Raw genomic sequence first — 140941 nt, forward strand, 5'->3', positions numbered from 1 at the left:
TTTGACACTGTGACATGTTCATAAAAGGCTTTTGCTTGGAGCTGTAAGTGAGCAAGTGGCTGAAGCATTAATAATAATAATTACGTTGTTTTTTTCTGTTATAAGTACAGCTGGAGGACTGTTGCATTATCTTGAAACTGAGTCATTTGACTGAGTTTTATATTAACTGCTTTCTATAGTGAAGCATTTAGACTCTTCACTAAGGCAGGAAATGTAAAGTACATTGTTAGTCTATGGATGACTAAAGTTTAACTTGATATTTTGAAAGAAAGGTGCCCGTGATGGAACTCGAATCTAAAAAACGAAATGCTATTTGTATGTAAGATACGACCTTTTCTTTTATAATCATCTGTAGTTTTTGTCTGGTCTTTTCCTACATGTAGGCCTATTTTTGTTTTGTGTATTTTAAAGGTCTTTCTAGGAGGTGGCCTTATATTATTAATTATTAAACATCAAATAAAAAATATATATTCCCCTTCAAATGTAGAGGAGTAGAGATATGAAGAAGCACAGATAGGAACTATTCAAGTTGAGCAAATGTACTTCGTTACAGTCCGGCTGTCTGAGCAAAGGAAAAAAAGGAAAGTAAGCAACAAATTCGTCAACAACATACTGAGCTCTTATGAAACTCTTGTAAACTGATTACTTTCAAATACCTTGACCAGTTCATGGTTGACAAACTGAAGTCAGACGGTCTTTCAGAGCCACTGACTGCAGCCAAGCGCTGCTGTGATTCTCAATAACTGTAATACATTATGCAATGTTTTTGATGCAGGTGTGGTAATCTGTCAAGTACAGGAAAATCCGAGTTTCTCACGTCTTTGGACATTACTGTAACTCCCCTTCCTTTTCTCTGCCGTTGCTCTTTGTACATCTTGTCAAGATTTATTTCAGAGTTGATTGATGGAGTGACCTGAACACAACAGAAGACGTCGCATTGTATTTTTTTTCGGAAGATTTTTCACTCTTCACGGAGGAAATGGAGGAAAAAAAAAAATCTTTTCACCCCCTTCTTTCAGGTGTACCCTGCTTTCTTGTTGGGGTCTGTCCATCTCTTGCTCATAGACTGGAACCTTCTGGGCCAACAAGGGGCACCACAATGAGCTGGGAAGGGGAGCACTTGAGCTGTGGCTATGTGGATGCAGGGGAGGGCGGGGTATTCTCATTGTTCCCCGGGAGCTTTTGTCTCAGACACAGTCCCCTTATGAGGGTTAATGAGGACAAATTGGTCTGAGGGTAACAAATGGATTATGGACTTGGACAAAAGCTTGTATTTTGTGGGGCTGCTTTTGCTGGGATCCACCCATCATCTGCCCATTGAGCTGAACATGCTGACTAGCGTCTGCATGAAGTGGCTTACTAGATATCTCATTATCTTTATCCTGTGTATTTTTATTTCATCGGTGCATTAAACAAGCAGCTTCTACAGTGAATTTAACACAAATGTAAGGTGTAATGCAGTTTTTAATTCATGCAATTACCCGACTAACCCTGTCACGAATGTAAAGTCAATATGTCAACATTAGTGTCAGTGGTTAGTGCTCGAAGGTTGGGTGGGCATCATGTACCCTTTCAAAATAACAAAGAGCCACTTCCTTATTGACTCCATGTAATTCCTGCCTGTCAATCACCCCTTCCTCTGCCTCATGTCTTGAAATGTCCTTGGGAACCCACAGTAAACACACACACACACACATACAGAGGTGTTCCTCGTCTTCTGTGTGTCCAGTTTTTTTTTGTGTGGGGCCAAAGGAGAGGATTCATATCCATTCATATCTCACAAACTCTTAATGGGCTCCAAGCCCTCCAAAAAGAAGGCTCTTTCCTGTGACTAGTCAGCTCCAGTCTTTATTCATCTGTGGCTCCGTGTCAAAAAAGACTGTTGCTCGTTTGTGCCCTGAACAATGAGGAACAAGGCTGAATCTCTAGCTGGGAACAAAAGACAGAAAACAGGCTTTTCACTCTGCAGAACATTAGATTCTGACACATTTTGCCATGGCAGTTTTTTCCCCCCCATCCTGAGTGCTGTGGCTCTGGTCTTTTTAAAGAGACCACCTGTTGGCAACAAGCCTGTTCTTCATTACAGACAGGCCTATTATCACAGGATGACGAGCACCACAGGCTAACTTTTTTAAGTTAACCCTGCTGCAGTTTCCAAAGCTGGCCGATTGGGGAAACATAGGTTTACTTATTACCCCTGGAAAATTTATTTCTACTCGTAATTTTTGTACGTCGAGTTTGAATGAGGGCTTTTGTCAGTGTGAGAGGGAAGTACTTCATTCATGCCCTTGTCAGTCACAAATGTCAAACAAAGGAGCTCAAATGCAGGCGGCTTCTATAAATAGAGGTTTGGAACCAAATTCATATGCATTGTTTGGAGAAAACCCAAATGTACTTACTGTAAAGTTGATAATGGTGGACCAGTTGTGCCTTTTTTTATTGAACTATTTTGTTATCTGAATGGTTTTTGTTCTACTTTTGAAAGCAGATTTCAGCCATTTTCAACCCCACAAACCATTAGCATAAGTACAGCATGCAGCATCCCAACTGTGTGTAAAATAATAAAAAAAATATTGTGGGTGGCAATATGAAGCAATCAAGTGTATACTTTGGGTCTGAATTGGACATGATAAACACAGGCTGACAGGAAGCAGAAATGTGTTATTTTTCTGCTCTGATTGTGTGGAGATTTTAAAGATAATTCTAAATGATTTACGGGTTTCATAGCCCCCAATAAAGCACGGAAATTTAAGGTCAAATTTTTTTATGAATAACTTTGAGGTTGCATAAAATTTTGCAGGACAGCAGGGGTGGACCCCTCAAGCCCTCGAGCCGAACATTAACACATACAGGAAATACCTCTGTCATGCTCATGCCATCGCTGTCAAGAGTACAGTACATCCAATGCAGTTGTTTCATGTTCACAAACACCCAGATGAGGGGGGGGGGGGGGGGGTGGAGGGTGAGGGGTGGATGCACCTGTGACCCTCCCCCACAAAGCAGACAGGCACAAGAGAGGATCCCCCTGCAGCCCACAGGCTTCAACAAGAGGCAGTCAGCTGCTCTCTGTGGCCCTGCTGCATGGTCCCCAGCCTCTCTGGAGTTAAATGTGCCTGTGATATTGCCAGGAGGGAGCAGCGGGAGTTGAATTCAGGCAATTACAATCAAGTCAGGGCATAGTTAGTGCGTGGGCTCTGGCAGCACCTGAGCTGGATGCTGATGAGACACTTAGCCCCAAACCCTCATGCATTGGCCCAGGCACTGCGTAGAGCATGCCCTCCTCCCCCACCACCACCACCACCACCTCCTCTGCCCTCCCTCTCTCCCTCTCTTTCCACAGTAGCAGACCCCCTACTGGACACTTCCACTTCCCTTCACCTCATTTAGGCCTCTAGAGCTCTCTCACCCTCTCTCTCTCTCTCTCTGGCCCTCACATTGCAATACTTCTGCTTTATATAGGTGGCGTGGAGTACTGCACTCAATCACTCTTCATTCATTCACACTGTACAATAATACTACTACTCTGATATTGTCCTTCAAGCACCTGTGCATAGAAGAGCTTCAAACCTGTGATGTGTCACGGCAAGTTCTTGAGAAATATGTGAAGAGTTATTTCTTTTAAATGCTTTAAAAAAAAAAAAGCACAGGTAAGTGTGGGCAAGATGCTTTTGATCATTTCAGTTGCACCATAATGTGCAGAAGAAAGCACTTCTTCTAGAGGAGTCTTCCTGCTGGTCCCTGTCTTTATTACACACATGAAACCAGCCTGCTGCTCAAGCCCCATCACACCACTTTCTCAGTGTGGATATTCATTTGCAGGTGGGCTGACTGTAGGACTGTGCGTCCCGACTGATGTGCTATGGCAACACGAAGGGAGAGAATAGAATAGGGAGGTGCGGTTCTTGAATATCTATGACCCAAGAATATGGAGTCAGGCATCACAACAACAACACTCTTAGCCCCTTTTCCCAATAAGATGCTCTCAGCTCTTTCTGAGGGAAAGCCTCCCGGCTCCCGCCCTCTCTCAGCCACCACACTTTGCTGAAGTGTCATTAGGATTGTAAAGGGCAGGTTGCCATAGAACTCGGATCGCTGCAGATGTATGGACTCATAGATAAAACCACCATATTTTGAATATAAAGATCTGAGCCTAATATGAGGGGCCATGCTGGGGGCTACACTCACTGCCCCTTCATCTGTAGTCTGCGTGCATGCATCTTTCATGTGTCGCTTTAGTGTTCTGTTTTGTGAGATTGCTAGCTTTGCTCTTGAATCCACTTTCATTGTCTATCTGTGGCTGTGCTTGTTAGTTAGAGCTAAGGCGTAGTATTTGGCAGAGCCAAGGGGGAAAGGTGGGACACCTCTTTCACAATTTTTGCCATAATGGTTGTCTTTTGATTTTTCCTGGGCTTTGGAGACTACCAGGGATTGTCTCTTTGAAATTATTCCATTTTGGCAGAGAAAAAGAAAATGGATTGCGCTGATCCTGTTTTGTTCCTAGGGGGGACGGCTGCTGTATTATCCTGGGCTGACACCGGTGGCGAAGAGGCAATCACTGTGGCCCTCGCTCTGACAAAAACACTCCATCTGCAAGGAGAGGAGGAAATCACACCACAATGATGTCTGACTCTTCTGCCTCACTCTGGCAGCTGGGCCCTGGGACCCATGAACTGCTACACAACCACCGCCACAACGGCTTCTATACAAACGCACAAACAGCGCCCGCACTACAAATCAGCAGCTGTAACGCACAAAGGCAATGCACCTGCCATCACACAACAACAAGAAGGACAGTGCAGATTTGTTGAAGTTTTCTTTTGCTTCTTAGGGATAGTTAGAAATCTCTGACTTATCCACATCTACTATTATTGATTATTATTATATAAGGTTTTAATATTAAGTATTTAAAATATTAGTTTCACCATTTTAATAAGCTCAAAACAAAATAAACTAGACTTTTTTCCCTCTAGTCTGCTTTCACAACACCATTAGAATGTCACACACACACGGCAGATGAAAGATAACCAGGCATGTAGCATGACCTGTTAGTATTCAGCAGTGTCATCTCCTTCCCTCCATGTCCCATACCTGGGGATCAAACGCACCTCTTTGTGAGTGGAGCCTGACCCCCTGCTATTAGCAAACAGAAGAGAGCCCAGCTGACACCACTCTTGAGATGTGCCATGTAGACGGAGGCCTGTGATTACAGCACAATCCTGAGGAGACGACCCTCCACCCCGCTCTAGCCCCAACCTCCTGCAACTCCCCACACTCACCCGCACACACACACACACCTCCTTCTCTCCTCCACTACAAATTCACCTACCTCTGAAATAGATGTTAATCTCTCGTCCAACTGGCTGCCTCAGAGACCTTGTTGACACATATAGCCATCCCTGAACCATGAATAATCAATAGGGCGCTATTTTCATGAACATATTTACCAGAGCAGGTCATTTCTTCTGACTATTACTGCAGCAGATTAGAATCTGAGATTGGAATGGTGGCGGAGGTGGGTGTGTGCATGTATGCATTTTCCCCCCATGCGTGTGTTCATGTGTATGGATGTGAAACACGGAGGGATATGGGTCTGTCTAGTGCCTTCATAACACCACATGAAAACCAATGAAGGTAAAGCAAGAGGGGGGGATTAATTTGTTGTGAGAGAGGCAGAGGCTCAAGTGGGTCTTCCAATAGCAAATTAGCAAACCCTCATTTCAAAAACCCTCATACATACTAGATAACTGTGATGCACACACACACAACAGGCACATGTATCCACTGTATTCCAGCTAGGTTGTAGACTTTTCCTGAAACATCTTTCCTACTTTTCTTTCCCATTCGCTGAGAGATACACACATACGGTTCATGCACACACACACACACACACACACACAGAAGGAAAAACTCCAATTTTATCTGCAGGGGCAGAAATCAATCTCACATCTCTTTAGTTAATCCGCAATGACTCTCTACAGATCCTGACACTAATAAGGTATTGAGCAGGTGAGGCCAGGGGCTGAGGAGGAGAACAGAGGGAGAGGAGAGGCCTGCAGTCTGGGGCCCGACTGGCGGCTGGCACTGTTCCAGTGCAATTATGGGGCTTGTGTATGGGAGAGAAGGGTGCAGGAAAGAAGCAGCAGAGATAGAAGAGAGAAAGAGGGAGAGAGAGAGAGAGGGAGGGAGGCTGAGAGAAAGAGTGAGAAAGAGGAGGTGGGGGGGTGAGTGAGGGGGGGAGAGAGAGGAGAAAAAAAAAATCGATCCCATCTGTGGTATGATGGTTAATTAAAGCAGCTCTTGAGCAGCCCAAGGATGAGAGGCTTGGCTGGGCTCCTGGAGGCACAGCTCTGATTACTCACACAGAATGGATGGTTTCTTAGCAATGAAAGGAGGAGGCCAAGAGCTGCCTGGTGGGGTGCACAGACAACGTCAAGGAGGGGAGAGACATGTGCATGCTGCACACTCACACACACGTGCAAAATGGACTCGTTCACGGACTTGTATACATTTTTACATATGTAAAAACACCTGGCCGCCCACGCACACGTACATCACGTCAAGCGACAGCCGCTCAAACATCATCAAATTAAATCTGTAGCAGGGCACTAATCAAGTATCATGAGTCCACCAAATTGCTAAAACAAGATGAGCTCAAGAGGTTAAGTAAAAAAAAAGGAATCTAATTGTAACAAGCTAGTGTCACATCACTGGCTACACATTTATGTCTACACAGAATCTCACAATAACAAACCCACTTATATTAATAAAGACCATTATTAGTCTAAAACACTATATCTCATAGACCTCAATAAGAGGTCACTCATTCTGCCTCTTACCATTACACATATAAAACACCCTTCTCATTGACATTCATGGCTCCATCATATGGAGTGGGCATGGGTGACAGCACTTTGGTATGACCCCACCCCCCTATGGTGAGACGAGGTATTGCATAACAAGGTATACAAGATTTAAAAAAAAAACCATTTAAGAATCTCCAAGCAGACACACTAACATATGCTGTCGACTAGGACCAGTGAGTTAGAAATGACTTAATATGTCAGGATGCATCAACAGTCACTACTATGTGAAACAAGGGTTCTTGAAAAGACGATATGTAGATGATAGAGAGAAAGATGGCCCATTCTTCTATTTTTATAAAGTTGAAGCTGACATATAATCATACTCTCAGAGTGGGAGAGGGGGGTTATAATAAACCTCCAAATCTGAGGTGTATGAATTATGTATATGGCAATGATTTGATGGCTGCAAAATAGAAAAGAGGGTGCAAGCGACTGATTGAGGTGCGCCACGTGCTGCGTCTTTCAGCGCCATGTCTCCCTCGTGCAGACATCCGAGGTCAAGGCCCCGTGCTAATTGGTGTCGGGCCAAACGCTTCTGAGCTAAATGAGAAAATTACACGTTCGGGGAGGAATCAGCTGCAGTTGTTGGGGTGCTTTTTTTTTTTTTTTTTATACATGGCTGCGGTGGTTTCAGTGCGGCGGAGACAGACAGATGTCTGGGCTCTTGTTGTTGTTGTTGTTGGGGACGTGGAGGCGAATTAGACGGTAAACTTTTTAGTGTTTGAAAGGTGTTGCAGCTCCAGGTCACACCTGTTGGATATACACACACAGCCTGAGCATGTGTAGCTTAAGTTAGGAATGCTTTGACACTATAAGGCCCCGTTCACACTGGAGAAAGTCATTCCAGCTAGAGTAGGATTGTATCTAGATAGTCTTTAAGCTGGATACGTTCAGACCTATTTTCAAATCTGGCTATCACACAAGCGTGTCCGCAATCAATCCGGCTTAATCCGGCTTGTTTGCGGTCCTCCAAACAACTAGGTGGCGCCTCGTAATATACAGAGTCTGTTCAGACCATGGTAGGACCGCGTGTGCGCATGGGTCGTGCGGTTTTTTGTCTCGTGTCGCACCCTGTGAACCGGAAGTATCACATTGCTAGCCGGATTCGCTAGCCACATTTGCGTTCACACCTGAGCCACATTTGAGCCTACGAGAGGTGGATCTAGCCGGATTAAATTCAAACTGGATACAGCCGGATTCGAGGTGTTCACACTCAGAAAAAAACCATCTGGATGCCTCTGGATGCGGCCCTAATCCCGCTTTAGCCAGATTTATTTCCCCAGTGTGAACGGGGTATAATAATTAAACCAGGTCAGTTCACACATGTGTCACAGAAAGTCGCTTGGTCACTTCTGGATAGGATTTTACAGGTGATGGAGCAAATATTTTGTCATATTATCCAGCGATTCCTAAATACATTTACATCCTGGTGCACAATTTCACAACTCAAACCACTTATATTAAGAAAAATGTGTGTTTTTTTGTAGTAGGAAAGAACAAAATTACATTTAGGTGGTGCAGAAAGTGAAATTTACCTTATCTCACCAAGATTTGTATCTTGTATTCATTCACAACTCACTCCATGTGATCCACTCAAATCAACTTTTTACATTACACGAGTGGATATTTAAAAATTACCTGTTATTCATGAAAGGATTTCTATCACATGTCTTTGTGTGCAGGCAGAGTTGTGGCTGTATATGTGTGCTGCATTCACAGGCCGGGCAAATTATTCACTTCTAAACATAGCATTCCTCCACTCCCCTCTGGCACACCCAACAAACAGACAAACAACAATGTAGACTAAATGACTAAAGCGCTGAATTGCCTTCCTTTTGTTCTTTCCCTTATTTCTCTTCTCTGCTGGCTTTTTTTCCTCTCTCTTCTCCTCTTTGGTGGTGAGCCCCGGTAATCTAAAGTAAACATCATTAACTGTTTGCTCATATCGCCCACAGAAAGTATGCTGCAGCCTCCTTTGTCTCACTATCAGTTGTTTAAAAAGGTTTGTGCTGTAATGGCGCGGTCTCTCGGTGCCGATGACTTTGAAGTGGCGTCTCATCTGGAGAATTCACCTGAGTGGTCACTGAAAGCTGACCCTGAAGCAGCGATATCAGGTCACACGTGTCAAAGTAAGCTCAACAAATCCACAAGTCTGTAAAATATTCTAATAAGGGACACTTTATAAAAGCTTTACAACTGTAACAAATGGCTGTATGAGCTGTTAATAAGTCATTTATTAATGGTTTAAGGCTCATATATGAGCTATCAGCAGACATGGAAGTCATTGATAAGTTTCCACTCTGATACATGTGCTGCAGACAGTGCTGAGAAAATTGTAAATATTGTGAAAAATGCTCTCCTGGGCAATCTGTGTGAGGACCAAAAAAAACAAAATAGACTAATATTGATATGGATATTATCAGCTAAATGATACAGCTCATAGGTTCTAGGGCTGTAGTTGGCTGTTTTTCAGTGATAATCCACTATACAGGAGTCAGAAGTAGACAGACACAACTGCAAGTTGAAACCAAAGCACCTACATGAACTTAAAAGGTGACGATGTGTCACTCTGTAGCCCCAACACGGGCAGGAATCTATAGCAGGCTGATGTAGAAGAAGCCGCATAAACGCCTTCACAGAACTACAAATCAAATGTATAAACCAGGTGTTCTTCTACCAAAGTAAACACACAGCATGCACAGCAAACTCTTCAGATGCAATAATCCAACAACTGTGTGTCATGTGTGCTGACGTTATATCACTTCTGCCGTTGTTCTTCAGTCAGAACAGCCACAGACTTAAACTTTGAGAGAAACATCAGCTCAGGTGACTCCAGGCACAGAGGAGCGTTTCAACCAGCAGCATCGAATTACTCAGTTAATCAATACTAGGACTGATACTAATTTCCAGTACAGTATACTAGAAAGGTGTAACTAAAAACGTATGTGTCTTAACCATTAAAAGCCATAGGTTCTAACTAAAATTCACCCTTTTAAAAGTTTGGATCTCCATTTTCTTAAAATGGCACTAACTTGATGCCCAGATGCTTTTTTTAGAACAGAAACCCTCTATTACAGATTTTGGCACAGGCAGGACCCGGGTGAGTAATGGCAGTGGTGCATTAGGAGACAGACAGTAAAGGGGGGGGGGGAGAGAGAGAGAGAGAGAGGGAGAGAGGGGGAGAGATGTGTGATAGCCTGAGTTGTGAGTCAACATCAGAGGCCGCAGGCTGACCCCACAGGGGATTACACACTCTGATTTAAGAGCATCTCTCCAGCTCCTCTTCTCTCCGTGCCACTCGGGTCCTTGGTGCATACAACACCCACATGATGCAACATAATGTCGGGGGGGTGGATACAGACACAAGCTCACATGCACACACTCACACACTTGTGTATGTGGGATCACTCTCGTTATACCCTTATTCTTAGCCCTGCTCCATCTTCTGTTACAAGGCTGGGGCAGAGTAGGATCATATCAGGGCTGGTATCCAGAGAAAGCTGGAGAGAGAGATCTGAGCCCCTGCAGTGGTAAGTAAATACAGCCTAATGGCCTCTGATTAATTCTACATTGCTCTCATCGGGCCAGTAAAAAAAGATGTAATGACCTGCATCTCTCTCTCTCTCTCTCTGCCTCGCTCGCTCTCCCCCTTTCTCTCAGTCTTTCTCAATTTCTCCCTCATTTGCTCAGCTTTTGATTATGAATTAAAGGGATTGCAAATGGTATGCTGTTGGTTGGCCCCCTGATTGCCATATTTGATTAAGAAATGTCAGTGTGCATGTTTCCCATGCCTGTCTTTTCTCATGCCTCTCTGTTCGCTGTAACATTCACACACATCCACTGGGAGGGAAACACAATGGCGAACTTGAGCTCGAACAAACTTGCGCTAATCAAACGCATTCTTCCGTCTCTCTCTCCCCTTTCTCTCTTTCCCCGCAGCCTCTTTTCTCATTTTTTGCCTTTTCAGGACTTGGTGGGTTGTTTTTTTTTTGTATCAGCTGCGAGACACACCAACAAGGGAGAAATCACAGACAATTAAAGAGCATTGACGGAGACAGGTAGAGCACAGAATGAGGACAGGAACAAGTGATGGAGATCTGAAATCAGAGCAGAGAGTCTCCCGTGTCTGGAAGTTAATTGTAAAAACTTCTGGCTGTTGTTTGGTGGTAGGATCTTGATTTGCATGTTGATTTCCACACTGGCTTTATATACCTATTTTTAAGGAGCAGGACAATACAACATCAAATAAAAACACTGAAAGCTATTGTTATGAAGCAAAGATAAGTTATTAAACTATTGTCAGTAGTAAGAAAAGCTCACAACAGACATGCTGTGGACGTCAACAGGTTTCCATAATGTCTTCCAGCAGTGAATATCATGTTAATGTCACACTGCAAACACAGGTTTTACAAGAAACTACCAGTGAAGAAGAGCTAAAATGTTAGCATAAGAACTGTAAAACTACACAGTATGGGCTGTTATATATAATAAATGGTCTTTAGTGAGCAGCTAGCCAGCCAGCAATCTGTCTATAATCAATGAATCAGCAATCAAATATCCAAAAGAAGAAGAATGGAGGAATAAAAGCAAACACCAGAGCCGAGACAGAAAGATCTTCTCATGTTCTATCCCCTCTGGACATTCCGATACACAAACAGTCCCAACACAACATGGCAGCACAGCACCAATCAATGGATCAACCAACAACCAGAACAAAGCACCTGTTACACTTCACACCTGCAGTCTCTTGGGATGATAAACATAGCCTACTGCCACCTGCTGGTATGGAGAGTTATTTCCACACACATAGACTGTAGTTAGCCATGTAGCTGTATTTAGCTTTATGGTTCTGGCCCACACAGCATAACATGAGGCCACCAGGTCACTGCTATATCATCACATGCTAAAGCAGGAAGGAGCTCTTACCTACAACACGTAGCTTCCAGCGATGCTGCTGGTGCAAAGTTTAGGATCCATACAAGCTGTAAGAAGGACGAAAAAATAAGATTATCTTCAGTTTCACAGACGCACAGCTCAGCAGCTGTTGTCAGAGGTGCATTAAATACTTTGTCATGTGCAAGTAATAAAAGTATGAGTGCAGAAACAAATGGCTCATGTTACCTCATTTCCTGCTGTTTGAAGCTGCAGATTCAGCTCCTGCTTCAGCTGTTAACAGCAAATCTGAACTCTGAGTTACTACAGGCCTCTCTCTGTGTGTGTGTGTGTGTGTGTGTGTGTGTTTAACATCATGACAGTAACACATTGACGCTAGCAGCGACTCAGCACAACATCCAAAAATGATCGATGATGACATTGATGATTTGAACTGAGGTGATGTCATCCGACACAGGCCTCCCTGCTCAAACACACCGCGTGCGCACCGCTTCCTCCAGAGCTCGAACGAGCATGTCCGCGCGCGTAAAGTTCCAAACAGGTGAATGGCTGATGGCGTGACGTATTTCCGGTGACGGGAAACACCGCAAAAAAACAAAAAAATCAACACAAAAAAATGTAAATAATAATAAAATGTATACAGTATACCGGAAGTTTACAGTCTAGAAATATTTAAAAGTTAAATTAATTTTTATCAAATAAGTATTGTGATTTTATTTATGAAACAAAATTCCATTAATCCAAACATACTATGATGTGTGACTGAAATAATAATAATATTACCCATAATAATTTCAGACGTGCAGCTGATAAAAACACTGATAAATCCCGCTGAACCATATGGTTCCCTTTACCTGTTCTTGCCATAGATTTGCTTCAAACTCAAAAACAGAGCTAAAAGAAAGTAAATATTGGAGTTTTATTCACATGATTACATGAAATGTTTGTGTTTATAAATGCTTTCTGTGTGTTTTTGTTTACTCTCTCCTACCTTCAGTCCTTTTTCTGTCTTGTCTCTGCTGCATTTTATAGTTTTTCTTCTGTCCTTTCTGCTGTCAGCTTCGGTTTAATGTCTGATCATGACTTCCTCACATTTCTTCACAGTTAGGGTATCTTCTGTTCTGGACATTTTGTTTTTTTGTCACCTTTTTTGACCCTCACAGCTCCTGTTAGATCTCAGCTGCACATATCTGATGATCTCAAGGCTCAGACACAATTCTCTGCACATTAGCTCACAGGCCCCAGTGACCCACACTGTGTGTGTGTGTGTGTGTGTGTGTGTGTGTGTGTGTGTGCATTTAAATGTGCCTTGAGTTCAGTATGTCCATAAATCCATTCCTGTGAACATTTTGTGTGTGTTTGCATGGACATCTGAACAAATGCACTTTTTTTGTGAGCGTCCACATCTGTGTGTGCTCGCACTTGTGTGTGTGATAATGGGATGCGTCCATCAGCACACAGAACACGAGCCCTGTGTATCAGGCAGAAGACACACTTAATGCCTGTCACAGGGTCAGATCAAGTGTGTACAAAGGAGAATTGATTCCTTTGAAAAACAGAATCCAACCAAGGACAGTTTTCCCATTTGCCAAGGAGAGAGGTGTATAGAAAGAGGGGAGAGGGAGAAAATGGGAGAGAGAAATGGTGTAGGTGCCTGCAGGAGAGAAATGTGTTGATCTTTTGAGATGAAAAGCCCTTCTTTCACAGGCTGCAAAATGGAATGGTAGGCTTCAGGGCCAAGGCTATAAGAAGAGGAGTTTCTTTCCCCTCCAGGTCCTTTTGTTATCCTCCCATCAGTCCATCTCACAGGAGGTGGAAGTATAGTGTTCGCGGGTCAGAGGGGGGTGACTGTGTCAACTCCCTGCCCCATGGGCTGCCTCCCTATAGGCCTCAAGAGGGGGGGGTACATGCACAAACTGCCTTACGCTGGAGGTGAGGATGAAGCGGAGGAAGAGGTGAGATTGGAGTTTGGAGCGGGCACAGAGCAGAGGAGGCTGTTAATGAGGGGACGGGCGTGAGTAGAAAAGGTTCCACTGGGTTCTTTTTTAGAAGGTGGCCCCTCTCACATTATATTCTTGACTCCCCTCCAGGAGGGCCTAATGACACTCTCCAAGGATGGCGGAAGCAGGGAGGGGTTTAGGTGGGGAGGGCTGACATACTGGGGGAAGAAGCACCCTGAACGCCTCAGAGGAGGTAGCCAAGAAAAGAGGAAGAGAGAATGCTGTCCCCACTAGAGAGACGAGCGAGAAGGAGCTCTTTTTCTCAAGACTCTTCATGTACCCATCTTCCTCTCACTTCAACCTCTCTCTTCTTCTCCCAGCTCACCTCTCCACCTCCAAACACCCCCCACCCCTGCACCCCACTCCCTTTATTTTTTTTCTTACCGCTCTGTCCTCTGGAGCAGGTTTGGTAATTGTCACACACAGCAGCACTATTTTCCATTAACTTAAGTATGTACAAGGAGCCTAATGTCTAACTGAGCTAAATGTGGGTTTAGTTGTGGTTTCCAGCTCCATCACAGGCAGAAAGGAGACCCTGAGGGGTGCAGCAATGTATACATATACATTTTTTTTTGCACACCATTTCCAAAACAAATTTATAACCCACACCCATCTACCCACAACCCCGTCTAATCTCCAAGAATGTCAGAGTATCCATAAACAAAATCAGAGGGTACAGTAAGGTCTCTAATCAAGGCAATCAGTGCTGTTTTCAGAGGTGTACAGCACAGCAGCAGCGCTGGTCCCATCTTTGTCTGTGCTTTAATTACTTGCTTTTGCATTTTGATGGAGGGGGGGGGGGGGTGACGGGGGTGATTGTGCCTTATCACCTATCTCCAAGGATAAAAGACTACCCAATTACTTTGTTTGGATGCTAATGATTGCATTTCATTAGTAGCCGCTCTTAGCCCTCCTCACCCAGTAAATGAATGAATATGCCGTAATTTCAATTATTGGAATTATGAAAATTGCTTTTAAAAAGACGGCACGGGTATCATCAGCTTTCCACTGTGACATAATGCCATTTTAATTTCTATAATAGTTTTAATTGTCAGTGTCCCCGCTGTGCATTAATCATTTAATTGTATTGTCTTTTTCCCTGCTGCAAACACCTACACCCCCTGAACACCCACACGCTTTCCCGCCCCAGCTTTGAAAATACAAATCACAATCAGCACTATCATCTTGAGAGTGATGAGACTCGATGAAAACAAAACCAAGTTCCAGGCGTAATTCAAAGTTCTGAGATGGTGTCAGATAGTTTTGTCTTTGTTAGAGGGGGGTGTGCAGTCATTAGACAACATGTGACCTTGGATTTATTCAGGTTTTTAGTTGGAAAAAAAGGACATTTGGACAGGACAGGACAACATGTTTCTGTAAAGGTGAAAGGTCAAGGACGTGACAGAGCCGTGCCTTTATCACTACAGTGACCTTCAGTAAAGAAAGAATACGTTTGTATTTGGGTCAAAACTGAACACAAATCAATAAAAAACAAGTTTTTGCTTTTACTGTGGGGTTATATTAATCCATAGAACTCTTCACTACTCTTATTGAATGTCAATGGAAATAATAATAAAATCCTTTTGTTAGTATTTGTTTTACTTGCGTAAAGTTTCCATTTTCATACATAAAGAAAATAGTGATAGCACAACCAGAAGTGCAGCACCACACTGAACTAAGGTGTAAAAACCACAATACTCAACATGACGATTTAGCCACTGATTCGTCCTCTTTGGTGCTGGGAGCCAAAACCATGCAGCAGCAACCACGAGAGGCAAAAGTCTGACTGACAGCCCTGAGAAGCTCTCCACTGTCTCCTCCATTGCTCCTCGAGAGGGAGGAGGTCAAGTGCACCCCCTCAAACAAACACACTCGGATGCCCATGCAGAACACCTTGCCAAGCCTTTTAGCCACAGCTATTTTTCTTAAACTCATGTCATCGAGAGCATCAGAGGCGTCTCTCAGGCTTGAACTTCAGGAGGCGAAGTGGGCCAACGAGCGGGCAGCAAAATACATCAGCAGCCTGGAAGATCAGGAGATGTGCTCCACCATGAATACATTTAGAGCCTCAAGCTTTTCTTACTGTGTTATGAGCACAGGAACAGGTCATCCTTTTACATTTTGAGAACCTGTGTTCACTGAACATGATTCATTCCTGAGAGCCATGTTGTCTAATGCATGAAATGTTTGAGCTACGTGTTAATGGATCACAAGTTAATCACTTTAACTAACAATTCCTTCATATATATATATATAAAAAGCCGAAAAGGCCATTTTAAAACCACATTTTCAACCAGCTAGTATATCCATGTATCAGCATGACTTCATCATCTTTATACATGTCATATTAAACCGTGTAGGAGTGGATTTGGATGATGGTTTATACTGGTTGTTGATGTTTTTCGTCTTTATTTTACAGCAAACACTGAATCTTAAGAAATAGCATGCAGCAAAATAAGAAAAGAACTATCATCAGTTCAACAACACATGCAGCACAAGCTAATACTAATGATGGACACATCCACAAACATCTGCTGGATTATTTCAGATGTCGAAACGTTAGATTTCTGATCATTTCCTGTTACTGGTGGCTCTTTGAGTGTGCACCATGTGCAGCCAGATTGATGAAGATGTGTTCTCAAGTTGCAGTGAACCACCTCAGCCACCGTACTGTTTCCTGAAAATAATTATAATGAACTCTAGAGTAAACTCTATGTAAAACCAAAAAAAAAAATAAAACAGTAAAACTCATTTTGAGACATCATGAAGTTAGATAAAGTGATCTCTGAGTCATTCGATGTTAAAATGATGCAGATCAGCATTAACAGGCTGAGATTATAATAACAATCAAGCATGAACTAATCACAGGAACCCATTCCTTCCATGTATTAGAGTTCCATGAGTCATGATGCATGAAGTGGACAAGTTTGTCACAAAGTTGCTCATGTATAATCAACTTAATATACACTGCAAAGGAAAAGATATTATATAACAGAATATAGATAAAAGAACTAAAATGTGTGCGTCCTGGTGGAGGTCACGTCCTTAAAAGTAGCTCTAATTGTTCTAATTTGAAGCCATTTCATCCACATTCAAGATGGATTCAAGAGGTATCTGGAGCTTCTCACAGATATGTGAGACTATAAGGCCAACCTCTTGAATCATTTGATAATTAGTGCGTCTTCTACACATGTTCTGTAGCTGCAGAAATCCCGGAAACACTGAGTTTGTTTTTCCTGCTGCTTTAATCCAGCTAAAAGTGACAGCCATTAAAGTTGTTGAGCACCACGAGCTGAGTGCCAAGAAGGACAGAGATGGAGAAAGAAATGAGTATGGAGGGGGGGTGTGAGAGAGAGGGAGAGGAAGACAGGACTCTATCCAGGAGAGGACTTATAAAAGACTTGCCCTTGCTGGGTTTAAATTATATGACTCTGTGGAAGGGCCACATACTCCTCATCTGAGGTTTTCTTTTCATGCAACAATATTTTTTTTTCTTTTTACAAAAAGAAATAAATAAAAAAAAGACCGTGACATTTTTAGCAAGCTGTTAAAACTGTCGTTAGGGGCAAAGGGTCAAGAGGTCTCTTAACATACAGGGAACAAAGATGGAGATACTGTTTTATATGACTGTCTAAGGAACAAGACCTCGCTCACAGCCTTTATATACTTCATCAATGGCACCCTGATGAATGCCTGCCCTGCAACCAGTCGCTACACAATAGTGCCACCTTCTGGAAAAAATGAGGTAAAATAAAATCTATGAAGGACATGAGATTCAGTTTACTTGGAATAAAAAAAAAAGAAAAAGGGAAAAAGCCTCAGTGAGGGCTCGCTCTGCGTGGATATTAAACAAGCTTGGTCCTCAAAAATCAAATAATGCAAGCAGTTCTCATTTATCCCACAAGTATATAAAACTACTTTTATTACTAAAATGTTTTTATTGTAGGTAAAACAGAGGTATATTATAATCTGGTTAATATATATAATATCATGTCATGTATCACTGTCATTCCCTCCACTGGTCTATATTTGTATCCATGCATCATATATTTTTGTATCATATATATATATGTATGTAAATACATATATATATATATATATATATATATATATATATATATATATATATATATATATATATATATATATATATATATATATATATATATATATATATACATATATATGTATATATACATATATATATATATATATATATATATATATATGTATGCATCATATATTGTGCCCATACTGTGTACTGTAGTCTGATTTGGATTTTAGTGACACTTATACTCTGTACTTAACTGTGTTTATCTTATCTTATCTTATCCAAACTGGTTCTAAGTTAATTACTGTGCTTTAGGTGGTGCACTTGGCAAAAGCCAACATATAGAGAGAGCAAAGTTTTCAACAATAAAAGAAAGAAAAACAAATTTTGTTACTGCAAGAAAGCATTTTTATTTATTTATTTATTTATAATTAAAATCAAATTACAAGAAATTATTTTTGGGAGGGGGGGGGTGAATGAGACTAAATAAACAACTACTTATTTTTGCACAAATATCAGTAAAAGACTATATTACATTTAAATATATAACTATCTTTATTTTTGTGTCATGTCATACCCACAGTCACAGTCAGTCTCTGTTTTATGTTTCAATTTCAATAGAGGTTCAAAGATCTGTCAGAAAGGCTGTGTGTGTGTGTGGTGGGGGCACGCGTAAAAAGCACCAGGCACACGGATGTGTGTTTGGGGTGTTGGGGCCTGGGATGGAGGTGGAGGTGGAGGGAAAGGGGGGGGAGCGAAAGGAGAAGATTGAGGAGTGATTCAATCGCTACACAAATGGATTTGGCTAATAGAAGGAGCCTCTGATCCTGACTGGTACACAGCTGGAGCTTCCCTAATTGGAGAGGGTGAAGAGTGGAGAAGAGAGTGGAGGGAAAGGGAGAAAGAGAGAATATGGCCCCCAGAGGAAAATGCACCTCTGCTGTAACTCAACTTGGATCATGGTTAATACACCTGGAAACCAAGTCATGTGGAAGCTCATCGTGTCTCAGTGTTCCTGCTGTCACCTTGAAAAGCAGCAGTTTTAATAACTATCTGATGAGAGTGACCCACTTCATCATGTAACTATTCAGCAGCCCTGAGGACTCACTACCAGTGCTGGAATGTAACTAAGTATTTGTACTTCATTACTACCTTCAAGTACATTTCTACATATTTATACTTTACTTAAGTATAAATAACAGTGCAAACTTTAGACCTTTGGGATAACAGAGCTGTTAGATAGACTGTAGATAGACTGTCACTGCAGCTAACCTATACCACTGAACATGGATCCAGAGTCAGCCTCCTCTAAACCGAGCCACCAATGAGCGCCTTTAAAAGATCTGTTTGCATTCAGGGGGCCCAAAGAAAAGAGTTACTAGTAGCTATATCAGCAGCTATATCAGCATTCACCAAGCTCCAGGACTTTCTCCAGCGCTGGCCACGACCTTCTTTGTTGTTAGATGGGGCTCTGATCCAGTTTGAAGTAACAATAATAAATGATTAAAAAAAAACTCTTAAAATTCCTGAATAGATTGAAAGACGTGAAACTCATTGAAGGTACGTTTTTTTTTTTGTGGAGCCACGAGAGAGTGTGCAAAACACCCACACACAAAAAAGAAAGCAGAGGAGCAAGGCTCAGCGTTTTGACAGCTATTACAGCTACAGTCCACCGATGAAAGATCATAAGAACACATTATCCTTTAATATTCCCACACAGAAGAGAAAAAAGGAGAAAACTAAACAGAATTTTCTGCAGTTTGCAGGTTTGATGTGTTGAATAGCAATGCCACTTCATTTGAAATGATCAGCTTTCATACACCAACTCACAGGTGACAAGTGCTGTTGAGGCGCGACAAGTTTTCTAGAAAGGGTAATATTTCTGCTTTTTGCCAGTTTACCTGCACAAGTTGTGTCTTTTTTTTTTTGGATTTCCACATTCGGAGAAAAGTTTCAAGCATCGGGACAAAAATATGAGTTTGTCCAGGAAATGCTGCACCATAAAACAAGTGTGTGTGTGTGTGTGAGAGAGAGAGAGAGAGAGAGAGAGGCAGACAGAGAGGGAGCGCTCTTGTGTGTATTCTAAAAGCAGGGGGTCTCTTCCAAAACACAAAGACCTGCTGAGCATGAACTCACCAGGGGGGCTCTTAGGAAACTCATCAGCTCACAGGAAAAGGGGCAAAGGAAAGGCGTCCATATAGGAAACATGCTGGAAAGGAGGAGCACATTTGTATCTTTGTCAGCATCCTCAATGACATCTTTACCCTCTAACCTTCACTTTAAACCCAGATCCAGCCTGAAACCCTGAACAGGAAGCCAAAATATACACACACGCACTCTTCATAATGTGGAACCAGCTCAGGTACATCCAGCCTAAAAGTGAAGAAAACATCTACACATATCTCATGTTATCCTGTTTGTAGAAGGGCTTCACCTCATTTGATAACCCACAATATATGAGTGTACAAACAAACTGTCACATCTTGCGGGGACACGTACACACACAGGAGGCAGATCGGCCAACCCTCCCACCGTGTTTCCTTTGTAGCGGCCATTGTAACAGTTTTGTCTGAGCCATATGGACTGGTTTAGGGATGTGGACCCCCGGCAGCTGAGGCTTTGTCCCCATGTCACAGAGGTCGCTGGGATTGTGTTCCCAGCTAATTCCCTCTTTCAGGGACTGCAGATCAGAGTCTATAATGATCTGGGCGGCCTAGCAGAGGGATTACAGCCTCTGCCTGACATCAACAGGCTTGTGTGTGTGTGTGTGTGTGGGTGGGTGGGTTAGGGGTGAGAAATAGCGAAGGAGATAGATAGAGAGAGAGAGAGAGGGAGAGATGACATCTTAAGATGAAACATTGTTGCTACTCCTTCAGCAGGAATCAATTGATCCCCCACCCCCAGACACACACACACACACACACACACACACACACGTTCTCAGTTTTCCACCTCATTTCCCTCAATCCAGCTTAGGCAAACATTATTAGCAGGGAAAGTGAAAGCAGTGGAGGGAAACTAATGGCTTCTTGTGTCTTCACTGACCTCCATTGTCATAATAGGGCTTACACATTACACAGCACTGTCTGGACTGTTTTTGTCGTGCACCGTCGGTGTGTCAGCTTCTGTCCTGCTGTGACTAATTAGACCAATACGCATTCATCTTGCAGCAATCAGAAGTAACTAGAAATAGCCTGATGTAAAAGTCTGATTGATTGTCCATGTAGGAGAGCGGGATTATGGGAAAATAGGTTCGCTTTTAGCCTAGCATGCACTTCTGCTTCCTAGCCTGCTACCAGGCTGGAGCAAGGTTGTGCGGCTTCTCCAGCCTGTCATCATGCAGACTGGCTGTTAGATGATTTATATGCTAGACATGAACACTCAAAGCATTGATGTCCATGTTAACTGTACTCGATCAATACACTGTGCTACACAGGCCCATCTAGTGGCATTACCAGCTTGTCCTCACCAGGAAAATGTACCATGAGGTTGATTTTGCAGTCCTTGAAACTAAACACGTGAGCTGAAGACTTGGAAAAACGGCAACTGTGTGACAGGAGTGGTTTATGGTGTGCCTAACTCTAACCAGTAGGTTTTTATCCCAAACTGAATTGCAGGTTAACAGCGGGCGAAAACAAAACAGCTTGTTGTGTAAGGGGGACTCCAACCCCAGATTCCTCAGTAAAAGTCCCTATGTTGCATGTACCCCCAGCACCTACTACAGACCTTTGCAGCCATGATCATATATATATATTCCGTTAACATAAACGCAACCATAGTGGTCAATAGTTTGCCCGTTAGCACGCAAACTTCAGTACATATCCCTACAACCTGATGAAAATGACCTGTCGTAGCTGTTGTTTTTTTTGTAACGTTGTGTTGATTTTAACGTTTTAAATAACAACAAATTATTTAAGACAGGTGCATGCACTTGCAAAAAGCCTTTTAAGTGGACACAATTTGTGTGAATGTGCTATTTTTGTTTTAATGTCTTTCATATTAGGAGATCTGTGGGCAGGTAGGGTAGGAGATTTTGAAAGCTCAGTGAGAGTCAGCCAGATTTCGAAAGTAAACACACGCCCCTTTCTCTCGGAGCTCACCCCGAAGCCATGCCTCCCAATCACTGAAGACGAGCTGCGGTCTGTGACTTCGGCCATCATGCACGTACCTCTCTGGTGCGCAGAGCAGGAAGAGAGTGACAACCAGCCAATGCTCCGCGCAGGGTCCACCCGGAGGATTGGCTGATGTTTTTAGCATTTTATAGCTTCCACAGATGATTCATATTCTTCGTTTTAATGCGAAACTAATTGGTTGCTATCAGGTTGTAAAGAGAATTTACACTAATTTAACAAAAGTGCATCAGAATAAAATCTCCTACCCTACCTTTAAATAACTACCTTTGAACATGAGAAAAAAAAGAGATCACAAGAAGAAAATCCAGTATTTAAATGCAACAGAGACATTTCAATTATGGTGAGGAAAAAAACAATGCTGTTATTTCTGTATTAGATTGTCATAAACAATGTTGGTCAGAGCCACTCACAGGAAATAAAAAAACGGCCAGAGTAATCAGATATATGTTCTCAAGACGAGAGACATCTACATCCTGAATGAAGAGCTCTCACACACATACATGCCTAAGACAGAGCGGCCCACTCTACATAGAGCCTTCTGTTGCTTTATAAAGAGTACTATCAACAAGGTAGCTGAAAACAAAACTTGTTTGCTTTCCTTCATTCCACTTTTAATTTTCTGCTCTCGTTTGTTGCTGTAGGCATCATTCCATATTTTATTCCCTTTCTTCTTTCCCCTCAGTATAAAGGGACTTTCATTGAAATTCATTCTCTCAAGGACCTGCACCCATGCAAGGCCAGATGATAATAGGCCGACCTATTTAGCCTGCAGTTTTGTTTATCTTTTTTTTCTTCCCCCTCTGGCTTTGGATTGATCGTGGCCGCAGCAAGATGACAGCTGTCTCCTGTGCATTAGCATTGCAAATGAATTAGAAGAAGAAAGAAGTGGAGGCTCTGTCAGCGTGTTGGGCCACAGGCCTGCAGTGGAGGAAGAGAGTGGATCAGCTTCCTGACCAGGAGCTGCCAGCGAGGAGCAGCTGACAGTGTGTCAGTGCTGACATCAGACAGAACAGCTTAATCAGCCTTTTGATTAGGTCTTCAATATTATTGATGATGATTAGTGACCTGTGACGGCAGAATTAACTCTATCCTCTCCAGTGGTGGAAAGTAACTAAGTATTTGTACTTTGTTACTGTACTTAAGTTAATCTTTTATGTACTTTACTTAAGTAAAACTAATAGTACATACTTACTTTTACTCCATTACATGTTGCAGCTGTTACCTGTACTTTCTCCTCCACTACATTTCTACAGTGTCTGTAGTTCCTTGTTACATGTGATGAACAGCTAACTAGTTAGCTGCTGTCTGCTAACACAGGTCCATCCATTAATGTCTGATTAACATGAATCATAACATTAATCTACAGCAGGAACACTGACACAGTAAACATGCTGAATGCCTGTTTTTTTATCGACAGCCTCTCTGTTCATGACACACAGACCTGTCCATAGCTGCTTCTGGACTGAAAATGTAAATTAACTACACATGGTCCATTTTAATTTTAAGATGATTTCTTTGATTATTTTAACCTTTTCAGATCGTTTACAGTGGAAATCAATAATATATATTGAGTGTGTGAGTACTTTTACTTTTAATCCTTTAAGTACATTTAAAAGTACTTAAGACTTTTACTTAAGTAGGATTGTTGATGTAGCACTTCTACTTTTACTTAAGTAAAAGTTCAGTACTTCCTCCACCACTGATTCTCTCTATAAGATGTTTACACTTATTCCTCATTCTTGAATGGTAAGGTAAGGTGCCATGTGGTCCACTTATACCACTCTATTGTAGTTTTTCACAGACTTTTGTAAGTTTGTAAGAAAATAAGTAATAAATTCAAATATTAAGCAACAAAAAACCTTTCTTCTCTTCTGTTGCTAATATTTGATAGCTTTATCGCTCTGATCATAAGAGATCTCTCTCAAACTAGAACAAGATTGTGCTGACCTTCTTTATTCAGGGCCAATGCACATAGCAAGTTTGATCATCATTTACTCAATATGGTTCAGGGTGGGTCGATCAATGTAGGGTTATTGATTTTTATTCATATAAAATTCAATGTTACAGGGAAGGACACTGCATGCTGAAAGAGTGCTGTACATGGAGGAGACATAGCATTTACTTTGGCCGTGTGGTGAGTGCAGCTGAATCAAAAAACAGATTCAATTAACAATTTCTTAAACATGTCATTTGCACAGTTATGTATGTCGCTGACCCAAGGACAAATCCTATTAAATCACTTCTATGGGGAGGCAGCACAGGTAGGCGATTCCAGAGCCCTGTAAAGACGTATTGTCATGGTAACCGGTGAGCACTTTAGACACAGCTTCATGTATCCTCATGGGTGAGAACTGACACACACATGAATGCGAAAGCAAGCACGAGAGAGGGACGGACAAAGAAGAGAGCTGCTGAAAAGATGCAGAAGTTTAAGCAACAGATGCTTTGACGTGCACGTTATCCTTACTCTGCTCTTGGCTATGTGTGCGATGCCTTCAATCAGCAATTGTGGGAAACTCAACTCGAGGTCTGAATGTATTATCGATGGAAATGTCAGGCTCATTGTTACATGCACACCTACTTCTGTCTTGTCCAACCAATCGTCTCATCAGCAGCCCGGGAGCTTTGACTCTATTCTCAACAGATACAGATACATTTCCCCTTCATTAAAGAAAAAACTGTAGACCCTGGACTGTTAATTTCATGTTTCCAAAGTGGTACTTTTACTGCGGTTAAAGAGCTGAACACTACCTGAGAAAGAACAGTGATGTGGCTCCTCTGCTTGATCCCCCCCTCAATTTCACGGGGCCAAAGAGAGGCACAGAGGAAGCACAAGTAAACCGTCTCAGTCCTTTACAAATGCTAGAGTGGCCATCCTCCTACCGCTGCTCCTCACACAGGGCCACAATTAAATTCTTCGCCCACTTATTCTTCTCCTCTTTTTTTGTCTCTTGAGAAGACACCTCACTTGAGAAACCACTGAGGCTGCTTTTTAAAGGTCCCTGTGTGGCAGGGTGACAGAGGACACCACTCTCTGCCTTTTCTCTAATTTGGAAAGACTGGGTGAAATTGAAAAGGGGGTTCTCAGCCCCCTCCCTAAGGGCCCTCTCTACTCCTGCCCCCCCCCCCCCCCCCCCCCATCCCACCGTCCTAGCCGTGGCCTGCGTGGACTCCCCTGGTTGGTTCTCAGACCTCCCCGGTCTGTGTGATACCAGTGGTATTGTGAGAAGCTGACAAAGAACAGGAAGCCCGGGGGTCGGCAGGGCAGGACTGAAGGTCAGCTCAATCAGTCTCTGCATGATGGATGCAGTGCGGGGGCCAGGTCACCTGAAAATGCACCCAACAAGATGGCCAAATGCACACTCTGCCCGGCTCATTTTTCCACTCCACCTCCACATATTAATGATGTGTATTAATGACTAATTCTTAACCATATAAATCCAGAAATTACAATAAATTGACTTTAAACTGAAATTATTGACATGTAAAAATGCTTTTCCACAAAGTGAGACAAATACAGCAGCACTAATGTGTTGGCTAACTGTGATGCAATAAACTTTATAACTTTTAGCCATGTGGCTAATAGCTAATATTGTCTACGTTTTAGGTTCATATTTAAATTCTTAATGCATAAGAATGAGTACTATCTACCCACTGTGTGTGTGTGTGTGTGTGTGTGTGTGTGAGTCCCCTGTTGTCATGGAGACCCCGGGGTGTGGGAAGCAGTACAAACATGACAGAGCTGAGTTTACTGACTCAAGGTGACTGGGCCGAGGCCACAGCAGCACACAACGGGGGGACAATGGCCGCTCCATTAGTGCTAATGGGGGACACATGTAACGGGATTAGAGTGAGGACACCTGGGGTGGGGTAAGGAGGACCACATGCGGAGATGGTACACACATGTCCCACCCCACTAACCCCATCCTTGTCCCTCGCTGTCCCACTCCACCAAACTTGCACAAAACCAGGGGTCTGCTGTGGAGGCACAGCAGATTGCCTTAATCTAAAAATGGAGTGAAATTACAAATATTTTCTACAGTTTTAAAATATTTTGACTGAATAAATTACATTTATGATGCCAGAAAAGTGTTATTTTGTAAATTATATTTCAATGGTCATTTACCTGTGACATAATAGTATGACTGCAGTTAGTGTAAAAGGAAATAATCCCAGAAACCTCCACATCACTTCCACTCTCGGTCCTCCTAGCAGCAATGTAAATCAAACGGAAATAAATCTGAGCCAGAGGTCAATGAATCTCCATTGGTGGACTGTGGATCTTACCCGGTCAGCCCGCCCCTCCATCCATCCCTCTCAGCTCATCCCTCATCTGTGCTTTTTTTTTTCCTCCATCTACCCCCTTCTGCAAATTCCTGCACTCTGCCCAAGACGCCCAGTCAATTAATAAGACATTGTCTCCTCCCCTTGGAGCCCGTGCACAAGAGGCCACCCAGGAGCCAGCAGGCCTTCCCTCTAAAGCTGCTTCACTGGTGGCCCCCAGGAATGCCAGTCGCTTTGGGAACAGGCCGAACAGGGCAGGACGGGGGTGAGGTGGTGGTGGGTCTGGGAAGCAGGATAATAGTAACAGCCCCATCATGCTCATGTGCTGGGGCAAGCCAGTCAAAAATTGGAGGGCAACAAAAGGAAATGCGTTCCACTCCCAAGGATCGAAGGCACTTCACCTCTCTACAGTTCAGCTTAAACCCCACGCTGTGGCACACAAACTGGAAGACACACACACACGGCTGGTTGGCCATGCTCGAGTATGCATTGACTTACATACAGTTCCTGTTGGCTTAAAGCAGTGAATCTACATTGTGATACAGCATAAGATTAAAAAATGGGCTCATGGGGAAGCAGTGCTGATCCAACCAGGAAACTCTCTGGAAAAGTTCATTAAAAATACAGAGAGAGAGAGAGAGAGAGCACAAAATACACACACACACACCGGAGCTCAAACTCCTCCATCATGTCCTTTCCCACTCTGTATGCACCCTTCCTCTTTTAGTTTAATGCCAGGAGGAGGTGCAACTAAATCTGAGGCACTTCCTGTTACATTTTCTTTGACATGTATGTTGCATACTTTATATATTTTTATCGCATTCTACTGACATGTGAGGAGAGTTTGTAAATATGGTGGACAGCAGTCTGAAGCCGACACTGACAGGAACAGATGTATTGTTTCAGGTGCTTGCTGCAGTGCTTTGAAGGTGAACAGAAACAGCTTTGCATAAATTGCGCTACAAGACACAAAGGTTCACATTGTTTTCACTTGTCTCCAGTTGGTCTCCAGTTTACATTTTAAAAACTGCCAGTGCCATCTTTATACCACTGTAAAAACTCAAATAAATTGACAGAACATATCTTATACCGAAGCATTCTTTGAATTCTGCAGTAAAGGGTTTTAAAATATTGGTCTTTCCATGTTTATTTTTGTCTTTCTTTATGTATTAGCCAATAATTTTCATCTAGAAAATCTCAGTGATGGGTTTTAGAGTGTGGACCCTCCATCTGAATACTTGCGCGCAGTATACAGCACATTGTTTAGTAATGGATAGCATGTTAGTGCAGAGAGATTTCAAAGAAAAGAGGTATCACACACGCACACACACACACACAGGGTACACTGTATAATAGTTTCTGCTGCTCCACATCGCAAAATTAGCCAGGCGAAAGTGCTCTGTAAGTGCACCATCTGTATTGTTGCAGATAGCAGCAAGTGGGGTGAAACCACAATGAGTGGAGTGAAAGCCATAGAAAAATCTGCTTTGTTTTTTAAATATTATGCAGCAGCTACTGTACAAATCTGACCGTGTCCTGCAGAAGCTACCTTGAAAACATGACCTGCCTGCTGACCTGTTTTAAAATAGCAAAAGCGTAAGAAAAATGGGAAAAGAGTCACTTAAAAACCCTTCAGATATACTGTTTGCCCTGTAGTGTCTGCTCCATTTTAGAAAGCAAAACATAGGCAAATACATTTGGCAGGTTTTTTTTGTTTTTAAATGAACAGTAGATATCGTCATTCCTTGCAGGTTATGGGTCTTTTGTTTGTGTTGTCTGTGGCCACTTGCTCTACAAATAAAATTCAGAAATTCAGGCTCACTTACAGGAGTTCCTGTTTTTTTCTTTTTTCAAAAGAGCAGGTGGATTTGACTGCAGGTCATAGTCCTGCTGGCAGTGAAGCAAAGAGCATCCTCTTCTGTTGGTGTATGGTAGTACAGAGGAGGTGTAAAATAACTTCCAACTATGCATACTGCTGGAAATACAGCTGCAGTATTTAGTAAGCCACTAAATTACTAGATTTGAGAGGACAAATTAAGCTTTTCATATTTTTAATACATTTAATATGACACAGTGACATGTTTTTTTGCTATTTGTGTTTTTGTAATTTTTTTCTAAATAACAATAAACATGACACAGATCAAGAAAAGCCTTACATAGCAAACTGAGTATTTAAATGTAAATTTTAATGGAACCAAACTGTAATCCAGCCAGGTGCAGGCCGGAGCATTATAAACAGCACCACGGGGCGTCAGAACCCGGAAGTAGCGCGGTGTTTGCTAACAAACAACGCGCTGTGGGAATGTATTCATTGTTCGGTAAAATTAAACAACACGATTACACGAACACAGTTTAAAGTGGTACTGGCAAACATGTTGAGCTATGAAACTATTCGAGAAAGTGCTATTATGTAAAAATCGCTGCTTTGACCGTTGAGTTAGCGCAGCTAACAGCTAGCTTCCGGTTCAGTGGGATGGTAGCCAGTTAAAATAAGGCTCGATAATGTTTAAGGCGCATTTGTTTTATGTCAAGACGAAACGATGGAACTGCCAAACAATATATTACAGAACCGTGAATAATAAGTAGCCTACTAATAAATTCAAATTAAACGGGAAGTGACTTTGAACACACACAGGAGAACCGAGGAGGTGATGATGTGGAGGCCTGCGTCACTGCAGCAGTGTTGGTAAAGAAAACTTGACCTAATAAATAGGGAGAGGTCGAATATTTGGACCCCACATCAGAACAACGGAGCTGTGCAGCCTGGAGGTGTTCTGACTCCATCCTCAGCCGCGGTCACTGGAAACGATGGGTTCCACTATTATCCCATTAATCAGGTAATCAGCAATAATAGTAGATCAAGATGATTGCAATCATATTTACCCAAGTGGGGAATATGTAGGAAATTCAAAGGGTTTAATTGTAAATTAATGTGTAATATTAATATTTATTAATTTTATATGTGACTTATTCATAAATCTATTCTAAAATAATACTTAAAAAACATTACATCTTATTCCTTCATACCTGTACATCTATGTTTTCACACTATCATAAAATATTCTGACCTGAAATTACTTTTTAAAAGAGACTGGACTGGAGAGACTGCATGTGACCATTTTAATAAGATAACTGGACATTAACCTAAAGACACACACATTATCTGTATTTGATTATAAATATGGGAACAAATCCAAACAATAATCCAGAGTCCTGCTAGACAACACAACACATTTTATTTTTTGATTTAACACTGATGATCACTTCTTATTTACTTAATGAATAAAAACTCCTCTCCAATGATACTTTAGTCAACGCTGCCATCTAGAGGTCACTTGCTGATATTATGTTCCCATGCCTGACATGCTTGTAAAATCAGAAAATCCTTTTCAATGTGAAAAGGTTTGCATCTAATATTATTATTCCAGATCCGTACATGAACAGGAAAGCAAACATTTTATTTTCCTTCACACAATTCATACACACAAATCCTGGTATCACAAAATATCTTCAGTAAAGATACACTTGAAAACACAATGAGGCCAAGGATCTGATAAAAGACTCATCATGACTGGTGTCAGAGTATTAAATGTACAGATGTAGTAAGCCGGCAGGTAAAGCATTTATTGATGAAAATCAAGTTTTTCTTTTTCACTATTGTGCCTTAAGACCTGAATGATGATGTTCACAGTGCCCTAAGAAGCAGGTATGCACATGGTGTGTCCTTGCACTGAAAGTACTACCCGGTGTTGAGGTTTATTTTATATATATATATATACATATATATCATCTTAAAAATATTGGACAACAGAAACAGGGACATTGTTTTAAACACAACACATAAGTGCAAAGTTTTGCCCTCAAAGCTTGATTGCGTGTTTAGTATTGACCAATATCAAAGGGATTCGCTGCTACAGTACTTTTTGACACACTTTAGTAACAACAGGACAGTGAAGAAGATGGACGGGAATTAGGCCATAGCACATGTATGACGACAGCGGCGGTGGAAATGATGATGCCTTTCAACGTGTGCGTGCAGAAGCATCGCAGCTTTCCTTTACATTACGTAACAAGTGGGCAGAGTTAACCTAATGAACTCAAGAAGCAGAGATCACGTCCTCACTTGTCTAGGAGTCCCAGGTGTCTGATTGGCTTAAAGTGATGTCAAGCCAAACAAAATGGAGAAAAGGATGCAGAGGGATTATTCTTTTGATAATTGGCTTTTATGGCACCAGGTTGTGGTGATATGTGTGTGTGTGTGTGAAACTTAAACCTTTATCCCCACAGTTTGGCAGCTGTCATTGTTTAAAATCCTCTAATAAAAAGACATGTTGAATGAAGCAGTGCTTTAGAAGCTCTTCTGTCTGACCACAGGCCTTTAGAAATTAACATTAGTCGTGATTGGACCCTACATGTTACATTAGTAACATTTATTCAACACAGGGATCCTTCAATTGTTGATTTTCTTTCATTAAATTTGGTCCAATCTATATTAACGCACTTGCTCAGCCTCAAAACCATTACTAGACATAACTACATTTTAAAATATGCTGCATCATATTATTATTTTTAATGAAATATCCAAACGTGTGGCATCGCGTCTTTATAGGATCACAGTATTGGGCACTTCAGCACCACGGACAGCTCCGTGTATAATACTACATATATACATCGAGACTATGGCGAGATTCCACCGTCTGTCTCTGAAACCACAGACAGGAGAGAAGAAGAAGAAGAAGCACACAGAAACATCTCACACAGTCACTGCCTTAAGAACACAAAGGTCTACCAGCCCTCTTCATGTTTTTTTTTTTTAAACTGTACAAAGGTTTAGCTCATTAGGTGTGGTGTTATCAACCTTTAAAAAAGAGGAAGCACTGTAGGCAAAAAAATAAAAATAAATTCATTAAAATTCCAGGGAACAAAAAAAAAAGCATCAAAGACAACAGGACCTCAAACGCAAACTGTCTCTCTTCCTGGTAGTGGCATAGCAAATGAGTGGTTCATCAAAGGAGGGGGTGGGGTGCCTAGTTTAAAAATCAGCCCCAGGAGACGTGGGTACTAAACCAACCCTTCCCTGTGATGCGCTGTTATTTTCCCCTACAAAGAAAGTGAGCTTGGTCCCACAGAGCAGAGAGTGGCGTACAGTATTTTCTTTGGAACAAACAGCACTGCAGCACATCAGCTAATAGAGCCTGGCTCCCAGAGGGGAGCTCAATATAGGACACCCTTCCTCTTCCTCCACTTGAGCTATTAATACACCCAAACAAAAGAAAAGAGGCTTAATGAGGCAGCAACAGGGAACTCATGCGAGCAAAGTTAGACAAGAGCTTTGTAGTGTTTAGCTCCAAGGATTCCAGCTTTTTCATGAGGGCAATGGATCCTACTCCTACTACTACTGCTGCTATGGCATTAAAAGTACAGTATGTGTATAATGTGTTTAAGCTCCATACACCCTTTTAAGCATTATAATTCAACCCATTTGAAGGGGGCATTTGTGAAATGGCAAAAGCAACACGACAGCAACAAGAGATGCATAGATTTAAGCATGATAATGTGGCTGATATGGGTATTATAGAATCCTATAAATAGAACATACCGTTACAAAATGTTTGGAGCTAGAAAGATCTAACACACGTTTCACTGACCGGACGACAGAAACCGTGATATAATATGAAGCGATTCTTTGCATATTCGCATGAAATGAAATATCTCATGCAGCTTTAAAGCAGCTACCTTGAAGTTAATGCTTTGGTTCTGATTCAGAGTGCATTAAAATGGAAGAAGAAGATGAGGGAGTGTGTTTAAATGCACACACACACACACACACACACACACACACACAGTAGTCCGACTAAGAATTTACATCCTGGCTGAGCAGGAGAAACTGTTTCTATGCAGCTTTACATACTGAACACAAGGAACCCCCCCCCATACAACAAAATACAGTATTTCATACCATAAAAACAGAACAAGACCTACTGAACAAAAACAACTAACATCATGGCGTTTTACTTTCTTGTCTATCAGTTTTGTAACACTGGGATATTACAATATTTTAGGCTATTGTAAAGTTTGTTTTTTTTTACATCCACAAAAATTCAAAAACCTGAATTAAATCAGGGACATTAAAATGTGCAACCATAAATCAAGTATAGGATTTAGCCCCCCCCCCCCAAAAAAAACAACAAAAACATAAAGACAAAGCAGAAAGTGGTTGATGTTCAATTCACATCATGCACTGGGGACTTAATACTAAACAGATATCTGCCTTTTTCAGTCATGCAGTGGTAAACAGAGCTGGGATGGCGCCGAAAGTAAAGACGACTTTTGACCTACGGATTGCGGAGGATAGATGCAACTATCTGATCATATGACAAACGTTAAGCTCATCACTCATGATTCAGTCACAATTTTGGCACATAAACCTTCCTTAAATGAAATATTTTATCTACAAAAAGGAGGTCACTTAGAACTGCTCATCTTGGATGATGAACTACTTGATGCGTTCACCTCATACGTAAGCTGATCTAAAGTTTCCATTTGGGACATTCTGCTCAATCCAATTGGTAGATAGTGACACAATTAAGTCTTGAGGCAAATCCACTGCTGGGCTAAATACTATCTTGTGGAACAGCAGCAGCAGCAATGCTGAGTCTTGTTCTCCCACATATGAGGCAAACACAAGCCTAAATATAGCTGTTCTTTTAGGGTCGCATCCCTTCGGGCAGCAGAGCTCCCCAAACGACAATAAAACCACAGATTTGGCTGAACATACGATGTTCACATTTAGATCCTCTTGCTTCTTTAGTCTGCATAAACAAGGAAACTTCCCTTAAATAACTCTTAATTCAAACATTTTAACCAATAACCTGTAGCTAATGGTTGTAATCTCTTCTTGCCTATAATAATCTTACAATAACTATGTTACTGTGTAACTACAAAGAGGTACGCGTGGCCGTCTACACACACTACATGGAAACAGCCCTGCTTGAGCTGATAGGGAAACACACACATACACAAAATATGGTTTTTCTTTTTTTAAAAACACGCTGTATCCATTATTTCTTTTCAGATCATTCTGAACCATAAATAAGTTAACAATATAGCTTATCATAAATAAATTTCAGTCTGTAAAATTCACATATAAATAACTTGCTCCACCTTGCAGAGGCTTTCCATAAAAGGGAAGTGGCCCCTCGATACATTACGCTGCGGCACGCTTCTCCTCTCCCTTTGACAAAAAAAAACAAACATACAAAGCATCCACGATGTAAACACTGCGACTTTCCCTTTAAAACCTCTGGAGACAAAGACAGGTCAATGGAGAAGACAGAGACTTTGACTCGATGACACGACTGAAGACGTCTCTCCATTGTCTGTCTGGACTGGGGGCAGTAGGGCAGCCCTTATCATTCAGGACACCGGTAACAACTTCTTCCTGATCCAGTCCCTGATTGATACAGTCTGTATGTGAGAGTCAGAGAAAGAAGGAAAAAATAGGCTATTGCTAATAATGATTGATTGACTGATTGATATTGAGGTTGCTGCTCCTACTGCATGCTTGGTTTTTATAGACGTGCGGACGTCCATGCGATTGAGCCAGAGGCAGAGAGCTGCCAGGGACAGAGAAAAAGAAGAGAGCCGTCTCTACGCTGGTCCGAGCCAATCCCTCAGTTCATCAAACCGCCTGAAATCGGGCAGATTCTCCTCTTACAATCTCACTGTCCTTCTGAGAAGTGAAAGGCTGGAGGTGCTGGTTGGTGCCTGGAGTCTGTTCCCATGATCACTGGTGTGTTGACGGGGGTGGTGAGAGGAGTGCTGTTGGAGGGCTGTGGGTTGGCGTCGCCCTCTGCAAAAGTCTTCTCCTGAGACTGGGAGGAGGAAGACGAGGAATGGGTGCTCTCGCTGGAACTGCTGCGGGTCTCTGTGCTGGTACTGGTCTTTTTCATCTTCCTCCTCTTGGCGAGTGGTGCCTTGTCCACTGTCTGCAGGCGAAAACCTTCCCGCTTACATTTGTTAAATGCCTAGGACGAAAAAAAATAAGATTTCTGTGAATGTTTCATTTTCTTATCGATGACATGATCCCTCTTTCTATCACACCCCACACTACAGTCTGTAGCCTAAATGTGTGATGTTCGTTCAGTGCATTATTACATCTCCCCATCTTTTCTCTATTTTACAAACTATGTCCTAATGTCTTTGAATCATTTTCTTACATTAAAAGTGGCTTTGACGTAAGTATGGACGGAGGCAGTGGAGGAGCCGAGGATGTCCGGGGTCATGAGCGGGTTAGAGGACAGCTGGCTGTCGTCCTGGAGCCAGGCGTTGTAACGCAGGCCGCACATCTTAATCCTCTTGTTTGGGTCCACAGTCAGCAGCTCTGCAGGCAAAGATAATTACCTTTAGAGCTCTTAATACGTGAGAGAAAAGGTGAGCCAGAGTGAGACGAGGACTTCCTCTTCAGGTTACTAAACATACTTGGCCTTAAAGAACTGCAAAATCCTGAATCAGGAGTACTATGTCAGAGTGTATGTGTTACATTTGGTACAACTCTCGTCTATCAGAGTTCAGGTGAGTGTATATAAATACCTTGTATGAGGTCTTTGGCCTGCTGGGACACATTCTTCCAGGCTTCTCCTTCAAAAGAGAAGTCCCCCTGTTTGATTTTCTTCATGATCTCCTCTGCACTTGTGTGGGTCAGGCTCTTCCCCTGACACTGAAAAGGCACCTGGCCGGACAGCATGGTATACTGCAAACAAAAGAAGACCGCACGATCAGCTGTGAACACAACATCCAAACAGCTCTGTGCTGTAAATCACAGGAAACATGTTGTGTGCCACAGAAAATATTACACGCTCATGTTCGGCCTGTAATGAGCTTAAACGTCTGTGTTTGAAAGTGCTCAATGTTAAAACAACAACATGCTTTTAAAAGTGCACTTGACCGATCACGACTGTGCACATTTTTCCATTGTTATGATGCATCTTGTTGACCATGGTTGAACCAACACTATAGAGAGGAGCGGTCTGTGCTCAGCTGAACAGGCTACACTCACCTTGGCCTGCTTCTGTCTGCCCCCCTGATTTCCCATTAAAATGACAGTCGCTGTAACAGGCCTTTTGGCTGCACAGGATCTGTCGTGCCGTGATATCTCGCTCTCTCTCTCTCCCTCTCTGTCTCAGCCCGCTTGGCTTCCAGGGCATTGTGCACATAGCATGTCAGTAGCAATTTCATCAAACCTCCATGAGGCACACTACTACCATACCCCCCCAGGGGGCGTTAGTGCGAAGCAGCACTTGCACATAGAGCATGGCTGTGTACGGATGACTGGCCAAGTAAAGAAATCTCTCTCAACTATCTCTCCCACCCACCCCCCTTGTGCCCTCTCTTTATCCTCTCTACCTCTCCTTTTAATTTCCCTCCTCTACACAGAGAAAGGTTGAATGAGGATGACATTTCCGCTGCCGGGAATCATACAAGCACAGCCTTAACAGGCTCTAAGAGCCAGCCAGGTTGTCCTTGGTTCTTTGGTGAGTGTTTTAACTGTGTCAGCTCACCACAGGATGCTGAAGGTTGTGGAGTTGAACGAGAGAGAGAGAGAGGGAGATGAATATCATGCAAAACAGATTAAGCAAAACATGCGCGCGCACACACACAGCCAAAAATCAGTTAAAATAACAGCTGATTGCTTAATCAGAATGGACTGAAGCAAATGTTAAACCCATAAACTACATAACACAAACAAATCAACAGTATATGGAGCCATATAAACATTTATTTGGTTTTAGAGACACGTCAGATAGCAGCATTTTGGAAAAAAACTAATTTTGAGTGGAGCCTGGAGCTGTGGATTTTCAAAAGATTTTTATGAATTATACATTTATATAATCAGGTCACTTTCCTGGGGCATTGTGGAAAATCTAAAATAGGCTTTTACTTATTAAGATTGTGCAGTCACAAAGAAGGATGCTCGTGAATAGGGCTAATCAATGATCTGTTATTTAGTAATAGTCCGACAGGAGCACCAGCTGATGTGGTGCAGTTTGTTCTGGTTATCTACATCTACATGTGCCTTGAAGTAGCTTGACAGCTACATAGAAGACTACAGCCTGAGGATATGATGCATGTTTTATTCATACTGTTTAACAATAAGGAATAAATATTACAAGATAAATATGTTGTAATTTTTAAAGCTGGCAAGCGATTGTTGAGTAATAACTGGCACAGTTGTCAAATGCTTTGTTTAAACCTGAGCACGGCTCGCCCACTCACCAGAATGACCCCCAGACTCCACAGGTCACAGGACTCATCATAGCCATCGTATTTGAGTATCTCTGGCGCAGCGTACTGCAGGGTGAAGCAGGGAGTCTTCAGGAGCTGATTGTCTGGTGGTTTGAGACGAGCGAAGCCAAAGTCTATGATTTTTATCTCAGAGTTCTCACTCTCGTCTGTGAAGAGCAGGTTCTATAAAGCAATTCAAGACACAGACGGCAATCATTTTTTTCTCCTGCTTGGCAACACTGGTCCACTCGAGAGCTATACAGAATTGTACATCAAGGCTGACCAGGTACTCCTGATCCATGTTAAGGTCAAACAATTTTACTCTTGTTTGGTTGAAGATTGCAGAGTCAGAATGGCAATACAGCAGATCGACACAAAGTTCACATAAACACAGTAATTTAGTGTATGAACTGGGCAGAATCTCCAGCAGTATTCCCTGCTGAGAAGATGATCAATACCTCTGGTTTGAGGTCCCTGTGCACCACTCCTACGTCATGCATGTGACTGACGGCGGACACCAGCTTGCGCATGATGCGGCTTGCCTCCGTTTCGCTGAAGTGCTGCTTCCTGCGGATTCTCTCCAGCAGCTCCCCTCCACCGAGCAGCTCCAGGACCAGGTAGGTGTGGAGCTACAGCAAAGACAGAAAATATTTACATTCCCCTCAACATTTATTCTGTCTAACTGTACACTGCTGAAGGCCATAAACTAAAACAAATATTGACAACATGCTCTGTCTTCTCATGTACCATCAATCATCCTTTCACCGCTTAAACTGCTACTTGAAAACTTGATGCTGATGTGTGAAATCGTGGACAGAAAAGTTCCTGTTGCATAATAAATACAGCAAAAACAGCCGTCCTTTATCTCTTGATGGTGAGATCAAACCATAATGGGACTGTGTAAAAGTAAAAGGGGCCAAACAAAGTGGGAGGGGAATAATGTGTCTGGGCAGCAGGGTAGAGTTTCTCATTAGTGCTGGATCCAGTGAACAAAGGCAGGACTCGGTTGTGGCGAGACGAGGCAGTGCTGCTTTGATCTGGGTCACAGGCCTGTGAGGTACAGTAATAACCCCGACTGAGCTCATCAGGACTAAAGTGGTGCTTCTGGGCATCGAGGACTGAGGCTAATGAACCTGTACACCGTCAGAATCGCGGACACACCTCCCCAATAATCAGAGTAAGCTGCATTTGGAACATATGCACGGTTGAGTTTGGGTTAAGTGTGTGGTTCGATTAACAGCACAAATGAATTTAGGTTGTTTCTATTCACCATTACAAAATGGGTGTTTGTGCAGCTGCCGTTTAGAAATAAATCTGCAACACTGAGATATTTGCAGGACAATACATGAACAGAAAAAAAACCCAGAGGGCTACCAGCATCCCCATTAATCAGCCTTGTTCTAGTTCCAGGACTTAATAAGGCTGCAGTCCTCACAGGCGGCACACAGATCTATGGAAAACAGAATTTATGGTGTAAAAAAAAAACAAACTTTACCTGGTCGTGGTAAATTTCATGTAACTTGACAATATTAGGGTGGCCATCGCAGAGTTTAAGGGCTGCTATTTCCCGCTGAGTCTGCGCTTCCATCCTACAGAAAACATAAGCAGTCAAACAGAACCACTTCCAAACAAATCAGTACACAGTGTATCCACTATCACATTTTTATTCTTAGTTTAAATAATGTATATGTATAGTTTTCCTTAAATGTTTTCTTGCACGCCTATTTGAAAAGAAGGGTAATGTGTTTGTGTCAGTGCCAGCGTGCCACACTAGGCTCACTATTATTAGAGACATGCGGTACCACGCTGTTAGTGAAGGAGTTTAGTGTAGTACGGCAGTCAACACACATGATCAAAGCATATTTTGCAGAGCTGCCAAAAAAAACAAGAAATGTTTTGTGAGCAGAGACGCCTTTTTTTAAAAAAACAAAACAAATCTAGCAATCTTTACCAGGGAAAATGTAATCAGCTCAAATTTTGGACATTTTTTTTGTCAGTTTAACATTTTTTTAAGTAGGGCATCATTCAGGGTTTGCTGGCTGAAGACTGTTTTTACTACGGAAGTGAAACTAGACAAACACAAGTGAGAGAGCGGCCTGTGAGCTTGTACCTCTTGCTGACAATTTTGACTGCATACTTCTGTCCAGTCTTCTTGTGTGTGCACTGTCTACAGATGGAGAAGCTGCCCTCTCCCAGAGCACTGTCCTTTAGGTCCATCTCATAGCTGATATAGAAAGGAGAGTCCTGCAGGGAGGAACAGCATTGAAAGTATATTAAACATGCAACCTAAATATCACAGACATGAGCCAGAAACCCCACAGTCTACTTCCTCATGGCCCACTTTTCATCCACAAAGAAATGTTTTCCTGTTGTTCTAGTTTTTTGATGATGATTTAAGCAACAGGGAGAGCAGAGATGCTTCTTGTATAGATTGCTTCTTTAACAAAAGAATGCAATGCAAACCATGAGGAATTACATTTTCATGCCACTGAGTTTGGCCAAAGCGGTCTATCCTATTGGCTGCTGGCTTTCTGCCCATGCAGCGTTTGTATTCTATCAATTCTTAAAGAGCATTATGTTGTAGGCACGCAAGTGCATTCATGAATAACCATCATAAATAAACAGACTCAGGCTTATGCCTGAAAACTGAGTTTAAGTGCAGTAAAACAAGCAGGGCTTGAGCAAAATAAAGAGGGGGGAAAAAAATCCCATCTGTCTGTGACAGGAGCCATTAAGCTTAAGTGTGTTTGTACTGGGGAATCCAAGTCCATTCATCTTACCTTCATCATGGCGCTGCGGGCCACCGCAGCAGAGCCTGGCCTCTCAGAGCCCTCACACAGCTGGACGGGGTCGTCCATCACCACATTCCTTTTGAACAGGATGGAGGGGGCCATAAACGAATATCCCTGCACACACAAGCATAAGAAGTTTAGGTGTTTACATTTTACCAAAAAACATTACGTACCGGCACACTGTAGAGACAAAAGAAAAGGAAACTGCCTTTGCAGTGTTTAACAGTCTCTGAATAAAAAACATTTTTCTGCCTGTCAGCTCCATAATAAGGCCAATTCTGTTTAATTTAAGAGTGACAGTGGCTGTCCAGCTGTTCCTATTGTTAGACCTGTCAATGTGGAGTGCTGCCTGCTTAATTCCAGCTGTGGGGAGCCCAGAGCTTTGAGCTGGCATTAATCTCTCTCTCTCTCTCTCTCACCAACACACACACACACTCACAGCTGTGTGGTATGTACTGACAGCCATGGATGGACGGAAGGATGGATGTTGAATGAATGAGATGCCCTAAATTGCCGGGCTTGAATATTTGATTGCTCTGCTGTGAAATTACATCTTGGCACTCCTAATGCAATTTTAATTTTGTTTTGTGAGGCACCGTGGGGGAGCAAGTGCACGGTTTAAAATTGGGATTGCTGTCGTTATCTCACAGATTGCTAGGCTTGCAAATTATAAAGACCACAAAATTTCAGACTATATGAATGGCAGCTGAGAGCGCAAAAAAAGCCAAGATGAAGTTGGCAATCAAAGACTGAAGGCGTAACCGAGACAGACGTAGTGATGCTCTCCAAGTGTAACCTTTTATTCCATGAGAGAAGCCCCTTAATGGGTCTATTGATCTACCAAGCTCAAGGATCCAGAAGGCAATCAGAGTTGAAAATTTCATGCAATACATCAGACAGCCATCAGCTGGCATGGAGTTGTGGGCCATATTATGGTTCAAAGCTACATCAAAAATAGTCATTCACATCTGTTACTTCAATAAGAGCTGCATATGGCAGCAATTACTTCAATAAAAGACCCTTTAGTCAATTTGAATACCAATGCACACAGACAGACTCATGTTGACTTACAGCAACCTTTTGAGGACATTCAAAACTTCACTTGATTACTTCAATTGCTGTGGAGTATGTCAAATATAGTCACAGACAAAAAGTGGCTAATGTATAATGCGATTTTTTCCACCCGTATCAACATTTCACAACTGCCTGCAACCAAAGCCCAGACAAGCAAGAGAACAAAATGGATGCAGATAAAAAAAAATTCCTGTGCGATGACCGGCAAGGAGCACAAAGGAATATTACTGTCTGCAAACAACAGAACCATGAGTCACAATAAAAAAGTCTGGGTGTCTAACAGCGCTTCCCTCTCTGCCTCCCACCTGGAAGATGCGGTCGCAGTTCTGAGGAAGAGCTGCAGGGGAGTAGGTGGGGTCCATCTCTGTGAACTCGTCTGCAAAGTTGCTGACATCCAGCTCGTCCCGGATCACTGGTTTGAATGGTGCGGGCACCTTCTTAGCTGCCAAGTCCTCCCAGTTAATTTTCTGAAGTGAGTTCAAAAAATAAAAAAAAACACTGTGGCTCAGTACAAATGCTTGGTTTTACTAAGTGCTACACATATAGAACCATTTAGGTTTCCAAAATATGGTGGGATATCTGAGACAAGCAATGATATTTACCTGGTAAAAGGGGTGTTTCTTTACGTTGTCTGCTCCGTTAGGACCTGAGCCCAATCGCTTCTTTGGATCTTTGATGAGGAGTCGCTGGATTAGGTCTTTGGCCAATGGTCCCATGTCTTTGGGGAAAGGAGGATCCTTTTTGGAAATCCTCCTGAGAAATGCAAAACAGAAAGTTCAGTATTGTACAGAAAAATAATCTACAGCAGATGATGAGCAGGACTCCATACCTAGCGATATCTGTGTGCGAGTTCTCGTCTCCGTCAACAGTGAAGGGTGACCCGCCCGTCAAAAGCTCGTACATCAACACACCGAGGCTCCACCAGTCCACCGCCTGGAATGCATGAAAGCACCCGCCCGTGACTTTGGCTTAACAGACTAACAGAAAAATCTCACTGAAGAGTGCACACATTCGAGAGCACTGAAACGGGACTCTAAGCTGTTTGATTTGATAGTGCGGCCGACAGCATAAAACACCAAATTTACCTTGTCGTGTCCAGACTCGCCTCCCTCTACAATCTCAGGAGCCATGTATTCAATAGTGCCACAGACAGAGAAAGCCCTTTCGACCTGCATCAACAGAAACAATTCAAATGACAGAGAATACAGAGGATTAGTCCCTCTAAGCACCCGTCTACATAAATGCCCACGATTAAATTAACAAAAAATCCAAATTACAGCAGCTGTAAAATTCTCACTGTAAGTACATGACATCAAATATATAATAATACCTCAGATTAACTTGCAGATATCTGTAATGTGAAATACCCGAACCAGTTCTAATTTTAGCAGAAAGAGTTGTCTTCAAGTCCTTTAAAGGAGAAAGCTAATTACGTCCATCAGCAGGGTTTTCAGGAAAGGACAGATTTAAGCATCAACTGTACCTGATCGAATTCTTTACTGAGGCCAAAGTCTGTGAGAACTATATGACCGTGTGAATCCAGTAGAATATTCTCAAGCTTCAGGTCCCGATAGACAATCCCAAGCTGCAACAAGGTAATAAAATAGAGGTTAAATCATGCATTAGTTGACACTAAAACTTGCTTGTGATGAATCTAGGCAGCTTACCTTGTGTAGATGTTCTAGTGCCAATACAATCTCTCCACTGTACAGGGCTACTTCTTGTTCCTTAAACCGCACCCTTTGTACCAAGTGTGTGAAGAGCTCCCCTCCATTAACATAATCTAAAAAAGAGACATATGTCAAGGTTGTTCATAGAGGAAGGATAAATACTTTACATTTTAATTTACACCAATTCATTCAGGAGTGGAAATCTGCAGAACAATCCTCACCAAGAATAAGGTGCAGCTTGGTGTCCGTCTGGAAGGCATAATGAAGTGTAACGAGGAAAGGAGACTGGCGGATGTGCTCCAGCACTTGACGCTCCGTCCGCGTGTGTTCGGCAGTCTTTGCCTTCTGCACAATAGTGGCCTTCTTTAAAACCTTCATGGCATACAGCTTCCCGGCATCATGGCCGCTCACTTTCCTCACAAGGAACACCTTGCCATAAGCTGGTTAAATAAACATAGAGAGCGGGCACCCTTCAGCACAGAGCAGAGCAAGAAATGCTTGGTATGACATGCTGATCATTCCAAAACAAAAAACACACAATATCAGATGCTAGGCTGGCATGCAAACTAGTCTACAAATGAAGCGTGAGGCTACAGTTTACTCACCTCCTGTGCCAAGTACCTTTAATAGCTCAAAGTTTTCAATGCCAACCCTCTCCACGTGGCCTGTCAGGTTGGCTGAAGTCAGAAAAGAAATTTAAAAATTATGAATAGACAATCACACTAAAAATTAGTAATATCTTTACACTTTATTAGAAAACATAAAGATTGAAGTGTATATTCACTACCCTGCACAGCTTTCAGGGTCACATTTGTGGTGCAGTATGCATTCTTCTTCTTTTGTAACTGGTGCTCATGATTTCAACAATGTATTTCTGTGTTATGATGCAAAATGAGACTCTTTGCAATGCTCTTTTGAGGCACTGAAACCCAATGAAGCTGCACGTAAAAGGCTGGAGGAGTGGGTTTTAAGCTGGAGGATCAGAAATGTTGATACAACAGTGAGTGAAATGTAACCAACAACAGACAATAAGCACTGTAATACTGGATTTATAAAACAAAACCAGTCAGAAAAATGAGCATGCATGCATAAACAAGTGCTTTCAAGTGTCAATTAACAGATGTAGTCTTCTTTATTTCCTTCCACATATGCAACAGTACAAGATAATCCTCCACGCAAGCAAACTCGCTACATTAACCAGGAAAAATACATTATCTTCCATCAGAGATCATCATTGAATTCAACCTACACTGTCACTGACAGTGACTCCCCCAGTACAGTTGACTGAGCAAAGCTCGCTCGTAGACATGCCTGTCCATTGTAGTGAACACATTCCTTCTGTCTCACACTCTGAAAATAGGCTACTGAACAATTAAAGCAGCTGATTTCATCTTTTTTCCGCCCTCCTGCTGCTTCTCCTGTTACACATGAGAAGAAACGCTGCCACTATTAGGCAATTTAAGCACACGCTGTATCGAAACAACAGCACCGTCCTTTAAATCTTAGAGGTCAGAGATTCAGGTTGCATAACACACCCATGTCAGGCTCACCCTGCCAAGGCCAAGTTTGATGCTGGCATTTATTAATAGACTTACAGAGGTGTCCAACCAAAGGATATCTCATTGGTAGACATGTGGAACCTCTTCAGTTTACAGGATGGAAGTACTCATATTTCCTGTATGTTTTCATTGTATTTTTTATTTTGGCTGTAATAGTTTCGTAGCTATTTTCTATTTTAATGTGTTAATATGTTGCTTTTATCTCCACTGTAAATCACTCTGAATTGCCTTGTGTATGAATGGTGCTATATCAATAAACCTTGCCTTGTTATTATTTAGCTGTGTTGTCCCTTCTGGGTTGCATGGGGGTAAGTTGACACAGCAGCTAAAACACTGTATGAAATTTAATAACTAAAAAAAACAGAGAGAGCCAGTGTGACAACTAGACAGGCAGCATATTTGGGGCAGGGCAGTAAATCGGGGTGCAGCAGCACAGTCATGTTGCAGCCTGAACAGCAGCACTGTGTCATTATAAAACCAGTTGTAACTGGGGGCTGTGTCCAAGTTAATTTAGCAGCAACCCCTCCGCACTGAATCTCTCTGCTTCACAAAGCACCACCACCACCACCACACAATCTCTATTATAAAACCGATCCAACATTATTGACTATTTTCTAAAGAGCATGCTTTAGTACAATGTTGATTTACCCTTCAGTAAAAATGACTGGTTTACCTTGAGGCTTCATGGAAGACAGTGTACATCGCTAGCCAGGAGACCGATATATTTAATTGCCTGTCCTTGTTACACAAAGCAAAGGTGCCCGAGGACACAGCTGATGCAAACCTCAGCGCAATAATAAGCAGAATCAAGCTAATGTTTGTGACTTGACATCACTGCAGCTGGACTAATAAGAGAAGTTAGCTGCGACCGCTTACAAAACCAGGAAAGCCTGTCAAATGAACTTTAAATTAAGGCCATGACAACGACATAAACTTCTCAGTCGACGGTCTGATTTAACCCAGTTACACGTTAACAACTAGCTTAAGCTAATGTTATTACCTGGGTTGACTGCCGATAATAAGTAACGTTAGCAGTTAGCCTGCGTTAGTAACATGATTAGGTAACGTTAGTTTGTGTCAGCAGTAATATTAGTGACACTAATCACAGTTTGGCTTCTTCTATCAATCTTTTTTTTACTTAAATAACATCAATGTTAATGTTAGCGCTTACTACAAAACGCCCATTGACAGTGACAGTTTGCCTCCTCCAAGCTAGCGGGCTAACATTTCTCTCGACACGTGTCTCCAAAAAGGTAAATGTGCCGCATTAACTTTCACCCGCTCGCTGCTGACTTACCATTCTTCAGCTCATGTTTCACAGTAAACAGGTCACCTTCTCTGGAAGATCCCTCCATCGGGGATGGCATCGTAAATTTCGTGTCCCGATTCTGAAAGATGCTTTTTTTTAGGCGAGGTTAGGTTCACCTCCCGGTCTAAGTTTGCAATGTTAACATGAAGAAAACAAAATAGAGCAAGACGCATGTGAGTTTGGCATCAAACTTTACAGAAATATGGGCAGAATGTAGTAACTAAAGCTGGCAGCAAGCAAGCCCGAAGGAAACGCTTGCTTCTTCCAGCACACCACCACGACCACTACCTTCGCGACCAGGCACTCCCTCTACGCTGATTGGGGTTGCTACGTGGGTACCTGAACTCTGATTGGGTGATTTCGAGGCAGTGACACATGGTCCCGCCTTCTTCAGAAAACTGGTGCTGCATTCAATGTCCCTCGTAAACCTTTATGTCAAAGGTCAAATTGTAACAATTTAAAAAGCATATCCACATATATATGCCAGAATATCAATTATTTTTGACAATGCAGTTTAGCATAATGATGCTATGGGTGCATGTAATGATTTATTTGTAGCATTCTTGCTGCATTTTCCTACAGCACTGTATTGCCTAATCACAACAACTCTTGACTAAAAACATGCCTTGAAATGCCTTGAAATGCCTTTCACTTGGTGGTTTTGAAAGTTACAAGTCATTGAGCAATAAAGACAGAATATCAGGAAAGTGATCAGTTCCTGTTGCTGAAAAAAAGAAGCAGTTCCTCTGCACTGCACCAGTGTTCTCTAATACAGTCATGCAGTTAAATTCACAGCTCTCTTCAAGCATTACTTTACATGCATTACAAAGATTATGCTGCATAAAATAATCTGACATTTTGTGCAGGCATAGTGCATTATGTAGTTCAGCTAATTGTACACAAGGTGTCATCACTGTTCTGTTATTTAAAAAAAACATTTTTAGATGTATTTTTCAGACTTTTACTGACTTCATGTGTGTGGATTAATGGATTATTATAATATCATAGAACTAGACGCTGTGTGGGCTACTACCTATGATAATGTGCCCCAACTAGGGACAAATGAAAGCTAAACTAGAAAAGGGCATTTCCTGAAGAAAATGCACGTTTGATTGCTGCAGCTGAAGCATTGCTTTGAATGCTGATGGGAAGGATTGCTCTGAATTGCTGGAGAATCTGCAGAGGAGACCTCAAAAACCACTCCAACTTTGAGAGCCTGGCGTGCAGAAATGATCCAGAATTAGAAAATTCTGAATACAAGTTTGATAGAGCAGCATCTAATGAGCGTTTTAAGACTAAAATGGAGTCTGTAGCTTGAAATTTGTAGGAGGAGATACATTTGGCAGATGACACCGAAATTGCTTAATATTTGAAAAACTATAATTTTTTGAAAAAAACTTGAAGTTGACCCGGAATGTCCTCTGTGAGATGAACATCGTGATAGTTGAATGGCTGAAATCGGTCAATGTATGCTTAAGAGAGGCTGCGCCAAATGACGTACGGAAGAATAAAAAAGAAGAAAGAGGGTGAAGAACAAGAGTTTGATTGCCCGGAATGTAGTAACTAAAGCTGGCAGCAAGCAAGCCCGAAGGAAACGCTTGCTTCTTCCAGCACACCACCACGACCACTACCTTCGCGACCAGGCACTCCCTCTACGCTGATTGGGGTTGCTACGTGGGTACCTGAATTCTGATTGGATGATTTCGAGGCAGTGACACATGGTCCCGCCTTCTTCAGAAAACTGGTGCTGCATTCAATGTCCCTCGTAAACCTTTATGTCAAAGGTCAAATTGTAACAATTTAAAAAGCATATCCACATATATATGCCAGAATATCAATTATTTTTGACAATGCAGTTTAGCATAATGATGCTATGGGTGCATGTAATGATTTATTTGTAATTTTTCAATAAAAGAATTCTTGTTGCATTTACCTACAGCACTGTATTGCCTAATCACAACAACTCTTGACTAAAAACATGCCTTGAAATGCCTTTCACTTGGTGGTTTGAAAGACACAAGTCATTGAGCAATAAAGACAGAATATCAGGAAAGTGATCAGTTCCTGTTGCTCTGCACTGCACCAGTGTTCTCTAATACAGTCATACAGTTAAATTCATGAATGCCATGTGTTGCAGACAACGAAGAAAGTAAGTAAATCAAAAGGATATATTTATAGAGGACCCATATAATATGTGTTATTTTAGTTGTGATAACACTGCATACTAAATAGCTACATGCAAATTTTCATGTCACAAGCCTGTACTTAGGTAAATGCTGTTACCAGTCACCCACTATTCACAGAAACTGCTTTCTGCCGCCACCTTGTGTAAGTAAGCTGCTATTGCTTTAAATTGGTCCATATAAGGTTGCGTATTTGCCATTTGCAAACCTTAGCAGTGACTACACTTTACTGCAGGTGGCTGAAAAAATACATATTTTTATGTCACGGTGCATTTTAAAGCGAACGTCGTTCTAGTTGTCGGTGTTTACGCATGCTGGCGTTTTGTAGTCTTTCATAATCCAATGAGCGACCAGTTTCTTGGACTCGACCAATGAATTGCGGGGTTCTCAAGTAACAGCCAATCAGCTTCGAGTCCGGTTGAACGTTTTCAGGAAGTCGCTCAAGTCGACAATCTTGCATTCTTCTCTGTACCAGCACCTATGATAGCACTTTGACAGCGAGCGAGCTAGCTTCACTTTACAGCACTGACCTCCGCTCCCAAGATGGCTGGTGTTCGAGCCCTTGGTGTTCTTTCCAGATTATCTGCAAGGAGATACGCTCTTTTCACAGGTAAACACTTAAGTTTTCCATGTAAAAAAAAAAACTAGCTCATAGAATGATACAAAATATGGGTGTTTGCTAAGTGTCCTGGATGGATAATTAGCTTGTTAGACTAGCTGTTAGCTCCCAGGAACACTTCAGAAACGTGCAACTGCGTCTGTAAACACAAATGTGTTTATTTTCAGGATTGTATACATCACCGAAAGTTTAGGCAGTATGTCCTTGGAAGGTTACCCTGTGAACTTTGTGTTCAGCGAGCGACACATCTGTGCAAACTTGCTAGTTTTGCTAATTAGCTTGCTAATTCAGAGTCGCTTGAGTCAATGAGCCCTCCGGTTGAAAATTAAAGTTCCCAAATCTGATTGATCGCTTTTAATGATAGCATCTGAAGTGTATTTGTTAGGGTGGTTTCGGTATTTTAGACAGCGGCATGAAGACTTTATTCGTGTCATTCATTCGCCATTGCAGTTGCACTGTTTCTGTCTGGTAGGCGGAGAATGTAGGTGAAGGGTCGTTCTCCACTGGATTGCACAGCATGGCCGAGGGAGTCTGAGGTCACAGCAATCTCACGTGAACACCTAGTTACATACATCCTATATGTACCAATATTGTCCTTAGATGCAGTTCTTAGACCCTCACATATTATTTGTCATGAAGTATAGGACTATAGCAGCAAGGCATAGTGCAGCATTGTGCATGATTTGAGTCACGTGATTTTATTTATATCATTATTACATTATGTCAAATTCCATTTTACAGGTGGTGCTTTTCGCACCTTCTCAGTAGCTCCTGCCATGCTAGGTAAAGTTAAAACTTTATATTTTTATACAATGTGTACAAATAGGTCACACTGCCCAATGACATATTTACACTCTTTCTTCTTTATTTTTAGCTCGAACTCACGTGAACTATGATGTCAAAGGGGACGTTGCTGTTATACGGATCAATGATCCAAACTCCAAGGTGGGATTATTATAAAATAAATGTAAAGACTTTAGACATCTGAATTGTGTGGGTGAAAGGTGAACCTGATTGTCATGTCTCCTCCTAGGTGAACACACTGTCAGTCCAGATGCAAAAGGAAATGGCAGAAGTAATGAATGAAGTGTGGGCCAACAATGCTGTTCAAAGTGCTGTCCTCATCTCCTCAAAGCCAGGGTGCTTCATTGCAGGAGCAGATATCAAGTAAGATAAATGCCCTTCAGGGTATAAATGGGGGCGTGTGATGGTGGTGGTGATGGTGGCACAACACAAGCTGTGGTAGGAGTGTGCTCACCACACGTCTGTGTGTGTGTGTCTGTGTACATAGGGGAAACACTGCCCTTGATAATGTCCTACAGTAAACTGTCATAATGTTTTTTTTAATTCATTTTAACATTTTCGATACAGCATGATCCAGGCCTGCAACAGTGCAGAAGAAGTTACCAAACTTTCTCAGGAAGGGCAGAAAATGTTTGAGCAGATCGAAAAATCTCCAAAGCCCATTGTAGCTGCCATCAATGGCTCTTGCTTGGGAGGAGGCTTAGAGGTAAATTAAAAACATTACAGCAGCAAACTCTCATACTCTGAATGTGCTCTCTGATCATCGTTCTTTCATTTCAGTTTGCCATCGCCTGCCAGTACAGAGTTGCAACAAAGAGCAAGAAAACAGTTCTTGGAACTCCTGAAGTTATGCTGGGTCTTCTGCCTGGAGCTGGTGGTACACAGAGACTCCCCAAAATGGTTTGTACTGCAGTATTACTCTACATGTTTCCTGACCTGATTTACTACTGATTTACTACTGGACTACAAAACAAGGAGGTACACAGGATAATCTAGTCAAGACCCTCAATGGCAAGGCTTCAACATAATCTCCTTAATTCTCGTAATTGGTTTAAGATGTTTGGATGAACCTTTAAGCCCCTTCAGACTAGGAGAAAAGTTGTCCACCTACCTGCTGATCATGTTTTCAACAAATAAGTGGTGCAATATAAATAAGTAAACAGTTTCTAAACAGTTTACATGTCTGCTGTCATTACCTGTAGGTTGGTCTACCTAGTGCCTTTGACATGATGTTGACTGGAAGAAACATCAAAGCGGATAAAGCCAAGAAGATGGGGCTTGTCAACCAGCTTGTAGACCCTCTGGGTAAATAATTGCATTAAAACATATAATTAAAGACATCATACTGCTTCAAAAGGACAGTTAAATATTACCAATGCTCGTGTTACAGGACCTGGGCTTAAGAGTCCAGAGGAAAGAACAATAGACTACCTTGAAGAAGTCGCCATTGACTGTGCCAGAGGGATCGCCAACAAGAAGATTTCCCTTGAAAAAAAGAAAGGCACGATGCAGAGTGAGTTGCATTGCATTGTTTTAGCATTTGATTCTTTAGTTTGGTTCATCCTAGATATAACTGATGCTCTTTCTCCACAGAAATACAAGACTACGTTATGAGCTTTGAGTTTGTACGCAATCAGATTTACAAAACGGTCCGGGGGAAAGTTATGAAGCAGACCAAGGGACTGTATCCAGCACCACTAAAAATTATTGAAGTAAGTCAAGCTCCTTCTAATCAGCAGTATTTAAAATTATTGATGGCATCACGGCCCAACATTAATGGTTTTACGGGGCAGTTTGTTCTAAAAGGAGTCCTACCTGTGCGTTGCTGTGATTATTCAAACTCTTTCAATCACCGGTTTATTGGAGACTCGTCATTTCTGCTGCTTCTGATTGTGTATTTATTTTCCCTTCTTAGTGTGTAAAGACTGGACTCGAACAGGGGCCAGTAGCTGGATATTTAGCTGAATCTCAGGTAAGGCTTGTCGGCTTACATATCCTTTAATATTTCAGTAGTAAAATGTATTACTGAACATCACCAATCTCCATGTTTGTTGCAGAATTTTGGTCAATTGGCAAGAACCACAGAATCAGCAGCCCTGATTGGTCTGTACCATGGCCAAGTTGCATGTAAGAAGAATCGGTTTGGAACACCTGAAAGAGATGTGAAGTAAGTGTGCGTGATACTTTAACGTACTGAGTGTGTGCATCTGTTATTTTGTTTTTTAGAATATGTTGACCTCTGTGTTTCTCTTTTACCTCCAGGACTCTTGCCATTTTGGGAGCAGGCCTGATGGGAGCAGGCATCGCCCAGGTGTCTGTGGACAAAGGCATGCACACGATCCTGAAGGACACCACTGTAGCTGGACTGGCCAGAGGAGAACAACAGGTTTACAAAGGGTGTGTAGATTTTTCACATTAAACTAACCTTAGTAAAGAAAGTTAATGTGAATGTTGGTGAATAACTTTTAATTTTCAACCAGGCTCAATGACAAGACCAAAAAGAAGAGCATCACGTCATTTGAGCGAGACTCCATACTGTCCAACTTGAGCGGCAAGTTGGATTACAGAGGCTTCGAAAAGGCTGACATGGTTATTGAGGCTGTGTTTGAAGACATTAAAATCAAGCATGCCGTCCTGAAGGAGGTGGAGGCTGTAAGTGTCCCTGCTGTTGTGAATTATTTTAGCTTCAGCTCCCATCTCACTAACGTTTGTCTGCAGGTGGTCCCCCCTCACTGCATTTTTGCCAGCAACACATCTGCTCTACCTATCAAGGACATCGCAGCTGGCAGCAAGAGACCAGACAAGGTTTGTACCGACGAGTCTTGTAAGTGTTAAAGGTTTGCTTAAACAGCACTAAATATTTCTTCTGCACACTCAGGTGATCGGAATGCACTACTTCTCTCCAGTGGACAAGATGCAGCTCCTTGAGATTATAACTACTGATCAGACATCGAAGGACACTACAGCTGCTGCAGTGGCAGTCGGCCTGAAGCAGGGCAAAGTCATCATAGTTGTTGGGGTGAGGATTCAAAATACTGAATATCATGACTAAAGATCTGACTGTTCCTTTTAAAAATGAGAAATGAATGACCGTATTAACATATTTTTGCAGGATGGGCCCGGATTCTATACCACAAGGTGCCTGGCTCCCATGTTGGCCGAGGCAGTACGAGTACTTCAGGTTAGTTGTTTTAACAGTACAAAAAAAAAGGGAGAACGTTGGACAGTCGGTGGTCATTATTTACTGCAGGTGTTAGTGTAAGTTGGTGGAGGATTCCCTCTAGAGAGCTACCAAGACTTACTGGAGGGATTATATCTTCCAGCTGTCCTAGAACATTTGTCCCTAGAGCAATAACAGGGAGAGCAGTCAGAATCCAATATTAACTCTGACCATGGTACATGCAAAATGTTTTTGTTTGTACATCTACAGGAAGGTGTCGACCCCAAGAAGTTGGATGCACTTACCACAAGCTTTGGGTTCCCAGTGGGTGCAGCGACGCTGGCCGATGAAGTCGGTATCGACGTTGCAGCCCATGTGGCCGAGGATCTCGGCAAAGCTTTTGGCTCACGTTTCGGTGGTGGAAATGTGGATGTTCTGAAGACCATGGTGGACCTGGGGTTCAAGGGTATGTGTGGTGTCATAGAAAGGTTTATTTGTTTTAATTTTCTAACATCATCCGTGAAAATGTTAACTTTGTTTTATTGTGAAGGTCGCAAGTCAGGAAAAGGTTGCTACATCTATCAGCCAGGAACTAAAGTCAAAGATGTCAACCCAGACATCGGAGATATCCTCGAGAAATACAAGATGGCTGCGAATCCTGCTGTGTAAGTCAACACTGGGCTTACTCTTCCACCTTAACTCTACGAGATTAACATCGGAGCGGAATCCCCATTTCTTACTCTGAATCTATGTACAGGTCATCAGACTCTGATGTGCAGTACAGACTTGTCTCTCGATTTGTCAACGAGGCCGTGCTGTGTTTGCAAGAGGGCATCTTGAACAACCCCTTGGAGGGAGACATCGGAGCTGTGTTTGGGCTGGGATTCCCCCCCTTCCATGGAGGTCAGAGATGCATCAAAGTCATCTGAGCTGTTTGATGTTTTAGTGTTTCAGCATATGTTGTTTACATTTGCAGGATAGCTTTTAAACTCTCTGTAATATCTTTTCCCTGTCAGGACCTTTCCGTTTTGTGGACACCATTGGTGCTGACAAATTGGTGGAGAAGATGAGGCGGTACGAAGCGGTCTACGGAAACCAGTTCACGCCATGCCAACTCCTGCTGGATCACGCAAAAGATTCCAGCAAGAAATTTCACAAGTGACCGACTCACCATGTGTGCCAGTAGTTTATAACAAAACGCCAGTTTTCTGCCACTAGAATGTGCCTAACATTGATATCATATGTAGGGGCAAACATGCTGAAATACACCCGTTTATTTGGTAAACCAGCCTGATGTACGGCAATAAATCCTTTTTTAAGAGGTTATGATGCAACTTTATTCATTGGAGGAAGCAGTCTGGGGTGCATTTATCTTTATTTAATTTAAAAATAAACACCTCCAAACAGATCATCAAGTTAAATCAAGACCTCTAAGACACTGACAGAGCAGAATATCAGAAGGCTGCTGGAGTTTTCATCAGGTCTACCTAATAAACTGGGGATCATTGTATATGTCAGCAAAAATGTTTTGTTTTTTTTACATAAACATTATTGATGTATAGATTTAAGGGGGACTAATGTAAAAGCAGTATAAATACAAAAGAATTGAATGTGTGGCAGTTTGATTCTTATAACTCATGAATGTCCAGGAGTTCTGGTTCAGCAGTGTCTTTTCCCTTTTGTACATTAAAAGACTTTCTGGCTTGGTTTGGACAGGGATGTACATGTGAAGCGTGAATAAAGATTTTGTTATTGAATCGAACCTGTGTTTTTCCATTGTGAGGTGCGTTCAGGTGCTTTTCTGGAACGTCATTTATCATGTTTCAACAGAATTGGACCAGAGCTGCGGACATGCTGAAATCTAATTCGTTGCGCAGGTCACATGTCTGATTTCCATTGTCCGCAGAGCTGAGCAGCAGAGCAGGGTGTGTACCGCGCGGAGGGAGGGAGGCTGTGCGGGCTGGGTGTTGTTCCTCGGCAGCATCCCTTTTTTAATATCTCCTGACATCGCAAGGATGCTGAGGGCGGAGGAGGCGATGCGGTCATCCGGATGGATCAAACACGCTTAAATATGAGGCGTGTCTGATTTGTTCCTGCTGCGATAGAAACTGAAGCACCTGTATGGAGGAGAGAGCGCAGACACCACCCGGGATGATGGCTTTATAACGTGGTGAGGACAGTTTTTTTCCATTTATAACCAAAAAGCATGTCTAAAAGCAGACATAGCGAGGCGGTGAGGGTGGTGGTCCGCTGCCGGCCGTTCAGCAGGAGAGAGGAGGTGGCGGGGAGTGAAAATATCCTGGAGATTGATGACAAACTGGGACAGATCACCATCCGGAACCCGAAAGCGCCACCTGATGAGCCAATGAAAGTGTTCACGTTTGATTCGGTGTACGGCTGGAATTCAAAACAAAGCGACATCTATGATGACGCGGTGAGACCTCTGGTGGAGTCTGTGCTCCATGGCTTCAATGGCACTATATTTGCTTATGGACAGACCGGGACAGGTAAAACATTCACCATGCAAGGAGCTTCAAACGACCCGGACAGGAGAGGGGTGATACCAAATTCATTCCAGCACATCTTCACACAGATATCAAGAACTCAGAACCAGAAATACCTGGTGAGGTCTTCATACCTGGAGATCTATCAGGAGGATGTCAGGGACCTTCTGTGCAAAGACAACAACAAGAAGCTGGAACTGAAAGAAAGTCCAGAGTTTGGTGTTTATGTGAGAGACCTGTCTTCAGTGGTGACTAAGAACGCCACCGAGATTGAACATGTGATGAACATCGGCAACCAGTCCAGGTCTGTGGGGTTCACGAACATGAACGAACGCAGCTCCCGCTCTCACGCCATCTTTGTCATAACCGTGGAGTGCAGTGAAGTGGGGCCAGATGGTGAGGACCACATCCGCGTTGGGAAGTTGAACATGGTTGACCTGGCTGGCAGCGAGCGCCAGAGCAAGACAGGTGCCAAAGGGAAGCGCCTGAAGGAGGCTGCCAAGATCAACCTGTCCCTCTCAGCGCTGGGGAATGTCATCTCAGCTCTGGTGGACGGGAAGTGCACCCACGTCCCGTACAGAGACTCCAAACTGACACGCCTGCTCCAGGACTCACTGGGTGGCAACGCAAAAACGGTCATGATTGCAACCGTGGGGCCTTCGCACAAGAACTTTGAGGAATCTCTTGCCACGCTGAGGTACGCCAGCAGGGCCAAGAACATAAAAAACAAACCTCGGATCAATGAGGACCCCAAAGACGCCCTGCTGAGGGAGTTCCAGGAGGAGATCGCACGCCTGAAGGCTCAGCTGGAGGAGCGAGGGATGCTCGCGAAAGAGAGGAGGATGAGGAGATACAGCAAAAGACTGAGTAAATGTCTGGCCGGAATGGAAGAAGAGATCTTCAGAGAGAAGGATGCAGATGTGAGTAAGGAGGGTCACGTGAAGGAGGGAGGTGACTTCACAAAGGTTCTGACCTGCCAGGGGAGCAGCGAGAGGATACAGCACCTGAATGATAAGAGAAAAAGCCTGGAGGACATGCAGTGGGACCAAGATGCTCTGGAGAAGATAATAGAGAAGTATAAGGTAGAGTTCTAATCAGTATGGTGTCTGATGAATGAGGCTCTGCTGGAACAAAGGAAATTTGCATTAATAATTTATTGTATGTCTTTGTTCACAGGCCATGGAGAGCAAACTGTTAGTTGGGGGAAAGACTATAATTGATCACACCAATGAACAACAGAAGATGTTGGAGCAAAAGAGACAAGAGATTGCAGAACAGGTAATTAATATAATATAAAAAATAAATATATAAAAGACGACTTTTGTTTAGATGTTTGCATTGTGCTTTGCAGATCAGACGAGAGAGGGAGATCCAGCAGCAGATGATGCTGCAGGACGAGGAGACCCTGGAAATGAGAGAGACCTTTTCCTCCCTGCAGCAAGAGGTGGAGCTCAAGACAAAGAAGCTGAAGAGGGTAAGATGACACTCTCAGAAGCAAAATCTCATTTGCACTGCAGTCGCCAGGTTTCTTTTCTGGATGGAGCACTCATGCTTTCTTGCCGGGCTATAATAACACACGGATCCATTCTGTACAGTTGTATGCCAAGGTGCAGCTGTTGAAGGGGGATATGAGAGACATCATTGATGAACACGTGAGAACCAGGCAGGAGCTTGAACAGACCCAGAATGAGCTCACCAGAGAGCTCAAATACAAGTGAGTAGAAAAGGAATGAATGCATCTTGATGTCTAATCTTCAGGTGAACTGCTTTCAATGCAATGCTTTTTGGCTCTGACACGTGTCTCCTATTACAGATATCTCCTGATTGAGAACTTTATACCTCCTGAGGAAAAGAACAAGATTATGAACAGGCTGCACTTCGACAGCGAGGAGGATCAGTGGAGACTCCAACCCGTCCTGCCATCTGAGAGGTCAGTCAATTCATTTAATTATGACACACATGGAAGAAACACACAGCTGAAGGTTCAATTAAAAACCTCCGAATTAACCTGCTCTGTAATAAACCTACTGAAATGACACTTTGTGACCAGGAGCACTCAACATCATGCTAAAAACATCCTATTCCTCCTGCTACATCATCATAATATTCCATAGACCGTAATGCCATGCACCTGTAACATGTAGGGTTTTAAGTGACGATGATATATTGTGCTTTTCCACTGCAGTCATTGTCGTTCTTTTGACCTTAACGTTTTACACCTGAATGCACCCGCACATTCCTTTTTAATGGGCGGTCAGGTGATGTAGCCAATCAGTGACAGAGGCAGAATAAACCAGCTGAAGGAAAATACTTTTATACAATCGGTGTGTGATAAAGTGTGACACAACTGTGTTTTTATGCTGCCACTGGGAGTCACCGTGGTAAAAAAAAATATGAGCTAAGTATTTGTGGATGGGCGACGGGGACGGTGGTGCAGTGGTTTGCCCTGTGATGGACTGGTGACCTCGCCAGGGCGTACCCCGCCTCTCACCCGTAGATAGCTGGGATAGGCTCCAGCTCCCTGTGACCCTTCACTGTAGTACAAAGCGGGTCGAGATGATGGATGGATGGAGTATAAGTGGAGTTATTTTTGTAGAGAGAGAGAGATATTTATCAGAATCTAAACTCGTCCTTTCTCATGTCTTTTCACCAGCACACCCACTCAGGTCAAGAGAAGGCCTCTCTCAGCTGTGGGATACAAGAGGCCAATCAGCCAATATGCACAGATGGCTGTTACTACGGCGACCGGGGCCCCATCTAGATACCAGGTCAGTGCTCTGACGCTCGTGAGGCTGACTGGCAGAAACGGCGTTGAATCAGTGAGATAGTGATCGTATTTCTGTTCCTATGCTCACGGCCACCTTCTTTGCCAGAGGATGGTTGAAGATGGTTGTAGCCATGGAAACCATTCACAGATTTTTAACTGTGCCATCATCTTTAGCTAGTGAACCATCACACACAAATCATTTCTCAAATAAAAGCCAGACCTGATGATAATATGTTTGCATGCATGTATGTGTTTTTAAAACCATCGCTTTGCTTTTCTTACAGGCTGAGAATATCATGCTGCTGGAGTTAGACATGTCTCCGCCGACCATGTTCACCTTGAACCTTAACGGTGCTCACCTGGAACGAGCGTTTTCTCCCAGGCTGATGCAGGATCTTCTGGTGAATGTTCCCATTAGAGAGCGGACCGGCTCATCATCATCATCATCATCATCACGGGTCAGGAAGTCACAGTCCTGGTAAGAGAAGAGCACCAAAAACTCAACTGCAGTCTACATGTATTTAACATGACTGTTTACCACTTTAATACAGACATCAGTGCTGAACAGGTCACTCAAAGCAGCTTATAATTATTACCTTTAAACTGTCTTTCGAGGCACATATACATGTTTATTTCTTCTGTTGCTGGAGGAGCAGAAACACTAAATACGTATTTTTTATGGTCTGTAGGTATCAGGCACCTCAAGCAGCATCCGTCTCATCTTCCTCTTCATCCACTACTTTGACACCGGGACATCAGAGCTTCTCGCCCTCTCCGAGACGACGACCATCCTCTGCTTCTTATCTTCCATCAGGAGGTCCGGCTCAGACGAGTCCCTGACTTATGTCCACTCAGTCCACACACCTGCACTGTAGGGCTGCTCTCTGTTCAAAGTTTGCACCATTGTCTGTTAGAGAAGTGGAAAAAAAATGTATATTTTTATTTTAAATTTCAAAGCATGCACTCAACTTCAAAAGTTCTTCGTTTTCAGGGAATATTTTGAACTCCTACTGCTCTTTAAAGTGGTCGTTTTGCTGTTCGATTGAGGATGTTAATTAACATAAATACTCAATTTTTTTGTTGCCAAAAACACATATTATAATGAGAAGCGTACCAGCCTGGTTTTAGCCTGTGTATGCTTGATGAATTGTCGCTTCAATTTCTTGCCAATGTTAAAAGTGTGAGCCAAAAACATGTGAAGAAAGCTTGCAGTGCTCTTTTGATTAGCTGCCTTATTTTTTCATAGTTGTGAAATTGCGCCATTTGCTGACATATATTAAAAAAAATAAAGGGACTGAAATGAGCTCAAACAGCCTGCTGTGCCTTCATTACAGCTGACAGAAACATATGTGGGAACCCTGAGGCTTTGACAGCTATATACAGTAAGGTGACGTTTCATTTAGGGTCACATGACTCTTTACAGTAAGTCCAACATGGCAGACGGAGTGGATCTTACGCGGTAACTAACGCAACATTTCAAGTGAAACAGACAAATTCAACACTACCCTGCAACAGGACATCCACAATGAGGGAGAGACAGAAGAAAAAGAAGGGCAGGACGTGGGCGGAAGCCGCTAAAACGGTATTCTCCGTGTTTTTATCTGCCGCTTGTTGTGGTTGTTTTCCTTGAACGCTCCCACTTGTACAACTGTGTTTATGAGTTCATGACCTGCTGGTGAAGACGAAATGTTGCGTACACGGCGCAAGGCCTGTGTTGACGGGTTTACACATTTTAAGACTGTCAACTAGCCGCGTAGCTCGTCGTCTCATCTGTCACGTCTTGAGCACAAAATGCAGCTAACTGAATGTCAACTACGTGCATCAAAGCATGTCTCTAAGCTAGTTGTGTGTGTTTTGTGTGGACGCTACGGCTGTCATTGTCGTACACGATGTGAAGTCCAGCAAAAAAGTAACCATGAAGTAGGCACGTCAGTGCTGCGCGCTAGCTGCTAGCTAGCTCCTGCTAGCGCAACTCTGTCTCTCCCGTCAACAAGTTTCTTTTCTATCCCTTGCAGTAAAATACAGTAAAGTATACAGTGTCCTTAACAAACTGACTTCCCCATACGTTGCTTTGACTCCACAATCGATGACAAGGTTAAACCATTGCATGACAACCTCCGCGACAGTGCAGTGTGAATGTTTCTAGCATTCAAGCTAGCTGTCTAGCGTAGCATGCTAATAAACACAAACGAACAAAACTCTAAACGACAGTTTACAAGTAAAGAATATTTCATTGTGTGACTGAATAGCTGCTGTTTGTCGTTAGTCTCACGTTACAATTTACAGTAAGCTTACAGCTGTAGCCACCTGTATGTGTAATGAATTGCGATATATTTGTAAACACCTGTAAAGTTGTCAATGTCATGCTAAATATATTAGCTAAAGTAGCCTGCATTAAAGATCTGCACAGACCAGAGCCAGATAAAGATGGGATGTATTTATTTATGTGTATAAATTATCAGTGAGATGCCTCTGTTGACATGTTTGTTGACCTTTGTACATAACAGCTCTCCAGCCTGTACCTGTACTGTAGTCAACCACCTGTTATGGTGGAGTAAAACCATCAACATCTACAGAGAGAGACTGTAAAAATTACTTCATGCACTATAATAATAATCTGTATTTTGTCATTGTAGGTTTTGGAGAAGTACCCTAATACACCTATGAGCCATAAAGAAATCTTGCAGGTCATCCAAAGAGAAAGGCTGAAAGAAATAAGGTAAACATGTTTGTGACGCTGCAGCTTTCACAGCTTCAGATTCTCTTCAGATAGGAAACATTCTCATGAGAGAGTCGGCACCACAGCTGTCTCCCTCTCCTCTCAGCTGCTCACGGCATATACTGTTCTTGTTCACATAGTCGTAATTATTTTACTCAATTAATAATTCTTTCATTTCTTTTTGTTTCACTGTCACTGTTCTCATCCAGAAGGTAAGACAAAGTGAGCCCCCCCATCCATCCATACATCCATCCATCCACCCACCCACCACCACCACCAACCTCTTGTCTTAACACACTCACTGCAATGCCATTTTTATTTAGATTTTACTTTTTGCATGTTATTAACAATAACACGTCTTAGGTGCAGCTGCATAGAAACACGCTGATAGAGACTCACCTGCGTAGTTTATTATTTGACTTCCTACAGAAACCTGTTGCATAAAACTTGCACAGTTATCCTGCAAGTTTCATTGATTATATATATTGATGAAATATTATAATATATAAAGAGTGATCAATATGTGTAACACCCACTTACTGTTTCTCTCACTCACTGTTGCATACTATACCGACACTGTGGCTTTTTTTTAATGATTTTTATGCAACAGACTATTTTATAATAGACCAGATGTATCTGATGTATGTAGAATGTCGGCCACCTGCAGTGATCAAAATGATGCCACTCTTCCCTTGTAAAACACAGCTTCTGACGTGACTCTGACCTGGACACACACGCACACACACATCCTGTCCTGATGCATGACAGCAGTTTGTCCCGAGATATCAGACCAGCCTTTTCCCCCCCTCAGCTGTTTGATGTATCTGTGAACAGATGTGTAATTTGTGTTTTTTTGTCTTGTGATTCAGTGGAACCTCGCCACTGGCTTGTCTTAATGCGATGCTGCACACAAACTCTCGTGGCGAGGAAGGCATCTTCTACAAAGTTCCTGGCAGAATGGGAGTCTACACACTAAAGGTTAGACACACGGGATCTTTCATCACACAGTCTGTGCAGCCAGAAAATGATGAATGTGCAGACTAATAGTCGAAGATTTGCCATCTGCATACAGGTAAATCTACAAACAGGGTTAGCACCATGAAGGCTAATAAAAGAAAAATATGTTGAGATAAATTACAAATTCTGTGAGTAAAGTCCACAGTGAGTTATTTCTCTTATTTATCTCTGCTTGGCTGTCTCTCTGTTCTGCCTGTCGCATTAAAAATAACACCACATTCGCTCTGTTTGTCTTATAGAAGGACATCTCTGATGTGGTGAAGGAGCTGTCAGACGAAGGCTCTGAGGAGAGCAGCGATAATCTCTCTGACTCCCAGAGCACAGAAAGCAGCAGTGGTGCCATCACTCAAGAGGGCAGGAGAGGAAGGTGGATGCGAAGAGGTAATGTGCATCGCATGCAAGCTTATTAATAATAGGAAGGGTTTACAAATGGCTACCTACAAAGCTTGATACATAACTTCATCCTGTTTGATTAATAAAGCCTTTCAACTGCAAACATTTAGATAAACACTTGCATCCACAGAAAACACTCTGATTTGTGTGCTCCTCCAGTTAGTAGGTGTGTTACTTTGGTGTGACGTTTGCTTTGCCAAATATAGCAATATTATGTTTAGATAAATACAGTAGCTTGCTAACACACAACCCTTGAGCAGCAGTGGCTCAGCAGTGGGTAGAGCCAATACCCAGAAGGTTGGCGGTTTGATCCCAGCTCCTCCCTAGTCATTGTTGTGTGTTCTTGGGCAAGGCACTTTACCCACATTGCCTCCAGTGCACTCACTGGTGTATGAATGTGTATGAATGAAGCGGCGGTGGTCAGAGAGGCCGTACCTTGGCAACCATGTCTCTGTCAGTCTCCCCCTGAGGAGCTGTGGCTACAGCTGTAGTTTACCACTGCCACTGTGTGAACGTAGTGTAAATGAATAATGCATCTGTAAAGCATCTTGGAGTGTCCTAAAAAGTGCTATATAAGTTTGATGTATTATTATTATTAAGCATAAGCATGCTTTATCCATCATTAATAATTATTTACACATTCAGTTGTTTCATTCAGATTTTGAATGACAGTTTAGCAAGTTTGTGAATGTAGCTTTATAAAACTTTCAAACATGCAGAGCCCTGTTGATTGCCAGCTTTGTTTACAGTCTGTTTCTATTAGATCAATTTAACCAGTAGGTCACTTTGCTCTGCTTTGAGTCAATACACGTTAACGCCCCTTTTTAGCTGTTGCTGAAAGTCATTGCAGAAACACAGGAAGCCAGCTGAAGTAGCAAAGTAGGTGAAGGCAGGCAAATCCTGCTTTATTACAAAGATAGATAAATTAAACCGCCTCACCACAAAATACTTGTTCTTGGATTCAACCCAAGAGTAGCAAAGAAAATGATAGCAAAAGGTGAGTTTTATCTGAAAATGCTCTTTATTCACGCTGCCTTCTTGTCTTCGTCAGCAGAGCAGCTGCAGGTTGCACATCAGTTTTTGCTCTTTTGTGCCTTTGGAGAATAAGCAGATCATAAAGTGCCAGTTATTTTTCTGTTCCTCAGGTTGTGTGCTCTCATTATTTCTTTCTAAATATTTTAAGTGAATGTTAAAACAGGAAACTGTCTTTTCTCAGTATGACCCGTGACCACTTCCTTATTATGCACAAGCTGGAAACTGTCAGGCAAATAACCCACTTTACAGCTGAGTAGGAGGACTACCATGTTGGTTTATTTTTGAAGTAATCAATGTAAAGAACCACAAAGTCAAATGCAAATCAAGTCGCTACGCTGTGTAGAAAAGATGTTCTATCAGAAGCACCAGACAGAGAGACAGCTTGTTGGCCATTTGAAGTTATGTTGTTTCAGTAAGGTAATGCATTCTACTTCTTTGTGCACCCTATTGGTTTCAGTTTCGCCAAAACAATAGCATGAAGCAATAAAGACTGCACACCCCCCCCTCAGGAAATGTATCTGTTTTGTGTTTTTGTATTTCGTAGTTCCCTCCAAGCTGCAGGCACAGCCGTCGTCTCCGCAGCCTCGCTGTTCATCGCCTTCTATCCCCACCAGTAAGCTCATCTCTCCCTCGCAGAAGCACAGCAAGAAAGCTTTGAAACAGGTACTGGAAACTCATCGTTTGTTTACTTATATGACGTTTAAATTGTCACGTTAATACTTGACAGTTGGTGAAAGCTGCCGTCTCAAGGGTAACATGAGTTCCTGCCACACCCTCATACTCCCATGACAGATGTTTAAAGTAGTTTCCCTCATATTATTTAGAGTGTGGAGTTTTTCTAAAGATAAAATCAAAACAAAAACATTTCAACAACTAAAGTGAATCTGTGAGATTTCCACTTCTGTGTGCCCACTTTTCTTCTGATGTAGCTCATCAGTCTGACATGGTTTTCTGTCAACATCTACACCACCCATGGAGGCGTGCTCTGTTCTTTCATTGCTTGACATCTTGTGCTGATTATTTAAAACAATGAGGCGCCGGGGGAAAATGCCGTTTGCTTTATTTTACAGTGTTAATGTTCTCATAATCCACCCAGTCAACACGTTCCTAGTTGCCTACTGCCTAGTTGCTTTGTGTCGTTTGTGTTCAAACTAATTAGATTGTATTTGATTGCACAGACTGTAATTCACTCCATCTGTGCTGCTGTGGAATTTCCAGCTCTCTAAGAGTAAGAGTTTGTTTTTATTGGGCGTAGGTAACAATGTTGGTGCTGGAGAAACTTGTTGTGTATTTTTTTACATATGAAACCAAAAGAAGATGTTTGTGTCTTCAATCTGTTGACATTATGTTTGTGTGAGATGATCAGACTTCTTAACAGATTTATAACGAGGAGGATGATTTACGCCTGTGTTATGCAACGCTGTGTTTCATTGCTGTGCTGTTATTTAGCTGTTATTTAACCAGGCAAGTGGCCCTGGGGGAGCAGTTGCAGGGAAAGCAGAGGGTTACACACATTCACACTCTGTTTTTCCTCACACAGCTGGCTGTTTGTCTCTTACTGATTTCGCTTGTTTTTAGGCCTTGAAGCAACAGCAGCAGAGAAACCAGCGCAGACAGGGGGGGATGCCAACTGCTTCAAGTCCTAGACTGCTTCTGAAGACCATCAAAGACATGGCAGATAACATTACAACCAAGACTGGTATGTGGCAACTATTATTCTGTCAAGTACAATAAAAAGTGATAGTAGTATTTTTCCACCATTTTCCCTCTAGCTCAGGGAACTGACGTGATTTCAGTCTCTTTGGATATTTCACTTGTGTTCTTTCGCATGGTGTCACACAGTTGTGTGGATAAAGGACTGATATTGATGCAGTTCTTGGGTATTGTTCTGTTATTACTGGGTTTCATTACTACACAACAATAGGCGTTGTATTATCATCGCCATCCAAACATGACTCATGTTTTTGGCAGCTGTAATGTGGAAACTCAAGCAGCCAGATCTCTGTGCTGCAGTCGCTCAAAGCTTTTCTCTCAGTTTGTCTTCTTCCTTTTTCAAACAGAGCTTTGCCACCCTGTCGTACCCAGGAAGGATTCTCAGAGGTCCGGTCGCCTCAGTGCAGGTACGTCAAACTCTGGCTTTAATTTAATCTGGTGGTTAAATAGACAATTAAAAACCCATCCTACATACTGCACATTGCTCTGGTGGCATAACAATTTAGTACAGCAATCACAGTTGAAAGGAATGTACTATCTACTCTTATTTGAGGAAATTTCCATTTATTGATTGAATTTATAGCCTGGATTGAGTCTGTAATTATAGATGTGGTTAACTTTATTATAGCTTCAAGACATTTAGGAATAGGGTAGTATCTAATGTTATTATAAAGAAGTTATAATCACATTTAAACTTCCATTTCCTGTTTCACATTGCAGGGCAGATAAAACGTACCAAGTGTAAAATCGATGTGGAGACGCCGGACTCTATTCTGGTTAACACCAACCTGCGAGCCATTATCAACAAGCACACCTTCTCTGTCTTGCCTCCAGATTGCCAACAGAGGCTGGTCAAACTTCTGCCTGAAGTTGACCGGCAGGTGGGTTAAAAAAAAGGACACATATTTTATATCCCTACATTTTTGAGGATAATTTGTTTATTAAGTTATTTGTCAGTTAATAACACTGTTCAATAGTTTAACTCTACATCTCAGCAGTCGATGTACTGAAGTAGTGATGGGGTGCTTGTCATAATATTAGACATAACATTGTGCCTCCTCTCCCTAGGCTTGTTTGGACGGCCTTCTGAAGGTCACTAGCTCTGCCTTAAACAATGAGTTCTTCACATCAGCTGCACAGTCTTGGAAGGAGAGACTTGCTGAGGGTCAGTGCAGTAGCTTCCATTTGATATAATAACAACATTCATTCCACATTCAAAGAAAAGTTACATCACCAAGGTTCAGCTGAATGTACGGAACAAGTACAGCTTAATTTGTACTTTTTTTAAAATTATATAACTATTTTCCTTTTGCAGGGGAATTCACTCCTGAGTTGCAGCTACGAATGCGCCAGGAAATTGAGAAGGAAAAGAAAGTTGAGCACTGGAAGGAAGCCTTCTTTGAAAACTATTATGGGGAAAAGTAGGTTCTTCTGTTGATCCAGTTTTATCCAGAGATTATAGACAGCGCATTTTTCATATGCCAAAAGATCATTTCAGATTAAAATCCAATCCAAAAAAATGTACAATTAAACCATTTATTCATAGCATTTCTTTGTCTGTCGCCCTCTTTTTCTGTACAGTTCAGGGCTCAGCTATGAAGAATCCAAAGAGCTGACAAAGGCTGATCCGAATCAGGAGTCTGCCAGGCCCCAGTCCCCCTCTCATCAAACAAGGCCTGTCGCTCAAACACCAGCGGAAACCAAGTGCACCAAGGACAGCATCCAGGCTGATGCTGCTGCTAAGGACATGAAGCTAATGCAGACACTGTCGCAGGAGCCTCTAAAAACACCGTCTTCTCTAAAGGAGTCTGTCCCCGCCGCAGGACCTATGAAGACACGGCGCTCGCAGTATGCTGAGGATCGCAAGTTGAATGCAGCACAGTCTGGACCAGCTATCAGAACACCAGAGGTTGAAGGACAGACTGAGTCTGAAAAGAAGCACAAAGAGGACATGAAGGAGGAGAACGCTGAGCCTCCTCAGCCGCACGTGAGGAAAAGCTCTCCATCAAAGGCAAAGTCAGAGGTAAAAGAGGATCAGCCAGAGTCTGTGGTTAAGCCTGCTATGGAGAACGAAGCCTGTGAGCCCAGTGGCCCTTCGGAGCCACAAAAGAGGAAATCTCTCAGTGAGACAGAGGGTGAATTGACCCCAGAGAAAAGACCCCGTATGTCTTCAGTTTCCTCAGTGTCTTCGGTCTCCTCTGTGTCTCCTTCAGCGTCCTCCATATCCAGCCCTTCTACACCAACTCCAGCAACAAATCAGAGGGTTCCACCACTCAAGGTAGGGATACATTTATGATCTCAAAGTCTGCCCTGATCTGTCTACGATCAGCTGTAGTTAGCCTGGATTCACTCCTGCAGTGTAGTCCTTATACAGAGCTAGCTTTATATGTTTGTAAGGTAAGGTCCTGACTAATCCTGTTTGATTGGGTTTTGGTTGCATGGATTTAAACTGTGTGTGTAGGGAGGAAAAGAGGGTAGGCATCCAAAAATCAATTTTTCACATCTCTTTCTTTTTCCTTTGCAGATCCCGGTGTCACGAATTCTTTCAGTTCCTGTGTCGCCGAGCCAAGTCTCACCGAGGACACCCCTGCCTGCCCCGCTCAGCAGCCCGGTCCGCACTGGCGCTCGCACTTTGGCTGACATCAAAGCCAAAGCTCAGCTTGCGCGAGCGCAGCGAGCTGCTGCAGCTGCTGTATCATCTGCATCGAAGGGAGCGGTGCCAGGTCCAGGGCCTGGTGGAGGCAGTGGTGAGCACACGTACCCGTCACCCAGCCCCAGCCCAACATCTCCTCATGCATCGACCATGTTACCAACCACCAGCAGTAACAGAAGCCAGAACAACACACCATCTCCATGCCCTGTGGACTCATTTGGTCATCTTAGCCCAAGCCACGCACAAACGTCTTACTCAAGCAAAACGGATGACAAATACAAAGGGCATTCTGTTGGTTCTGGCAATAAGGGATATCATAGTACCCAAAAGAGTTCAAATACATCAGCACAGCCTGCGCTTCCTCAAAAGGAACAGGAAATCTCATCTGCCACAGGATCATCATCCAGATCTATCTCCTGTATCCCTGCAAACAACCCGTTGGTCACTCAGCTGTTGCAGGGCAAAGAGGTTCCACTAGAGCAGATCCTTCCAAAACCGCTCTCCAAGGTAGAGGTCAAGGTGTCAAACCTGCCCTGTGGCAGTAAGGGGAAGTCATCACACTATGTTGAGCACAGGACTGATAAGCAGCTGTCACAGCATTTCAGTGCAGCAGGGCGAGCTGGAGGTTTGTCAGAATACACCACAAAGCACCACAGGGAACTTCCTGACAAGGAGACTCAGGAGCAGATTCTGCAGGCTTTGATGCAGAGGAAGGTCCAGCAGAGCCAGCCTTATGGAGGGATGGGGTCTCAGCCACCTCAGTATAATGTGCAGCAACTGATGCATGCAGAAGAGCGTCGGGACCAATCAAGGCTTTCTGTGGGCTTTTTGGGTCGAAAGAGGATCCCCAGGCCTGCCATGACAGGACATTACCTGCTCAATGTGTCCACGTATGGAAGAGGACCTGAGAGCAAGAAGCTGCAACTGTCTGTCATCCCAAACACAACTGTGTCCATTTTAAAAAGGGAAAGCACAGATGGAGAAGAGGTGGGTAAGGTAGAAGAACCAACCAAGAAAGTTTTCTCATCTGGGGTGAAGACAGAGCAGCACGGACACTCTAAAGCCAAGTCTGACAAAGCAGTGAGCTTTCAGCATTGCTCCAGCATAAAGACTGAGCCTGGATCAGAGGACAGTGCAGCCGGTGGTGATAACAGCAGCACCAGCGCAACAGCCAAAGATGCAAGCTCTTTTTCTCAGCACCGAAGGCACCTCCAACTCTGCAATAGTAATCAAGGAAACTCCGAGCCATATCTTACCCACGTGGACCCCAGTCACCAGCGGCCAACTGCCTTTCAAATCCAGAAAACGCTCATGAATCAGGAACCTGTGGCAGCGTCATGCTACGGTGGCACTATCAGCATGTCTGTACCTCACACTTTGAACCACAGCACTGCAGGCGCCGGCTCTTCCACATCCTCAGCGGAGGCGGATGGTGGTGGCATCCATGGGAGCGTCATGTCTTTCTCTGTGACTGTCACCACCATACCTGCCGGTCGCTCGTTAGACCCCGGCAACCAGGGCGAGCCCTCGCCCGATCAGTCGTTCATCGAGGGGTCCAACATGGAGGACATGCAGTCTAAATGCTACTGCCGACTGAAGGCAATGATCATGTGCAAAGGGTGTGGAGCCTTTTGCCACGACGACTGTATCGGACCCTCAAAACTGTGCGTCTCGTGTTTAGTGGTACGATGATGATCGGTATCATTTGTAATCAGTACAGAGGGAGGTGAAGCAGATTAGTCATGCTGCAAGACAAAACAGCCAGCATCTGGTCGCTGTTGGAAGGGCAAGGATTTACACTGGATGGTCTTTTTGTTTTTCTACCAGTATCTACAAAACAAAAGGTGTATTGTGCAATGGCGCAGTAGAAATGCCAATCCATTTTCAATCAGATTAGTAGTTTGTCAGAAATCTAACATCTGGCATTGTTTGCACTCGGCTAGATTAGTGTGATATATTTTTTTAAATATGTGTGTGTGTGTGTGCGTGTAGTTTTTAAAAAAAGGAGGGAAAATGAATGTTGCTATTTTTGTAGAACATAACGACTGTTGTGCTTTAGACTGACACTTTTTATTACTGGGCCTAATCAGTTATGGTTTAAAGGTGGAGAAAAAAAAGGGCGCTAATGATAATCATTCGTTGTAGAGTACCTCCTATTTGGCATTTATGCACATGTGGCAGGGAAGTGCAGCTTACAGTAAATATTTTATAATAAACTGTACACACTCAGACTTAAAACCTTAACAAAACCTGTGTAGTTTTAGTATAAAATATTAAAATGTTTTTTTGAATGATACTTTTTAAACAAAAAAAATCAACTTGTGTTAAAATTGCACATCACATCATACAGACCACCTGGATAAAAGGTTGTAACTGTGTTCAGCACTTAAAATAACCATATATATATATATATATATATATATATGAAATCCTTATATATTCCTGTTGAGGTCTTGAGTCACTTCCTACTGTGTGAACCTGCAGTCTCACTTGAAGTGGGGTTTCTCATGTTTGTATGTCTATAAATAGATCAGCTGTGGCAAAAAAAAAAAACAAAAAACAAAAAAAAAACACTCAAGGCAAGAGGAGAAAATGACAATAATTCAGTTTTTTCACTGTACATATTTGCTCATTAATGATATTTGCCTAGATGTAGAAATTAATGTTACTCTTATCTGTGCAGCATACCTTGCTTTTAGCATATCTGGCTCGTTTATTAGAAAATCATTTTTACCGTGGTAACAAAATAGAGAAGAACAGTAAATTATGCTATAATACGCTATTTGCTTTGTCATAGCGTGTTTTTTTGTTTTTTTTTTTCAAATTATTTGGAGGTACAATATGTCACTGATTAACAGCAGCGAGTGTAACTCTTCACCTTCTCATCGCCTTTTTCCAGCAGTTATCCTCTGTATTGATATGGTTTAAATAATGTACAGTTGTGCAAATTCAATGATAATGTTCATACATTACATTACCACACATTATTTCCCTCAAATCTGATGGGTGTCATTCTGCGTTCTGTTATTTCTGAGGAACAGACTGTTGCTATGTGTAACTGACCGTTGCTATGGTAACAGTTCTGATCACCAGGAAGTGGTCCAGTAAGTCACCTTTTCTTACCTTTCTTAAAAAGGCCGATGTGAAGAGTTACCTCTGCAGGTTATTCTAGTGTTTTATGCTGATTACAAACAAGACACATCAAATATTTTTTGGAATTTCCTGGAGGTGCAAAAAAAGGCCTGTTTTATAGCAATTATTTCCAAATGCCAAAGTCACCTTAAAGAAAACAAACAAAATAATCAGAGGTTGTTTTTTAATGTCTTGAGAAGTTAATCAAAGTAATATATTTTAATTAATATATTTTAATATAAAAAAGGTCTATTTGCTAATTGTTTTTGACAAATCAACAGGGTATTTACTATGATAATATATTGGCTGTCCGTTTTCTTTTGTCCTAGAACTTTGTGTCGACTGGACAGACCACACAGAACAGAATAACTTTGTATAACTCAAATTGCCCGGGTGTCTCTGGTTGTTCTGTGCGGACCAGGTTTTTCATTCAATCCGTTTGTCTACAGTTTTTCATGAAGTTGTTGTATCATGTGTGTGTGTCCTTTTAGTAGCCTACTTTTCTGTACTTGCTTTAGAGAAACAAGCACCGTTTTTTTTTTTGTTTTTTTAAATCAGTGGATTAATGCAACTGCTTGTTTTAAATGTGTTTGTTGTTAAACTGGGGGTCACGTCTTGGACTGTAGTGTTAGAATCTGGAAGAGTTTCCACAGATTTAGCATAGACATTTCACTAAAACTGGTTCAGCCAGGATTTGATTGTGTTAACACAACTTTAAATTATACCCCGTTAAATATTTTGGTCTTATTTTTTTTTAATCAGATGTTAGAATGCTGTATTTAATCATGTAGACTGGGGGTTAGCTGGCTGAAAAACATTCAATCACACCCCTAAAGGCAGCTGAAATCTTTGGTAATAAGGACTGAAGCAGGAGTCAGTCAGACAGCACCCCCCCCCCCCTCTTTTTCCTAAGGCTACCTGTTTGTGTGCATGTAGGAGAGCAGTTCATGTAGAATTGGCTGCAGTCACCACCAGTTTTTAAAATGTCATGTTTGGCACAAGGTGAATTTGTTTAATATGTCATTTTGTCTCCATTTAAAACTCGGGTGAATGTAATATAGTAATCAGCACTTGTAAACGAAAGATATAGACTATTATAAATAAAATAATGAAAAGAAATAAGCTGTTTTAAATGATTACTTCAAGCACTGGACGGCTCTTATTTTGAAACTGAAAACACAGAATGGAGATGCATTATGGGAAATGTAGGATCGAGTGTTTGATGATCTGATTATTGTGACTTCTCTTGCATAGCTCAGTCCCTCTGAGTTGTATAAACGCACTGCTAATTTTCTGAATGCCCCCTTTAATTGAATCGCTGTGTGCTGTTTCAGTTCATTATACCGGGGATCATAATTCAGAGTAACAGCAGCAATAGTAGTGGTGCGCCTTTAACCAGCGTGCGTGCGCACATGCGTAAAAGTGTAGTAGGTGGCTGCGCATGGCATCTCCGCGCCTGCTTGCGCTCTGCCGTCCTCTGCCGCTGGGTCGCTGATGATGCCGAGCGGAGCGGGGGGCGCTCGTACGTTTCTGTGTGCGGCTACAACCGCAGTTGGCAAGATTGAAGTCGAATGAAACGGGAGAGGAGACAGAAATATGATGATGGATGGTCCGAGCGGTTCCTCGTCATCGCCCGGACAGCTGTAACGTCGGCGGAAACACGCGTGGATTTATCAAAGGTGAGAGTGCGGCTGTGAATCAACGGAGGAAATATCCCCCCTTATTCACCCCCTGTACCACTTATCCTCCCCATCTGAAGCTGCTGCTGCTGCTGCCGATGATGATGATGATGATGATGATGCTCTAAACGCAACCTGCGTGATTTGGCTCCGGTAAAGGCCAGTTTCCTTCTTTTTCTATCGAGACAGCAGCGAGATTTGGAAAGATGCAGGATTTCTATTGTTTGTTAACCAGGCAAAAAAAAAAAATAATAAAAAAAAAATCTTGAGAATCACGACACACAATTGTCGTTGCGGAAATAAGGTAAATATGCAGTTAGATCTGCAACATGGCTGCGTTTGTGCTGCGCCGTCGCTCCAGAAGTGGTTTTTAAGTGTTGCAGTGCTGCTCAGTGGGAGAATTAGGGGCTCGGAGAAACGGGAGAAGTGAATGATATCAGCGGTGGGGAGATACTGCAGTAACCGAGTCCTTATGTTGACTCGCGTCAAAGGATGTTGTCATTACCTCGAAGCTGAAGGTGCGGTTTCAGTAAAAAAAAAATGCACCTTTACACAGGCCTGCAAGATTTACTGCACAGCATGACTTCATATTAAAGCTCTGAATTATTAGGAGCGTGCAGGAAAAAAGAAAGAAAGATCAGAATCTGTGTGATCTCTGAGCTGTGACTTCATTTTGTCATGAATTATTAAAAACTTCCTTATCCTAGACCACATAGAATCATGTCATTTGCTGCTTCTGAACATCCACTGCCAATGCAAGCAACCCCCCCCCCTTCCTTTCCTGGTTGCCTACTCTTGAATTTCAGCAGATTTCATAGGCTGAATATTTACAACGAACCATTGTGTTATTTTGCTGACATGTGCCTGTTTGTTGGTCTCCCACTGCAGAGCACATGTTTTCTATCCAAAGAGCAGCAGCAGCAGCAGCAGCTCTCTGACTTTACCACCTCTAAAAAAAAAGCCTCATTACATTTAGGGGTTGTGTACTATACTATAGTAGCTCCAAGCTGTGCTATTATTATCTGTTTGAATGCATTAGAATGGCCACATAAGGCTTGCATTGCTGCCTTGACATGCAGCCATGTCTGATGGTTGTAATCAGAGCTGAAGATGAGTCAATCTGGGGCTCAAAAAAAATGGCAGCTTATCTAAAAATCAATTTTTTTAAGCAAAAGTGACAAATATTGATTCATTAATTTGTGGAAAAAAGGCGTTTAAGGATGTCACCTTGGGCTCTGGAGCATCATTATTTTGAATAATAATAATAATAATGAGCTGCAGCCCTGATTATAGGAGCAGACTATCAGTGGAAAAGTGCCTTCGCTGGTGACTGTAACTGGAAAAAAAATAAACGCTCAGCACAAGTCAGAGTTGTGACAGGAAAGAGGCGCTGTCACAGCGATCAGTGTGAGGACAGTGTCTCCACAATACATGGCCTGGCTTAGCTGAACCTCGCTCTGCTGGTCAGCTGATCTTACCCTGTGAACATGCCGTGTGATCCGGATCCCGGATCCCCCCTTTGTGGTCCAGGGCCCATCCCGGAGGGGGAAGGGGGAGGGGAAGGGGGCGCCTGGACCTCATCCCTCATTGGCCAGCCGTAATGTGCTCTGTGTCCGTCATCATTAAGTGGTTCCTTTGCAGCTCAGTCGGTGTCATTAGCCCACAGGATGCAGTCACTGCTGAGCGGGATGTCATGGAGAATTATCATTTGCACAGACCACAGGCGCTGGAGAGCTCCCCAGCCAGCTCACCAATATCTCTACAGGAGGAGAGGAAGGGGGGAGTGGAGGAGGGGGGGAGGCAAAAGCACAAATTGAGAGTTAATGAAGTCCTTGAAGAAGGGAGAGGGAGGAGGTGTTAATTACTTATTTAAAGTCAACTACATTTTGTCAGCAAGGAATAGCTTATCTCTCGTGGTAATGGTTCAAAGACGCCCTCACTAACTCTTTGCAATGTGCCTTTATTTCCACAGGGTCGACGTTCAGCTCCTCACTTTGACGTTCAGTCAGCGGCAGGTAAGAACCTTCAACAATCCTCATGAAGTCAGACAGCAGCACATTCAGTTAAGTCCCTCTGAGTGTGAACACAGAGGGATGTATTGATCCTGCTGTGAATTATTCAATAAGAACTCAAAACAACTGAAGATAAATACTCAACTCACACGAGCCCTGAATAAAACCTGTAGCTGCTGTTTCAAAAGAAGCTGTTCTCTCACAAGTGTGAGGTGAAGCAGACAGAGAACCCTTTTTAAACACTGAAGATGAATCAGGCATCAACAGTTACACCTCAGATATTCTTTGGTGTATAACGGATGAAAACGGACTCATCTCTGCAGCTCGTCATAAAGTTCTTTATAAACAGATTGTCCATCACCAGCAGGTGAACCTCATGTCTAAGGCGACGTCTCTCCCTCAGTCACATGATGTCTTTTGGGCAATCAGAACGTCACTTATTTACACAAAAACTCTGGCAATATTGCAACCACACTGTGATGTGGGCTTGTGCAAAATCAAGGTTAGCCTTTCTTAACTGAGTTAGCTTAGCTTAACTAGCTGCTAGGTTCACCTTCAGCATCATGTCAGCTTTCAGCAGGTACGGACACCAGGACGCATTTCAGCACATAACCCACCCAAAACCCACAAATGATCACATTAGCATATATTTTTATGCAGAATTTATGCTAAGCTAAGCTAATTGGCTCATTTTCCTCACAATATTGATCTATCCTCTTGAATAAAAGCCCTCATTTGCTGTATATCGCTACAACCGTCTTTTAAATATGTATGAAATTCCATCACGATATGTCATCATAATGTTTGACCGAGGAACTAGCTGGTGTGATGACTATCACAGTCCTTGATGTGTAGCGGTCATTCAGTATTCATCTGTACATTGGTGTTACATGGTGTGTCCTTCGTCCCACACATTTCACTGATGGTGTTAACATGTGTGTCTCAGGTTTCTTGTTGTTTGAGTATTTTTCGAGCTGTGTGTTAGTCTGAACAGTCCGTGCTGCATGCTCTGCTGTTTGATGTGCCACAGAATGATCGAGGAAGGCAGTAAACGAGGCAAGGCCATGGTGGAGAAGAGACAGCTCTTCATGGAAATGAGTGAGTGGAGTCGACTGAGAGAAATCTCTTTTCACTATCGGCTCATGTATTGCTCTGACTGCGTGGTCCTCCTACACACAGACAGTAATAGTGTTCACGTGTACCTTCCCTGAGCCGATCGGTGCTGTATTTTAATTGTGCATTGATTATATTTTATTTTCCAGGAGCTCAAAACTTTGATGTTATCAGACTGTCGACTTATAGGACTGCCTGCAAACTGCGGTTTGTGCAGAAGAGATGCAACCGTGAGTGCACAGATTGTTTCACCACAGCGAAACAAACAATTGTGTCAACATGGATACTGATTTCATTGATAACACTGTGTCTGTTTTCTCTCTCCATCACAGTTCATCTGGTGGATGTCTGGAACATGATCGAAGCCTTTCGTGACAACGGGCTCAACACATTGGACCACAACGCTGAGATCAATGTGTCGCGGCTGGAGACTATTCTGTCTTCCATCTACTACCAGCTCAACAAGCGGCTGCCCACCACCCATCAGATTAACGTGGAGCAGTCCATCGGGCTGCTGCTTAACTTCATCGTGGCCACCTATGACAGGTACGACGCAGGTGGGAGGAAGTGAATAATACACTTCGAATGAACGACTTTAACAGAGGCGCTTGCTATGGATAACATGCTGTTGCTATGGATAACAGACCGTTGCTATGGGCAGCATTCTGGTATCTGCATTTGGATTCCACTTTTTTGCCATTTTTTTGGCAAAAATATTAAAAATGTTACGTTGGGATTATCTTCTGTTAGCATTGGTTTATAGCGTGTACTACAACAAGTATCCTACATCCAAAAAGTTGAGTAATTACAGTATATCCATCATACAATACAAATAGTTTCCTGAAAAATATGCAGATGAAGTAGCAGAAAATTAAAAAAGAAAAAGCTATTAAATAAAATGCTAGTAATGAAACAATGAAATAGTGGAATCCAGTTAATAAAATGAGTAATAATGCAAATAGTCCAGCTAACAGGCCTCTGAAGTCTCGTCTCGTATATGTAAACACAGACAGAAACACATAGTGTGTGACTCTGGAGATGCTTTGCTGTGTATCCCTCCTCTTAATGTCTGCTCAGTGCTCAGAGGCCCAGAGAGGTTTATTATTGACCGTAAAGCTCTCTCATTATTGTACCTTGTGTACTCAGATTGATTGGCTGCCTGCCCCCGTCCATTCATGGAGCCATTCAATTGGTTTACTTTTATCTGCGAGGGCACTCTGGTCCCACGCTGTTATTATTCATGCTGCCGTATCTGCTGCTCGAAACTTGGTGGAAATGACTGCCTGTGATCACAGGAAGCGGTTTCGCTATCTGGCCCTTAGGTCCAAAGTGAATTAAGCAGGAGAGCTTTCATGCGCTCTCTTACCTCTGCTCAGAAACAGGAGCTGAATGAGTCAAACAGCTGGTCTCTTTGGGTTTTAGGGAGAATAAGTCATTTTTTTAAGAGTAGGATTTTGTTACTGTGCCGACTTAACGTTGTGTTTCTTCCTGTTTCCAGTGAAAGTCATGGGAAGTTGACAGTTTTCTCCATGAAGGCCATGCTGGCCACAATGTGTGGAGGGAAAATTGTGGACAAATTACGCTGTAAGTACAAAAAAAAATAATTTAAACACATTTTCTTCTTCTTTCTTTTCCCCTGCTGCCTGTAGTTATTTACATGAGACACACGGGGGCACTGTTGGAACATATTAGCCAGCTTCATTTACTTTAAATGCACATGTATTCTATTGTATCTCTGCTAAGGATCAATACATTTGCTTTCTCTCAGATATCTTCTCACAGATCTCTGACTCAAGTGGCATCATGGTGTTTGCTAAGTTTGACCAGTTTCTCCGGGAGGTGCTCAAACTGCCCACCGCCGTGTTCGAGGGCCCCTCTTTTGGCTACACAGAGCACTCGGTGCGGACGTGCTTCCCTCAGCAGGTAGGAAGACGACACCGGACCTCCTCATTTTCACCTTATCCTTATCTTGTAGACCTGTTGTTCTGACCCGTGTGTGTGTTTGTTTCCAGAAGAAGATCATGCTGAACACGTTTTTGGATGTGTTGATGGCAGATCCTCCCCCTCAATGTCTTGTGTGGCTGCCGCTCATGCACCGACTTGCTAATGTTGAAAACGGTGAGTTTTTAGAAATAGGCAACCCCCGACCACAGCCTCCACCTGTCAGGCACCATGTGCTGGAGGAGGAGCATGCAGATGTGGCCAGAAGTAAGTGGACACGATGTGCAGTTTTGGTGTTTTTAGTTGTAAAGGTGGAAATCTTTTTACTATATCTGCAGCAGATGATTGATTGCATTATTGATCGATTGCCCATGATTAATCCCTCAGTGTTTTCTGACATCTTATGGACAAACTAGTGCAAAATGTTACTGTTTCATTGACTAATGGCTGCAGATAAAAAGTGGTTGAATCATTCAGTTTCTGCTACTCCGACTGCTTGAAACAGTTTTAATTGAGAGAACAGGAAAGACACTAAGGAGCCAAAAAGTGCTGCCTAAAGCTGCATCGACTGCATGACGACTTTTTGACCAAATTGTGTTTTTGTGTTTCTCCGCTCAGTCTTCCATCCGGTGGAATGTTCTTATTGCCGGAGCGAGAGCATGATGGGTTTCCGGTATCGGTGCCAACAGTGCCATGGCTACCAGCTCTGTCAGAGCTGTTTCTGGCGTGGCCATGCCAATGGTCCCCATAGCAACCAGCACCAGATGAAGGAGCACTCATCTTGGGTAAGAAGATGAAGCTCCGATCGCTCTCTCAGTTAAAGTGATGTTGTTATAATAGTCAGCGTCTCTCTCTGAGTGTGTGCAGCGATTTCACAACCGCCTCCTTACATTTTCAGTCCTTTCACCGCAGTCCAAGAGGGATTTTATGGGGTTTTACTCATTTTGGCAAATGATGTTGCATTGATTGAATTTGCTGTGTTGCTGCATTTCCCCCCAAAAGCTCAATCATTATGTTGTAGATTGAAACAAGGGACGTCAAAGGCGCCGGATCTCAAATCCATTTCCCATCCCACTCAGATCTTTGTACAGAGAAAAAAGACTGAACACGTCCCTCCAGGACTGGCAACAACATGCCTGAGTGCGTCAAACACACCGCCTTAGATATCACAAACATTTATGGCAGGTATCACAGAGAGAGGGATGTGTTCTGCTATAAAACACATCTCTGGCACTGTTTCACAGGTCTGTTCAGCTCCATACAGATTAGCAGGCACAAAAAATGTCTACAATAATCTCTGTCTGTCTCCATGTGCACTATTTTATGTGTCTCAAGAATGTAAAATTCTTTACATTACAAAAGTTTTTAGTGGTGTGTTTAAATCTTTAAGGATTAAAAATTGACATTATTGTTTGAAGAGAGAGAGAGATCATATCCAAATAAAAAGGCAGATAAATACAACATGATTGGAAACAAACTCATTAAAGGTAGGGTAGGAGATTTTGAAAACTCAGTGAGAGTCAGCCAGATTTCCAAAGTAAACACACGCCCCTTTCTCTCGGAGCTCACCCGAAGCCACGCCTCCCAATCACATGGACGCATCACCTGAAGACGAGCAGCGGTCTGTGACTTCGGCCATCATGCACGTACCTCTCTGGTGCGCGCAGAGCAGGAAGAGAGTGACAACCAGCCAATACTCCGCGCAGGGTCCACCCGGAGGATTGGCTGATGTTTTTAGTGTTTTATAGCTTCCACAGATGATTCATATTCTTCGTTTTAATGCGAAACTAATTGGTTGCTATCAGATTGTAAAGAGAAGTTACACTAATTTAACAAAAAGTGCATCAGAATGAAATCTCCTACCCTACCTTTAACCAAAACAACACTGTGTGACAGTATACTCCAAATATCTTTGAGGGCCACCACATTGTGTTTTTGGTTCATTAGCAGCGCTCACTGTTGTTCCGATGAAGTGTGCTGCTCACACAAAATCAAGGAAAGGAGCATTATTCAATAAAATAAAATAAACCGTTGAAATAAGCCCTATGATGGACTGGTGACCTGTGCAGGGTCCACTTTTTACCCATAGTTAGCTGGGATAGGCTCCAGCCCCCCGTGGCCCTTCACTGCAGGACGAAGCGGGTTAAAATGAAAATGAAGTCAACTTTTCCTGTGCATCTCCCGTGATGTGAACACAGCAGTTTGGAGGCCATGGGGCACTTTAGATCACAGCCACCCAGCTCGTGAAGCAGCAGGATGAAGCCCCTCCTGAGTGTGCAGAAACTAGCTGCTGATCCACACGTTTGACACAGTAAACAAACAGTTGACCCACTTATGTAAATGTCTTTCAAAGCAGCTCAAAACTCCCTGCACTCCTACAGACACACACAAACAATGACAGATTCTCTCTCTCTCTCTCTCTCTTTGTTTGTCCTGCCCACCTCACAGAAGTCTCCGGCCAAAAAGCTGAGCCACGCCATCAGTAAATCTCTCGGCTGCGTCCCCATCGGAGAGCAGCCTCATCCTGTGTTCCCCGAGCAGGCTGAGAGGCCGCAGGAGCTCACCCACACTGTGTAAGTGCTATTACCAACACATTTGTTACCACTATCTGTGTCATTAGCGAGGGACACCCAGCTGATTTGTTGAACGGCACCACAATGCCCAGTGTGCTCATGAGCTATCGTCATGTAACCACCACCATCTTTCCATTTGGCCGTCACCCCATGACTGATGGCGTGTCGTCCTCAGATGGATGCAGCTGATCTACTGCGCAGCTTTGGCGTTAACAGCACAGTCCTCATCACTCTGTTGGCAATGAAACATGGATGATGGCATAAATCTCACAGTCTAGGCTTTGAGGCTCCAGGAAGTCATTATAGGAGATGCATTATATTCTGCTGTCTTAAACTCCGCGCACTCATTTACATTTCAGTTGAAAAATAGGACAATTTCCATAATCAATGCCAGCAGCCAGATACATCCACATCAGTCCACGCCACTGAGGTCACTTCACATGCTTCTCATCTTTGTCGAAACTCGGATTTTAAATGGTGATTCATGATGATTTTGTGTGTTTGTGGCCTTAATGGGATCACAGGCAATCTCTCAAATTTCTCCTTTGAGCTTTGTTTTTTTTCCCCGTAGCACATTTCATAGCAAAATCCGAGCTTGGTATTCCTGTCACGACCGTAAATCTAAGCTGTCTGTATATTATGCCTTTTCCTTCTGGCAAGTGTCAGTGAGTAATTGATAGTGAGCTGCATCACTGGGGAGAGAGAGAAGCTGCTCGGTGAAGAAAATAGTCCCAATGTAAACACATGAGTTTCTGTTTTACTGCGTGATAGATGTCATCGGTCCTTAAAATCCAGGCTCTGCCCACACTTTTTTTTGCATTGGGCCCAAACTTATGCATTTAAAATGAAGCTCACATTTGCATACATTTATAATTCATCACTACAATCAACACGACCTGGATGTGTTTCTCCCCTCCCGCTGAGAGATGAGGCGAGTGGATAAGCCCACGCAGTATAGGCTGTGTAGCATGAAATTACATCACACAAGGAGATTAATATTGATACATTTATGGCTGAAGATATTTTGCATTGTACCTCTCTGGTGCCCCAAGCGAGCAGCAATACAGGCTATTTCTATACTTTCTATGATGTAGATCATTTCAGATGGACATATTGAGTTCTGTTATAGAGAATGTATTGTATTGTACTTCTTGAGTATAAAGTTAGTTGCAGTTGGACGTGACTATCAGAGGAAGTGCTATACTTTCTATATTCTAAGATTGGAGCAGCGGTTCCTAATCCTGCTGTCCTATTAGGAGATTTCATTCTGATGCACTTTTTGTTAAATGAGTGTAACTTCTCTTTACAATCTGATAGCAACCACTTAATGAATCTAATCTAATCTAATCTAATCTAATCTAATCTAATCTAATCTAATCTAATCTAATCTAATCTAATCTAATCAAGTTCAGCAGTTTCGCTTCAAAACGAAGAATATGAATCATCTGTGGAAGCTATAAAACACTAAAAACATCAGCCAATCCTCCGGGTGGACCCTGCGCGGAGTATTGGCTGGTTGTCACTCTCTTCCTGCTCTGAGCACCAGAGAGGTACGTGCATGATGGCCGAAGTCACAGACCGCAGCTCGTCTTCAGGTAATGCGCGTCCATGTGATTGGAGGCGTGGCTTCGGGGTGAGCTCCGAGAGAAAGGGGCGTGTGTTTACTTTCGAAATCTGGCTGACTCTCACTGAGTTTTCAAAACCTCCTACCCTACCTTTAATATTGGACACATCACAACCTCGGACCTTGTGAAGGGCTGTACGAAGTATTCTTCCCACAGTGCATCCAGGTGCCATCTTTTCTTCATGGAAACGACACACTGGGCCCCTTTCTGCATTGGTCCAGGGTCCACTGTGACTCATCCTCACTCCTTATGTATAAGAGGGAGCCAAACTCTGCCACTGGTTGTCCTCCTAGCTCCTAGCTGCCTGAATAAGGGCTATAGTAATGAGATAATCAATGTTATTCACTCCGCCTGTCAGCTGGTTTAATGTTGTTGCTGATCAGTGTCCTCCATCTCAACAGTCAACAAATTGAGAAGCACTTTTCATAATCCTTTTCTGTTCTGAACACAGAGCTAACTTCCTGGAAGTTTTTCCATCAGAACGTCCAGGAGTTTCTTGTCATTGTGTCCTCCTGATAGACAAAGTGCATTCTCTTGCTCTCACAGATGGCATTTTAAGGTTGGTGGCACCGTGTGTGTGTGCATGTTCACTGACTTTTAGGATAATGGATGTGACTGTTGACCCCTGTTTCTTCTTCGTACATCTTTCAGTCTTCATGTCTGACGCAGGTCGAGTTTCTGTAGAAAAACAAGCTGCTTTTTACACGATGGAGGAAAAAAAGTCTATTTTTGGTTGCAGAAGCATTTATGGTTGTTTTTCTTATCATTATTATTATTGTGGTGGTGATGAGGATGTGACGCCTCTCATCAAGCAGGCGATGAAAAGATTTTTTTTTTGTTTGTTTTGTGTTTTTAAACCTGACAACCCTTCAAAACACGCATTCATCAGCGGCTGCCATTCTCAATGTTTGCTTCAGATTTAATGCTTCCATTTTTAACTGTGCCTGTTTTCAAAATGAAAATATATTGGCAAATCAACAGGAAGGTTTGTGACACACACACACACAGAGACTATTTCCAGTAGTTTTCAATGCAGCCTTTTGAATAGAAAGAAGCATAAAGACCTCCTAGCATGTCCAAACCTACACAAAAAATGTGACGCAGTGTTTTTCAGTGGAGAGGATTGTAGGTCAGAAGAGGTTGTGTGGCCTCCATGTTGGTTTAATATATAATAACCTTCAGATAAACCTGCCTGAATCATAAATCAGTGTTTGGCCGAGCTTAGTTTAAAAACTGGACATGAGGCAAAATCCCATATGTTTAATAATCGCCATAAAAGAATCACAGCTACATTTTGTGGTTGTACAGCACTTGAGGTGACCATAAAGTTGAAATGTACCTTTAAGTGTCTTAATACAGTAAATCCTCTGCCCTCTTTATCGCTTTGAGGACGAGGACGTAGCACTAATGGAATAATTCCCATTTATTAATGGGTAATTCCAAATAAATTATGAGTGGATACAGTAATTATCTGCATACCATTCCCCATTTCCCTGTTGGCTACAAGAAATCTTCCCTTGGACCCCTCAGATAATTAGTCACAGGAAAACTGCCAACCCTCCACTTTTATTCTGCTCCGACTTCATTTTGTTGATGATACATGGGAGAAATGTGCTGCTGGATATTCAGCGTGGAGACGTGCCAATCCTGATGAATGTTATCAGTGGAGAGGCGTTATTTCATGATTGTAAACCAGGAGACATCCATCAGCCAGGTCTCTCAGGTGTGTGTGTGTGTGTGTGTGTGTGTGTGTGTGTGTGTGAGGGCGATGGAGCCTCTGTGAGTGAGTAATAATGGCAGAATCAGGGTAGAGTGTCAGGTTTGATCAGAATGCCCAAATCGAAGGGACGTGAGTCCTCCCAGTTGTCCAAACCCTCATATCGTCTCCAGACAAAGTGCAGCTATTCTGACTCTGTTTTTAAAATATTTACTGGCATCTAAAAGCAAAAACTAACAGCGAGGCTGAGCCGTGAATCCCCACCCACCCACCCCACACACTCAGACTGTCAGTGAGATTGTGGGGGATTTGTGTTTTTGGAGAGGAGTTATAGGTTTGGGATGCACTGTCTGTCTGAAAAAAAACACTTTAAATCTAGGATACGGCTTCTTACCTTCAGACCGAGCACGGCGTCTGCCAGAAGACTCTAAGCACCAAAATAGACTTAAGAGGCATCTTACCGTACTTTGCATTAATGAGAAACACACACTGTAGAGTCAAATTCTCGGTGCCATGTTTAATATTTAGTAACTAATTTTCCACTCTTTATATAATCCCTGGAAATCCATTACCATTTTAAAATGCTTCTCTGTGTTTTTTATTATTATTATTATACTGCAGGTCAATGCTAATTCCATCAATGTCATGAAAACAGAGGCATGTGATTCACTTTTCTGAGAGTGTGATCTGTCTCTGAGGTACTGACAAGCCTCGCCGGGGGGAACAGGAGCACTGATGCCAGCAGGGAGAGGATGCTTCATGTTTGTGTATTATTTTTAGCCAGATGAGGGCGATTGAAGGCAGCCGCGCACCCGTTCTTGTCAGAAATAAGGTGAACGTGTCTGTGTGTGTGTGTGTGTGTGTGAGACACTTAATTTTCCTCTGCACCTCTGCCAACTGCCAAGTACAAGGAAACGGGGCTGGTACATTGTCATTCACCGCACGCAGGTAACACGAGGCTTAGCGCATTGCAGGCTTTGATCTGTTAGTGTGCCTAAGTGTTGTGTCGGTCCGCTGCCGTTTGACCTCTGAGGCGCCGGCGGAGCGTCTGGACGGCGTGTCAGCATTTATTCAGTCAGTGAGCCACGGTGAGGCTGCAGGCCGGATGCTTTTACATGAGGAGGAGCTCCTATTTATCTCGCCTACTGCTCCACATGAGTTAAAAAAAAAAGGCTGGTGATTATTTATAGAAGGCTTATGTAACTCACTGAATGTATGATATGTAAATGCAATCATAGTAGAGAGTTTGTTTTTGAGCTTCTTTTTGTGGCATTTCTCTCATTTACAATTTAAAGAGAAGTGAAAAGACAAAGTCTGAGCTTCAGAGGGAGACAGACAGGAGAGAGAGTGTGTGAGAGAGAGAGAGAGCAAACCTACGTCGTCATAAAGTCATGTGATTGCCGAGTTTCCTTGGAGACAGCAGCAGTGTAGTACATTGAGATGCTCGCCTGCTCAGTTGAGGGCAGATTAGGCATCTGGCAGCAGCAGCAGCAGCAGCAGCAGCAGCAGCAGTGGTTGGATGTATTTTGCCAGCCAGGCAGGTGCTTTCTGTCCTCACAGAGGTAAGCGTGACGCCTCGCATGTCTCGTCTTGTGTCTGGAGCTCACCTTCAGGGTGCGTTCTCTCTCGTCTGGTCTGTGAAGGAGAGTAGCATGTGCAGGCTCGAGAGGCGACACTTTTGTTTACGTCTCATAAATGAGCATCTCTGTGCAGATCATGGTTTTATTTCTGTTTTTTCAGAGAATTGTAAAGATGCTATGAGCTTCCACATGAATGCAGGAATTGTGCTTTGTTTGTTTTTAATGTACAGACTGAGCGTGCTGCTGAGGCAGTGTGTGTCAGTGGCTTGCACTGATAAGAGTATTCAGAGTACACAATGTGGATATAAATAGTTTGATTTGGCCAAAAAAAAATGCTGATTGGACAAATAAGGACACAATGCTCCACAGCGCTCTGCCTTTTATGTGATAATGAGTGCTTTAAATAAAACACTCAGGGCTGATGGAGTGTGTGTGTGTGTAGTTTGAAGTCGTAAGTGGTCGCTGATTTCTGAGATATTTTGATCTGTGTAGTCTGAGAATCAGTGTGTCAAGCTCCTCTCGCCACCGGTTCAGCCGCCAGATGGACCGCACTGCTTTGTTTACTCTCACAAATTACCTCCCACAATGTCACCTTTCCTAGTTTTTCACAGACTTCCACTTTAATTAGATTTCTTGTCTGCTGTTGTCGCTCTCGCTCATGTTAATTAGATTTGAGCTAATAGCCTAAAAACATCTGAATTGCTGTTTCCCGGAGAAGTCAATTATTTCGCACAACTATTTCAAGTGAACAACATGTTGCCCGTTTGTTTTTTTTCAGTAGTTTATAATGATCCCGTCCACCCCCCACTCCCCCCTCCTCCCACCCTTGCCTCCCCTCTGTGGTACAGTTGGATTAAATTAAAGTCATGATCGCTGATTCATGATTATTAATAAAAATGCAAATGCCCTCTTCCTCCACTCCCTGCTGACAAACGCCACGGGCCTCTGCAGCGTAGCATTAAAGACCCTCTAATCTTGTCTTTTAGTCAGCCGAAACCAGCGGCCAACAACATGAACGACACAATGCTCATGTCCTCTGGGGCACCTACACCTACCAAAAGGTAAGCAAACCCCACGGGCGTGATGTTTTTCTTTCACTGAAGTTCTTGACACAAACTCCCTCTGATCCACACGCAGCAGATCCTACACATGTTATTTGTTGCTTTACACTTGACACACATTTCTTTTTTGCATCTGAGCAGCATGCCCCACTGAGTGTATGTTTAGAGGAAAATCAGTTACGCTGTCATGAAGAGTATGTGAGCACTCGCACTTAAAGGGCCCGTTTGACAAATAGATTCTGATAGAACTGGAGCCTTGTCATGTCAGCAGAGAGAAGGCGAGGAGCTTGGTGAAAGCAGCCTAATTGTCCTCTTATTTCAGCTTCTCTCTCTCTCTCAGTTAAAGGCCACCTCTATTATTATTTGCTCACAGTGGTAATGAAGCGTTCTGGCTGTGAATCCAATGATGGAGAGCACTCTGAGGAAGCTGTAATGTATCTGTGAAGCTTCCTTTTGTGTACAGTATCTCTTTATCACTTTTTTCCAGTAATTTGTGTTTGCATGGCGGGACTGCTACGGGCTGTAGAGGGATGACACGTCACTGTCCGGTGCACAGCATAAACAGATTTGTGTTTGATATCAGGTGAAGTCGGTACTGCTCATATAGTGCTTTACCAAAGACCCAGGCAGCTATATATACTGGGGGGTGGGGGGGTGGGGGGGAGTATTATCTTCTACACATGAAGCCATATTATTATCCACCAAATTGAATTCACCCTTCCTAAAAGCAAGGTAACGATCAATACCGGATTATATTTCTTGCCGAAATGAACATTTTGTGCAGTGTGCAGCTGCGTCTCGACGGGCTGACAGCATCAAGATTAGAGCAGGTCTGAGGGAAGCTGACAAGACCGGGACACCCGAGGCTGTAAACGATGCCTCGCATCCCAGACCCGTTAGAGGTCAGCGGAAGACATCATGTGCTGCACGTGTGAGAGGAGAGCCACACTCTCCTGAGGTTTGTTTCACTGTGGCAGTAATGAAGAATCCCGATAACCTTTTTCCTGACATTTTTGCTCTGTGAGTCAGAGCTGCTTTGGGAGGATGTCATGCACCAAGGATGCTGTTGCCTTGGAGGGGGTCATAACAACTACAAAGCTTCCATTTTTAGGGCATAAATTGCACATTAAGCCACCGTGACGCTTCCAAAATGGGTTGTGTTGAGCGTCAGTGAGGTTAGCGGTAGATAAGGTGCTAATTGAAGAGAGAAGGAGCAGGTTTCCTCTACCAGCCTCTCTCTTCTCTATCTCTCTCTCTCTCTGTGACACATTCTGCTCGTAAATATTAATTTATTGTCATGATTTTCTGGCGCAGGCATTGCCTGCTTCCATATGAAGCGGAGTATGATGAGTCAAAGAGGCCACTGCTGAATAAATCAAAGCTCCTTGTGGCTCTGCCTCAGTTCAAGAGTCCCAAAGTGAAAAAGCAGCCCCAGCGCTGTCCTTGTTTTTTGACCCTTTCAGATCCCATTTTTATCATCAGACACAAAAACACAACTTTGACTGCAAGATGTCACAGCAGAGGAGAAAGCGAAGGCGCCTGCTGTCGTCCTGTGTTCTGCTTCTATAGCCTCCATCTCCGTCTGATGCTGTCTGCTCTGCTGACATGGCACCTGCTCTCCCCCCACACCGGCCCGACTCACAGACAAACCACCGCACAGAACCAATACCAAGCAATGTATCACCTGTTAGTCATGCTGCACCACGGCGGCGGAGGAGTTCACTAATTATCTAAATGTGCTGGTTTATGCAGCTCATTATGATCATAGAACTTTACCTCAAACTTTATTTTTAGACTCCCAGAAACCCTGACAGACACTGTGGTGTCTGAGTTATTTGAGTCAAAATGCTGCACGTGTGTGACAAAAATAAGTATCTGGGAAAGATGCCAGTCCAGGAGGGCTTGGAGGCAGTTCATGTATCTTCGTCTCAGACCGTCAGGTGGTGCCAAGAGACTCCCTGAAGAACAATAGACAGGAGCAGCATGTAGACGGACAGCCTGAAGATTCGGCTCCCTGATGTGTGTTAATGTATTACTTTAATCCTACAAGAAACCTCAGTGTCTGCCCAAACTTCAGCCCGAGGATCAGACAGTCAATTATTTACAGTGTCCCATTTAACAAGAGGGTTTTTTTTTAAATGTCCTGCTCCAAACAAGCTGTTATCAAGACACATCGAATGATCCACTGAATATTTAAATCAGTGAAATGAGAAAAGTCGAAGAAAGATAAGGTTTTAACAGAAATGTCTGTTTAAAGAGAGACGTGCCGTGCTGTTGAGGCTGCAAACGCTGCTGCTTGTTGTTGAACAGACTGGGTTTTATGTCCTAATCATCACTCAGCTTTTAGAGTTAGATAGCTCCCAAAAACCATCACAGCTCTCCTTCACCCATCATCGCAGACCGCCTGCTAAGAAAGAGCAGCCGTATGTCCCGTCATCTGTCCGCTCCAGATGCCACGCCCATCATGACGGTTCCTTGACATTTGCGGTCAGCACTGAAACATTGGCACGACCATGAATGCATTTGGCATTGCTGCATCCTCTCGTATTCATTTCAGTTCATTGTTATGACCGATTAGCTCAGATTGTCTGTCAGCACTGGAGCCAAAGCCAAGTGTCATGTTTTAAGGTCACCTTAATTGTGATGAGTTTTATCTTCATGCAAATGATTTTATGTAATCAGTGGTGCTGTGCAAACATTTGCCTCAGAGCTTTTGGCTTTATAGAGTCACCGTGTGTGTGTGTGTGTGTGTGATGTATGTTTCAGTGTCTTGGAGAGTCCCAGCCGGCTGGATGAAGAACACCGCCTCATCGCTCGCTATGCTGCTCGCCTGGCAGCCGAGGCAGGAAACTCCACCGTGAGTATGACTCATGACGAGGCCTCATGTTGGACTGAAGGCAATCCTTCATACATGCAACTGTGAGAATCTGTGCACAGCTGTTGACTGATAGGAATTTGTCTTATCATCTAATGGTCCAGCAGAGACTCCTCTGTTTATAAACCAGCAACAGTAGAAGCATCTCATTGGTGCGGAGAGTCAGGCGGTGTCTTCATTATGTTAAGCAGGTTTTTCTCTGATGTGTTTCTCATGCTTATCTCACCCGTGGAGGGAGCTAGCCGCTACATGTTTATGTACATATATACAAAAGATAACAGAATTTCATCCATTGACTCCATGTTTATCCACCTGACACATCTATTTATTACACTCCAGGCAATAATAATGACAAATAAACCTAATTTCATGCTACAGAGGGAATATATATATATAGCTGGTGCCGGCAGGTCGGGGTTCGAATCCCGATTACTACCAGTGTGGGCCCTTAGGCAAGGTCCTTAATGCTACATTGCTATCTGCACCTATCTTCAGGTGACATTTTGTACATTGTACACATATATACACACTATATACCCACTCTTTCTAATGCCACGTTTTGCGATTATTCGTTTATTTATTTTTTTAGCAGCAGTGTCCTCCAACAGATCTGAGCTTCAACTTTGATGCCAATAAACAACAAAGACAGCTGATCGCAGAACTGGAGAACAAAAACAGGTAAGCTGCCATATGTTGTTTTGGTATATGGTGGGAAAGTAGTCTTCAAGTATTCGCTTTACTAAGAGGCTTTTACTTTGAAATTGCAAGGTAACCAGGAATAAATAATGAATAATAATATTCACCTTTTCACCTGTGCTGTCTGGTGTGTTCAGGGAGATCCTGCAGGAGATCCAGCGATTGCGTTTGGAGCATGAACAGGCCTCTCAGCCGACGCCAGAAAAGGCCCAGCAGAACCCCACGCTGCTGACTGAACTGCGACTCCTCAGGTACCGTCCCTGCTGCCTCCTCTGCACCGCGCCGCCTATACAGTGTGTGTGTGTGTACTGAACTCATTCCTCAAGCAGAAATAATGTCTTCCCGTTGTGGAGGATGTTTTCTAATTAGCAGCGCAGTCATTTATCACACTGGCAGGACACTGAGACACTTGGGTGGAGTTCTTGGAAGAAGCTTGCCCTGTGAGGACCAGTCGAAGCACTTGTTGCCCTGAAGGACTCCTTGTGTGTCTGGTCTGGCCTAAATAATGAAACACAAGCAGAATTGAAGGTCAACAGTTGGGGCAGAGGTTTAAATGTTATATTCTTTGGATGTTTTATAGCATAAATGATCAGCAATGATTAAGAGCATTTTAAGAAGCATTAGTATTTGACGTTCTTGCCCTCTTTGTGTCCGTAGAGTTATATTATCAGGTGCAAGCTGACTAATGTAGACAGATGACTGCCATTGTTTTTATTTTATTTTCTAAGATGCAGTTACAGACATTGAACAGCAGAGGGTGATAATAATCCAGATTTCAGATTGAATAATACATTAAACGTCCTTTTAATAAACTGTGTGAATATTGATGATCTGATGTCACAAAAAGAAAAATAAATGAAGAGCTTACATCACAGTGAGATGATGTAACTGATGAAGATGCCATATATACATTCAACATGCACGACTTGTGTGTCGGTAACTGACTGGATTATTGGAGCGAAAGGCAACACTGCTGCCCAGACACAAATGTACCCACACCCATGAAATCTATACAATATACATTTGAAATAATCTGAGTTTATGATTTTGCATCTTCAGAAACAACATGTCAAATGTCCTGTCCTTCATCCACAGACACAGGAAGGACGAGCTGGAGAGGCGCATGTCAGCTTTGCAGGAGAGCAGACGGGAGCTGATGGTGCAGCTGGAGGGACTCATGAGGCTTCTAAAGGTAAGACTGCTTCAGCCTCAGGATTATTATACAAGACCGTGCATTGATCTGCTCTTCTTCTTTTTGATTTGTTTATTTCTTTACCACACTAGTCCCATGTTAATGTGCTGTGTGGTTGCTGCAGAAAGCACTTTCTCCTTCTTGTTTTAATTCTGTTGCTCTCACTCTCCTTGCTCTCTCTCTCTCTCTCTCTCTCTCTCTCTGCTTACCTCTGCTGGCTGATAGGATGAGGAGCAGAAGCAGACTGTAAGTCGCCCTTAATTCAGTTTGTAGGGGTCAATACCTGGCTTTGGTAGCATCACTTAGTTTAATGCTTCCATACTCTCCTCCCTATGGATTGTTTTTAAAAATCAAACCAAACAAGTTGAGGGAATCATGCTTTTCTTAGTCCAAATGTCACAGACCTGTTCCTTTCATTGGCGCTAACAGCCTCTCTCTCTAATGTGACTGCAGCCTGGCTGGCCATCTGCTGCCTGGCTCACAGCCATCAACCTGGGCCTTGCACCAGTCGCACAGACACACACTGATCCTTCTCTCCATGAGATATAGCTCCAGACTCAGCACAGGCCCCACTTGCACACCTACGCCTGGTTCTCATTAACCTCCATGCAGTAAAAAAAGGTGCACTATAGCGATGCAGGGTATAGCCAGCCAGTATAGCATTAGCAGAGGTGTTCCTTTTTGCCTCAGAGCCAGTGCTTTAGTTTGTTCCCCCCACAAGGATTAAGTCACATCTGTGCCTGTGTTTGTTTTAATAGGTCTCATCTACCAGGAAACAGTCATCTCCTCCTCTACTGTGGTTCAATATGACATTATTGACACGTAGCTGTTCCAGAATATAGGAACTCCTCCTTTATTCTGTGATGTGCATGGATGCCTTTGTCATAAAGGGATGATTTGTGTTTAAAGGTTTTAAATGTAAAATCATTCAACCACACAAATTATTGTACATATGTGTTACTGGACCTTTTTCCTTTTCCAATCCATTTGTAAATCTCATTTTTACTGTTGCCCATGCTCAGTTAGATCTCCATTCGTCAGCATAAATGTTTGTTACTATACTGCAGTATGTGTAATAACAATAGAATAGAACTGAGGCCAATGCTGCAGGGACGGATTATGAGCCAATGGGCCCCTGGGCCCAGACAGGAAACAGGGACCCCCGAATCATTCAGGGGTGAATAACACTACTCATAGTATATGATGATATCATTGAGGTTACTTGATTGAGAGGCCCTATAAGATATATAGCAGTAACGTACCACATGTTATGGAATTGAGGGGCCCTGGGGTTACTTGGCTACAGGGCCCCGTTAACATATCAGGATGGATAAAATAGGAAAGACCTGTTCGAATAGCATAGTAGAGGCTTGGGCTTCAGGGCCCCCCAAGCTCTTAGGCCCCTGGGCCTGGGTTCAGCAGACCTGTTCAGTAATCCATCCCTGCAGTGCTGTCATGATAAAAAAATAATTCATAACCTATAAAATAAGTTGATTAAAACAATAACATCATGTCCTGATCACACATTCCTATACCTCTTGTAGTCCCAGTCTGGAGGCTCCCCTCATTCTTCTCCGAGTCACGGTGCTGGCTGCTCCATGCCCATGCCCATACGCTCCACCTCGGCCGGCTCCACCCCGACTCACACACCACAGGACTGCCTGGAAGGGGTTGGTGGGGATGTGCTGGAGGCCTTTGCTCAGGGTGAGTCTCAGCTAACGCCTGAAACAAAGAGCATTCATCATATATTTCTTTTTTTTTTGAAGTAATGAAGCATGTGTTCCTCCCCCCAGGTGTACCTAGAAATCTTCGGAATGATCTTTTAGTTGCTGCTGATTCAATCACAAACACCATGTCGTCACTGGTGAAAGAGCTTCACTCAGGTTAGTCAGCAGCACATATTGAAGAATCTGGACTCTGCTCTGCCAAAGAAACTGCACAAAAGTGAAACTATGGGTTTTATGTTTAAAGTGGACGATGGGGGAGAGGACGACGAGACCAACATGAGGAACGGTGGAGACAGAGGTAGGTCTACAGGTAACGTAAATCATCCAGATCAAGCCTTTCCCAACCACAAAGAAATGATTCCTCTGATTACTGTATTTTCCAGGAAACTCGAGTTTAATGAGATAATCCAATGAATAAATTGTTTATTCTGTGGTAATCAAAGGGCACTTTCCAAAGTTCATTATTCCATTATCTACAACTAACAGAACCTGAGATAATGAGCATAACAGGATAAAATACGACGACTCCACACAGCTGTTCTCCTACTTGATGAAAAACACATTTTCATCTACAAACAGGGAGCCAGCTGCTGTTAATAACCACATTGTTTCTTTTCTTCTTTGATTGCAGCTTAAAGGTAGGGTAGGAGATTTTGAAAACTCAGTGAGAGTCAGCCAGATTTGGAAAGTAAACACACGCCCCTTTCTCTCAGAGCTCACCCTGAAGCCACGCCTCCCAATCACATGGACGCAGGGTCCACCCGGAGGATTGGCTGATGTTTTTAGCATTTTATAGCTTCCACAGATGATTCATATTCTTCGTTTTAATGGGAAACTGACGAACTAATTGGTTGCTATCGGATTGTAAAGAGAAGTTACACTAATTTAACAAAAAATTCATCAGAATGAAATCTCCTACCCGACCTTTAATACCCACACGGACTGAGCAAAAACATACATATATCCAAAAGTAGCATTTCAGTGTGGCACACTGTCACTGTTCATCCCTAAAATATGCTCCTCTGCTTGTGTGTCCAGGCACAATGAGAGTACCGAAGCACTGAGGGACAGGCAACATCATCCCATCCTGTAAGGACATACAGTCATCAGCTGGGAAGAATCAGCAACAACAACAACAACAACAACAACCCCCCTGGCATTAGCACGTAGAGTAATGCATGCTGTAATCTAACAGGATTTCACTATGTGAAAAAAAGATGTTTCTTCACACCTTGCAGGTAGCAAGATGTGTCTAATTAGCAAGTGTGTATGTTGTCCTGTAAACAAAAAAACAAAAAAAACTGCTGTAATTACCCGATGATTTCCCTCATGACTGCTAAGGAATGGCTTGCTGTGCTTTCTCTCCCAACGGTTCCACTGCAGCAGATCATTCTGTATATAAAAAAAAACACTGTAAAACTCACGACCTTGGGAAAGGAGACCTCCTGTCGCCGAACGTTCCCTGTCATTGCTTTTTGTACGAGTTAGCGCTACAGTTTTTTTTTGTTCTGTTCTTGCGTTTGTTTTGCATGAAGTTGCACTCATGTCTGGATTTTAGGTACTGTACCACGCTATGCCAGCTCTCTGTGTGGGTTTATGATGACAGCTGGGAAGTGTCAGAAGTGTCCTGCCTCAGAATTCACGCTGAGGGTGTTTACACACACACACACACACACACACATCCGTATTCTGGAGCTTCTAGGGAGCATTTTTTATTTATTTATTTATCTATTTATTTAAATTATTTTCAAATGCATCTGATTTTTTTTTTCATTTTCTTGCAACAAGTTAGATGAGAGATACAAGAACTGGCGTGTCACTGGCTGATTTTTCATTGCCATCAGGGAACCAGGCGATCATCTGAGACTCTAAGAAGTCACAAAAAAAACCTTCCTCATCTGGGAAACCTCTGAATCTTTAGAAAAATTTATGTACAGGACGAGCAGCAACCTCCAAAACTAGCTGCAACTGGAGGGAGGCCCCAATCGTTTAAGGACTGAGATATAGTGTTTTCCTGATGAGGACAGGCTGTAACCCCCATAGACCTTCTTGTTAAAAGGTTTACATTTACATTAGAAATAATCTTTGTTAGAGCCTGGTGCAATGACATGGTTTTCATAACCTCTGTGCTAAGCTAAGCTAACTTCCTATACGCCTCCCCCTGTATTTCCTCATCTAATTGTTGGCAAGAAATGTTGTGAGGTCATCCAGAGTCACGCACAGGTGTAAACACCCTCGCTGAGTCGCATAACTATTCTGCTGCTAATGTGCTCTCCGTGAGCCACCCTTGCAATTAAGAGGGCTGTTAGAAACCGAGAAGCTACTGCAAAAACACAATATTGAGCAGAGTCTCATAGTTTCCTGAACACCCTGAAGGGCATTGTAATGGTGCCTCCTTCCAAGTGACACTGACTAGCTGGTAGCCTCTGTATTTATTCTACAAAGTGTAGGGAAGGCGCCTCAGGACGTCTAGCTGAGGTTTAGTTGCTGTAAGGATGGAAGGCTGCTGTCGGTATAGGAAATGCTTTCATAGCTTTATTTAGTAAATAAAAGAATATATGTGCAATGAAGGTAGGTGCTCAGGGACTGCAGAGCTACTGTAGGTGAAATATGGTGAAAATGTCCTTAAATGTAAGAAATGATCCACCACAGGTCAATGATTATATGAAGGCTTTCACTCCAAATATAGTATTTACTCGCCTGAGCCAGTCAAGTCTGTTTTATTTCTTAGTGGAAAACTACAGCAAGTGATTAAATGTGCAGTGAAGAATGTGGATTAGAAGACGGAGAGCAGTCTCTAGGTGACGCATGTCGTTGGTTATAGTTTGTGTGAATTTGTGTCGGCAGCAGTGTAGCCAGAGGAAGGCGCCAGGTCTGCGTTAACTTTACATTCATGTCTGATTCTGATCATGTCAGTAGCCGTTCCATCTCTTATGAACATGAGCAACGTCTGGAATATTTGTGCACTGATCCTATAAGCTAAGGTTTCAACAACCTGCAACACTGTGTCGACAACACGAACACAAAGAGGCTCCTCTGTTATTTGTTGTTCTAAATGTGCTGTTTTCACTCAGTTCTGCTCCATCCTTGTTATCTTTATTGTCATGATTCTGCTTTTTTACAGTATTAGTGGAGTAATAGTTAATGTAACGAGTGCCGATTCACTTGCACACTTATGCATTCAGTCGCCCAAAATTTGAATGAAAATTCTGCTCAGAAGTGATCAAAAAAATTCACAGTTACTGTCTTCCCCTTCACTTTCACCACCGATGCGAAACTTCTTTTCGTTCTTTCAGTTTGTGCCTGTAGCTGTTCTGTAAAAGTTGTTGCTGTATAAAGTAACCATTCAGCAAATAAGACGATCTATCAGCCTTTATGTCAGAGTTGTGACTTTGTAGAGATTTTATTTATTTATTTATTTAATGTGTTCTGGCAGGGGGGGGAGAGAGGGGGAATAAAGAAAAAAAAAAAAAAAAACAACAACCTATAACGCTCAGCCTTTTACATTCGTGCCAAACTGTTCTGCAGACATTGTGTGTCACACAGGTAAATATATATCAGAGTGTATCTGCATTAGTATGTTGTTGTCCGTTCACTGAATGCCTGGGGATGTTCATATTGTTATTATTATTATTATGATGATGATGATGATGCTGGAAATCTGCTGGGAAATACTCACATTTAATATAAAAAGTAGTAGACAACACATTCCAGATCTGCTATAAGAGACACTCACTGATGTCATTTTAACCAATGTGGAGGCAATACTGTACCCTGTCAGACCAAACTCGGGGTATAAAAACAATATAGAGACACAGCCAGAGGTGCATAATGTTGTGTGATCCTTCTGTTGTTTGCAGACAAACAGCGCTCCCCTGATGTTATTTATCTGTATATGTGTTCTGTACGGTTATGCTTCTGGTACAACATTTGTTTCTCATGTTGATTTTACAAAACATTTTATGTCACACACACACACAGCCACTGTTTTTTGTAAATAAATCAAATGTGAGATATATGAAAAAGATTTAAAATCTGGCTCATGTGATGTTTCTTAGTGTCTAACATGGACTGTTTTTCTTGTCCTGTGATTCCTCTTATTGAGAAAAGAATTTAAAATCGTGCTGTGCAATAAATAATGACAAGGTGAGCTGAGGGTGAGGCGCCATGAAGCGTCCTGTCATCCATCTCTGTGGGGTTCTGGGAAGAGCCTGAGACTTTCCAGCAGCTGGTGCTCTGCCCCTGTCTGTATGTCACCATCTGACTGCTGCTGTCCTCACATGAACCACTCACCGCTGCTAATAAAGCTGCGAGAAAGAGGAGCCGCCGCATGCTTTCATGTCAGTGAGCTGCAGCCGCACATTTCCCATCTCTCCCTCATCACCCCCACAAGGGATTTGATCTGTGAGCCTTCCTGTCTCCAACCACGAGGTGTCTCCGTCTAGTGGGCGTGTAGGGGATAGGTGGAGTTGGACAGATGGAGTGGAATGAATATGAGGTGCTGGATTATGTGGTGGAAATTTTGAGAATCCACCTGGGTCACTGAGTTCTGGATGCCTCCACTGGTGTGTTTACATCAACTAGATAGAAAATTCAGGTCATGAACTGCTGACAAGAAATCGTGGAGACACTAATGTCAATAATGTCATATAATTTAAATATAGTAAGTATAGTCAACACATGTTCCACTGCCATCACCGAGCCCTGAAGCTGGCCTAAGGCATCAACTAATTACATGGCTGCTTAGGGCCCCACAGCCACCAGGGGGCCCATAAATGAAGCAAATTAAAAATAGGAAGTCTCCCTAAGTTCCTGTGTGCGTTTTGTCATCATTAAACATTACTTTGTATTTGTCGTAGCCATACTTTATCTAAGAGAGTTTACACTTTAAGCTTCAGAAACTCTAAAAATACCTTATGATTATTATATTATAAGCCCATCGGCAGACATTTATAAGTACTTATCAGATTCAGACCTAAGTTTGGAGGCATATATGCAAAATAAAAGTGTCTCTCCACTGTCCCTCTGTTATATTTAGGATTCATCATTGGGTCCTAAATCATATGAGGATGTAAGGATTGCAGAATCAATTATTGATTTATTTACTTTGTTGTAAAATGTAGCTTGGTGGTCAAACCAAAGGGGCAAAACCTGAGCAGCACTTTAAGGGGACGTCTGGGCCATTAAAAATGTCCCTTTGGTGTAACATTAATTTAGAAGCTAAGCATAAGCAGTTAGGCGCTACGCCGCAAACATGTATAAAGTTTTATCACTTAATGTCTTCATTTTAACTTCAGAACATTTGACATCATACTTTAATTATGAGTAAAAATGTAATGTGACCTTTGACCTTGTGACATTGTTTTACATCAGTCAAAGCTTCACCTCTCACTTTAGCCATCCCTTGGTTAAAAGACAGCAGCCACACCCTTTATTATGCATATGTTTAAGCCTTAATGTCGTCTTATATAAAATTCACCTGTGCCACACCATTGTCGTGAAATATTAAACAATCTAAAGACCAAAAGTGTAAATACACTGCTCAAAAACTAAAGGGAACACTTTAACATCACAGTGTAACTCCCAGTCAGTCACACTTCTGTGAGATCAGCCTGTCCAGTTAGGATCAACACTGACTGTGAATCAGTTTCAGCTGCTGTTGTGCAAATGGAACAGACAACAGGTGGAAATGAGGCAGTTATCAAGACCAGCCCTATAAAGGAGAGGTTCTGCAGGTGCTGACCATCTGCTCTCATCCTTTCTGCCTGATGTTTGATCACTTTTGCATTTTGTCAGTGCTCTCAGCCCTAGGAGTAGCATGAGGCGGTGTCTACAACCCACACAAGCTGCTCAGGTAGTGCAGCTCATCCAGGATGGTGCATCAATGAGAGCTGTGGCAAGAAGGTTTGCTGTGTCTGTCAGAGCATGGAGGAGATACCAGAAGACAGGCCAGTACACCAGGAGATGTGGAGGGGGCCGTAGGAGGGCAACAACCTAGCAGCAGGAGGAGCACTGCCAGAGCCCTGCAACATGACCTCCAGCAGGCCACTAATATGCATGTTTCTGCTCAAACTGTCAGAAACAGACTCCATGAGGGTGCTATGAGGGCCCGACATGCACAAGTGGGGCTTGTGCTTACAGCCCAACACCATGCAGGGTGACTGGCATGTGTTATTTTTTGAGCATTGTACATTTATTTCTGCTGTGATATGGCACTTCAAAATGGGGGAGAAGGACTTTATTTTGATTTTGGAGCCATCAGCCCAGCTTTGATGCCCCCGACAGCCCAAATACTGGTCCCTCCATCACTTCACCGAAGACTCCCACCAGCCTTCTACAACCGAGAAGTACAATGTGTTCAAGAGAGTGCACTGAGTTTAGTTTTAACACCTGCATGGCCTGGAATCGTGACAGACACGCGGAGGAGTGGGTGCTGTCAAACGCGGCGGGCTTTAGGACCCGCGGCAGCCAGCGCGCCGTCTGCAGGCCCCTGCAGTGAGAGCGGCGCATCTGGAAGAGAGCTGGCCGGCTGGGGAGGTGGAGGACGGGGAGAGACGAGGAAGGAGGCTCCGGGAGCAAGCGAGACAAAAAGGGTCAGGCCTGGGACCTGGGGAAAATCGGGTAACGAACACACAACGATTCATGCATCCAAATCCGTTTAACCCGGCACTGGTTAGCGCGCAGGAAGGGCAACCTTTATCTGAACAAAAAAAAAAAACACGTAAAGGCTCTGAGAGCGGAAGGCGCTCGATGGAAATAGCGATTTAGGGATTTTGCTTTTGGCAGATGTGCTGATTGGACATCAGGACGTAAACTTGACCGAATTTACGGCACAGAACCAGCATCGCGGCTGCTTAAAACACCGGCCTCATTAAGAGAAATAACGGGGGTTTATCCTTCAGTGGCCGTGGCCTGTAAAAGAGTCACAGTCCCCTGGGTCATATTGCAGACTTCCCATGCTGCACAAGACGTCCAGAAACTTTGCACTTTTAACGCATAGCCAGTTAAATAAGAACAAGACGTCAGTGGGGACGCGGTAATGTGAGACTGTGGCCTGATGTGCAGAGAATGCGGTGACACTGGGAGCCTGTGTGGCCCTATAATAAATCTTTTTTTTTCTCAAGATAACACGTTCTGGTTGTTGCATGCAATTATTTTCCTGGAGCGGGGACCTGACTGTGGCAGATCAGAACCGCCTGTCATCAATCTAGATTCTAACACTTGGGAGGATATTAAACACATCCTGCGTGATTGTGGATGATGTTTTTGTGCAACATTTGCACGAGTGCAACAGTGGCTGCGCAAGTAACTTTAACCTACTGAAATATTAATGCCTCCTGAACATTTGTGCTGCAGTCTTAACCGCCCTGGTTTTAATATTATTTGAAGCTTTATTGCAGTTATGATAGCAGGCTGCCATTTTTTAATGTCGTCTACTGCCATGGATCCATGTGGTGTAAAAAAAAGGGCCTGTGGGCTATTAGCCTATACAGTATCTATAGAAGCCTGTGCGGGTCCTATAGCTACATGAGGTGCACACACACACACACACAATAAAGCTCACAGTGAGGGAAGAAGATCTGAGGGAATGTACGAAGTTTGTGTTCAATTTTGTTTTTTTTATTTTTTTTTATCTTCCAGGAGAGAAGAGGGATCATCTCTCATTTCTTTATTTCTTTCCTTTTTTCAGTTTCTTTTTTTTCCCACCTCATCCACACTACCCACTGTCACACATTAACCCACAAGACTGTCCATGATGCCGTCCAACACTGTCACCAACACCCCTGCGTTCAAAGGGTCAGAGTTCACCGATTCACCTGGAGGCAGAATGGTAAGAAACACCAGGATGTCTCGGGGTTATCAGACCCTTAACAAAGGTTGTGCTCAGTTGTTGATTAATGTGGATTTAACAGCCCATCCCCTGCACAGTGCTGGGTCTGATCTGTAAATGAATATTCAAACCCTTGTCTAAAAGTTTCACACCATGCTGATTTGGCCAATGAGTACCAGGTGGACGTCTGTGAGGTTCAGATCAGCCATCTGTGGTGACATTCCCACATTATGGCACCGGTAGTGATTAGAGGGGAGTTACCGTAGCAAGAGACTTGCTTCACAAATAAGGAGATGAAGAAAAGTTTGGTTGAAAATTAAACTTGGTGCTCAGAGGAAGCTAAATGCTAGTTAGCATTGTTTTAGAAAGGGGTCTTTAAGCCCAGCTCTTTCCTTGAGATGTGGTCACTCACATTGGTCTAATCACATTGGATTAGCTGAGCATTTATATAGACCATTAAGCATTGTTAGTGTAATTCCTCTCACTGCCTGTAGGGGGGAGTTAGACATTCTGCACTGCAGCTTTAAAAGGAGTACAGCATGCATGTGAGTTGTGGTTTATAAAGTCACTTTAAAGCAGTCTCTCATTTTATTTTGAAAGGATTTAATCATTCAGTGGTGTCTGCTTCAGTCTTGTGCACATTTCTGCTGAACTGAATAAATATTCTGCTGCATTTTTACTGGTGAAATCCAGCAGCATGTGGACTGCCATGTCACCTTTCATGATGCAGACAGACTGATAATTACGCTCCCCGTGTAAGTGCAGCATCACTCCTGTGGCAGCGAGAGCAGCATCGCTGAGGAGGCGGCTGCGAGGTGCAGCTGTGACATTTGCTGTAGTAATGGATGGTAGTTGGTGACGTGGGCGTTGGCTGATGTAGGTTGTGTTGGAGCTGGAATGGCTCTACAGCTCTTTTACTGAGAGGGGTGGGGTGGTGGTGATGCTGGTGGTGGTGGTGGTGGGGGGATCTGTCCTCATCCTCGACGTTCCCATTACACAGTACTGCCCTTAGTCCTGTTGCCTGGCAACAGACATTGCCTTAAATAACCGGCTATCCAGACGGAAATAGTGCATAGATATTGACAATGTAGTAGGGTTCACTCCAGGCAACAACAAATCATATTTCTGGCTTTGCTGTTGTTGTGTTTTTTTTTCTCTGAAAATATTAGGCTGAAGCCGTGTGTGTGTGTGTGTGTGTGTGAAAATGGCGTGTTGTTTTCACTCAGTGTGCCTCAGCTCTCTGGTGTGGAAGTGTGGTGTGGGCTGTTCCTGCAGAGATAGCCAGGCACCGCTGAATTGTGTCATCTCTGTAAGTGGTTCCCAAATGAGCCTGCACACCAGGCTGCACTCAAAACGTGCTATTATCTATGCAAATTCTGCCGCCCTCGTATAAGGGAAAAACCGAAGCACCAGGCACTCTATTAGTGATCGCACAATGAACCGCAACCATGAGCAAAACATATCCTCTTACAAAAGGATGGATACCTTTTTACAGACCTGGTGACGACCTCTGAAAACGTCCCGTTAGAAATTCGTTGATGAATATTCTGTTAAGATTGTCCCAGATTTTCGTCTTTTATAATCCTTCGCCCATTAATCGCAGCATTTGATCACATCCATTTCTTTATGCAAATTAGTTTATCCCTCTGGGACGCTAACGCTTGATGGATTTATTCCATTTTAGTGGCACAGACTCTCAGGGTGTAGCACGGCCTGACTGACCTTCCACTGCCCACATTTATGAACATCCATCACCTTTAAATGAATTAACAACAGGCTTAATGACATTTTTGCATCATTAAAACCTCAGTGGCTGAAGGTGATTGAAATGACTGACGGTGCTCCCTCCAGTGGTGATTTCCGTGCATGGGGCGAGCAAAAATGGAGAAGAAGCTTGTTGCAAATAGATGTTTAATCCTCTGAACACTTAACAGTTCCTGTGTGTGTTATGTAAAGCCCTGCATGTCCGAGGAAACGACACATTTGTGAGAACTAAGCATGTCTTTTATGGCCTTTCTACACTGCGATTTTTAGCGATCTTATTAGACCATTGCATGACACACTATGCAACGTGAATCTAATGAACTTTGCTACGACATCAAGTTTAATGCGTGCACATTGTACGATGTATGATCATTTACTGAATCGCAGGCGATCACAGGATCCTCATCACATGAGGAGGAGGAAGACGTGGATGTGGAATGACAGATCGTAGCAGCTGTCACACTGCGAGTCAGTCATCCTAAAGTTCTGACACCACTATAGTTTTATCTCAGCTTGTCTTTGGTCGCAAGATGCTGACAATGGCCATCATGGAACCTGTCTCACAGTGCAACGTAAGACCACCGATTTAGAGCCACGACCAAAGATATCGCCACGATTCTCCTACGATGCTCGTCTTTCGTCTGCGACAGCCCAAAATCGCACAGTGTAAATCAGGCATTAGGCAGTATAATGAAATGATAAGGCTATGAACCACATGAATTTCTTTAAATATTGACTTCTTTAAATAGTGGCTTCTTCAGTTCTGCTCACTTGGGGGAGTGGCGAAATGTCTTCAAAAAACTAACTTTGAGACCAGTTGCCTTGATTTAAACTCTTGGAAATGTGTAGAACATGTTTCCTAGACAGTGAATAATTCAGGAGCACCACTTGTATAAATATATTTCAGCATTTGTGCACTTGTTACCTTTAAGTTTTACACACAACGCTGCACAAAATGTCTGCTGTTGAACCAAGTATTGGCAGATAATTGATGGTCACACCTGAACCAATCATGGCTTCCTCTTCACACAGAAAAATGCAGATTTTTTTTTGATTTTCACAGAATATTGTGCAGAAAGTTTATTTTTGACGTGTTTTTTTCTACACAGGATACGTAGAAACTAATTTTCAGCTTAGCTGTATATCTCACAGAACTGTAAACGCTCACACATGATGCATTCAAAAGGAGTATCAGGTCAAAGTCAAACACTCCTGCAGTGTTTAACCTCAGCCATTATTGGCAGTTAAAGTCATGTAGACCTTACAGTAATCTCATGTTACACTATGCCACAGCGCCTAAGCTTAAATTGAAGGTACTTAACAACACGTCAGCAGAGCACTGTGTTGCAGAAAGCCTCACGGTGCAGCTGAGAGCCCATTTATCTTCAGGGGTGGGGGGATCTCACATTCAATACTGAAGGAATTTAATAAGGACCCAGCCCTCCTCCACCCACCGCTGCAGATGTCAGGAATGGCCTTGCAATCTCATTTGCATTCAAACCTGGTGCTGGTGGTCCTATTCAGTCAATATTGGAGCTCAAAGCATCTACATTAGGATCATCTTTTCTTCCATCAACCCCAGGGGTACTTGGTGGTGGCGGACACGGGGCTTTGTTCATGGGGGATGGACGGTTTTATTAATCAAAGGAAAATTGCAGTGGGGGGAAGGTGGGGGTGGGGGGGGGGGGGGTCAACGTCTTTGTAATGGTGTCAAGAGGGGGGATTGTCTGCGGAAGGTCAGCGCTGCGTCCGCGCAGCTTTCACTTCAGACGAGTTCAAAGGGACGTGTCATTCACTTTCTATCTGTCTCATTGTCCACTCGTCCAAAGACACTCGAGAACCCGCTGCAGTCCTCAACATATGTCCAAGTGTTTTACTGTGCTGTGGTTTTGTGTGGTTTTGACTGTACGCACACAGATCTCATCCTTTTTATTCTTCCTTCTTCTGCTTCTTTACAGGGTGAGAGCACAATCCTGGACGTGGACCTGATGGCCGAGGAGAAGTCAGCTGAAAGCAGTGCCTCTTGTAAAGTTGGCAAGCCAGGCAGAAAACGCAAGCTGTTTCCTGTGAGTGTTGATCCGACGTTTCTGAACTATAAATTTCCAAAATAGCTCAATATGGCTCATGGGCTGGGAAAACACATCCTCAAAACACACTCAGGAGTTTGTTCTGTTTTGTTGGCTGAATGACAGGGTGGAAACTCTGGTTCTGTTTGCACAATTGAACCATGAATATAAGAACATGTATGCAAACATACCCAAAATATGTAATGTCTCACCAAGCAGGTGCAAAAAAACCTGTAAGACACTTACATTGACTTCTTTGTATTCATGAATAAACATCACACCGCCTCCCTCCCTCGTGTTCCTCAGACACAAACATCACTTCTAATCTGTTTGTGATGTCTTTTATAGGGAAAAACCTTGTTTTAATAATGACCCCGGGGCTAACATGTATCTGGTTGATGATATCATTTGCATAAATTTATGTTAATTCATTCTCACCCTACGATCCAACAAACTAAACGACAGATCAGAAACATATTTACAGACGGTAACAGACTGGGGGTGTCATGTGTCATCATGTAAGGGAAGTCAGCTGTCCTATAAAAACTCAATTAATGAAAGAAACTACACTCAGGATTCCTCAAGGAGGCGGCATGTTAGAAGAGATCACTACAAGAGGTGCAGTACTGCTTTTCACCTAGAAATAGCAAAACAGTTTGAAAGGATGAAAATGTATTATCCGACCTATATGAAGACACCCTTTAACTTCTACATGTAGATTCACTAAACTGTATCTGTGGTGGTATTTACCACTGCATGCAGCCATGTTAGGTTTTGTTTTCGACCTCTGTCTGTCTGAGCTGAGATCTCTGACCTCTGACCTCCGTCACGGGCCACATGTCGGTCACTGGGTCACTAATCTGTTGCGTAACTCTTTCAGCAACAGTTGTGTGTGTGTGTCTGCCTGCACACACTGCAGCCTCTTTTTCTAGCTGTGTGCTGAATATTAATAATGTCTGAGCTGCGGGTTTGTTGTGTTCATTCTTCATGTCAAACAGATTTACTGGAGAGCTACTTGCTGTAGACAATGATTGTTTGGTTTACAGTTAATTTGTTCACAGTTACTACAGCGATGAAGTCATTTCGTTTCTGTGGCCGGTGAGGAATGCTTTAAAGGCGGCTTGGGGAAGTCGTAGCTCTTTTTTTTTTACGATACTCTAAAACTTCAGTTGTTTTTTTTCCAAACTACCACACGTATCGATTGTTTTTAGGTCTCTGGGTCACATTAAAACCACATTGTGTTTGTGCGTCTGCAAGAATCAGATTTCAGGTTTGATCCTTAAGCTTCCAGCACATGATCTCAGTGTGTGTTTTGCTAAATATCGTCTGCCGGCAGATGCCTCCTGAGGCGTTGCTTAAACGCAAACTGCTGCATGAAAGCTGGTGTGCTGCTCTCATCTTCACTGGCAGTCTGATCTCACAAGGCATGCTCTACTTTCTGCTCCCACTGACCCTGTAATGGGATTGTCTCTGAGAATGTGTTTTTGTGGCTATTTATAGGCAGCAGCAGAGACTCTCACATTTCTTCAAACACATAAGAGTTGAAACAAATCTTTATCTAGGTTTTCTGTGAGCTTTGTTCAGTGTAGGAACTAAATGTCAGGCACAGCTAGAAGAAATAGCTTGGGCGTTCCAAGCTGGACGGAGAGAAAAACGTCTCCGTTGTCAAACAGCCGGCATTCTTGACATATTTCTGAGCTGCTGTAATGATGAATGCACGACTACAGGAAGCTCACGAGTGTACCTGATGAACTGTAATGTAATCCCTTCCTCACTTGTAAGTTAATGGCTGTACAGCAGATTTACTGGATCACCTTTGAAGTTTACAACTCGGGGCTAAATGGGAAACACAAACACAAATCACTGAGTAATAAGTGCAGGTTTAGGCTTCATGGTTGATTCTGTCCAGATAGATACGAAACGCATTTCCTCACACTGCCAGTGCCAACTGTTTCGCTCTTTTTTTCAAGCCGGCGGGATGATTTGTTGTACATCCTGAAAGGTTTTGTTTATTTCACAGCCAGCTACAGTATATATCCAGTGATAAGTCATAACTGCTGACGGGCACAACGCTGTTGTACACCCTGAAAACATCAAACTGCTACTGCAATAACAATCCCTAAGGCCTGATGGATTGCCAGGATGTTAACATTTCAACCTCCTCTTCCCCTTGCCTGCAGGTTGAGAGCTGCGGCTCCCTCAAAGACAGCGCTGGTGTGGGTAACAGCTACACTGGGGTGGGTAGGCCGTCCATGGCACAGGTCCACAATGGAGACATGGGCGGGCACAGAGAGAGGATGTCCGATGCCTGCTTCTCCAAACAGGAGAAGAGGGAAGTGGAGAATGGGTTCCCCAGAGACCCTTGCTTCTGCGGGGCAGAAGACAGCTCCCAGGGTCAGAGCCTTAGTCCTTCCCAGGAGAACGGATTCCTGTCCAGCCGGGAAGAGCAGGACTCCGAGAAAGACGACAGCCTGATGACAGCGCGCAAGAAACGAGGGAGGCGGAAACTGGAGCGCCCGACAAAATGTGAGTTTGTTTGCTCCTGGCAGTCGACTCGGCTATCTTTTGATCAGCTCATGTGACTAGTGCAAGATGTTGAGAAGGGGGAACTGTGAGGGGAGGTCAGCCTGAACGGGTCTGCAGCTCCACATGCAGAGCATGGGACTGATGCTGCCAGGATTAGTACCACTGAGGCTGTCGTGTTCATGCTGCTGCTCAGTGCAGCGAAGAAAAGGATCGATATTTATTCTGGACATATTATCCTGAAATTTATACATGCTAAATTACAGTGTACAGTCAGACTGGTACATCAAAGGTGGGGGGGGGGTCAAACAAGTAGTTTTTAAGAGGGAGATCAGTCATATCACTCAGACCCACTCTCTGGCTCTGCCACGTGCCTTCCTTGCCCCCCTCTCGGCCACAGAGAGACACCAGCCGTGACCTTGATGAGGAGTGCAGTCAATAAATCGAGGGGTGGAGCAACTCGTCTCCTGGCAACAAGCCTCTGTTGGGAGCTGGCAGGTCCCTGTTGCGGCCGCCTCCCTGTCGGTGGCCCTGCCAGGTGGATGGCGTTGTGCCCAGAACTCTTTACAAACTGAGTCTGCACTCTGTATTCACCTGATCTCACTTCCCAGCTACAAAAAACGTGGGATAACCCTGTTTGCTGCAGGTATAGAAGGCTCAGAGATGAGTTTTCATTTGTCGTTCATTACGCAGCAAGTTTTAGGGTGTAAGTGACAAAGGTTGTTAAAGGGACATTCCTCCGATTCAGCTAGCTGTGAACACGGTGTGTTCAAGGAGATGACAGATGAGAGCATTAAGGCTCAGTTATCAGTGAGGTTTTTCTCCTCTGATTAGTCTAAGCATGCCTCTCACTGAGACTCCAACCCGGAAGGAGAAACAACAGAACACTTCCTCTGACTGCTGACCACAGTTTTGCTAACGCTGTCATTTGATGCGGCTGTTGCTATTTTTAGCTCTCTATTGGTACTAAGATGTGAACACACTGACACTTAAAATGCAATGGTGACATCTCACCCAGTGTGTTAGAAAAAGGGAAGTCCTGAGAGTCTTCTATGTCCAAATACATATTCAGATTAGACATTTAGAGGTTACATGCAGGACTGTGTTGCTCAGTGTGTGATATTTCATGCTATGAATGCACTGTGTGCAGGTTAGCTGGCATTCTCGCACCTTTTTTTTTTCAAATTGAAATTTAATTCGCCACATGTCTCCATTGTAGTGACCTGAGTTTAAGAAGTGATCATTTGGAACCACTACACACTGCTGCGTCTGCATGATGTATAGACTTCCTTCAATGTAAGCAAATTTAAAGGCGTCGCTAAAATGTACATGCAGGGAGATATTAACGCTGTAACTAAACACATCAGAGGGCCTCACAGAGGAGAGTCCTTGTTGGGAGGCAGTGTGGTGGATCGATAGTCAGCTAAACAGGGTTTCTGTTATCCATCTGGAGGGCACAGGAAGGATTTGAGCTCCGGCTGGAGTGGAACTGATGCCCAGCAATACTAGAGCTGGAACCCGCTCAAACTGGCAAGGTATACTCTCTGTGGGCAACATTAGCCAGCTCCCCCCACAAACCCAGTGACCTTGGAAGGCCGCATGCCTCACCGATTTGTTATATAGTCACTTATTTCTGATGAGGACGAGGAGCAGGGAGAGGCGTGTGAGGGTGGGGGGTGCATGGGGGGGGGGGGTGGGGGGGGGGGCGCAGATACACATGGAACCAACTTGAAGAGGCTGCTAAGAGAGCAGGCCATTGTTTGGACAGGTCTGTAGGGCACTTCACTGACAGCCCAGTTTTGGCCATCAGAGGCCGTCTTCAGGCTCTCAGGCCATCGAGTGTTATGATAGTGTTTGGGCTGGGACTCAGCAGATAGTCATGTTTACTCAGGCTTTGCCATTGTGCTAATTCAGGTCACAGCTGCCCGAGTGATGTGTGTAAACTGTGCTGTGGTGTCACATCACTTGCTCACGTTCAAATGAAACCGTGTTACAGTAACAGCAGAGCGTTGGGCTCCTGTAATGAAGCTGATCTTGGCTTCTTCTGGTGTTTTTCTGCTGATGCTGCAGGTGAAAAACTTTTCATGAATCATGAATTCTGACTGCCGCTGCAGTGTTTCAGTTGGTTGGCGTCCATACTCCCTGGCTAACCCCCCTTCGCTGCTCCGCTGAACACGAGCAAACAATGCTGTTTAAGAATGAATAACATGCCCTTGTTGTTGTGGACCCCCACATCTTAAATCACGGCCAAGTTAATAGCAAATCCCAACTGGAGCTTTTACAGACATTTTTATTAGACTGTGGTTTCAGCGCACGTTTCAACAAATATTCTCAGTGCTATTTTGGTGAGTAAGTGTAGTATGGGGTGGTTAAATTACAGTTATAAACTGCATTGCATAACGTTTTCCTTTTAAAATGTAACAAAGTAGAAATATTTAGGGACCAGAGAGGTTGCACTGCACTGAACCCGATCCCAGGCTATGCCCAGGATAAGCTAAGGGACTCAGGGTTCCTTTATCTAGTCTGTCCCTTAAGGTTCTGTGGATCGAGTTAGCCTGGATCTTCACCCCAGATCTGTTTGAGAACATATAGTCTACATACGGAACATAACTCTGAGGATCACTGGACCACACATGCCCTTCTGGCGCGACAAGGCTTTGACCCTAGAAGGGTTCAAACAATAAATACCCCTAAATCCTGCACATTTAAGGTTTGAACACATACTCGAGTAAAGCACAGTAAGGTAGAAGTTACTTGGTTGTCATGGTTGTTTTAGGGACTTCTTGTGTGTGACGGGCCTCTCCACTATCAAAGAAACAGTAACTCAGCTGCAGCAGAGAAGACACTCATGTCTTGATCCAGCCGGGGCTTCAGAGATTGGCAGGGAGATTATGTACGGCCCCAGAAGTGAAGCAGTATGTTGTTGCCTTTACCGTTGAATGTCAGCAGCAGCATAGGGGAGGGGCTGGCCGCTAATAGCAGCCAGCTGTGTGTCTCATAAAGAGGGGATATAAGGTCAGATGTATAACTTTTGCCAAAGTAAACCTGGCCGCTCTCCACCCTCATCATAACCTGGGCAGCGGCTGCAAAATCTCATATGGCACCTGAGCGCACAAGCTCCTGTGATCCCAGACGATTTTCAACTCCGAGCACGCAGCAAAGTAGTTTCCTCACAGCCGGGACGTCTCAGTGGGTTTATTAATCTGACCCAAATTTGATCAAACACACAGTTAATTGGATGATATGGAGGACGAGACTAATAAATGTGCCGTATGGTTTATTGATGAATGAGAGGGCACTTAGGTTTAACACAGATACGTGGAGAACCAATGCCCGTTCCCGCTCTCCCATGAATGATTCAGGCCATCCATTGTGTTGCTGTCTTCTCTCTAGATGTGGAGCACAAGGAGGAGGACAGGAGTGATGCAGTCAAGACCGAGGTAAGATTTCTGCTCTGTTTGTGTCTTTGTTCTCTGGCTGATGTAACTCTAAAGGTGTCTGGCACAAGTCGCTGGCAGCTTCCTTTTTTCTGAGGTTAAATTACCTTTCCTGTCTCGCGCTGTGTTACCTCTGCTCGCCGGCATGACAGATGAGCCACGATGCAGAAGTGAAAGGTTTCTTTTTTTTTTTTAATATAGGTAGTTTTTGTGGAAGTAATACCACGTGGGTTCTCCTCTGAATTCATCTTATTGGTGTGTTTCCCCTTAGTGCTGTAGCACAGTTTTTCTTTTGTCTTATTTGGGATAAGGGGGACGTAGGATGTGTGGATTAATGCCAGTGCTCAAAGTTAGATGAGCACATCAATCCCATTCTAATCCCTGAGCCTGCAGTCAGTTAGCTTAGTTTAGCAGAAAGACTGCAAACAGGGGGAAATATCTGTACTGTCACATCCAGATCCTTCAATTTGTACTTCCATCTCGTCTCTTGTGCAGTACACAAATGTTTCTATTTGCAACATAATGCGTTGTGCAGGAAAATGCAGATCTGCTAAGCTAATGTCATGATGTTTCCTGCACAAAAGAGTATAAAGTTTATTGACAAATGCAGAGTCTGACCTATCAACATCTTGTGAGAAGTGCTGGCTGTTGTAGCTGTCCTTCAGGCACAACAAGGGGCCACGGTGATGACGAGAGAACCAACTGTTTGATTGTAAACACCTTTTTTAATTTGCTAATAGTTTGCTGGAATTAGAAAAAGCGTCTTTTATTTACATCATTTTCTTACAAATACAGCAAAAATCTGCTGACACGCTAACTACTAGCTGCTTCTTTCAAAGTTTGGCTTGAGCTCGGCAGCCTGCAGCAGTTTGTGAAGCGGATCGATGGACCGACAGGTGGTTCATCCAGTCCTCGCTGCCATTTTTAGAAATTTAAAAATCCGTCGTAGTCCTTCTCTTCTTCTACACTGTAAGGACACAAGGATCCAAAGTGATTTCTGACCTCTGTGTTATATGCAAGACCTACAACTTGACCACCATATGCTAAGATTTGCTTCTCTAGCCACAGTGCACATTCATACATGTGTGTATCGCATAAAAAGCCAAGCTTTCATGCTAAGCTAATCAGCTGTTTTGTTCAATAATAGCTTCGTATGACATAGATCTGTTTCTTTGAGCTTAAGTCTTTGTTGCCACAAATGACTGCGCTGGAAGTAAAATGTATTTTTTCATTTGTCAAAGATCCAGAAAAAACCAGGAAGTAGTCCTGTTGCTGTCGGATTTATGAAAAAATGGTACCTAATGGTGTATAAAATCTGAAATATCAAATACACTTGGGAGCCTCTCGTATCACCTGGTGGCCTTGAGGCACTGTTGCCATCAGACACTGTGGCATCACTTCCTGCTGCCCACCTATTACCATACAGCACACCAACATGAGATGTGAGATTGGAGCTAGACGACACTTTTTTCCCACAAATCTGGATGCTTCAAATTTTTAAAAAAACGAGTAGCTAACTTTTTATTTTATTTTATTTTTTTTTATTTTTGAAACCTTAAACAGGGAGGTCGAGGCAGGCCACGAAGGGGAGTTGGTTGGGAGATCAGCCTTCGTCAGAGGCCCATGCCCAGAATAACCTTCCAGGCTGGTGACCCTTATTACATTAGCAAGCGGACCAGAGAGGAGTGGCTGGCCAAGTGGAAGATGGAGGTGAGTACCCCAGCTCTGTCCCAGCCACCGCAGACAGCAGCATGAGTGACAGGGCGTCAACCGAAGCTGCCAGATAGGGGGGCTTGTGGTGCATTCACAGCCAAGTGTATTTGATGGGTCATTTGATATCTCATGAAGGTACCATTTGTTTCAGTGGAGTGTCAGTGCGTTGCATTTCGTGGCTTTGTTCTGGTCTATTGTATGAGCGGAGGAGAAATCCCACACAGCTGTGTTATAAACATCTGCTTCGACATGATTCACGCATCCTGGACGAACATGGTGCGTTAAATTTAGATCGGCTTTTGATGTCGTGAAGATTTTATTTTGGATTTAAAGGGTCAGTTCAGTTCTGTCTTTTTCCTGTTGTGGTTTCTTGTGACAGTTTTACTACAAAGATATGTGGCAGAGCAGAGAAACAGGAAATTGATGATGTCCTGATGATTTGCTTGTTAATCCGAGTTAATCCACACATGTGTGTATGGATGATTAGACCAAGTGTGAGTCAGACTCACACCTGACTCACACGCATTCTTAAAGATCATAGCATGAATTTAACCCTGATGTTGCTCACTCAGTCTAGATTAAGTACAACCTTTGGTAGCATTATAAAGTGATGCCACTTCATCTGTTACATACAGAGCGACTTTAGAATCAACTTCTGTTGCTTCTGCTTCTCCTGCCTCCCTGTGCTCTCCTCTGGAGAGGGCTCAGGGAGCGGCAGTAAAAGTGTCTCCAGGGAGGAAATATTGCCAAATTAGCAGGACACGCCGGGGTCCTACAAGTGAAATCTCGTGAAATACGAGCCAAGTCTGTGTGTGTGTGTGTTTTCTGTTGTTTTTTTTAAAACAGAGGTGGATTCTCTTGAGATTTAATGGGATTTGCAGGATGCACATTTTGAGAGTATGTTGTTAGCTATATGTTTTCTTCTTGGCATCAAAGCCCTGTCCTGAGGATAGTTTTATGAGCACACTGTTGCACACTCCTGCTGCAGTAACAACATGGTGGCTGAAAGGGTTACGGCCGTCTTGCACTTTCCCTCCCTCTCTCTCTCTCTTTTACGTGCCTTGTGTTACAGTGGACCTCTCCGTCTCTCTCTCTCTCTCTCTCTCTCCTTCTTCTCTGTTTTTCCCTCCCCCATTCTTCTCCTGACCCCTCCCCCAGCTATGGAAATGAACTCTGTGCTATGGATATGAGGGTGAAGATGAGGTTTGCAGCAAATTTCCAGCCCTGCTTGCAAGACAGCCTCTTGGCTTGTCGCCAACATTTTGCAAGTCCTTTCTAGCCAACCAGAACTCCTGTTGGCAATCACCTGACCCTGAATTCCCAGACAAAGAAATGTTCATGCTTTCTTTTTTTAAGCGATCTCTTCTACCCGGAGAGTGGGGGTGAAAAAAAAAACTTCCAGCCCCACACACTGGACTATGAGGGTTGCACGCTGGCGTGTATGGGTATGTGCACTGCATTGTTTGTTTGATAACACAGGGGGATAGTGTGCATGTGTGATTAGACCTGCTTACGGCGAGAGGGAATATGCTGACTTCAGGTATTTGCAGGAGAGTTGTTGTGGACCATCTGCCATGCACGGCTTAAAGGGAAACGTCTCTTTAAAAAAAAAAAAATGGGGAAGAGGGAGCAGCCTTTAGTCGTGTTTGGTTTTTTTTGTGGGGGGGAGAAAAAAAAGTTGCTTGCATGAAAAAAGTTTTTTCCCGCAGGGTGAATATGTTCAGAAATGATTTCCTGCTTCAGAGCAGCACCTAGAAATCTCTGTGTAACCTCATGTTTTAGAGTCCAAATGTATTCAAGAAGTGTTTTTTTTTCAGAGAGGGAGCCTGATTTCCACTTACATAACATTTAACCGGGAAAAGGGTGAAGTTGTTGTGTAGGCCTCAAAGCCTTTTCCTTCCTATCTTTGTGCACTTTGTTCTGTTTGACTTCAGCCTTCAGGATTTACTGTAAGAACAGTAATTTAATTACTTAAAAAGATTGTAAAGAGCTTTGGAGTAACCTGAGCTGTCTCTTCAGGGAGCTTTTTTAACAACTCAACTTCTGGATTCATGGAAGGGGGGGGGCATTCTGTTTATGTATTCATGGCTGACTCTATAATATTCCTAATTATCTCTTAAAAGGACGCAATACAATGAGAACCAGATGGCCTCTTTTATCGTGACCCCCCCCCCCTCAAGGCCACTCATGAAATGCTCAGCCTTTGTAGAGATCTGTGCTAACATCAGGCTAATCACATCGCTGCACAACACAACCTGCCACTTGTGCGCTTCCAGAGAGTATTTCCAGCCTTTTCATGTTTGTTTAATCGACACCTGTTGTGACTTAAGGAAGTTTTTATGATTTTTGAACATATCTCATTGTATTAATCCATCAAACAATTACACAAACCAGTCCCTGCCGCCTGTTGTGAGAGAGAAATGAGAGATTGCTGTGAATGTTTTTGTGTTGAATGAAAAGCTTATAATGAATATGTCGCCGGATCATGAGTGCACGGTGTTCCATCATAGCAGCTCTTTGAGATTTTCCCTGTAAAGTTTATAACCTAATAATAGACGTTGTTGTCTTATAAATAACTGGCACTGTGCAGTAAAAGTGACCTTTTTTGTAACAAGTACAGCCCAGATTGAATAGTAAAGTATCAACTGCACGCCCTGGAGACCAATATCTGTTCGCTCTTTTTCTTTTTTTCCCCTGCCTCTCGGTGCACTCTGTCACCCCTTGAGCCCTCAGGGTATCATGCTGCATGGCCTCTTAGTCAGATTATCCATTATTGTGCACCCAAAATTGTCTCTTAACACTCTGCCAGAGGCCTGCGGAGCTTCTGTTTCCACTCTTTCATGTCATTCATATTTAACACCGTGTGTAGGTATTTTTTGGAACACCCCGTGTTTGTACAGCTACAGTGTTTCTGCTCTGTCATTTTTTTTGGTATTTGTGTTCAGCGCGGCCTGACAGGCGGCATAAAGTGGTGGTATTTCTGAGCTGTCAGTGACGGGCAGGCGTGTGTAAATGATAAAGACCGCATTGTGTCTCTGCTACCTCCTTTCCTATTTTCCCCCTTTGGACTCGGAGAGCCTGTCTTGCTGGTGGAGCTGCACACACACTGTGAGGCCCCCAAAAGGGGGGCATTTACAACTGGGAAGAAGTCCAGAGACAAATATCTGGTTCTTATAGCCACTGTACTGTACTTTTTTTTTTCCTTCCTCCTCCTCCCCCACAGTGTATTCAGCGTCACTTTCTCATTGGCTCTGAGGAGAGGGAACCCTGGAGACAACCTAAACCTAAACACACCAAAAGAGCAGAGAAACAGTAGCTCTGCCGCCTTACTGGCTTTTACATATCATCCAGCATACCACCACCTGTGATTACTGATCACCAAAGATGATGGAGCTCACTCTGGACTTAATTCATAAACCCTCTCCTGGCTGCTGCACCCACTTCTCCCCCATCTGCACCAGCAACTGCCTTCCACACTGGCCCGATGTGGTTCCTCCACATAAACATCACAGTTTATCTGACATTTGTTACTTTTTGCAGTTTCCCATCTGGAAGCGCACTTCCAGGCAGGCTGTCGAACACTAACCCCAGTGTGCTTGCACTGGAGCCAAGAGGGCCTTTACACATATGGCCGAGGGGCTTTGAACCATCCATCCAGCACTACAGTACAGATATTTATAAACCACAGCAGAGCATCTTGATTGAAGAGCACATGTTTCTACTCTTCTGTACCGAAACCCCTCCCCACGCCGACTAGGCTCCACCCCCCCCCCCCCCACCCACCCTACCTCCCCCCTCTTAAAGGCGCTATTGTTTACGATTCACACTGGGGGAGAGGATTGTGCTGTAGTCCCCCTCTCTCTCTCTCTCTCTCTCTCTGTGTCTCCCTCCTTTTTGACTTCCCACACAGCTCTGGACATTTACAGTACGTGTGAGATCTGAGAACCTGAGAAACACTTGAGGAAAGTAAGCACAGCTGTGCAGCGCTGCTCTCACGTGGAGCCTATAGTATGACCAACACGTGTTTACATATAGGGCTGCATATATTCTGTGTGCACAAAAAGGAAAAAGAGAGTTGGAGAAGAAAGTTAGCATGTGTATGCATGTACCGTGCCGTGTATGTGTGTGTTTGAGAGAGAGAGAGAGAGACATCAGAACGAGTGCAGCTGTTGGGGATTTACTGTGAGAGGCTTAAGTCCCGGCTGTGTCTCGTCCTCTCTGATCGACCTAGCGGTTCAGTGTCAGGTACCACAAACCCAGTGAACTTTCCGCTGCAGCTCTGGACACTATAGAGTTACTGTATACAGTGCTGTTGATGAATAGGCCCTACAGTCAGAGATAAAGACGTGTTTACAAAGGCTTTCAGACTGCAGAGGTGGCGTGCACCACTTATGCTGTAGAGCTAAAAGGTTGCAAAGACTATCAGCTGCAGCTTATCCTATATCTGGCAGCGTTTTATTAAAGATTCCTGCAAGGCCAGCAACATTGCTGCAGGTAGGGTGTGTGACCTGAGTGGTATTCTTATAGCTTGATCTACTTTTCATGTTTACTATTTGTCTTGGGAGGCAGAAGACAAAAGGAGTGCATGTCTGTGGCGCCAGAAACTGCTCTGCTCAGGATAGCTCAGCGTCCTTATGTAATGCATTTCACATTGCAGCAACTTTACTAGAGTTAGGTGAGAAATGAGGTGGGGAAAATATGTGAATATATCCCCACCTCATCCCTGCTTCTTTCATATTTCCTTACATTTTCATGTGCCTAGCTCAAATTTTAACATTAGTGTTAGCAGGATTAGCAGGGCCCTGCTCTCTATATTAAATACATTGTCTTAGAAAGAGCTGTTACTCCGTTTTGGAATCTTCAGATCAGACTGTTTAGCATCACTTCTACTGTTTACCAGCTGTCAATCCTCCAATCGAAAAAGTCTTCTATACTGTTACAGACCATAGCCAAGTGTGTGCAATCATTCAAACCATATTCTCATGTGGGTTTGAAGATTAGTTAAACCAGGATTAACAGAAACTGGTTGTCACTTCACAAGGTCACTTTAGTATAGTCACTGCATATTGATGACTATTTGCTGTTTACTCCATCTTGCACTACTTGTACACTAGTACCACCTCACCGACCCATGTGGTACCTGTTACATTATTACATTATTACACTGTTCCATTCGTTCATATAAGGGTCTATGTTTACCATTATATCCGCCACTCATTTTATGTTCGGTTCATTGTATGTCTGTTATGCCATGTCAATTTAGCCTTACTTTAGTTTTTATCTTAGTTTTATCTTATGTCATGTTAATTATTATATGTTCTTTGTATGCACCAATCACTAAGGCAAATTCCTAGTAATGTGAATCCCCTTCACTTACATGGCAATAAACACGATTCTGATTCTGATTCTGATTTACACAGAACCACCAGGGCAGTTCAGAAAGGGAAGTCATTTTCCTAAGATGAAGCTTCTGTATATATATATCTGGCAGAACCCAACCTATCAGACTGCTTTGAAAAACACACACAAAGCAGGACCCAAATGAGAAAAATGTGCTGTTTGAAGGAGGTTTGAATAATGATGCTGTCGACATTTAGTTCACATTAAATTGAGAAAGTGTATCCAGCTGAGCCCTTCGCCTGTCTTTATATTTCAAAATCATGCGAAAAAGACCTGATCTCACCTCTGCTGTCACTACATTTTGTTTCAGGCAGAGAAAAAGGCCAGAAAAAAGGCCAAACTGATGTCAGCGATGAACGCCATGAAGGATCCTGAGGAGAGCGAAACAGAAACCCAGACAGAAGAAGTTTCAATAATCAAGCACCCACAGCCTTCAAAGCCGCTGCAGCAGCCGCAGCCTCAGTCGCACACTCAGCCTCAGCCTCAGTATCAACAGCAATCACAGCTGTCGCTGCCGCAGCAGCAGCAGCAACATCAGCAACCACCTCAGCAACAGCAGCAGCAGCAACAGCAGCAGCAGCCTACTGACCCAGCTTCCCCCACCGTGGCTACAACCCCTGAGCCCGTCGCCATCGGAGGAGGAGACAAAACATCCCCCAAGCCTGCAGACACTGAGCCAGAATATGAGGTAACATCATTTGGATTCACACACATATTTTAGGATTTTACAGCACACCACCAACACCCTCCAGGACATTTAAAGGAGCTTTTTGAAGAAAAACATCATGATGCTTCCTGATCTAACAGTCACAAAGTGAAGAATATTCACACTGAGGGTGTTTAAAAATGGGTTCGTCTTCTGCTTTGGCTTCAGGACAACCGTGGCTTTGGCATTGGCGAGCTGGTTTGGGGGAAGCTGCGAGGGTTTTCGTGGTGGCCAGGCCGCATCGTATCCTGGCTGATGACGGGACGGAGCAGAGCCGCTGAGGGAACCAGATGGGTCATGTGGTTTGGAGATGGAAAATTCTCAGTGGTGAGTGTTCAGAGCCAACATTAATACTGCTGTCAGGTGATTTGTTGTTTTTTTCTTTTCCAAGCAAAGCTGCTCCTCTGTTTTTAGTGACACCCAGTCATTATGAATAATCGGTTTTATTTGACCAGAAAGTTTTATTAATCCACAGACGCGTCACTTTAAACTTTCTGTCTTACAGGTCTGTGTCGAAAAACTCATGCCTTTAAGTTCTTTTAACAATGCCTTTCACCAACCAACTTACAACAAGCAGCCCATGTACAAGAAAGCCATCTACGAGGTGTTACAGGTGAGCGTACGAACTCAATTACAGCCTTGTATGTTATCATGTCTGACTGAGCTCAATGCATCCTTGTAGAATGAAGCTAGAGCTAACACATGACTGGCTTAGTTCAGTGTAAAGACCCTGTGAAACCACAAAAACTTTTTCCTGCAAATCTGTACTGAGAAGCTTATCAAACAAGCTGAAAACATGTAAGACAATTCCTGCAATCATCTTAATTTGCAGAAGCAGATGCCAAAAAAAAGTAGCTTCAACATAAGTGAAACTTTCGGGTGAAATTAGATCGGCCTCTAAAATGATCCTCTCAGTTTAGGGATAGTAGATAGTAGAAAATATAGAGACCCTGTTACAGGATTTGTTTCTTTTAATTTTGTTTTTAGGTGGCTAGCAGCCGGGCAGGAAAAGCCTTCATGTCCTGCCCTGACAGTGATGAGACAGAAACCTCCAAATCAGTGGAAATGTTGAACAAGCAGATGATAGAATGGGCTATGACAGGATTTCAACCTACTGGACCCAAAGGCTTAGAGCCACCAGAGGGTAAGAGGAAGTCAATATCATGAGGCTCCCTGTTTATTTGTTTTTTACCCTTGAGGGGTAAAAACTCAAAACTTTATGGTTAAACTTCTCTAATAGCACTTTAATAATTCACCATGTTTCCTGTAATATTAATGCTTCTCGTATGCTCTGTACCCCAGAGGAGCGTAACCCGTACAAAGAGGTTTACCCCGAGATGTGGGTGGAGCCAGAAGCGGCGGCCTACACGCCTCCTCCAGCCAAAAAGCCTCGCAAAAGCACAGTGGAGAAGCCCAAGGTCAAGGACATCATTGATGAGAGGACACGAGGTGAGGCGCCTCCTTTATTAGACTGTATATAGGAGTCATGAACTCTTTAGTCAGTCTCCTGGGAAGGTCTCAGCACATCAGTGTAAGTGGTGCGTGGACAGGACGTCCATTAGAGTGGCAGATTTAAGATTAAAGTGAGTGATGCCAAGCAAAAAGGATCATGTTGTTCCAAAGGACAATGAATTGATGCTTGTAATTATTCCCAAACGCGCTCTATTGATAGAAGTGCAGCCACTCGAGACTGGCTCCAAAAACAAGTCTGTCCCCGCAGACCTTCAACTTTACAGCAGATATAAACATGTTTACAGCCTGGTTTAGGTCTCTATACATCATTTCCCTGCTCATTACAACTGTACTCGGAATGACCACCCAGACATCACCCACTCAGATCATATCATTCTCCATTTTTACCCTTTAAAACTCTAAAAATACTAAACGAACTTTACAAATGGCTGCTTTGTGTTGAACTCACATTCATTGTCGGATTGTGTTAACCTACATTTCTCTTCCTCAGAGCGCCTTGTTCACGAAGTGAGACAAAAGTGCCGCAGCTTAGAGGGTAAGTGACGCGTCCTCTGTGCCGCCGCTTGCAGCAGCAGCAGCAGGCGCCTCGCACTCAGCCCTGATGTTGACAAGCAAAACAAAAAAAAAAACAAAATCCGTGCTGCATCTGTGCTGTAAAATGATGAAAGAGTACAGAAGGAGAAATAACACTTCCTGGATTTTTTTACTGCCTTTCTGCCTCCCTCGTGTGTTTTCCTCCAAACACACCAGCTAAGCTAATTAGATGTCGACCACGCACACAGCTGTTCAAATGATTCCACCGAAGTTCGTAGTGATCACACTCCTCTGACCTCTCTGCCTTCTTAAATACTGACACTCGCTGCTCTTTCTACAGACATCTGCATCTCCTGTGGAAGCCTGAATGTCAGCCTTGAGCACCCCCTGTTTGCAGGGGGCATGTGTCAGAGCTGTAAGGTAGGTCTGGGACAAAACACACAGCTTACTCCAAATCAAACAAAATGAACATACTTCTATCACTGATTGATCTGCATCCTGTGCTTTCTTTTGACTCTCATTTTGCAGAACTGCTTCCTAGAATGTGCATATCAGTATGATGACGATGGCTACCAGTCCTACTGCACTATCTGCTGCGGCGGGCGAGAGGTGCTCATGTGTGGAAACAACAACTGCTGTCGGTAAGGTTCCCTGATTGGTCTCCATTATAGAGGCTAAAAAAAATCTTTATGTCTTCCAATCCAAGCTACCAATAAGTGTACATCAGTGTGATCTGCGGGCAGGTGATGGATGGTTTCTGTGTAACAAAGGGAGTGGACTACACAGACAAGGGTCTCACTATTACATGCGGTTACTACTCTGATGTTTAAGACAGCTATGAGAGACGATCAGAAAAGATTCCAGCATGGGAAGCTTCCACCAGGACAATGCTGCTGCCCCCGGTGGCGACAGCTGCCATCCAGGAATGTGGATTTGAACCCACAGACTTCTATCTCCTTCCCAAGATGAAGAGGGAGCTCAGTGGTTGTTACTTTGACACCATTGCTGCTGTGAGCTTCTTTCTGGAGCTCAAAGACAAGTCCCCACTCGTAGTGTTAATTGTCCTTCAGCAGTGTGACACTTATTTACAAGACATCCATCTATTTGTCATGCTCAATTTCAATTCATAAAACATGTTTAATCCTAAAATAAAGGGAAAAGTATGCACATGTTATCAGGGATATAAAAAATATGATCTAACTAGAAGTCAATCTTCATAGGGCATAGAGGAGTTGTCAGTGTGCCACAGCTTCTAATCGTGGGATTGTGCCGTCGCTGCTCTTTTTAAATACACAATAGAGGCTTTGTAATGGATCACACATCTCATAGCAGTGATGTCACGCACCTTCATGGAGGTCCAGTGGAGATATTTGCAGATGACAAATATTATACAGTATAAAGCGTGGCTCTGCTGAATGTTAGCTGAATGGGCCGCTGTTGACTATAAAGAAATTGTATCCTCACACAGCTTAAAAATACCACTGAGAACAGATTGAGCTTTGTCAGGCGCACTGTGGACCAATCAGCACACAATGCTGCGCTGTGTGTGTTTACATGATGGCATTTGACATTTGGATGACATTTGGATGATAACTCGCTCCTCTCAAAACTCCCAAACCTCATTCGAAACCGTTTAAACTGCCATCGTAGATGTAAAAACAAAAGGCCGATCTGTGTGCCCTGTGTGTGACCTCTCACTGATTCAGAAGCTGGCTTTATTTTTTTAAATACTACCACTTGTCGAGTGATACGTTTCCTCTGTGTTCAGGTGCTTCTGTGTGGAGTGTGTGGACCTCCTCGTTGGTCAGGGGGCCGCCCTCGCCGCCATCAAAGAGGATCCGTGGAACTGCTACATGTGCGGTCAGAAGGGCGTGTTCGGTCTGTTGGAGCGTCGCATTGACTGGCCCAACCGCCTGCAGCACTTCTTCGCAAATAATCATGACCAAGATTTTGTGAGCAATTCACCTTTTTTTTGGCCATAAATCCCAACATGTGTCTCCTTGAGAAATCTTTTTTTTTTGTTATGTGTGTCTTACTTTTCCTCCCCTTCTCTTGGTGTTGTATTTCAGGATCCACCAAAGCTTTACCCCCCAGTCATGGTGGAAAAGAGGAGGCCCATTCGTGTCCTGTCACTCTTCGACGGCATAGCAACAGGTTAGACAGGAACCCCTCTTTTGCCTCTTTGATCAAAAACCTGTGTTAATCCCTTAAACCCCATAATTGCATGCTTAAAAATGCCACAGTGACACTTTTCATTATATAAAGAAACTGTAGCACGACAAAAACTCAGCTCTATAAATGTGCTATTTCCAAAAATGCTCTTTTTTCTCTGCATCCTGTGCAGGACTTCTGGTGCTGAAAGAACTTGGCATCCGAGTGGATCGCTACGTAGCTTCAGAAGTGTGTGAAGACTCCATCACTGTGGGTATTGTCCGGCATCAGGGTCGCATCATGTACGTCGGCGATGTGAGGACCGTCACGCGCAAACATGTGAGTCTGTTTGCTTGTGTTTGCGTGGTTGTTTGCATTGTTAACACTCATAGATGATGTGTGTCGCTCCATGTCTCTGTGTTTATAGATCCATGAGTGGGGTCCTTTTGACCTTGTTATTGGTGGGAGCCCATGTAATGACCTCTCTATAGTCAATCCTGCTAGGAAGGGCCTTTACGGTAGGCTGGGGGTCCTTTTTTTTCACCTAAATATATAAAACAGTAGAATAACCTGAGTTTTATATGCTTTAACGTGCTGTTTAATGACTCTTCCTGTCCTACAGAGGGCACTGGTCGCCTGTTCTTTGAGTTTTACAGGCTGCTCCACGAGGCTCGGCCAAAGGAGGGGGACGACAGGCCTTTCTTCTGGCTCTTTGAAAATGTGGTTGCCATGGGTGTCAGTGATAAAAGGGACATATCTCGCTTTTTAGAGGTAAATAAGCGCCTGTACTCTCTTATATTGATGATGTTGATAATGTAGACGCTGTAAGGTGTGACATGAATGCCTCCTTGTGGTACTAAATCATTACTTGGATTATTTGGAAAACAAATAAACTTTAGAGGTGTAAATTGACTCTGAATGGGGTTCAGCTGATCGAACCTACACTTGAGCATCTTACCTTGCTCGCTCTTTGATGCGTTTGTTCCTTCTCACCTTCACTTTCAGTGCAACCCAGTGATGATTGATGCCAAGGAGGTGTCTGCTGCCCACCGTGCCCGCTACTTCTGGGGTAACCTTCCTGGCATGAACAGGTCAGTGGGAGAATGGTGAAGGAAGCAGCGGCCTGGGAAAGAGAACAAAACGGCAGTTTTAATAAGTGATAATAATCCTAATGACATGATGATTTTGTCTTTTGACACATCTTTGACTGGGTTTCAGTTGTAGGCACCATTATTTGTAGTCTTCTTTAACTGACCTTGTTCAGATGACACTTTGAAATGTGCAGTTGATTTACATGACCTCCCTAATTTAATCTAATCCTGGCTTGTTTTTAGGCCTTTGAGTGCCATGTGCACCGACAGGCTGGACCTCCAGGACTGCTTGGAACACGGAAGAACAGCTAAGGTACAAGGACACATCCGTACACACACACACAAACCTTGATATGAAGAGTTAAGTTGATGTAGAAATATAGAAGTCTGCTCACTAGTGGCTCCATGTGGCAGCAAGGGGTAATCGTTTTAAGCAGTTTCATCACCATGCACTAAAGAAGCAGCAAACTGAGCTAGCTGTGTTTCTTCATCAGTTTGACAAGGTGAGGACCATCACCACCAGGTCCAATTCCATCAAGCAGGGTAAGGACCAGCACTTCCCCGTCTTCATGAATGAGAAGGAAGACATCCTCTGGTGCACTGAGATGGAGAGGTATGTAAGCATAGAAGTGTCCCCTATTTTAAAACTGCCTAAACAGAATTCCAAGATGTCCTCCTCTTCCTCTGTGTCCCACGATCCGGATGGTTGCTCTTTCCAGGGTCTTTGGATTCCCTGTCCACTATACGGATGTGTCCAACATGAGCCGACTGGCGAGGCAGAGGCTCCTGGGCAGATCATGGAGCGTCCCGGTTATCCGCCACCTGTTTGCACCACTTAAAGATTACTTTGCCTGTGTTTGAGCAGCGCGGAAAGGCCGCTCAGAACCGTTTAGGAACTACAACTGTAATGTTGTGACTAGAAATAAGAGCCTTGATCCTCAAATTATACTATACGGTATAATTTGTAAGCGAAACATTGACGTAGATTTCACGTTATTGTATTTTAAATGTAATTCTTATTCTATTTAATTTTGATATGTCATTTTACCTTTTAGCAGTGTTATCAAGTATTTTTGATTTGTTTGTGCAAGCTATACTTGAGACTATGCTTTCTTCTCAAGACACTGAGACAGAGAAATGCGTTAGGAAGGGAGTAGAGACGGGGGGAAACAACAGACAGGCAGGATGCAGGTTGGGATTTTGTTTTTTAAATATGTGAAATGCTTCTGCTGTGTGAGCGCACTGCGAGATTCCCACCTGCAGTGCGGCCATGCTTCCAGCTACTGAGCCTCACAGAGAGAGAAAGGTGATTTTTCTTCAGTGTCAGGAGAGCCGTGTCTCTGAGAATCCAAAACACCAGATCACATATACCTCTTTGTTTACAGTTTCTATACACAACTGAAGGTAATAAAAGGTACTACTGTAATAATGGTTACAATACCATGGTGCTCCAAAATGATGGGAAACATCATAGCTCATGTGGCGTTTAGACAATACGGATGCTCTTGAAACCTGTTGCTGGAAAAACTTGTTTTTAAATTAAAAAAAAAAGTCTGTTCTGTGCCGTTTTGTTCACTTCATAGAAGTGACAGACATCAGACTGCAAAATAGTGCATATATGCTCTTTTTTTTCTGCTTTTATACAGTTTGTATAAAAACTGGTGCTCATCTTTAGCCTCGTGTACACGCTCAGGCCCTGTAACGGCCTGGATCTGCACAAACAGAAAGTGAAGCTACAGGCCACATGGGAAATGATGTTTTCTGTCATTCAAGAAAAAAGAAAATAAGAAAAAAAAAAGAGAGATCAAAGTCTGTGGTGAGCTACTTTTTTCTAGTTTCATCCTGACCAAATGACATTACTGTACAACTGTTAGTAAAAGCCTGGTTGTTTGCTGTGGGTGGAGGGGGTGACCAGGCCGGGTGAACAACTGTGCTCCTCAAACTTCCACCTCTCTAAACTGAAAAAACAAGTCAGGTGCAAAATCCTCAACAATATGGTGCGGCTTCACAAAGTTCTTCTACCTTTTTATAGCAATTTTGTGCTGTTTTATCAACATTATAAAGCACTTTTGTATGTATTCTTTCTTTTTTTTCTTGATATTTTCTAAAAAAAAAACAAAAAAATATTGTTTCTTCGTGAATTTTGTTTCGTTTAGTTTGATGATGTGAAATGATCTACCCTCGTAATACTTTTTTGTATACAGTAGGGCTGTGCCAATAGAAGTGGAAGAATGGATTTTTAAATATGTGAAACCCATGTTATTTGACGGCGTGTACAGTAGATGGATCCACATTTGTAATCCCCCCTTTTTTCCCCCTCATCCATATTGTTCTCTGTGTTTTCAAAGCAGCGACACACGCAGAATGTCTTCTCTCTCTTTATTCAGATTGTAAAGACATAGATAAAGAGCTGTGTCGTCTGCTTTGTGTGATATTTTGTCCCTTGTGAAGGACAGTTGGGCCTCTGCCATTTTCCCTGCTAACTTGTAGTCGTCATGTTGGCATATTTTTATTAAGTGCTGATCCAAAATTTGGACGAACTAAATTCTCTTGATTGTAAACTCACAAGCTAAATATGGAGGATTTAGGCTGCAGTTTGTCAAAACGAAAAACTGACACAGTGTTTGACGAAGACGTCGGCACTCAAAGAAGATGAATAAAAACAGATATTATCGCTTATCTATATCATATTTAAGATTCTAAATTTGAAATTTAATTTCTTAATGTAATTAATTTCTTAAGTGACCTTATTACCATCGTTCTTTGTCCGCACATGAGGCTGTATACGAGCTCTGTGTTATTTTAACCCCACGCTCCTCATATGATACTTATAACACCCCCCCTCATGTTTGTACATTTTGTACATAGAATTTACCGGTTGCTGTTTTCAATTTGTTTTTTTTTAATTATTATTACGTAAGAAAAATATAATTCTTTGCTAATATATATCATCATTTAAAAAAATCTTAGGTTAAATATGAGAAAAAATCAAATTTGATTCAAAATGTGCTTTAAGCATTAGCTGTAGGGAGGTTTTCATACTGATTTGTTTGTGTCAAGTAAATCCAGATTGAATGTGTTGTGATCTTAACATTGGCCTTTGGACAGCTTTAAGATGAATGGTCTCGACTTCACTGCACAGCCCTACATGGTGGTGTTTTGTTTTTGTTTTTAATTTTCTTTTTGCTTCTGTTTCCTTTTGTAAGACTTCAAAAAGAGGGATTGTAGGTGTTTCCAATGGTGCTAAACATTTTATCTAATCAAGAAAAGTATATTTGATTGGAAGAGAAATAAACTTGTCTTGACAATGACTGTTTTAAGTTCCTTGTAGTAATGGAAAAGAACTATTATTTCACTCGTATAAATATATTAACAAAGGCATTTTAACTTTGTACTTGAAAAAAAACATAAGGATAACAAATAATGAAAGGTTTCCTATATTGTTTTAGACTAGAGATTGCTGTAGTTGGTGCTTATCTGTGGGAAAAATCGTGTGAGAAAAAAAAATCAGTAATAACTTTTACTGTAGCATAATGTATGCTTAATACGCATTGCTTCTTAAACCTACATTCCATGCCGGAATATTCTCCATGTCTGTTTTTTCAAAATGTTATTTTTTTTTTATTTTTTACTTTTTTTTTAATTATCAGAAACAACATTTCATTTTAATGTTCAAGGCAGGTCAATACTTTAATATTTGGTGATGCTGTTGACGCTCTGTGTGAGTTTCTTTCTGTCATAACTGTTGCTTTTCCTCAAGACCAGTTCGTACAGCAAATGTAGCAGTCATCCCTCCTCCTCCCCTTTATGTTTAGTATCCAGAGAGAAGATAAAGGCTCCGTATGTACTTGTGCTGGAGAACACTTGAATAAATGTATTGTTTTTGTGGAAAAATCTAAAACTCCTGTCCAGTTTTATTTGTTTTTTTTTTGGCAAATAACCCATTGAATTTACTTTAAAAAAAAACACTACAAATATGTTTCCAGGAAAAAATGGTGAATTAATTGTGGGGCTTGCATGTTACAGACACTCACAGGTGCTTTAAATCAAGACATGTGACTGATAAATTAGCCTCAGGTAGAAGGAAGGGAGTGAATCAGCCCGCCTTACATGCAGTGCAGAGATGTGATAGAATTTATATGCAGCCTATGAGCAGCTCCTCAATGCTTTGTGCTTTCTAACGTTTGTTAGATATCATTTATAGTACTTTAAGTATGAAAAATTGTGATTTATATTTAATATTATTTCAAAAATTACAAAAATAAAGCCCATTGATGGTGTGCCAGATCAAAATTTTGACTTCTAATAAGCAAAAACGAGATTATTATAAAAAAGTAATGTGATATTTTCAGATATTGTGCTTTTGCCTTTGATAAAACAATAAAACACTCCAGTTTCTTTGCCATGAGGCCCTCCAGCATGGGGGTTTGATCCTCAGAGACCTGACACCTGAGTGAGCACCACCCTCAGAGGTTTTACATACAGGTGTTGCCCTGCAGCTCATCTTTAATCTGAACATGCTGCCTGCTCTTAATATTATTCTTGTGGGTGTAATTATTTGCTTTTTTCCTGCATTTATACTCATTATACGAAGAATATACGCTGTTGCAAGATATTAGTAACTCCTAAAAACTCCTAAAAAATAGATCTTAAGCCATGTGATCAATGACACTAACACGTCACCGCGCTGATGTCGTCACATCACCCTCTTCTTCTCGCAGTGGTACAGCCTCCTCACACCGGACACGCCCTTGGTCCAAGGTAATTGGGTGCCTAGGCGACCAAGCCTTCACGCAGCGCTGCTGATTGGCGCGTCACACCGTCGCACGGCCTGGATGCTGCAAGCTGCTCACAGACACGCAGACTAACACCGGAAGTTACCGGATTGACCTACAAAATAAAACGAAGATCAGACAAATTAAATCAATAATTCGATTTTTTTCTAATCTAGCCTGTAATGAACCTACGTGCATTCCTTTGGTCTTGCATGGTGCGTAAAACAACCCTTTCCAGTCTTCTTTTACAGTTTAGTCTTATTTATAACTTTGAATGGTGACTGCTGGTGCTTTTATTTTGAAAGCCTCAACCGGAAGTCTTACTTGTTACCTCCACGTCTTCTTCACGCTGATGCTGCTGCGGTCTGCTGGTCCCGGACCGGCCAGGAAGGTATCCATCTGGTGTGTGTATGTGTATGTGTGTGTCTGTGTACCTCCTTGGGAAGTGCCATCCGCGGATTGTGTTCTGTTCCTGGTCAGAAAGTAAGCAGAGACCCGACTGGAGGAGCAGCATCAGCAGCAGGCCCGTAGAGGAGGTATGTGCTCGTTAATGACTATAGCAGCGGTGCAGGCTTGTGGGAGGGGGAATCCTCTGCTTGGAGCCTGGAGACTTTGTTTCCATGCCCCCTCTGGCTGCGCGTCTGGGTGTCTGCCCAGCCGGCCGGTCCCTGCCATCCTCCCTAGGATCTATGTACACACACACACACCCTGTAGTACACTCTTCACCAGGCAGCAGGGCAGTGTGGATATAAATGTGAGGCCACGCTGCGGCGGTAGTATTTATTGTGGAGGAGGCAGAAGAGGGGTAGGGCGGACTGGGAGTTGGGAAGGCGGTTTCTAGGTCGGTAGTGAAGGCTGTGCAGGCGATCATGCCGGATGGAGACCGGTTTCTTTGTGTCAAGCTGAAGTGTCATCATTTCACTGCGCTCACACTTCATCAGCAAAATAATCTACCTAATAATCTACAAAATAATTTACCTGAATGATCATTTTCATTGACTACAGTTAGATTGCAGGTGGTGTCCAATGAAATTATAAAGACAATTTGCGCAGTAATTACACTCAGAACGGTTATACTGTAGTAATATTTATATAGGCTATATCTACTGGATCTATACTGAATTTATGTCTTATTATCTATAATAAAACACTATATGTAGACTGATTTATTGAGCAGCCCTTTAAACGTCTTGCCCTCACCTGTTTATTATAAACTAACTTCAGTCCTTGCTGAGCTGCAGGCCCTGTGCTGCTGATAACAATAACTTCATCACGCCTGTAGCTGCCTCCATGCTTCAGGAAGCAGGGCACTGTAACAGGCGACCGGTCCGTCTTCATCAATGGATCGATGTGTAAGAATGAACCGACTTTAACATGTTTATTATCAGCAGCCATCAGATCTGGATGTGTGAAGGACTCCATGCCTTGCAGTATAAAGTTGCCGCACCCTCATACGCATCCCATCCTGCACGCACGCACCTCACGCAAGCACGCAAGGCTGGTCATACACACACACACACACATACACACCAGTGTGTGGAGAAGGGAGGGTGCAGATCTTGGGAATTGTTTCTTTGTTACTGATGAATAGTTAATCACTGAAACATTAGGTCTACCCAACACACCCATTTTACAGACTTTTCTTTTTTTAGTGTATTTTTGGGAACACAGAGAGGAGGAAGTAGGTCTGCACTTAACGAAAGTTCACCCTGACACCAATAAGACAGGCCTTTAAATGACTTTTAAATGTATTCATTTAGGCTAATTAAGGTCCAATACAATACAATACAGAAAGGTCTACATGTGACCCAGTTTAAATGTGTAAATAACTGGACTCAGTCCAAATTTTTATTGGACCTTTTGGACCAAATATTTCCCTTTCTGTGATTTATAGCAGTTTAATTCCAATAGAAGGAACTGAGGCGCTGAATGAACACAAATGACCAGCCTATCACATGGAAAGGCCAGCAATCACCTTGATTTTGTGTAGCGAAATATGTTTTTGATGACATTGCGACCCATGTTGAGGATATCAGTTGTTCTAATACTGGTACAAGAGTTGGAAATGCCCATAGCTCCTGAAATACTGCATGGAGCAGGCTACTGGCAAGAAGGCCGTATCCGATACTAATTTGGCCAAGTGGAACATTGTTTTTGCACAGCTAACGCAACACAGTGTAACCTGTAATGTTCTCTGCTGTTTTAGAGCAGGAAATAGATTTCTAGTCATGTTGCCAAAGCTAGCAAACCGTCAGTAATTTGGATTTATTTTACGCTGCACAATCTCAGTGTACACAGGACAAGCCTGTAGTTTTGAGGGGGGTGTTGCCCACACTAGCAGTCATCCTGTATGAAGACAGATGATGATGAGTTCACCAAGAAACTGCAAAGCCTTAGCTCATTTCAAATTTTAAATGTCTTGTTTTACTAAATTGTAAATTGTACAGTTTTAGAGGGAATAATTATTCGTTACCATTTTTGGGCAGAGGATCAGTTTTAACACATAGTTAATGCATTGGAATAGGAAGAAAAAAATGGTGTCACAGCATCTCTAGGTACTACTGCCCCCAGGTTTATTGTGAGTTGAACATCATTGTTTAGTAGCTTTATGCCTCTTTAGTCTTTCAGAATAATGGCCTTATTGACTTGTCTTTGCCTTATTGTGACCCACAACTGCACTCAGCTTCTCTTCATTTAACACCACACACTGCCCACTGGGACGTCAGGTCTCAGGCAGTGACTGACACAGCCTACTCAGCCTACTCAGCCTCACAGCTGATGTCAGTCACTGTGTGACAGACCGGTCACAGCAGAGCAGCAGCACCGACCCTCCTCACTCCACTATAGTATAACTATACTGTCTCAGAATGAGGTAAAGTTTTTATGGTAGAGAAGCTTACCTGTTGCAGTGTTTTTGTGGAGTAGTAGGTTCACGTTAAATCTGATCGCTGCTGCTTTCCTTGACATCTGTAGCCACACATCTGTTTTCTTCTTTTCCTCACAGAGCAATAGCCATGTCTTCCAGCTCAGCGATGGTGCGGATCCTGATAAAGGGCGGCAAGGTGGTGAACGACGACTGCACCCAGGAGGCCGACGTCTACATCGAGAATGGCATCATCCAGCAGGTGGGGAAGGAACTGATGATCCCCGGCGGGGCCAAAGTCATCGATGCCTCGGGGAAACTGGTGCTTCCCGGGGGCATCGACACCAGCGTCCACCTGGAGGAGAGCTTCATGAACGCCACCACGGCAGACGACTACTACAGCGGCACAAAGGTAATGACATTCTGTTGAAATAAGGAAAAAGACGCCAGTTATAGAGAGGCTCCAATGACTGTTTTTCACATAGATATTTTGTTGTAAACAAACACTTTTCACTGTTCTAATTTTAGCCAAGGAATCTGTGAGGCTCTGTAGTTTGGGTTGTGATGCTTCCAAGACCTAATAGATTTGTTATTTTGGGCTTGATGTCAAAATAAAATACAAAAAGTGTTAAGTAATATCTGTGACTGCAGAGGACCCATCACAGCAGACACCAGAAAAGATGACATTTGAAGAACTGCTCTTAGACACAGATTTATAAGCTGTTCTCACAGAGACACATATCAGCGATTCCACCTAACAAACTGCAACTAATCCATCTACTACTTTGTTAAATTGTGTTGGCATCCTTGAGCAGATTAAATTAGAATAATTGCTTAAAAACTGGCACATACAATATGCATTAAAAGCTTTTACTTTTAACCAACAGGGTCATGAGCTGCAGAATTTGTTACACTAACATCGTATAAATATGATTTGGCACATTTGAAAAATGCTGCCAGTGATTGTAGCATGTAGCATGTAGCATGTAGCACCACTGCTGCAGGACATGGCAGTGACTCATCATTTCGTAGCTGAGAAGTGATGCATGCTGTAACAGACTGGTAGACACTGGTGACAGACACTGTTCTCCCCTGCTCTTTAGCTCCACTACTCTCTCTCTCTCTCTCTCTCTCTCTCTTTCCTCGGGGCGCCCCCCCCCTTCCTCTCCCGTGCCTGCTTGGCTGCCGCCACACTCCAGAGTAACTCTAGAGACAAATGCAAATCAGTATCTGTTACCATGGTTACCAGGGGGCTGCTGCAAAGACTGCCGCAAAAACCTTTTCACTCACGCCATTGTGCATGGAAACAATGGTTCTCAGACCTACACCCCCCCCCTCCCACCACCAGTCCTCCTTTACCCAGTGCACACTCCTCCACTCTCTAGGGTCAGCTGACAGATGCTCAGTGAAGCATGCACTTATACACAAAACACGCTCTGTCTCTGCTTGCTGCGATTACTTTAGATTTACTATAGATTGTGTGACATCTAAATCTGTTGGTGGTGGCTAGAAAAACCAGGGGAAGCTTAAACAAGAAATTTGACGACTGAAGGGTTTACATTTCCCTCAGCAGTCATTTGCAAGAACCCATAACGATAAGCAGTAATGGCAATTGCACCTTATCCTGTTTAGTGGCTTAGTAGCGGGGGCTATGCTGAATGATAAACAACAGGACATACAGGCTTCATGAATGACTATATTCTGCTTTAAACACTAAAAACTAACAAGGAATTCCACACACACAGCCATGTTTGGACACCACATTCAAAGTAACTTGAGAGCCTTTGTTGGGATTTCTTCTAGGCTGCCTTAGCTGGCGGTACAACAATGGTGATCGGGCATGTTCTGCCAGAGAAGAATGAGTCGCTGCTGGAAGCCTATGAGAAGTGCCGCAGCTCAGCAGATTCCAAAACCTGCTGTGACTACGCTCTGCACGTGGGAGTTACTTGGTGGGGACCCAAGGTACTCCGACAATCACTGTCTGTGTAATGCATGTTTAGATCATTATCACTTTATCACTTATTTCAGGGGAACAACAGCTGAAACCAAACATTCCAAAGTCTGTATTCATTCATACAAACTTGTACGAGGATTCTCTTGATGATTGCTAGAACTCATTTCCACTTCCCCCTCCTGCAGGTGAGAGCCGAGATGGAGAAGCTTGTAAGAGAGATGGGAGTGAATTCCTTCCAGATGTTCATGGCTTACAAGGACATGTTCATGCTGAGGGACAGCGAACTCTTCCAGGTCCTGCAGCACTGTAAGGACATCGGAGCCATAGCAAGAGTCCATGCTGAGAATGGCGAACTGGTGGCAGAGGTAAGTGAGGATCCCTGCATTGATTCATTCTTTTACATTGTAGTGAGTAGTAGTGTACTCAGATGTAGTAATCACAAGCCTTGCCTCTTCTCAGGGTGCAAAGGAAGCACTGGATCTGGGCATCAGTGGCCCTGAAGGGATCGAAATTAGCCGGCCCGAAGAGGTACGATACTTAATCATCCATCTTTTTTCTGTTAATTAAAAATAAAACTACTATTGTTATTGTTTCCAAGCTCTTGCTGTCATTAAATAAATCACCCATCATATGCTATGAATCATCACTGTCTTTGGTTGCATTGCAGCTGGAAGCAGAGGCAACTCACAGGGCTATCACCATCGCCAACAGGGTGAGTAACTAACATCTGTCCATTTCCTGAACCAGCTGAGGCAGGGTAGACTATGGACAGGTCACTTAGACTATCACAAGGCTAATGTATAGAAACAAACATCTATGCACACTCACACCTACATTTTTAGAATGTGGGAGAAGGCTGGAGGTACCTGAACCCCCACACTGCACCACTGTGCCGCCCATGTTGTCATCAAGCAGAAAAGAATGTGAAAACATCAATATTAACATGTAAGCTGTCTTTGATATAGCATGGATTTTAAAATGACTATATATCTTTTTGTGTGTGTTTTCTGCTAGGCCCACTGCCCAATCTATTTTGTGAATGTGTCTAGTATGACTGCGGGAGATGTGTTGGCTACAGCCAAGATGCAAGGTGAGTGATGTGTGTTTGGAAAAGAGTATTTTTTAAAGGGACTTATAGATGAGCTGGTTTAATGTGTACGAGAGCATGGCTAACACTGATCCATGTTGTCATGAGCTAGTTTATGTTAGCATAACCCAGTTAGCTTTTCTAAAATCTTAGAAACTGCTACTGTTCTTGTGACACCCTTTTCACCATAATTTAATCTAGTTGTTGTCTGACCACAGGTAAGGTAGTCCAAGGAGAAACAACCTTGGCCCACACTGTCCTGAATGGTATGCAGTACTACCATCAGGACTGGTCCCACGCAGCTGCTCATGTAACCGTGCCTCCTCTTCGCCTGGACCCCAATACTCCAAATTTCCTGATGAGCCTCCTGGGAAAGTGAGGAAAAGTCTCTCATTAAATCTGATGTGACTGTTGCACCCAACGATGCAGTAATGACTTCCTCTGTCCCGCCGCAGTGACACCCTGAATGTTGTGGGGTCTGACCACCGTCCATTCACCATCAAGCAGAAAGCTATGGGCAAGGACGATTTCACAAAGATCCCCCACGGGCTTCCTGGAATTCAGGACCGAATGAGTGTCATCTGGGAGAAAGGAGTGGTATGTGTTGTGCTTTTGTTCCTGTCTAGCTGCCAGAGATCTACTGCAAATATAGGACATGTGTTCTGGTTTGGTGATAAAGGACGTGAACTTTAAAGAAAGAAATGTGTAGGCTTCTCATTCATTCCTATTTTGTGTTTGTGTAACTTCACAGCTTGGAGGTAAAATGGATGAGAATCGCTTTGTAGCAGTCACAAGCTCAAATGCGGCCAAGATCTACAATCTCTATCCGAGGAAAGGGAGGATCATCCCAGGAGCAGATGCTGATGTGGTGGTCTGGGACCCCGAGGGATCCAAGTATGAAACTCAATCTGTCCATTTATCGACCAGCTTGTCTCGCTGCAGCTTTTATCTCCCGTCTCTGAAGCTGATCTCGCTTTTGTTTAGCTTCACTGTGTCATCTCTGTCTTCCTCTCTCTCTGTCTGCAGGACCATTTCTGTGGAAAACCAGGTCCAGGGAGGTGATATGAACCTGTACGAAGGTCTCCGTTGCCACGGTGTACCCCTGGTCACTATCAGCCGTGGGCGTCTTGTCTATGAGAATGGCATGTTCACATGTGCCGAAGGCTCCGGAAAGTTCTGCCCATTGAGGACTTTCCCAGATTACCTCTACAAGAAGATGGTTCAGAGAGAAAAGGTTCTACACTCATCATTATTATTATAATCATTATACCCAACATGCTTTTTAAAATGGTCATTAACCGGATTGTGTGTTATGTTGATCTATCAGAGCCTGGCGGTAAAAGCTGTGGAACGGGAGCCCTACACGGGTGAAGTGGTTGCCGTGGTAAATTCAGGAAAGAGGGACTTTGGAGCTTCAGATCTGGACACTCCAACACGCCCCTGTACCCGGCACGGAGGTTTGAGGGACCTCCATGAGTCTAGCTTCAGCCTGTCTGGTGAGGACATGATTGATTTATATAAGAAATTCTTGCATTTTTCCACAAGTCCACAACAGTCTAAAGTTCAAGCGTTGTGCATGTGTGCTGCTGCTAGCATTTTAAAAGACTGGCCTGATGAGGGTGCTGTAGCTAAAGTAACCTGGTTTAACAGTGTATCTAAGCTCAGCCTACAACTACTACAACTACTACTAGCAGCTGGTTTGATAAGTATTACAAACGGAATGTAAGGAAGTCTTTTCATCTTTTTAAGTAAGCAGCATTTCTTAATCCTCACCCCAACATAAGCTGTTTAACCTTTAAAATCCTACCGGTACTTAAAAATATGACCAAGCTGCATTCAAGTCCGTGTGTTTCACCACATAATAACCTCACATGATCATGTTCCCCTACACCTCCAGGTGCTCAAATCGACGACAACATTCCAAAGAGATCCTCGGCCAGGATCCTCGCTCCTCCTGGAGGGAGATCCAGCGGGATCTGGTAACCAATCAGACGGCAGAAAGAATGACACCTGGAAAAAAAAAAAAACATACACGGCCAAGCAAGAAGAGTTGTATTTCTTTCTGGAACCTTAGAATGTGTGTGGATTATTGGGGTTATCTTTTTTTATTTTGAACTCAGCACAGCTATAGAACTGTAAACCTGTTTGACATTGCCATAATAATAAAAATAATAATAATAAGAAAATGGCCAGGGGGAATGTTTGCTACCAAATTCCTGTTAACCAAAATACAAGCAGCAGATTAAAAACAATGAGTTGCCACTGAGTTTCTTTGGTTATTGGATAGTGTTGAAAAACGTTGTATCTTATTTATAGTTTTAGGAATATGAAGGTGAGTCATGGTGTTTATGATATGTTACCTCACTGTAAAATACAATTTTGCACTTGTATCATGTACTGTTTAGATGCCTTTTTACATGATTTAATGTCACAAAATGTCTTTTTACTGCTAGCCAAGGTGAATGAAATGTTATAGACTGTTGGCATGACATTGATATGTCCGTCATAGCGGGGTGAAGGCCTGTGTCTTTGAAACTGACAAACATTAAAGTGTAATTCATGGCACAAAACAAGAGCAAAAAACATCACTGTTGATCACTGTACATATTGTTTCTATTGTTCAGAGGCTGAACTTTGCCTCTTTATTATTTAATACTATTGATCAGATTGGAACAGCCCCACTTCAAGCTTCCCTTGTCAGTAGTGTGTTTATTTTGTGTTGTTTTCCTTTGATTCTACTGAGTAAGAAAGAGGTCTCTGTTCAGTAGTAGTCATGTTTGCAGCCTTATAGCAGACTTCTGTTCCACCCCCACCTAATGTGAATGAACCTACGCTGCAACAAGCGAGCGCTGATATTGATCATGTCACGGAGCATTCTTTGTAGTCATTTACAGCAAAAAGTCTCACCCAAACTGCCTTTTTCGTACCTGAGAACACCGGAAAGACATTCATGTCCCATTCATGCAGACCGTGACTTTTTATTTAAGTCACTTTTTTACAAATTTGATCCGTTCTGATCTGAAACAGTAGATTGTTCCTTTGTAGCATACCACTGTGAAGCATATGGAGAAGGTGATCCTCTCATGTTCACACACTGTAACAGCAGAGATGTAATGCCAAGTCTTCAGGGGATCCAATGCCTTCTTATATGCCACCGAAAGTTTGTATGTTTACTTAGCAAACACAGAAAAAAGCACTGATACTTTTGAAGTTCTCTCCTATACTGTATTTTTATTGTTTAGTTTGTACATTCTGCTTGTGGATAATTGTATTAGTAACTGATTTTATTGTATTGTGGGGACCACACCACCTACATTGTAGATTATGCTACTTTTTTCTTTGCATTTTTTGGACAAGATTTCACTGACAGTCTCGACATGTTCCAGTGAATCTCGTCATGTCCTTCCTTTCCCCCAAATATACACTGGTGCTGAAGAATGTGTCGTCACATTGGTTTCCCTTATCTCTTTGTTTCTTCTTGCAGCTCTTTATCACATGATTTGAGTGCAAATAAACCACAATGGAATCAAATCCTGTGTCTGATTGCTGACCAGTGGCTGAAAATAATTATATTAACTCAGCAGCTGTACTTAAATACATTTTTAAAGATGCTTCACAGGAGCATTAAAAGAAAAAGAAAATATTTTGTCCACATGTTAAATTATTAATTACAGTGACAGGACTTCTGCTGGTCTACCACAACTTGGTGGCTATAGTTAGGATCTGAATTCACAACATGAGTTCACACAACAATATCAAAACACAAAGAAACACACTGGTCATATGAACCTCTTTCTTTTGTGGGTGATACAGTGACCCACATGTGATTTCTCACTCCAGTAGAATCCTGGATGCAGTAAAAAAATAGTAAAATATCAAATTATATCATTTTCTGCAGATAAAACATGATTAAAAATCACAAAATCCATAGGCCCCCAAAACCTAAGCACACACATCATGTGTGTCTTTGGCTGGAAGAGGCCAAAGTCCTATTTATAATGAACCTTTAACAGCATGGAGTCGCGCGCATGCGCGGTGGAGGCAGGATTGTTGCAGCCCCAGACAGGGCGGCCCGTTACTAAGCACTGCACCGCGCAGGGTCTGACAACGACGACAGCAACGGGCATTGACATCAGGAACACTGCCAGCGTGATAACAACACAGACGCTCCAGAACACAGTGAGTATTCTTCACATTTACGCACCGCGGAGCCTCTCCGCCGTGACGGATTCTCCCCTTTTCTCGCTGTATTAAGCGTGTTCGTGGAGGTGGCTGTGTTTTATTCCCACGCAGGGAGTGAGGGAGGGATATTTCCCGTGCACTGACAGTCCTGAGGTATTCGGGGAGGCCTGTAGAGGGGGCCGCCGCTAAGAGAACAGCACCAGCGCTGCGGGTTTTTTTTAACCAAAAAGGCACCCAGCAAACACCACCACCGCACATTTATTGTTCTCAGCCTATAGGCTCAAAATGTCAGGCCTCCGCCCGTCTGGTCCTGGTGGAGCCCGGTGCTTTGCACTGCATCCTGCTGCAGTCATTACCGGAGCCTTTTTCCCAAGGCCCGGCACATTTTGTGGAGAATACGTTGACTTCTCCTTTATGCGCCGCCTGTATCCTTATTTATTACATTTGCACACATGCACTGCGTGGTTTACAGCCACCACGCTGACGGTGCAGCAGCTTGGTTGTGCCTTATAAAGTAAGGGGATTGGATAGTGGGTTATTTGCGTGTAATTGTAGGAGATAGCCAAGCCCCGTGGGAGAATGCTGGTATGCGCGTTGCTGAAGGTGCATGCACAAAAAAAGTGTTGTCATTAGAAATGGTGCAAATCGCAGCTCATTCAGTTAGGATCAGGTACACACACGTGACCTTAAAGATCACCCTTTAACACCCCCACGCTGCCTGTGATGATATGCAAAATGTTTTTTGGGGGAAAGCTGAGGTGTCACTGGGTGATTGTGACACTGCTGGAAGGCATTTAACAGGCAGGCAAAGTGAGCACAGAGGAGGCTGCAGCTGCCAGATGTGTAAAGCTGCTCATAAACACCGGGGTATTTCTGTTTAATCTAGGGAGGATTATGCTCACAACACATCTGTAGATTACAACTGAAAGAAAGGATGCTTGTCAGGCACTGCCTTTACAGTAAAAAAACACACATATCTGATCCACAGTGGGCATCACAGGCTGACCCAGCCTAAAATCTCTAATCTGACAATATTACTCATCCAAATATCATGACAAAATAGTTACAGTTTCCCTCCAGCTAGATAGGGGCACACTTGGGAATTTGTTAATTTAGGCAATAGTGTTTTATGTCAACAACCTATGAAAAAAATCCTGAATGTTAAGAAGAAGGTTGTAGCACAAAGAGCTCTAAAAGAAGATAAAAAAGATCATTTAAAGCCACAACAACCAAAACCATAAAGAGTACTTACTCTTTATGGTCTCTGCACAAGAATGTCCTTTAGGATTAATAAAGTTTGATCTTATCTTATCTTATCTTATCTTAAAATAAGTTAAGGATTCTTAGAGGTCTACTACATTGTTGGACTTTGTTGCCTAGTGTGTTGCTGTGTAACTATGGTTTAGGCTTTGGGTCGCTAACATTAAACATGGAGGAAGCCAAGCTTCAGCGTCATTATTCTCCTGTTTACACACAAAGGCCAGGTTTGAAGTGACCCGGTCTGAACCTCTGGTCTGAACCTCCTCCTCTCTTGTCTCCCTTTTCTTGCCTCAGATAGGGGATGGCAGTGAATGTGTACGCCACATCCGTGTCTATTGACAACCTGAGCCGACATGACATGCTGGCATGGGTCAACGACTCTCTGCATCTCACCTACACCAAGATCGAACAGCTCTGTTCAGGTGAGACCCAGATTCCTTTTAGCAGCCACCACTCGGGTGAATCCTGGGCAAACTCTTTCTAACAGAAAGTGTGACTGCACCTTTGTGTTTTGTTTTGTTTTTTAGGGGCGGCATACTGCCAGTTCATGGACATGTTGTTTCCAGGGTGCATTCTCTTGAAGAAGGTCAAATTTCAAGCCAAGCTGGAACATGAATTTATACACAACTTCAAAGTTCTTCAAGCAGCTTTTAAAAGGATGAGTGTTGACAAAGTCAGAATCATTTTATTATTATGTCATAACAAATTTCATTGAATTAAAATACCTGAAATGTTTTTGGTAATATAACAACAGCATTTCCTCTTTCCGTTGTCCAGATAATTCCTGTAGAAAAGCTCGTAAAAGGGAAATTCCAGGACAACTTTGAATTTGTGCAGTGGTTCAAGAAATTCTTCGACGCCAACTATGATGGGAAGGAGTACGACCCTCTACTAGCCAGACAGGGGCAGGACGTGGCCCCTCCCCCCAATCCAGGTGATCACTTTATCCACAAACCAAAGAGAAACCCAGGTAAACCGAACAGTTTTGCCTCTGCTGCACGGTCTTGCTGAGCTTTGGATGGCTCAAACAGCGCTCCCTTGCAAGCAAGTGGTGTGAGCAGCACGGTTCACAGAATGACTGCTGTCCTCTTCGGTCCATCTCACTGCCCCAGCATTCACTATCAACTATGACACTGTAGGTATGGATGGAGTCACTGGTTGTGGCCACAGTGCATAGTGGGATGTGTGACTTTATCAGTTCTGATTGATCCTTGCCAAAATGCCTACAGAAATGTCAAGTTCATGTGTTTCCTCCTGTGTCCTGCATCTAACAGCTGATGCAACACTGCTGCAGCTCTATGTCAAACAAGACAAACCGTCTGGTTTTACTAACAAGAGTGACGTCAGCCTGAAAAAAGCATTGCTCCGTCTCCATGAAAGCTTTTTTGCAAACAATTTACTTTAACTTGTAGCGTGTCATTAGCCTGCTTTAAGACGGGTATGCAGTGGGATTGTGTAGATGGGCAGGGTCGCTGCATTTATTTTCAAACCTGGGATAATGTGTGTTGGCATGTTTTGTCTTTGAGTTTATCTGCAACATCTTTGTTGAAGTACTCCTACAGATTCAAAGTTTTATTTTAAAGCTGCACTACAGGACTTTTTAAAACACATAAAATATCTAGGTTAAAGGTTTCTGGGCTCTCAAGCTAAGAAAAGCCACAATAATGGCAATCCATGTTTGTTGATTTGAGAAAATAGCTAATGGTTTTGCTTCTCACCTTACTCAGAAACCGCAACAACAACCCTAAGATGTGGACTGATTGTAGTCCTGGGTTAGCTTAGCTTAGTTCCCATCAAGCTGAACCTTACTGGTGCATCTTATTCTGTGAGACAAGTCCTGCATTGTAGCTTTAAAAAGTCCAATTTCAGTATTTTCTAACTAAATTCTATTCATAATTTGTGCGTCAGTTTAGTTGTTAAACTCTCCAAGTTTAATTCACCAGAATGACACATCAAAGGCAACACATTATGCTACATGCTGATAGCGTTAGCGCTCTATAATGTGCTATATCCATTGCCACAGTTGGTACAAAGCTAAAAAACAAAAGTCAGGTAAATCTGCTTAAAGTGAAATGTTTCTTGTCTCTCGCGACCTCTGACCTCTCCAGGACCACAGAGGACATCTCCGACAGTTCCCAAAAACATGCCAACACCACAGCGGGTCCAGCACAACACTCCAGCCATGAGGAAGAATCCATCTTTGTCTAGAAACGGGGGCAGTGATGCTGAGATCATGGAGCTAAATCAACAGGCAAGTGTTGCTAATAGCAGAGATTTGGCCCGTCTCGCAGTCGTAATGTGCACATTACAGATCCAGAAACACTTGTTGCTTTTAATGTTGGAAAAAAATCTGAAAATATCCAATTTATTGTGCTTTTATGTAACATACTTTGTCCTGTCTTTTAAGTTGATGGAGTTGAAGTTGACTGTAGATGGACTAGAGAAGGAGAGAGACTTCTACTTCAGCAAACTACGGGACATTGAGCTCATCTGCCAGGAACACGAGAGTGAAAACAACCCCGTCCTCAGCAAGATAATCGACATTCTCTACGCCACAGAGGTATCTGTACATTATCATTTAGAAAAGGGGGGTCTAAGGGGAAGATCAGAGGGCTGCAGACAATCAAAATGCACCTGTCTTTAAGGCCTCGTCCACACATTCGAGGGTAGTTTTTAATACACATCGTCTTTCTATACATAATGGTTTAGCAGCTTTAACACTTTCCAAA

At 43.1% G+C, this 140941-nt stretch overlaps 8 protein-coding genes across 24 annotated transcripts in view; 7 read left to right on the plus strand and 1 right to left on the minus strand.

Moving 5' to 3' along the window:
- Positions 1–29732: 29732 nt before the first annotated feature.
- Positions 29733–45179, minus strand: rps6ka5 (ribosomal protein S6 kinase, polypeptide 5). Of its 2 annotated transcripts, none has more exons than XM_028395175.1 (17): positions 44901–45179; positions 42650–42721; positions 42266–42484; positions 42042–42157; positions 41858–41959; positions 41460–41543; positions 41204–41307; positions 40977–41127; positions 40680–40841; positions 39289–39414; positions 38619–38752; positions 38004–38097; positions 36967–37137; positions 36500–36691; positions 34817–34976; positions 34444–34607; positions 29733–34251 (listed from the first exon to the last, which is right to left on the minus strand). In XM_028395175.1, the coding sequence occupies exons 1-17, from the start codon at positions 44968–44970 to the stop codon at positions 33946–33948; spliced, it is 2427 nt and encodes an 808-aa protein (XP_028250976.1). In that variant the 5' UTR covers positions 44971–45179; the 3' UTR covers positions 29733–33945. The 2 variants fall into 2 exon arrangements, with proteins under 2 accessions (XP_028250976.1, XP_028250977.1); XM_028395176.1 differs by lacking the exon at positions 44901–45179 and adding an exon at positions 44775–44866.
- Positions 45180–47547: 2368 nt separating this feature from the next.
- hadhab (hydroxyacyl-CoA dehydrogenase trifunctional multienzyme complex subunit alpha b) lies at positions 47548–53283 on the plus strand. Its single transcript, XM_028396273.1, has 20 exons — positions 47548–47705; positions 48456–48497; positions 48589–48659; positions 48748–48881; positions 49086–49224; positions 49299–49418; positions 49721–49823; positions 49909–50031; positions 50112–50230; positions 50434–50490; positions 50576–50685; positions 50781–50915; positions 50999–51170; positions 51237–51323; positions 51397–51537; positions 51631–51699; positions 51949–52144; positions 52229–52343; positions 52436–52581; positions 52695–53283. The coding sequence occupies exons 1-20, from the start codon at positions 47639–47641 to the stop codon at positions 52838–52840; spliced, it is 2292 nt and encodes a 763-aa protein (XP_028252074.1). The 5' UTR covers positions 47548–47638; the 3' UTR covers positions 52841–53283.
- Positions 53284–53690: 407 nt separating this feature from the next.
- On the plus strand, positions 53691–58175 carry LOC114427084 (kinesin-like protein KIF3B). The gene is made up of 8 exons (XM_028394847.1): positions 53691–55264; positions 55359–55460; positions 55534–55656; positions 55778–55896; positions 55996–56112; positions 56836–56950; positions 57234–57427; positions 57639–58175. The coding sequence occupies exons 1-8, from the start codon at positions 53885–53887 to the stop codon at positions 57787–57789; spliced, it is 2301 nt and encodes a 766-aa protein (XP_028250648.1). The 5' UTR covers positions 53691–53884; the 3' UTR covers positions 57790–58175.
- Positions 58176–58341: 166 nt separating this feature from the next.
- asxl2 (ASXL transcriptional regulator 2) lies at positions 58342–70339 on the plus strand. 3 transcript variants are annotated; one of them, XM_028394844.1, is made up of 13 exons: positions 58342–58531; positions 59586–59668; positions 59878–59880; positions 60538–60646; positions 60925–61066; positions 62658–62776; positions 63692–63812; positions 64174–64233; positions 64547–64707; positions 64895–64991; positions 65142–65247; positions 65408–66104; positions 66351–70339. In XM_028394844.1, exons 1-13 carry the CDS (start codon positions 58475–58477, stop codon positions 68169–68171), a joined length of 3576 nt encoding a protein of 1191 aa, XP_028250645.1. In that variant the 5' UTR covers positions 58342–58474; the 3' UTR covers positions 68172–70339. The 3 variants fall into 3 exon arrangements, with proteins under 3 accessions (XP_028250645.1, XP_028250646.1, XP_028250647.1); XM_028394845.1 differs by lacking the exon at positions 59878–59880; XM_028394846.1 differs by lacking the exons at positions 58342–58531; positions 59586–59668; positions 59878–59880; positions 60538–60646; positions 60925–61066 and adding an exon at positions 61572–62075.
- A 786-nt stretch (positions 70340–71125) lies between these two features.
- On the plus strand, positions 71126–94768 carry dtnbb (dystrobrevin, beta b). 8 transcript variants are annotated; one of them, XM_028394885.1, is made up of 20 exons: positions 71126–71290; positions 73263–73305; positions 74333–74400; positions 74565–74645; positions 74748–74961; positions 75914–75999; positions 76184–76338; positions 76428–76533; positions 76975–77141; positions 78805–78929; positions 84838–84912; positions 87679–87769; positions 88380–88465; positions 88621–88734; positions 89579–89675; positions 89901–89921; positions 91220–91379; positions 91469–91558; positions 91647–91712; positions 92441–94768. In XM_028394885.1, exons 3-20 carry the CDS (start codon positions 74334–74336, stop codon positions 92464–92466), a joined length of 1827 nt encoding a protein of 608 aa, XP_028250686.1. In that variant the 5' UTR covers positions 71126–71290; positions 73263–73305; position 74333; the 3' UTR covers positions 92467–94768. The 8 variants fall into 8 exon arrangements, with proteins under 8 accessions (XP_028250686.1, XP_028250678.1, XP_028250683.1 ...); XM_028394877.1 differs by lacking the exon at positions 84838–84912 and having other exon boundaries at positions 88377–88465; XM_028394882.1 differs by lacking the exon at positions 84838–84912 and having other exon boundaries at positions 88377–88465; positions 91647–91700.
- Positions 94769–97921: 3153 nt separating this feature from the next.
- dnmt3ab (DNA (cytosine-5-)-methyltransferase 3 alpha b) lies at positions 97922–125925 on the plus strand. Of its 5 annotated transcripts, none has more exons than XM_028394644.1 (23): positions 97922–98023; positions 99044–99233; positions 102956–103063; positions 105244–105589; positions 108980–109026; positions 110587–110733; positions 116447–116824; positions 117011–117169; positions 117348–117455; positions 117830–117986; positions 118145–118291; positions 118806–118850; positions 119190–119269; positions 119378–119490; positions 120618–120801; positions 120919–121003; positions 121194–121339; positions 121428–121518; positions 121623–121771; positions 122006–122091; positions 122335–122404; positions 122586–122704; positions 122811–125925. In XM_028394644.1, exons 2-23 carry the CDS (start codon positions 99156–99158, stop codon positions 122950–122952), a joined length of 2985 nt encoding a protein of 994 aa, XP_028250445.1. In that variant the 5' UTR covers positions 97922–98023; positions 99044–99155; the 3' UTR covers positions 122953–125925. The 5 variants fall into 5 exon arrangements, with proteins under 5 accessions (XP_028250445.1, XP_028250447.1, XP_028250446.1 ...); XM_028394645.1 differs by having other exon boundaries at positions 97936–98023; positions 99093–99233; XM_028394646.1 differs by lacking the exon at positions 110587–110733.
- Positions 125926–127248: 1323 nt separating this feature from the next.
- dpysl5a (dihydropyrimidinase like 5a) lies at positions 127249–134846 on the plus strand. Of its 2 annotated transcripts, none has more exons than XM_028394651.1 (13): positions 127249–127402; positions 129871–130141; positions 131533–131691; positions 131869–132048; positions 132143–132211; positions 132351–132395; positions 132698–132773; positions 132989–133145; positions 133226–133367; positions 133522–133664; positions 133797–134004; positions 134098–134266; positions 134668–134846. In XM_028394651.1, the coding sequence occupies exons 2-13, from the start codon at positions 129881–129883 to the stop codon at positions 134751–134753; spliced, it is 1695 nt and encodes a 564-aa protein (XP_028250452.1). In that variant the 5' UTR covers positions 127249–127402; positions 129871–129880; the 3' UTR covers positions 134754–134846. The 2 variants fall into 2 exon arrangements, with proteins under 2 accessions (XP_028250452.1, XP_028250451.1); XM_028394650.1 differs by lacking the exon at positions 127249–127402 and adding an exon at positions 129663–129738.
- Positions 134847–136816: 1970 nt separating this feature from the next.
- Positions 136817–140941, plus strand: part of mapre3a (microtubule-associated protein, RP/EB family, member 3a) — a 5253-nt gene continuing 1128 nt past the window's right edge. Inside the window, exons 1-6 of one of the 2 annotated variants that reach the window (XM_028395363.1) lie at positions 136817–136949; positions 138507–138634; positions 138740–138885; positions 138990–139182; positions 140321–140463; positions 140620–140772. In XM_028395363.1, coding sequence (XP_028251164.1) covers positions 138514–138634; positions 138740–138885; positions 138990–139182; positions 140321–140463; positions 140620–140772 — 756 coding nt within the window. In that variant the 5' untranslated portion in view covers positions 136817–136949; positions 138507–138513. The remainder of the gene's footprint in view (positions 136950–138506; positions 138635–138739; positions 138886–138989; positions 139183–140320; positions 140464–140619; positions 140773–140941) is intronic. The other variant, XM_028395364.1, reaches the window with a different exon arrangement.

Source organism: Parambassis ranga, chromosome 22 (assembly GCF_900634625.1).
Source record: "Parambassis ranga chromosome 22, fParRan2.1, whole genome shotgun sequence".
Lineage (NCBI taxonomy): Eukaryota > Metazoa > Chordata > Actinopteri > Ambassidae > Parambassis > Parambassis ranga.

Excerpts from the sequence above, each read along its gene's own strand:
- dnmt3ab (XM_028394644.1), top strand. The coding sequence starts at position 99,156 with ATGATGCCGTCCAACACTGTCACCAACACCCCTGCGTTCAAAGGGTCA. Across the intron at positions 103,064-105,243 it reads GAAAACGCAAGCTGTTTCCT|GTTGAGAGCTGCGGCTCCCT; the intron begins GTGAGTGTTGAT and ends CCTTGCCTGCAG. Across the intron at positions 105,590-108,979 it reads ACTGGAGCGCCCGACAAAAT|ATGTGGAGCACAAGGAGGAG; the intron begins GTGAGTTTGTTT and ends TCTTCTCTCTAG.
- hadhab (XM_028396273.1), top strand. The coding sequence starts at position 47,639 with ATGGCTGGTGTTCGAGCCCTTGGTGTTCTTTCCAGATTATCTGCAAGG. Across the intron at positions 49,225-49,298 it reads GCTTGGGAGGAGGCTTAGAG|TTTGCCATCGCCTGCCAGTA; the intron begins GTAAATTAAAAA and ends CTTTCATTTCAG. Across the intron at positions 50,686-50,780 it reads ACACCTGAAAGAGATGTGAA|GACTCTTGCCATTTTGGGAG; the intron begins GTAAGTGTGCGT and ends TTTTACCTCCAG.
- rps6ka5 (XM_028395175.1), bottom strand. The coding sequence starts at position 44,970 with ATGCCATCCCCGATGGAGGGATCTTCCAGAGAAGGTGACCTGTTTACT. Across the intron at positions 38,753-39,288 it reads CCCGCAGCGCCATGATGAAG|GACTCTCCTTTCTATATCAG; the intron begins GTAAGATGAATG and ends TCCTCCCTGCAG. Across the intron at positions 34,977-36,499 it reads GGAGTCTGGGGGTCATTCTG|TATACCATGCTGTCCGGCCA; the intron begins GTGAGTGGGCGA and ends TTTTGTTTGCAG.
- dtnbb (XM_028394885.1), top strand. The coding sequence starts at position 74,334 with ATGATCGAGGAAGGCAGTAAACGAGGCAAGGCCATGGTGGAGAAGAGA. Across the intron at positions 87,770-88,379 it reads CCGAGGCAGGAAACTCCACC|CAGTGTCCTCCAACAGATCT; the intron begins GTGAGTATGACT and ends TTTTTTTAGCAG. Across the intron at positions 91,713-92,440 it reads AGACAGAGGTAGGTCTACAG|GCACAATGAGAGTACCGAAG; the intron begins GTAACGTAAATC and ends TTGTGTGTCCAG.
- LOC114427084 (XM_028394847.1), top strand. The coding sequence starts at position 53,885 with ATGTCTAAAAGCAGACATAGCGAGGCGGTGAGGGTGGTGGTCCGCTGC. Across the intron at positions 56,113-56,835 it reads CCCGTCCTGCCATCTGAGAG|CACACCCACTCAGGTCAAGA; the intron begins GTCAGTCAATTC and ends TCTTTTCACCAG. Across the intron at positions 56,951-57,233 it reads GGGCCCCATCTAGATACCAG|GCTGAGAATATCATGCTGCT; the intron begins GTCAGTGCTCTG and ends CTTTTCTTACAG.
- asxl2 (XM_028394844.1), top strand. The coding sequence starts at position 58,475 with ATGAGGGAGAGACAGAAGAAAAAGAAGGGCAGGACGTGGGCGGAAGCC. Across the intron at positions 58,532-59,585 it reads GGGCGGAAGCCGCTAAAACG|GTTTTGGAGAAGTACCCTAA; the intron begins GTATTCTCCGTG and ends TTGTCATTGTAG. Across the intron at positions 64,234-64,546 it reads GTCCGGTCGCCTCAGTGCAG|GGCAGATAAAACGTACCAAG; the intron begins GTACGTCAAACT and ends TTCACATTGCAG.
- dpysl5a (XM_028394650.1), top strand. Across the intron at positions 134,005-134,097 it reads AGATGGTTCAGAGAGAAAAG|AGCCTGGCGGTAAAAGCTGT; the intron begins GTTCTACACTCA and ends TTGATCTATCAG. Across the intron at positions 134,267-134,667 it reads GTCTAGCTTCAGCCTGTCTG|GTGCTCAAATCGACGACAAC; the intron begins GTGAGGACATGA and ends CTACACCTCCAG.